At 35.3% G+C, this 144,179-nt stretch overlaps 9 protein-coding genes and 3 long non-coding RNA genes across 24 annotated transcripts; 3 read left to right on the forward strand and 9 right to left on the reverse strand.

Moving 5' to 3' along the window:
* Nucleotides 1–15,740: 15,740 nt before the first annotated feature.
* On the reverse strand, nt 15,741–16,552 carry LOC148772700 (uncharacterized). Its single transcript, XR_016032552.1, has 2 exons — nt 16,345–16,552; nt 15,741–16,055 (listed from the first exon to the last, which is right to left on the reverse strand). It is a non-coding gene; the product is annotated as an uncharacterized LOC148772700 (long non-coding RNA).
* A 1,106-nt stretch (nt 16,553–17,658) lies between these two features.
* Nucleotides 17,659–23,573, reverse strand: LOC105963240 (G-type lectin S-receptor-like serine/threonine-protein kinase At4g27290). 8 transcript variants are annotated; one of them, XM_088818884.1, is made up of 9 exons: nt 22,097–23,520; nt 21,875–22,009; nt 21,631–21,761; nt 21,301–21,511; nt 20,447–20,684; nt 20,221–20,368; nt 19,841–20,138; nt 18,100–18,217; nt 17,659–17,846 (listed from the first exon to the last, which is right to left on the reverse strand). In XM_088818884.1, exons 1-8 carry the CDS (start codon nt 23,376–23,378, stop codon nt 18,102–18,104), a joined length of 2,559 nt encoding a protein of 852 aa, XP_088675010.1. In that variant the 5' UTR covers nt 23,379–23,520; the 3' UTR covers nt 17,659–17,846; nt 18,100–18,101. The 8 variants fall into 8 exon arrangements, with proteins under 8 accessions (XP_088675010.1, XP_088675009.1, XP_088675026.1 ...); XM_088818900.1 differs by lacking the exons at nt 17,659–17,846; nt 18,100–18,217 and adding an exon at nt 19,290–19,677 and having other exon boundaries at nt 21,631–21,767; nt 22,097–23,272; nt 23,416–23,573; XM_088818883.1 differs by lacking the exon at nt 17,659–17,846 and having other exon boundaries at nt 18,087–18,217; nt 21,631–21,767.
* An 11,231-nt stretch (nt 23,574–34,804) lies between these two features.
* On the reverse strand, nt 34,805–38,962 carry LOC105951149 (G-type lectin S-receptor-like serine/threonine-protein kinase At4g27290). Of its 3 annotated transcripts, none has more exons than XM_088818908.1 (7): nt 37,614–38,962; nt 37,388–37,519; nt 37,159–37,295; nt 36,781–36,991; nt 36,138–36,375; nt 35,890–36,037; nt 34,805–35,249 (listed from the first exon to the last, which is right to left on the reverse strand). In XM_088818908.1, the coding sequence occupies exons 1-7, from the start codon at nt 38,890–38,892 to the stop codon at nt 34,944–34,946; spliced, it is 2,451 nt and encodes an 816-aa protein (XP_088675034.1). In that variant the 5' UTR covers nt 38,893–38,962; the 3' UTR covers nt 34,805–34,943. The 3 variants fall into 3 exon arrangements, with proteins under 3 accessions (XP_088675034.1, XP_088675031.1, XP_088675037.1); XM_088818905.1 differs by having other exon boundaries at nt 37,159–37,289; nt 37,614–38,953; XM_088818911.1 differs by lacking the exons at nt 34,805–35,249; nt 35,890–36,037 and having other exon boundaries at nt 36,137–36,375; nt 37,614–38,953.
* An 11,128-nt stretch (nt 38,963–50,090) lies between these two features.
* LOC105963607 (G-type lectin S-receptor-like serine/threonine-protein kinase At4g27290) lies at nt 50,091–54,134 on the reverse strand. The gene is made up of 7 exons (XM_088818912.1): nt 52,802–54,134; nt 52,379–52,510; nt 52,009–52,124; nt 51,709–51,919; nt 51,373–51,610; nt 51,130–51,277; nt 50,091–50,632 (listed from the first exon to the last, which is right to left on the reverse strand). Exons 1-7 carry the CDS (start codon nt 54,075–54,077, stop codon nt 50,324–50,326), a joined length of 2,430 nt encoding a protein of 809 aa, XP_088675038.1. The 5' UTR covers nt 54,078–54,134; the 3' UTR covers nt 50,091–50,323.
* An 11,114-nt stretch (nt 54,135–65,248) lies between these two features.
* Nucleotides 65,249–68,040, reverse strand: LOC105963243 (vesicle-associated protein 1-1). The gene is made up of 8 exons (XM_012987633.2): nt 67,795–68,040; nt 67,597–67,667; nt 67,379–67,460; nt 66,790–66,905; nt 66,182–66,322; nt 65,998–66,039; nt 65,830–65,907; nt 65,249–65,667 (listed from the first exon to the last, which is right to left on the reverse strand). The coding sequence occupies exons 1-8, from the start codon at nt 67,844–67,846 to the stop codon at nt 65,560–65,562; spliced, it is 690 nt and encodes a 229-aa protein (XP_012843087.1). The 5' UTR covers nt 67,847–68,040; the 3' UTR covers nt 65,249–65,559.
* A 13,654-nt stretch (nt 68,041–81,694) lies between these two features.
* On the reverse strand, nt 81,695–85,714 carry LOC105963327 (Sec14p-like phosphatidylinositol transfer family protein). Its single transcript, XM_088818917.1, has 12 exons — nt 85,464–85,714; nt 84,904–85,300; nt 84,264–84,363; nt 83,787–84,053; nt 83,586–83,663; nt 83,126–83,227; nt 82,931–82,980; nt 82,737–82,845; nt 82,466–82,537; nt 82,228–82,377; nt 82,093–82,134; nt 81,695–81,986 (listed from the first exon to the last, which is right to left on the reverse strand). Exons 2-12 carry the CDS (start codon nt 85,293–85,295, stop codon nt 81,942–81,944), a joined length of 1,407 nt encoding a protein of 468 aa, XP_088675043.1. The 5' UTR covers nt 85,296–85,300; nt 85,464–85,714; the 3' UTR covers nt 81,695–81,941.
* Nucleotides 85,715–87,970: 2,256 nt separating this feature from the next.
* On the forward strand, nt 87,971–91,747 carry NPG1 (tetratricopeptide repeat (TPR)-containing protein). 3 transcript variants are annotated; one of them, XM_088818919.1, is made up of 6 exons: nt 87,971–88,239; nt 88,657–88,912; nt 89,289–89,541; nt 89,664–90,877; nt 90,977–91,124; nt 91,203–91,747. In XM_088818919.1, exons 2-6 carry the CDS (start codon nt 88,739–88,741, stop codon nt 91,520–91,522), a joined length of 2,109 nt encoding a protein of 702 aa, XP_088675045.1. In that variant the 5' UTR covers nt 87,971–88,239; nt 88,657–88,738; the 3' UTR covers nt 91,523–91,747. The 3 variants fall into 3 exon arrangements, with proteins under 3 accessions (XP_088675045.1, XP_088675051.1, XP_088675049.1); XM_088818925.1 differs by having other exon boundaries at nt 88,001–88,239; nt 88,725–88,912; XM_088818923.1 differs by having other exon boundaries at nt 88,009–88,239; nt 88,668–88,912.
* A 5,363-nt stretch (nt 91,748–97,110) lies between these two features.
* On the reverse strand, nt 97,111–98,959 carry LOC105963381 (Eukaryotic aspartyl protease family protein). Its single transcript, XM_012987776.2, has one exon. The coding sequence runs from the start codon at nt 98,950–98,952 to the stop codon at nt 97,384–97,386; it is 1,569 nt and encodes a 522-aa protein (XP_012843230.2). The 5' UTR covers nt 98,953–98,959; the 3' UTR covers nt 97,111–97,383.
* Nucleotides 98,960–110,103: 11,144 nt separating this feature from the next.
* PRMT7 (protein arginine methyltransferase 7) lies at nt 110,104–114,743 on the forward strand. 2 transcript variants are annotated; one of them, XM_012987622.2, is made up of 14 exons: nt 110,104–110,469; nt 110,655–110,892; nt 111,023–111,148; nt 111,254–111,421; nt 111,511–111,629; nt 111,780–111,883; nt 112,007–112,278; nt 112,368–112,604; nt 112,795–112,868; nt 112,992–113,085; nt 113,178–113,327; nt 113,407–113,481; nt 113,756–113,852; nt 114,472–114,743. In XM_012987622.2, exons 1-14 carry the CDS (start codon nt 110,156–110,158, stop codon nt 114,606–114,608), a joined length of 2,205 nt encoding a protein of 734 aa, XP_012843076.1. In that variant the 5' UTR covers nt 110,104–110,155; the 3' UTR covers nt 114,609–114,743. The 2 variants fall into 2 exon arrangements, with proteins under 2 accessions (XP_012843076.1, XP_088675061.1); XM_088818935.1 differs by having other exon boundaries at nt 110,194–110,469; nt 110,660–110,892.
* Nucleotides 114,744–118,186: 3,443 nt separating this feature from the next.
* On the forward strand, nt 118,187–121,535 carry LOC148772701 (disease resistance protein RPH8A-like). The gene is made up of 2 exons (XM_088818937.1): nt 118,187–120,875; nt 121,215–121,535. Exon 1 carries the CDS (start codon nt 118,957–118,959, stop codon nt 120,871–120,873), a length of 1,917 nt encoding a protein of 638 aa, XP_088675063.1. The 5' UTR covers nt 118,187–118,956; the 3' UTR covers nt 120,874–120,875; nt 121,215–121,535.
* Nucleotides 121,536–123,979: 2,444 nt separating this feature from the next.
* Nucleotides 123,980–125,855, reverse strand: LOC148772702 (uncharacterized). Its single transcript, XR_016032563.1, has 5 exons — nt 124,927–125,855; nt 124,743–124,789; nt 124,433–124,478; nt 124,276–124,291; nt 123,980–124,149 (listed from the first exon to the last, which is right to left on the reverse strand). It is a non-coding gene; the product is annotated as an uncharacterized LOC148772702 (long non-coding RNA).
* A 2,932-nt stretch (nt 125,856–128,787) lies between these two features.
* Nucleotides 128,788–129,552, reverse strand: LOC148772703 (uncharacterized). Its single transcript, XR_016032574.1, has 3 exons — nt 129,203–129,552; nt 129,007–129,047; nt 128,788–128,821 (listed from the first exon to the last, which is right to left on the reverse strand). It is a non-coding gene; the product is annotated as an uncharacterized LOC148772703 (long non-coding RNA).
* Between the last annotated feature and the right edge of the window lie 14,627 nt (nt 129,553–144,179).

The following is a 144,179-nucleotide window of genomic DNA, read 5'->3' on the forward strand; positions in this document are numbered from 1 at the left end:
GTTTTGTACACAATTATACGTAAATACGTGTATGCATAGGGTTTAGTAGAACCTACATCAGGTCAAATATCATGTGGTTTTAAATCATTGATCTGCATATAATAAAACGCACATCATGTGTATGTGTGTTAGTGAATATCTATATATATAGATTTACGATTTAAAAACATATATTATATTTTATCAGGTGTAGGATCTCATAAGTCGGAAATATGTAAATGAATTCTAAAAGATTAATTAAATGGATATATAGTTGAAACAATTAATGGACCACTTAGAAATCTGCTAGCTAGCTAGGAGATAACGTGAAGGCAATAATGCGAAAAGAAAGAAAAAAACAACAATCAAGATTAACTATCAAAGCATTTTTTCCATGAATTTGAAACTCCTAGAGAAGTTATAGATGTGAAGATATATAACTAATTAAGTTACTAACAATTAGTTTGTGAATATAAAACCATATTTTTCTATTTTAATTATCCAGATGAGAAAGTTAAACTTCTATAAACTAATGCACTTGACGAACAATATTTATTAATGTAATTATATATAAGAATAGATAAGTTAATAATTGTCAATTTTCTGATATTATACGAACATTTTTGAAACACGTTGTTATTTATACAAAAGTGTTTTTAACTCTCTTACTTTCAAACTAAATTTTAGTTATGACTTAGTGGGCTAAGTGTTATGACTTAGTGGGTTTAATTGTGGATTTTATTCTAACTTCCTAACTAACCCACTAACCCATTTTCTTGAGTGCTCTTGTGGTTGGTTTTCTTGCAGATCATGGGCTGAGGAGTGGAAGCTTGGCAAGTCTATAAATACCAAACTCAAGACTCAAGAATGGGACAGATTTCGAAGAAACAAAAAGAGGGCTGAAGTTTTAATCTCGAGTAATTTTAGCGTGTTTCTAGGATCTGTTGTACGTACTCCTTATGAGTACATTCTTTGAAATCTAGAATTTTTAATAATTTTCTTTTAGTATCTAGATTTGATTGTAAGAATGATCATGAGAATGATTCATTCATAAGGAAGAAGTTTTCGCACCTCTTCCGTTTGTATTCTTGGAATACTGATTTTAATATATTTTTCCGTCTTGTAAAGGGCAAGTTCACAAGTCTTTACTTGTGAACATTTTTAATTCTGAGCATTGTCTTTTTATCTTTATATTTCCGCTGCATGTTTTCTCAAGTGTCATAACACTTCAGATAACATCTCTGTATTAAACGAATTCGGGACCATAAATTCTTTCAATTGGTATCAGAGCCAACACTTGACGTATACTAAGTGTTTGTTCCTATTTTCTTTACAGAAACGAATTCGTGATGGATACTCAGATGACTGCTTCTATGCGACCTCCTGTACTTGATGGCACAAACTACACCTACTGGAAAGTCAAGATGAGGGCGTACATCAAAGCCATTGATGAGAGAGCCTGGAGATCTATTCTCACTGGATGGAAGCCACCAACTATCACAGATGTGGATGGGGATGTGTTTCCAACACCAGAATTGCGATGGACACCAGATGATCTAGCAAATGCTAACCAAAATTCAAAAGCGTTAAATGCAATTTTTAATTCAGTAGATTTAACCATGTTTAAATTGATCTCAGTATGCACTTCTGCAAAGGATGCTTGGGAAGTTCTTCAGCTACATTGTGAGGAATCAGATAGTGTCAGAAGAACCAAGCTCAGATTACTCTCTTCCAAATTCGAGAGACTGAGAATGGAGGAAACTGAAACAATTTCTCAGTACAATGAGAAATTGATTGATTTAGCTAATGAATTTCAATCCTTAGGTAGTCCCTTGAGCAACGAGACACTGGTGAATAAGGTATTGAGAACTCTTCCAGAAAGGTTCAGCATGACGGTTACTGCTATTGAGGAGGCTAAAGATACATCATCTCTACGGCTGGACGAATTAATTGGAAGTCTAAAGTCTAGAGAGATGAACTTTGAAGATCAAAGAAAGGAGAAAGGAAAGGCTATCTCAAATGCACTCCAGGCAGAACTAGAGAAGGAAGATGTTGCTCCGGAATATGATGATGATGCAGAAGAATGTCTCAACAATGTGGCATTTCAGATTCAGAAATTCAATAGGGCGTACAGACGAAGTGGAATCAAGCCCAGACAGTTATTTCCAGAAGGCTCTCCACAAAATCGACAAACTCAGCCCCGGAACAGATCTATTCCACAGAGAACATTTTCTCAAACATCTTCTCAAAACACTTTAAAAAATTCTTCATTTATTCCTTCAAATTCTGAACCACCTAACTTGGATCATATTAAATGCAGGGCATGTTCAGGATTTGGACACTATGCTAATGAATGTGCAAATACCTTGAGAAGAAGAGGAATGAGTTTGATTTGTGCTGTCAGTGATGAGGAGGAAGAACAACCTGAACAGACAGAGGAACAGCAATCCTCTAAACAAGCTCTTTCTGTCAGATATCTCACTGGAAAGGCCTCTGAAACAGAATCACAAGGAGTTTTTCTGGATGCTGCAACGATTTCTGAAACACTTTCAGTAACTGAAATTTCTGAGTTAAATACTGATCATTATACATGTTTAAACTCTATTTCTTTGAATGCAGCAGAATCCAGTAATGAAGCAGTTAGTGATGAGGAAGAAATGTGTAAGAAGCTGATCAGCAACTTGGAGAAGAAGACTCAAGCTCTAGATGCAGCCAACAAGGAAAATTCTTCCCTTAAAGAAACAATCACACATTTAGAGGTTGGTATCACCAAGAAGGATCTTGAACTGGCAAAGGTTAAAGATGAACTCAAGGAAGCAACTCTAGCAATTAAGAGGATGAATACCGGCACAACTAAACTCGAAGAGATTGTGTCACTGGAAAAGTACAACAAAAAGGAAGGTCTAGGGTTCAAGAAACAAGTGAAGAAACAAAAGCCAGTAAAGAAGAAAGAAATTGTCTTTGTCAAAGAGAAGGGTTCAAATGGCAAGGAATCCAGGAATTTCACAGTCACCACTTCAGAGTCCAGAATACGGGGATACATTTGTCATTACTGTTTCTCACCAGGACATATTCGTCCATTTTGTGAAAAACTCAGTAGTGACAAAATGTTGTACAAAATGAGCCACATCACTCCAGGGAACACCTCAAAGAAAAATGTAGAATTTACCAAAAAGGAGTGTAAAATATGGACTCCCAAAGGTAAACTTTTGTGCAAGGCAGTTGATACAAACCTCGCCAACAATGTGACGAGATCCGATATCAATACTTCGGATATCAAAATTCCGGACCGTCCTAAAGAAGGAATCAAAGGGGTGTATGCGAAGACGCCACAATCGATTGCGAAAGTTCGATTGATAAGTCGGGGTGAACAGACGGAATCCACCGATATGTTCGAACAGTTCTTAAAGAACCAAAGAGAATAACCTCAATTAAATAATCAAAAATCGTCCCCTCAAATAAGCCAAATTGGCAGCCTATTTATAAGGTCTAAAAAGACTCCTTTTTCATAAGGAAAAGGACTCCTACCTAAACTATAATAAGGAAACATGTAAATAAGCAAATCCTAATCATAAAAGACTCTAAAATAATCAAAATGTAATAAATACTAAATTAAAAACGTGCATAAATAAATAAGATAACTTGATCTTCAAGTCGACTTCTCGATCACCCTTCTTAACTCGCGACATTGGGCTGTGCACGTGCATGCAATTAAAGCTCAATTTCGACACTGTCCCACTTCGAATATCTCTTCGCTCAAAACATGAAAGTTGTAGATCTTTCAGTTAGCTTTCCGAATCATTTTGAATCAGCTCAAATGGACTTCAGATGCGAGAGTTATAACTCGAATGGTAAACTGTGCCAGAATAGGCGAGAATCTCGGATGCATGGAATTCGACTTGTCCAACGAGTTCTTCTCTTTCTTTTCTTCCAATTCCAAACCATCAACTCTTCAATGGTTTTATTCAACCCTTTACTCTCCAAGGAGATCTCGAATAATGTCTTTAAACTCGTACGTTTTCGCGTCTTCCAATTCTTCATCTTTGAGCTTGCTAGGATCGTATCATACTCTCCCTCTTTAAAAGGATTCGTCCTCGAATCCGGACAAATATGAAAAGGAGTGTAAACAAGATCGATCTCTCTGTTTGGTAGCGAACTTACACACCTCTGCACCACATCGCAGAACACACCATCTTCATCGGCTTTCATTGAAAGAGCTTGCAATCCTGTTAGCTCGGCACTAGCTTCGATGCATGGTTGGATCATATCATACTCCACCTCTTCAAAAGGATTCAAAATCGAATCTGAACCTTCAATTTCTTCTTCAAGTGGTGGGGCGGTTTTGCGTTTTTCATCCTCCTCGGGCTGCAACTCAACATTCTTACTTACTTCTTCCTCAACTAGCGCATCAATGACTTTCAAATCTGTTTGAGTGTTCTCTTTCTCAAAATCTTTGAGAGCATCTTCCTTTTCTAGGGGCCATAAATAATCACCCTTTCTCTTCAATTCCTCGTAGTCTCCTTTGCCTCGTGGAATTTCCTCTGCTTTGGGATTTTGTAAGGGTTCTCTCTTTTGGCTCGTTGAAGATCTCCATTGTGATTCCCAACTTGGCGAACTCCGTTCTTCTATCTTAGTAGTTTGCCTCAACCTTTGAAATTGTAAGTCCCTACAATATTGTGAAGGAACGAACCTCTTTCTCATAACAGTCTTTATGGACTCCCAATCATCAATTGGTGGTTCGCCACAACGGCGCCTAGTTAAGACAAATTGGTCCCACCAACTAATTGCATAGTCAATGAACGCTTCGACGACGAGCTTCACTTTCTTCTTTTCTGAATAGTAATCGCAATCGAATACGCGTTCAACTTTTCTTTCCCATTGAATGTACGCCTCGGGATCACTCTTACCTTAAAAAGATGGTATAGTCAATTTCATTGAGCTAAGGTTTCGATTTGCGCCCTCTCTTTCTCGATCAAAGTATCCTTGACTCGATCTATCCCATCCAGACCCTCGTCCCATACTCTCCCTCGATGTGCAAGGGATCACACCAAAACATCTGTCAACATAAACCTCTTTATCACGGTGAGGTATAACCAGTTGATGAACATCACGTCGTACGTATGGCCCTCGAACATGTTGATCTTTGTGTGGTTCATATATTTGGGCTTCAAGTTCATCCAATCGATCGTGGATTCCCTCAAGTGCTTTAAATATGGATTCCATTGCCGACATCCTACGCTCCTCAACTCTTTCTCCTTTATAACCGGATTTCTCGGACATAATAAAAGTATTTTTTTTTTTTTTTTTTTCTGGACTCTAGAGAAACCTTACTTAGACTCAAAGAAACTTCAAAAAAAAAAAAAAAATTCGAATTTGTTTTCACATTTTTTTTTTTGTTTATGAACTCTAAATAACCAAAAAGAAAAACTAGACGACTAAAAAAAAAATAGACACGAAACGAAAAAAAAAAACAAATCGAAAACACGAAGAAAAAAAACTGACTCAAAAATAAAGATAGATAAAGGATAGGCGAAACCTTCTTAGGAAGATGGCTCTGATACCAAATGATACAAACCTCGCCAACAATGTGACGAGATCCGATATCAATACTTCGAATATCAAAATTCCGGACCGTCCTAAAGAAGGAATCAAAGGGGTGTATGCGAAGACGCCACAATCGATTGCGAAAGTTCGATTGATAAGTCGGGGTGAACAGACGGAATCCACCGATATGTTCGAACAGTTCTTAAAGAACCAAAGAGAATAACCTCAATTAAATAATCAAAAATCGTCCCCTCAAATAAGCCAAATTGGCAGCCTATTTATAAGGTCTAAAAAGACTCCTTTTTCATAAGGAAAAGGACTCCTACCTAAACTATAATAAGGAAACATGTAAATAAGCAAATCCTAATCATAAAAGACTCTAAAATAATCAAAATGTAATAAATACTAAATTAAAAACGTGCATAAATAAATAAGATAACTTGATCTTCAAGTCGACTTCTCGATCACCCTTCTTAACTCGCGACATTGGGCTGTGCACGTGCATGCAATTAAAGCTCAATTTCGACACTGTCCCACTTCGAATATCTCTTCGCTCAAAACATGAAAGTTGTAGATCTTTCAGTTAGCTTTCCGAATCATTTTGAATCAGCTCAAATGGACTTCAGATGCGAGAGTTATAACTCGAATGGTAAACTGTGCCAGAATAGGCGAGAATCTCGGATGCATGGAATTCGACTTGTCCAACGAGTTCTTCTCTTTCTTTTCTTCCAATTCCAAACCATCAACTCTTCAATGGTTTTATTCAACCCTTTACTCTCCAAGGAGAGCTCGAATAATGTCTTTAAACTCGTACGTTTTCGCGTCTTCCAATTCTTCATCTTTGAGCTTGCTAGGATCGTATCAGCAGTATACACCTCTTTAAATGCTAACATTTCAGGTTCATGGTACTTTGATAGTGGATGCTCTAGGCACATGACTGGAACAAAGGAATTTCTATCAAACTATCACACACTTAATGGAGGACGTGTAACCTATGGAGGAGGAGCTAAAGGCAAAGTGGTTGGACGAGGAACACTCAGTATTGAGGGACTTCCAAAACTTTCAAATGTCTTACATGTTGAAGGATTGGGGTCAAATCTCATCAGTATTAGTCAATTGTGTGATGATGATCTACGTGTAGAATTTGATAAATACTGTTGTTTTGTGTTTCATAATCAAAATCATTGTGTACTGACAGGTTCCAGATAAATGGATAATTGCTATCAAACAGGTGACACCATCTCTTGCAAGAGCTCAAGAGTAAGTGAAGTAGAGCTGTGGCGCCAGAAACTAGGACACACAAACTTCAAAAATCTGAAACTGCTCAACAAGTACAATGCCATAAGAGGAGTACCAGATCTCAAGATCAAACATATTCCTATATGTGGAATGTGTGAGAAGAGAAAGCAAACCAGAGTACCACACAAAGTGTTGCAACACGTTGGTACCACTATTTGTTTTGAACTTGTACATATGGATCTTATGGGTCCTATAGAGGTAGAAAGTCTAAGTGGTAAAAAATATGTCTTTGCATGTGTTCATGATTTTTCAAGATATACTTGGGTGTATTTTTTAAGAGAAAAATCAGACACTTTTGAAGTTTTCAAAAATTTGTACAGGTTTGTTAGAACTCAATTTCAAGTTTCTGTTCGTAGAATAAGATCTGATCATGGAAAGGAATTTGAGAATGCTCTATTTCTTGCTTTTTGTAATAAAAAGGGTATAAAGCATGAATTTTCTGCTCCAAAAACTCCTCAGCAAAATGGCATTGCTGAAAGAAAAAACATAACCATCTAGGAAATGGCTAGGGTGATGATGAGTGCAAAAAATCTGTCTAAAAGGTTTTGGGCTGAGGCTGTCAACACAGCCTGTCACATCTCAAATCGTGTGTATCTAAGATTAGGATCTATGATGACTTCATATGAAATTCTTTATGGTAAGAAACCTAATCTAGAATACATGCATGTGTTTGGATGTGTCTGCTATGTTCTAAACGATAGAGATCATCTAGCTAAATTTGATTCAAAAAGTGATCTGAGTTTGTTCATGGGATACTCTAATAACAGTCATGCTTATAGAGTATATAATCTCAGAACTCGAACCATTATTGAATCTGTAAATGTGGTATTTGATGACTTTGCTGATCTCCGCAGTAAAACAGCTGAAGATGAAGTTGATGACTTAATTGCTGAAGGAGAAACAACCGAAGAAGACACTGCTACCACAGATGATCCAGATACAAACAGTCATGTTTCAAGAGAATAAGGTGTTGAGCCAAGTGTTACCACATCTGACTCAATACATCCTACAGAGGACACAGAAGCTGAATTGCAGCCAACCTATGATGTCTGCAGAAAGGAACCATCAAGTAGAATCCAGAAAAATCACCCATCTACTCAAGTAGTGGGAGATATCTTTGATGGAATAAGAACTAGAAGAAAAGAGAGAGTGAATTACAGAGATATGGTAAAATTTGCAAATTTATCTTCTGAATGTGCACTAACTGGAACCACTTGTTTTGTGTCTTCAGTGGAACCAAGGAATATTGCAGAAGCTCTGAAGGATGAATTCTGGGTCAATGCAATGCATGAAGAGTTGAATCAGTTCATCAGAAATGATGTTTGGTACTCAGTTCCCAGACCAAGCCATATAAATGTGATAGGAACTAAGTGGATCTTCAAAAACAAAACTGATGAAAAAAGGTACAGTGGTTAGAAATAAGGCTAGGTTAGTAGCACAAGGTTATACTCAAATTGAGGGTATAGACTTTGATGAGACTTTTGCTCCAGTAGCTAGAATTGAATCTATTAGGTTACTTCTTGCTATAGCCTGCTTTCTTAAAATCAAACTGTATCAGATGGATATCAAAAGTGCATTTCTGAATGGGGTTTTAAATGATGAAGCATATGTAGAACAACCCAAGGGTTTTGAAGATTCTGCCGAGCCTAATCATGTTTTCAAGCTTAAGAAGGCACTGTATGGTCTTAAACAAGCCCCTAGAGCTTGGTATCAAAGACTCACTGACTTCTTACTTGAAATACAGTTCAACAAAGGAGAGGCAGACAGAACCTTATTTGTTAGAAGAACTAATAATCATATCATTATTGTTCAGATATATGTTGATGATATTGTTTTTGGCTCTACTTGTGCTAACCTGTTACAGTCTTTTGTAGATTCTATGTCTCACACTTTTGAAATGAGCATGGTAGGGGAGTTGAATTACTTCTTAGGACTTCAAATCAAACAGACAGGTGAAGGAATCTTTGTAAATCAAAAGAAGTATGCTCTCAATCTGGTCAAAAGGTTTGAGTTGGAGTCAGCCAAGCACATGAAAACTCCAATGGGTTCAAGTCAAAAACTGTCCAAGGATGATGTTGCAGAAGATGTTGACAGCACTCTTTACAGAAGCATGATTGGAAGCCTTCTGTATCTAACAGCAAGCAGGCCTGACATTATGTTTAGTGTTTGTGTGTGTGTCAGGTATCAAGCTAATCCCAAAGTCACTCATCTTAAAGTTGTGAAGAGGATTATTAGGTATGTTGCAGGTACAGTAGATTTAGGGATTCAATTTTTCAAAGACACAAATACAAACTTGATAGGTTTTAGTGATTCTGATTGGGCTGGGGATATTAGTGACAGAAAAAACACCTCAGGTGCATGTTTCTTTTTGGGGAATAATCTTGTTTCTTGGTTTAGTAGAAAGCAAAATTGTGTATCTCTCTCAACAGCTGAATCAGAATATGTAGCTGCTGGAGGATGTTGTGGTCAACTAATTTGGATGAAACAAATGTTGGGAGATTATGGGTTGACCAGTGATACCCTGACCATATATTGTGATAATTCAAGTGCTATTGACATTTCCAAAAATCCTGTTCAACACTCACGAACTAAACACATAGATTCGTGATATAGTTGAGAAAAATATAGTGTGCTTAAAGTACATTCCAACAGAAGATCAGCTGGCTGACATCTTTACATAGGCATTAGATTATGAGAGGATTTCTAAACTCAGAAAATCTCTCGGGATGTGTACTCAATAAACATGTCCTGAATTATGTTGCAGCACCTCATCAAATATCTTAAGCTGCAACATAATTTACTGAAGCTTAGCTTCTTTAAATAATGCTTCACTGTGATGAATTATTTTTTCTAAATAAGTAACTGGAAGTCTTTCACCTTGAAACGTGATCATGCTTCATGTAAACATTTGGGGAATAATAACACTCACATAAGTCAAACTCCTCTATTTTGATAGTCATATCTTAGTAACTGAGGAACCTTCAAACTGAACACTTGATCATGTTCCATGTGAATTGTTTGACTTGAAAATAAGAGTTTAAAAAATATATATATATATATATATATATATATATATATATATATATATATATATATATATATATATATATATATATATATATATAATAAAATCAATGCGTGTCAGCCAACTTTTTTCTCACTATTAATCATTAATAAATATGTTTTTTTATTTTTGTGAATATTTCATGAGTATTACGGTTTTATTTTTAATTTTTTGTTTTGAATTATCCCTATTTATATGGGTCATGGGTACATGGGTTAGTCTTTTATTTTCCACTAAGTCCACTCCTTATTATGCCATGTGTCACGATTTGCTTTAAACTGCCAAAGAAATTTTTATTCTCCTTAATCACACTTTCTCCAAGAAAAACGCACACCACTTCTTCATCTTCTCCACTTCAATTTTTCTCAGCAAAAATTAGGGCTTATAAATTTCGTGCTCAATCCTTCAAAAAATTCACACTCTCAAATCAAAAGCACAAGAAGAAATTTTTATCTACTGTATCATGGCATCTCCACCTAGAAATCCCCTTCCAGCCGAAGATGATGTCCACAACGATGCTGCAGCACCTGAACCAGCAGACCCGAATCTGGCCATCATCATTCATCCTGTCAATCTTGAAGCAATGTCGATCAGTTACATTGAGCCCGGAGACGAGCTGAATCCGATTGACCCAGACAACTTCGAGTTCGTGGGTCCCTCTTCCACTGCCGGAAGATTTCCAACTCGCCGATCCAAGCGCATGAACCCCTTCCCAGATCTGAATACTGCTGGGCCTCAACGCCGGAGGGGAGAAAACTCTCCCAGAAGAGGAGGCAGAGGTGGAAGAAGAGGAGGCAGAGGTGGCCGTACTCCAGTTAGGCCAAATCCACCAAGAGGCCTTCATTTGGTGGATGAAGAAACTGATGATGAAGAAGGAGATCCTACCTTTGCAGCACCAGAGGCTCAAGCTCCATCCTCTAGCTCATCTGAGTCATCATCCAAGGACTCACTTCCCCCAGCATCAACTCAGGGGGAGACATCTCAGCCTAGCATGGCAGCAGCAGCCTCTCAACATCCTGTTTCTGAGGGTGTTGCTGCACATGCTCCAGAAGATGCTGCTGCACCCACTGTCTCAGCAAATGTTCCTCAGAATGCTGCTGAGGATGCTGCTCCTTATCAGGATGAAGAAATGCCTGATTTTTCTGGGATGTCATCTGCAGAGCATGTTGACATTCCCACTGTTGATGCTCAGGATTTCACCACTACGGAAGAAACACCATCAGCACCTCATGCAGACCCAAACTCTGGCTGAAGCAGCAGTTCAAGCAGATGCATCTCCTCCTCAGGCTGAAGAACCAGAGAAAAGTGATGACAGCTGGGAGGTTCCTCTAGCTGCTTTTCGCAAAAATTTGCCCTCATCAGATTCAGACAGTGAATCTTCTGAAGACTCTTCTCAGCAGGAAGAAGATGTTGCCCCACCTGTTGCATCACCTGAACCAGCATACATTCCTGATGAGCTTGAAGATTCAGAAGATGAGGACTCCTCAGAAGAAGAAGAACCAGACTTGGATGGGAAGAATTTGTCAACCCTTTTTGAGGTAAACAATGCCTTCAGTCCTCATTTTTATTTTGAATCTGATTCAATTTTGAGTCCTCAGGTCATGAATTGTCAATTCATTGAGGAAAAGAAAATTTCTAATGAAGAGTTTGATAGGCATAGGATCACTGCTTTTCTTCATCAAAGAAAAATTCTTAACCTAGTTGAGATTGCCTGCTCCTATGATCCCACTGTTGTGAAGGAATTTTATGCCAATTTGCAAACCTCATTTTTAAAGAAAAACTCTCCAAACTTTGGCAAAGTTTTTGTGCGAAATTCCATCTTCTCTTTTTCTCCCAAAATTATCAACTCTCATTTACAAACTCCTACTGTGATTGATGAGGATAATTATGGTGATTTTACTGAGGTTTGTAAAGTTATTTCTGGAAACCGTTTAAGAAGTTGGCCTGCACACCCCAGAAAATTCAAGGTTTCTCAACTCACTGCCTTCTATTCTGTCTTGTTTAGACTCACAGTGATGAATTGGATTCCATCCAAAAATGTCTCTGTGGTAACTAAACCTCATGCAGTACTCATGTACAAATTGGGGATGGGATTGCCTGTTGATTTTGGCAAACTTTTCTTTAACACTATAGGTCATCTTGCCCAGAAAATTTCACCCTCTACTCATCTTCCTTATCCTTCTCTCATCTATTCCATTTTACTCTCTCAAAACTTGGGCCAAGATGACTCAGAATATCTTCACACTCCACAAGGCATGATCACTGTATCTCATAATTTTCTAAAAGCTCCTCATGTCCAAGATCTTCCCTGGAATGGAGATAATTTTCTCTCAACAGAATCAGGTCAAAATAATCTGGGTACTGAAGGTGTTGCTCCTAATGTTGACAACACTCCTAACATTCTTGTGTATGTTCCTAGAGATCTTCTGTTACAGCAGTTTACTCACTCTCTAGCTCAGATTACCTATCACCGGTCCATGGTGGACATGCTCCAAAAGGCTCTTTCTGATAAAAAAAAGGGGAGAAACAGATCATGAAGCTGAAGCAGGAACTTCTCACCCTTTGGATACCAGAGGCAGAGGGCAAGGAGCAAAGAATGAGGGTGAAGAGGAGAGCAGTGGATCCAGTGCTAGTGATGGAGGAGCAGCAGCTGACACTGAGGAGACTTTGGATATTCTACTTTAATTGTTTTCATGAACAATATTTTGATTTTGTTCTGTTTTTTAATTTCCCCTGAACTTTTGGTTAGGACTGCACTTTGGTTATTTCTTGTTTAAGTTTTGTTAGACTATCTTGCTGAATTTTGAATTGTCCTTTCTATATTATTTTTGGTATTATCAAATTCAGGGGGAGTTCAAGCAATATCTCAGGGGGAGTTTTAACTAAAATTTAGTTTTGATCAGAAAGTTAAAAAGGGGGGGTTTGAAACACGTTGTTATTTATACAAAAGTGTTTTTAACTCTCTTACTTTCAAACTAAATTTTAGTTATGACTTAGTGGGCTAATTGTTATGACTTAGTGGGTTTAATTGTGGATTTTATTCTAACTTCCTAACTAACCCACTAACCCATTTTCTTGAGTGCTCTTGTGGTTGGTTTTCTTGCAGATCATGGACTGAGGAGTGGAAGCTTGGCAAGTTTATAAATACCAAACTCAAGACTCAAGAATGGGACAGATTTCGAAGAAACAAAAAGAGGGCTGGAGTTTTAATCTCGAGTAATTTTAGAGTGTTTCTAGGATCTGTTGTACGTACTCCTTATGAGTACATTCTTTGAAATCTAGAATTTTTAATAATTTTCTTTTAGTATCTAGATTTGATTGTAAGAATGATCATGAGAATGATTCATTCATAAGGAAGAAGTTTTCGCACCTCTTCCGTTTGTATTCTTGGAATACTGATTTTAATATATTTTTCCGTCCTGTAAAGGGCAAGTTCACAAGTCTTTACTTGTGAACATATTTTATTCTGAGCATTGTCTTTTTATCTTTATATTTCCGCTGCATGTTTTCTCAAGTGTCATAACACTTCAGATAACATCTCTGTATTAAACGAATTCGGGACCATAAATTCTTTCAATTTTGATGGGAAAAAAACTCAAGAATTGACGAGTCGAGTTACATACTTAAATTAACGAGGTTTTATAGTGTATTTAACCAACTTGCCAATAGCCATTAGATCTCTAACTAAGCTACATATGAATCTTAGCAATCTTCAAACTTGTGATATTCAAATATCACAAGTTTCAAACTTGTTAAAGAATCCATTCACATATTAATTTTCAGTCGAATATGTATATTTCTGACCTTTTTTATGTCAATCCATTCACATATAAATACATACTTTTGCATACACACAACATATATAAACATACGTATAAATAATTACTTCCTCCATTATAAATTAATTGTCACTTTAGAAAGTTTTTCTTGCTGCATATTCTCTGTCATTTTACAATTTCGATGACACATTAAATATTATTTTATCAATTTTGCTCTTATCACTTTTAATTATTAGGTACAAAAGTAATAAAAATAGAATTCATGACATGGGTATTTTAGTCCCGATGACACATTAAATACTATTTTATCAATTTTGCTCTTATCACTTTTAATTATTAGATACAAAAGTAATAAAAATAGAATTCATAACATGGGTATTTTAGTCACATTATATATTTTTTTCTAAAATCCATACATATTTATTAGTTTTTCTAATATGTGTGCAACAACCTAAAACGTCAATTATTTTGGAACGGAGGGAGTATTAAAATGTCTTTATTTTTGTTTTTTTAATAACCATCACTTTAGATTTTCAATAATGTATTAAATACATTTTTTCATGTTTTAACCTTATTAATTCAACTATAAGAGCATCTCCAACCTTGTAGGTTTTGGAGAGGCAAAAGCTAAATTATAAATATTTTACCATCTCAAACCTACAAAACTTGCTCCAAAGGAAAGAGCTATAATTTAGCCAGCTGCTAAATTCAATGACCCAACAAGTATATATACCAGTTAACTATTCACACATGGTATCCAATATAATATTAAAATAATGCAGCCCCATCCCCACATTTTCACTATTCACCTGTAGTCAGCCTTTTTTTCCAAAGTCAGTTTCTACGCAGTTACATTTTTAAAGTTAATTTAATTCAGTGTTTGTTTTTTGTTTATCTAATAATAATAATAATAATAATAATAATAATAATAATAATAATAATAATAATAATAATAATAATAATAATAATAATAATAATAATAATAATAATAATAATAATAATAATAATAATAATAATAATAATAATAATAATAATAATAATAATAATAATAATAATAATAATAATAATTTTATTATTATTATTATTATTATTATTATTATTATTATTATTATTATTATTATTATTATTATTATTATTATTATTATTTTATGTAAATTATATTATAAAGATTTATCGGAAGAATACCTATTATTTTGCATATTATATATAAGATATCAAATATATTAATTATAACTATCTATTTAAATCAAATAGTAAAAAGTAATAAAATATAATAAAATGCTAAAATATAGATGATATGGTTGGAGCAGGATAGTAAAAACTGAGATGCTATAGCACTGTTCATCAGCTATTATAGATATATCTTTCCGATATTTAGCATCTAACCTTGGAGATGCCCTAAGTATTAACTCTTGTTTATAACATCATTAAATGATCGATGTTATTTTAATCATTCTTATGTATTTTTTCCAAAACCAAAACACATTTATTGACATTTTTAATAGGGACAATTAGCGAAACCCCCCTATAGCATTTTTTTAATAAGGATGGATACAGCCCATTTTTCCTTATTAGTGATAGGTCCAGTTTTTCTCTTATTCCAAATTTACCCTCCTACTATTCACTATCATTATTTTAATGACTTCTTAATTTTTTTAATTATAATTTTCGTTTATTTTTTTATTTATTTTTAAAAAAAATATTTTTATTTAAAAAATATTATTTACTTCAAAAAAAATTAATCTTTTTTTTTTTCCTGCTGTTGGGTTTGCAAATCAATTATAATATTTTCGAAAACAACTATAAAATTTCCGAAAACAACTATAAAATTTTCGAAAACAACTACAATATTTCTTAAACAACTAAAATTTTGTTTTTATTTTTGACTATTTTGTTCATAATCAACTATAAATTTACCGAAAACAACTATTTTTTTTTTCTCGTTTTTTTTTCCGAATCAACTTTAAGAAAACTCTAAAACAACCACAAAAAATAGTTGTTTTCAATGGCAAGTTTACCAAATAAGATCAACTAAAAATTAAAGAAATCAACTATAAAAAAATTGAAATCACCTATAAAATATCGAAAACAACAATAAAATCTAGTTGTTTAATGAAATCAACTAAAAATTATCAAAAACAACTACAAATTGTCAAAAACAACTACAAAAATCGAAAACAACTACAAATTTACAAAATCGACTACAAAATAAACAACTCCAATTTTAGAGAAAACTTCTATAAATTCATTTCTTCTACTTTGCCATGGCTGAGATAGGAGTTTTCTTCCAGAGATAGGACCAAGATACAACTCCGATCATATGAGTTTTCTTCCACAGATCTTCGTAGATATCGAATGTGCTATGCATAAAATAATCCCAATGTCCGCAACTATTTCATACATAAAGACAAACAAAAAAAAAAAGCAATAAAAATTCAAATCAGAATACACAATAATATCCAAAATATGTATAACATCAACAAATTGCTGATATTCTATTTAAACAAACGCAAGACTCAAATCACAAAATTATTCAACAAATAAGACATGATAGGAATCGAATCATACTGTAATTTTTGACAATTGAATCAAGACAACAACATCATAACAATTAATCTAAAAAATCAATCAGTTGCAAAATAAAAATGATTAAATAATGAAGGAATTTGACAGACAAACCTAAACAATCTCGTTTGCTTCGATCCGGATCTCGTCGTCACCGGTGTTACACCGTCATGAAGGCTAAGAGGTCGTCGATGTCGGATCGGAGTCATGTGACGCTGGAAGTTGTTCCCAAAAAACGGCGGAGAAATGAATTGGAGAAGAAGCTTCGTCATCTGCTTCATAATTGCTCTTGACCATGGGATTCGCACATAAAAATGCTATTGGGAGAGAAGAAGAGGGATGGAAAAAAATATAGAAGATCGTGAGGCGGGGGTGGGGGAGAGACTGCGTGGGAGGTGCAGATCTGTGGCGAGGGAGAGAGAAAGAGAGAGATGCGGCTGGTGAAGAAAAGTGAGGGGAAAATAGAGTTTTAATGATAATTAAGGGTAATATAGAGATATTCCTAAATTTCGAATTTATGGTAAATTAAAATATATAATGAGGGGGTTTTCACTAATATGCAAAATGATCTTATATCCATCCTAATATAACTAAATGTGTTGGGGGGTTTTCACTAATAATCCCTTTTTAATACTACCGCAAAGCTGAACATTGACAATTAATTAGGAACCGAATGAGTATATTTAATGAGATTAATGTACCCTACCTACTAGTCATGGCCACCAAAATTGCCTGAAACAAGAACAAGTTCTTGTCCGGGATAGTTATACTTTTGTCCCTCATATTTGGCCAAATTTTACTCTTGATTCATGTTCCAAAGTGAACAAAGTTCATAATATTTAAAATTTCAAATTGAAAGCGACAAAACCGAAAATTTGTTCGGAATTTCGCCCGTACTATTACTATTTTATTTTCCATATGGCAACTGAATAATCTTATTCAACTTAGTTTATAAGTAAAACAATCCGAGTTTTAAATGAATAAATTTTGCATATACATCCCCTTTTGTTAAATCGTTTTAGCATGAAATTAAAATTCCATCCATAGTTAAAACTTAAAACATTAAATATTGGAAAAAATACAGTTTACGTCCCTCAAGTTTGTATCGATTTCATATTTGGTTCCTCATGTTCACCAAAAAACACATTTGGTCCCTCATGTTTAAGAAATTCATCATCTTTACGTTTTTAGTCATTTCCATCAATTTTCCGTTACTACTAACGGACTCAAGCGTGTGTCAATCACTGTCACGGACTAACGGTAAATTAACAAAAATGACCGAAAATGTTAAATTATTGAAACATGATGGACCAAATGTGTTTTTAGTGAACATAGGGACCAACTCTGGAATCAATGCGAACTTGAAGGATTGAAAACTATAACTTTCCCATTGAATATTTATGTTATAGGTGTACCTTTACCCTTACGAAGATCAATTCGAATATGTACATATATCTTAACTTATTTTTAAGTAGTCTCGACTTATCGGGCCGGGCCCTGTTCTTAAAGTTGACAGGACAGGTGATTTATTTATCCAGCGGCCGGCCGGTGGTACAACCAACGACCCGGTCCTCGACTTTTGTTCTGTCCTAAATCCTAATTACAGATAGCTTTTACTGTAAGTTCAACTGGTTCCGGAGGTGGTAAGTTGGAGCAAGGTCCTAGGATCGAATCCTGGCAGCCGCAGTGTGGGAATTTCAACTCCAATGAGATTGGTTCCTTGTGGGCACCAGGTCCGGGTCCGCTATCTTAACGGGCCGTTGAGTAACCATGATTTACATTCCTCCATCAATCCTTGTCGGGCCGAGGGATGGGGGCCCTTGGGGCGAGGGATTTCGCCTTTTGGAGCTTGGAGCAGATAGCTTTTACTGTCATATGTTGAATTGAATTAAAATAAATTTAAATTTTCTGTTCCACATTAATTCCATTTTCAAATATTGTTTCCAGTTACAAGCCACTGTCCCCAACCTATTCAACCAATGAACACCTAACACCAAAATCAACCACTCAATAATAATGAATAAAGATTAACGAGTTAAGAGGAAAATGAATAACGACTCGAACTCGAGTTTAAGCTAAAATAAAGCTCGATGAGGTCGAGCTCGTTACATCATTATGATAGCTGTTCAATTTCATTTTTAAATTTATTTTTAAGGTATGAAGAAACAAATTACTTCTAGATTTTATAAACAATTAAAAATATTAAGCATAAATATTCTTTATTTACTCATCTAATTAATTACACAATCAATTTCCCAAGAATTTTTTTTTTATGCCAATCACACACATTACACTTTTCGTCCCTATACTTTACCACTTATTCGTTTTTCGTCCTTAAACAAGTTGGGGTGACATTATTCATCCCTAAACATGCCATTTTTCTGCTATTTTCGTCCCTCCGTCAATTTGACTGGTTAGTTTGGACGGAAAATAACATGTGCTTCGCACATGATACGTAAGAGTCAGCCCATCTCTTCAATTTCAGATTGCATCTTCTTTAGAACATAAGTTTTCTTTTCCAAATGGCTAATTTCTTCAATATCACACCTCTTTGGACTCGTAAATAGCCTCAATAATCCCCAAAAGACAATTTTTTCCATCATACAAAAATCTGAAGCAAGGCAATTTATATTTTGAATGATGTTTTTCTTCGAAGAGAAGATGTTAATTAATATATTTGGATTTTTTGAATGAAATTTATAATATGTTAAGCTACTCAACAAGAATTGTTTGTTTTGTTACATATTGAGAATTTGCACGATTTGCAATTTTGTAAACTTTAATTTAGATTGCCTAACCTTATTAGTCATTATCTCCATATTGGACGAAAACTCAATTGACGTTAACTACTCATTTAAACAAAAAAAATTGTCATGGCCGGTGTAGGGGATATTAATCCTATATTATTTTAACTTGTTTTTTATTGATGCAATCTTCAATCGTGTCTATAATAATATTGAATAGAAACAAAATATTAGATGTAGTTGCGTGTCTTTTATATTCATTAATTCTAAAGTGTGTGTATGCATACAAATTGCAAAAGGTTATTTCACTGTATGTTTTGAGTTCAAATATGGAAATTTCATGCAAAGTCAAAATAAATATTATTCATACAATAATTGTATCGTTCACATTCAATTCTGCGAATTTCCTCTTAATTAGGTGGGAATGGGTCTCTTGCATGGTGGTGGCTCGTTTGCAAAGTTGAAATGGAATGTGCATGGTGGCTCGTTCTCTCTAGCAAAGTTTAAAGAGGAGTCTTGTTTGGTACCAATGCATGGGTAATTTGAGTTAATATGAGTTGGTTTCACGAAGCATATCAACAGCAACATACATGTGAGTGGCCACGTGGATTAATCGTCCATGTCAGCACCATATATTATAATTTTCAGGTTCACGTCAGATTTCCATCCAATGTAACAGCAAGAATTAACGGCAGGACGGAAACTGCTAAAAAATGGCATGTTTAGGGACGAATAATGTCACTCCAACTTGTTTAGGGACGAAAAACGAATAAGTGGTAAAGTATAAGGACGAAAAATGTAATTATCCCTATAAATATTATATATAAACTTTTTTCATGGCTTTCTATCTATACCTACCTACCTACCTTTAGGCATTGTAATGGTGATTTCATTCGCCGAACTTGCGTATGCGCTGCTCGAAGAAGTATCGGAAGGCAAAACATCTCTATGAACGAAAAAACCCGGTTGCTTAGGCCGAGTCAACTCAGTTTCATTCTCCAGCATGAACACAACTGAAGACATATTCGGCCGATCTTCTGGATTATATTGCACACACAAAAGTCCCACATGGAATATTCTCAGCATCTCAGACACGTAACTCGGTTCGAATATGTTATCATCAACTAGTTCCAGTGACTTCCCTTCTTTGTACAATACCCATGCCTGCAAGAAATAATAAACATCAGCAATATTCGTATTAATTAATTTTATTTATTTTTGCCAATATTCACATTATAAAACTCACATGTCCAAGAAGGTTTTGATGATCCATGAAGGAATATCCTTTGATTCTTTTCCCACTCAGAATTTCCATCACTATCACACCAAAGCTATACACATCCGATTTTACCGAGAATAAACCATCGAATGCGTATTCTGGTGACATATAGCCGCTGAAAAAACATTTTTTGCATTATTTAATATAATAATGGAAAATAAATCGGTTGCATTTATGGAATCTAGAATCTTACTATGTCCCGACAACTCTGCTTGTGTTAGCTTCAATCTCATTCCCTCCAAAACTTCGAGCCAAACCGAAGTCCGATATTTTTGGGTTCATATCCGTATCTAGTAATATATTGCTAGCTTTGAGGTCTCGGTGGATAATTCTAAGTCGAGAATCTTGATGAAGATAAACGAGTCCCCTTGCAATACCGCAAATGATTTGAAACCGTTTGGGCCAATCGAGTAGCTTACTCTTTAAATGATCTGTCAAAATTTTACCCTGTTATTATCTATTTATTAAGAGTATTAGTAGTAAAATAGATTCCAAAACCAAGAAATAGAAGCACAAACCAAATGCATTTTTGCCAGAAGACATGTTGTTAGTATTCCAAATTTAAATTTAAATAAATGATCGAAGAACGATTTGGTAGAATAACAAAGAAAAGCACATCCCGTTAAAAAAATAACTGTAATTTAGAGAATTTTCACATCCGGTATAATCTTTAGAATACCAATGTTGCACTAATTATTTTTTTCCATATTTGCCCTTATTACTCCTCAAATTTTATCAAGAAATTTATAAAACGAGAATTGGTTGGAAAGATAATTTAGTTCTTATACACATATATATATAAATGTTTAATCAATACATATTAATTACATTTTTTTGATACATATGCTCGAATATGAAACAATCGTTATTTTGAACAAGTTTGATTTCTCCAACAGTCTCTTTATATGATTTGTCAAATTGATTCCAAAACCAAGAAATACTAGATTGTGACAATGGATACTTTGATGAGTGCCGAATATATAAAGCACAATAGTAAGAAAATCTCACCGAATAATTTACGAAGCACAGTAGTAAGAAATTGCTCACCGAATAAGATAAAGTCGAGGCTTTTATTGGGCATGTACTCGTAAACTAACATGGTTTCCTCTCCTTCAACGCAGCATCCTAAAATCTTCACAAGATTTCGGTGCTGAAGTTTAGCGATAAAGATAACTTCATTCTTGAACTCTTGTATTCCTTGCAATGATGCTTTCGATAATCTTTTCACTGCAATTTCTTGTCCACCTCCCAATGTACCCTAAAATCAACCAGATCATGTGCACATGCAAAAAAACAAAAAATAAATTGTAAAAATTATATGTTTTTGGTGTGTGTACATTTCTCGTTAGATATATATCGGCATGAGTGTAATTGTACCTTGTAGACAGGTCCAAAACCACCCTCTCCGAGCTTGTTGTCTATTGAAAAATTACGAGTAGCTTTTGATATAGTCGATAAGTCGAACAACGGAAGTTCCAGATCTTTACCATCACTCTCTTCACTCCTTCCTGCAACTTAATTCATACAAGTACCGATATCATTATTCTACGTTTTTTTTTCTTTTTCTCATTTTGCATTTTGCAATATTAGTAATCGCACAAAACGGCACATTTTAATCTACCTGATCTGCTCTTCAACTTCAAATATTTTTTATTTCTCATGCAAATCCACAGTTCGAAGCTCATGGATAGAAGAATCACTCCAAGTGATGAGGTCAAAATCACTATTAATATTTTATGGTCCTCTCTTCTCGAATCTGCAACATCATATTTCAAACACGAAAAAACGTATACAAATTCATCGTATTGAATCAAGACGACAACAACATGTGCAAAGTACTTACCCAGTTCCGAAGCAGCCATTCTGATGTAAATATCTTGTCCTTCTCCATACAACTCTTTGATGTCAACGAGGTCACGAAACCAAGCCAGACATCCACTCCCACCATTTCTAATATCCGAATTTGTGTAAGCCACGCAAGAACAATTTTTCCGGCACAATAATTCGCATTCTTGCAGATTCATACTCGCATTAAACCACGAGAACTCCGTATCCGGCAATTTAATTCCAGAATACTTCACAAATCCATCGGTTCCACAATCTAAGGCAACCTTTCTCACACAACCATTCGACCAATCCGTAGACATCCACTCCTCTGAATTTCTTGGAACAAAGTTTCTCAAACACCCACAAATCGGATTGTTTTGAACATTGCAACTTCCATACATACCGCACTGCTTATAAGAATCACAATTATCCGTCGGCAGATTCATGTAAAGAGCCCAAACCTGATTTCTTGCCATCCATGTCCACCGTTGAAGAAAGCCAGTCTCGTTCAGTACTAACCTAGGAATCACCGAATTATCGGGGATCCTATAACTGTAATAAACCTCGTTTTTATCCAGAACAAAATCGAACGCAAATCCAGGAGCTGTTTTCATTCCAGGCAGGCCACTATACCTTAATCCATTCCAAGGTCCTGTGCTGAACACTTTAACCGAACCCCTTCGAAGAACTGCTTGAGGATATCCAGTTGGATCCAAGCGGCACGTGTAATCCCCAATTGCCGGATCTTCACTCGTTTTCCATGCCGACATGTAATTTTCGTGTCCTGTTAGAAAGTTTTTACCAAACCTCATGCCCGGTAAAATTGTGTTGGTGGGATAATCAAAGCTCTGCCAAAGGTAGTTATCATCATTATCATTATCATCATTTCCTTCTTTAACTACGAGATTTCCTGAGTCGAGCAATTTAGCGAACAGGTTGCGGGCAACTCGTGATGTGTTGGAAGACCATATTATTGAATTGCTGCCATTGACAAGAGCTAAAATTCCTGGCTCGGTGATCTTTAATGCGGCGCCTGATGAGTTTGTGAGGGGATTATTTCGATTGGCAACCCAGACTACAGTGAATGCTGTAATGTTCTTGAACCATATGCCGACGTATCGATTCTTGGAACTACCTGGGCTGAAAAATCCCAACTCGAAGGTCCCGCCGGATGAAATCAACGTCTGGCCATCTGTAATAAAGTGAGTTGAATTTATTACATCAACTGCGTCGGAAAATGGGTTGATTGTCAGCAAAGATGATAAAACGAGAAGAAAGGTGAGCATAGTTTTTTCCATGGTGTACTGAGAGTCCAGCTTTCTGCACTCTTCTTACATTTAAATTCGCAGCTACCATGGTGGTTACAGCGATGGTGACTTTGAATTGGCCCTTCCCGACAGGGACGATAATTATGGCTGGTCCAAACTCACGGACTGTCGTTCTCGTAATAACTTCGAAAATATTCAGTAGGGCTAAATACAGTTTGCACCCTTAAACTATAGGGGTGGTAACACTTACCCCCTTAAAGTTACAAATGTAACACTTACCCCCCTCATTAATGAATTTAATGATAAAACTTTGACTTTGAATGATGTGGCATTTTTTCTTCCCAAATTGTCCTTCTAGCTATTATATTGATGCATATATAATAAAATATTTTCAATAATATTTCAAAAACTAAATTTTATAAAATATAATAATTATTAAAAAAATATTTTGATTTATGTTTAACTCCACATTTTAGTTACTATAGACCCTAATATAAATAAAAATCTCAATATTTTAAAAATATATTAAATACGTTAAACATTTGCAAGAAAAAAAAATATTTTCAAGGCTTAAATGGCCAATTTTTTTTATGATAATTATTGATTTGAAAATTTATTTTAGTTAATTAAATATAAATTTTAATAAAATAATATTTAAATATTTAGACGTTTAAATTATAATTTCTTATTAACTTTTGAATACATTTTGTGATTCGCAAGGTAAAAAGTGGGATGATTATATTAGAGTCATATACGCATTAAAAAAACTATATAAACTATAAAATCATAATTAAAATTCGAATAATCCTTAACTTTTTATTAGCTACAAATGAACACAAGATAAAACAAAAATACACTAAAATTCAATTTTTTTCATTCATAAATTTACAATATTGAAATAATAAAATTAAGTTTTGGCAAAGTTGTCGAAATTTTTATTATTACATATTCATTATTTTTATTTATTTAATGGCTAGAAGGACAATTTGGGAAGAAAGAATGCCACATCATTCAAAGTCAAAGTTATACCTTTAAATTCATTAATGAGGGGGGTAAGTGTTACATTTGTAACTTTAAGGGGGTAAGTGTTACCACCCCTATAGTTTAAGGGTGCAAACTGTATTTAGCCCTATTCAGTATAAGAACCTCGTTTTTTTATGAGTTATGTGATAGAAATAATTTAGAGTAAATTAAACTTTTCCCCCCTGTAATTTGGCTCGATATCACTTTACCCCTTCTACTCTCGATTGCATCGATTTGCCCCATATACTTGAAAAATTGTCTCAATGTGGCCCTCACCGTTAGTTCTCAAACATTTGACATTAACACCATTTGATCTAAGTCTGAAAATTACAAAAAAAACACATATTTCAGTTTAAATAATTAGTAAAAAGAACATTAATTGTGGTTGACATTGTGGACTATCTTTTCTCGTTGTCTTGAACTTTTTATTGTCTTTTTTTTGTATATTTTTCTGTTTTTTTTGATAATTATTTAAACTGGGAGATGTGGCGTTTTTGCGGTGTTAAGGTTAAATGTCTGACAACTTACAATGAGGGTCACATTGAGACAAATTTTCAAGTGCAGGGGAGCAAATCAATCGAGAGTAGAATGGGGTAAAGTGATATCGAGCCAAAATAAAGGAGGGAAAGTGGAATTTACCCAATAATTTATGTTTAATTCTCCAAATTATTTCAATTCACCACCAAATTTATATAAAATATCTTAAATACATCAAAATTGTAATCCATCAATTTCCCTTATATTCGCTTAATCTTCATATGTTCTAAGTTTTTTTTCTTTTTAATGCCTAAAAGGGTAAAATAAGATTCTAATAATTGTCCAATGTCAATCAGTTTCCGGACAGATTGTATTGAATAAAATGTAACCGGTTTTTAAAATTTTATTTTACCGAAAACAACAATGTAAAAAATCTCTAAAAAAATTTAAAATTTATTTCTGCATAAGCACTCTTAGTTTATTTCTCCAAGAACATGAACTCCTGCTCCTTTTGACATTCGGGTATCTTTCTCCGACGAAGGTATTGTTCACTTAAGGTGGGATGGTGGGATTTTGTGGTAAAAATTCTAATAAAAAATAGTGAAGTTTTTTTGTGAATATTCTAATTAGGGGAAAGTACAATTTGCACCCCTGAACTATAGGGTATGTAACAAAGACCCCCTGAACTACAAAAGGTACCAAATTGGCCCTTACCATTTTCAGTCAACCGTTAACAAAGCAACACCGTTAGTATATGAATGAATTTACCCTTTTGTCCTTAAAATTGTATCTGTATTCAATTTTTGATTTACTTTAATGGAAGCTAACGATGGTCACAAAGCAAATGTTCCTGACTTTTCATGGAACAACAATGAGTCATGGCTTATTTCTTATGTAGCAGACGACATTTTATTTCAGGTGGGGCAAATGGCTGAGAAAATCTATTGTGATGAGGATGGCACTCAATTCGTCCGTTCATATTTTAATTGTTTATTTATTAACTATAATATGTTTATGTATATTATGTTATTAACTCAATGTAAACGTATATATATTTATTCATGTATAATATAAATATAGCAAACTAAGGGGAAAAATGTCAAAATACTTTTATTGGAGAAAGTCAATTTGCCACATCAGCACACCACAAACGGATTATAAACGGAAGGCCCAATTTGGTACGTTTTGTAGTTCAGGGGGTCTTTGTTACAGATTCATGTAAAGAGCCCAAACCTGATTTCATGCCATCCATGTCCACCGTTGAAAAAACCCAGTCTCGTTCAATACAAACCTAGGTGATATGATCCAGCCATGCATTGAGGCTAGTGCCAAGTTAATCGGATCGCAAACTCTTTCAATGCAAGCCGAAGAACATGGTGACATAATGCAAAGAAAGAGTATTATGCATTATTGGTGCTATAAGAATGAAGGCGGTTCTACTAATGAGGGATGTGATGACATCTTCTTCGGAGGGCTAACAATGAATTTTCCACCAATCACAATGGCTGGTCATGAACAATGATTTATATATACTCATTTTGATATTTGTCCGGATTCGATGACGAATACTTTTAAAGAGGATTATGATACGATCCTGACAAACTCCAAGATGAAGAATTGGAAGAAGTGAAAGCTTACGAGTTCAAAGAAGTTATTCAATTTGGCCTTGAAGAATAAAGTCTTGAATCAGACCTTTCAAAAGTCCATGATGTGGAATTGAAAAAGAAAGCGAAGAATTCGTTGGACAAGTCGAATTCATGCATTCGAGATTTTTGCCTATCTATGGCAATTCTACGATTCCAGTTAAAACTCTCTCACATGACGTCATATTAAGGTGATTTAAATTGCTGAGGAAAGACAACTGAAAGTTCTACAAATTTCATGTTTTGAGCGGAAAGAGATTTAAATAAAAATAGTGTCTTAATCGATCTTGAAGTGCCTGCACATGCACAACCCAATGTCTACGGGAGTTTAGAAGCGTGATCTGGAAGTCGACTTGAAGATCAAGTTATTTAATTCCGTTATGCACGTTTTTATTTTAGGATTTATTATGTTTTATATTTTAGAGTTTTTTATGGTTATTGTTATTCTATGACTCATAACCACGTGTACATGCCAAGTGGACACTTTGTCTGGTGCATCAGTTAAAGTGAAGCTGGAGGATGAGCTAGAAAGTAGTGTAAGAAACTGTTACACTAAAAGACAAAACAAGTGAGGACCACTGACTGTGGTAGACACCTGTCGAGCTCACAGTGGTTTGCTTGGGACCAAGTTGTTTTATGCTAGGGTTAACTGCATATATAAAGCACTTTGAGGAGAGGATTGGCGGCTAAGGCTAATCAAGGGGATGAGGATTGAAAGGCTGGAAAGTAAGGCTCATCAAGAGGATAAGGCTTGAAAGGCTGGAAAGAGAGGAAACTCAAAAACAAAGGAAAGAAGTTAGAGAGAAAGCAAAAAGGAAATCTTCACATGTTTTGTGAGATTTGGGGTTGGGAAACAAGAGAAAAAAAATGATGCTAAAGTTAGATCACCTTAGAGTGTTGAAGTAGGATGAGCTGGAAGAGCAGAGTGGATCACTGGCTCACGAGCTTGATGACCTTGAGATACCTGCGATCATAGAACACATGAACTAAGTCGGGGGTTGATCCGGCGGAAACCCCTCCGACGCTCAAGTCAGACGTGCTGATCATAGAAAATAGTCCAGAGAATACAGTTGTAGTATTGCTCAGTTAATAGGACGTACCTTAAGGAATGAGTTCAAACCTTTATTTATAGCTTAGTTGAGATTGTCGGGCCCAAACCTTGCTTGAAGGTGATTGGGCCTCGGTGATAGTGGTCTTCGATATTGGGCTCGTGGCCCAGTAGGTAAATAATTTGTAGGCCCATTGGGTTGGGCCAATTTGGCATATCATTAAGCCCCCCACTCTCGAGTCGATGTGGGGGCCATGTTGAAATGGGTGACATATCGTGTTGAGAGTAAAAATTGTAGTAGTCGATGGTGTGCAACGCGTTGGAGCGTGTGTCGGAGGGGCGTGAATGCGCGTTGGCGCATAGCGCGACCAAGTTGTCGCGATGTAAGTTAATTGAGTCGTCGGTTTTGTCCCGCGACGATGTAGTAGCGAATTATCTCCTTGTGGGAGTTGTCTCGTCGCAGGGTACTAGTGTTGATCGAGTTATCTCCTCGTGGGAGTTGTCTCGCGATAATGTAGTAGCACGGATCAAGTAATCTCCTCGTGGGAGTTGTCTCTGGGGTAATAGAGTTGATCGAGTTATGTCCTCGTGGAAGTTGTCTCACGATAATGTAGTAGCACGGAGCTAGTATTCTCCTCGTGGGAGTTGTTATTTTTTGACATTGTCAATGTTTTGACGCGTTGCTTATATGTGTTTACATATAGCCTTGTGCGTGATGTACTTGAGGAGGGGATCAGACTCTCAAAATTTTTTTATGGGGGTCGTGCCCCTTGTTAGACCTCGTGGGTCTGAAGTATGTTTGGACCGTGGCCACGTTTTAATGAATGACCCATCGAAAACAAGTTGATAAATTTGAGTAATCAAGCTGGCCAGGCTATATAGATTCTCATAATATCTCTAAGTGCTTCTAGGGTTGTAATCGTGCTAACTTGAGCTTGCGATTATATAGTGAATTTCGGGCGAGTAGTCTGCTCATGGGAGTTGTCTCGCGGTGAGTAATATTATCGAGCGAGGTGGTTGCACGTGGGAGTTGCCTTGCAACAGATTTGTAGTGCCGAGCGAGTTGGCTCCTCGTGAGAGTTGTCTCGCTGCGGGTTGTAGTATCGAGCGAGTTGGCTCCTCGTGGGAATTGTCTCGCTGCGGGTTCGTAGTACCGAGCGAGTTGGCTCCTCGTGGGAGTTATCTCGCTGGGGGTTCGTAGTACCGAGCGAGTTGGCTCATCGTGGGAGTTGTCTCGCTCCGGGTTCGTAGTACCGAGCGAGTTGGCTCCTCGTGGGAGTTGTCTCGCTGTGGTTTCGTAGACCCGAGGGAGTTGGCTCCTCGTGGGAGTTGCCTCGCAACGGGTTATAGGACGGAGCGAGTGGTCTCCTCGTGGGAGTTGTCTCGCTGTGGTGTTGAGACCCGAGGGAGTTGGCTCCTCGTGGGAGTTGCCTCACAACGGGTTGTGGTACCGAGCGAGTTGGCTCCTCATGGGAGTTGTCTCGTGCGTGTTGTAGTACCGAGCGAGTTGGCTCCTCATGGGAGTTGTCTCGCAGCGGGTTGTTTCGCAAGCCCCCCACTCTCGGTTCGATATGGGAGCATAGTCGAAAAGGGTACCGGATCGTGTCGAGAGTAGATCGGTGTTGTGGTGTACCGTTAATTGCTGGCGTGGTGTGGAGAAATAATAATTTTTATTTATCCGTTTGAGAGCGTGCGCGATATGGTGAGGCGCGCTGGAGAACTCGCGCAATTTAAAGGAGCGCGTTGAAATTCTCGCGCGATTTGGTGAAGCGAGGTGAAATCTACGCGCAATTTGGTGGAGAGTAGTAAAAGTTGTGCCCAATTAGATGGGAGCGCGCGCTCCAAGGTGGCCTTGAGAGGCGCGCGCGTGCATGGGAAGCCGCGCGCAGGTGCTGCCCCCCAGGCGCGTGAGCACGCGCTTCTCTAATTTATTTATTTTTTGCTGACCCGCGCGTGCAGTGCACGCGCGCGCGTCAGGCGCGTGTACGCCACGCGCGCCTCTTCACTTTTTTTTTTTTTTTTTTTTTTTCTGCTGGCGCGCGCCTCTTCCTGTTTTTTTTTTTTTTTTTTTTGCTGACGCGCGCGCGCCTCGAGGAGAAGGTTGTGTGGCTTGCGCGCGCGCGGCTTGGATGATGGCTTGGCTTGGCTTCTTTGTTTTTTTTTTTTTCTTTTTCTTGTTTCTTTTTTCTTTTTCTTCTTCTTTTTTCTTTTTTTTTTTTTCTTCTTCTTCTTTTTCTTGTTTCTTTTTTCTTCATTTTTTCTATTTTCTTCTTCTTCTTTTTTTATTCTCATCTTCTTCTATTTTCTTCTTCTTTTTCTTGTTTCTTTTTTCTTCATCTTCTTTTTTCTTCTTCTTTTTTCTTCTAGGTGGTTGATGTTCACCCCTTTGGGGATGTTCTATTTTTTGAGTAGGAAAATTATACTCGTCTCTTGAGATGGGATGTGCACCCACTTGGGGTTGAAAGGTAAGGGTGATGCCCACCTTGAGATGGGGATTTTCTATTTTTTGAGTAGGGAGATTATACTCGTCTCTTGAGATGTGATGTGCACCCACTTGGGGTTGAAATGTAAGGGTGATGCCCACCTTGGGATGGGAATTTTCTATTTTTTGAGTAGGGAGATTATACTCGTCTCTTGAGATGGGATGTGCACCCACTTGGGGTTAAAAGGTAAGGGTGATGCCCACCTTGGGATGGGATAACCCCCTACTTTAGAATGAGGCGCTCGAGATCTATGGTCTGAGGTGGATGCGCACGGTTGTGCCATTGCTTAAGTGGCAACACGAGTTGAAACTTTCGCGGTCGTACGCTGAAGGTCCTTATCGGTTATCTGAACCGTTAGAGGAGCAAGTAGAAGTTGATCTTGTTGAAGGTTCGGCGATTATACGCTGAAGGTCCTCTTCGGTTATGTGAACCGTTCGAGGGGGGGCGGAAGTAGGCCCCCAGAGAGTCGATGACCCATGGCGAACGAAATGTTTTGGGGGCACTGTAAACCCCCAGGGAGTCGATAACCCTTGGCGAACGAAATATTTTGGGGGCAGATGTAAGCCCCCAGGGAGTCGATAACCCTTGGCGAACGAAATATTTTGGGGGCGCTATAAACCCCCAGGGAGTCGATAACCCTTGGCGAACGAAATATTTTGGGGGCACTATAAACCCCTAGGGAGTCGATAACCCTTGGCGAACGAAATATTTTGGGGGCAGATGTAAGCCCCCAGGGAGTCGATAACCCTTGGCGAGCGAAATGTTTTGGGGGCACTATAAACCCCCAGGGAGTCGATAACCCTTGGCGAACGAAATATTTTGGGGGCAGATGTAAGCCCCCAGGGAGTCGATAACCCTTGGCGAGCGAAATGTTTTGGGGGCACTGTATATCCCCAGGGAGTCGATAACCCTTACTAGCGTTGAAGGGCCTCCTCGGTTGTCTGAACCGATCGAGGGGCGGGAAGAAGTGAATCATGTTGAGGATCTAGTGGGACATCCGATGAAGGCCTCGTAGTGGATCCCGAGCATTGGGAGGAGGATGTGACAAGCCAGAGCCTCCACGAGGTGGGAGGTTGTTAGCAGTGTCACACTCCCCTGAGCAGATGTCCCAAGGCCATCATGTGTGCTACGTGATTGTGTTTGCCTTTGATAAGTGTTCATTTTGCACGATTTTTACTTATCGAATCTTCAAGTTTTGGTCTTCGTTCGTCCGAGTTTCGGCGTTATTTGTACATATTATTGCGTTTCTTGTTTTATTTCTATTATAGGTAAAGAGAAGCTATTTTTGCCGATTCGAAACGATTTTGGGAAGCCGAGAATCAAACCAAACAAGTGCAAAGTTGCATTTTAGCGGACAATGGCAGCGTTCGGTATTTCATGCATAACTCTCTCATATGACATCCGATTGAGCTGATTCAAGTGGAGTTAGAAAGCCAAATGCAAGGGCTACAACTTTTGTGAAATGCATTTTTGTCGAATTCGGCCTGAAAAAGGGTCAACACGGAGTTTCAAGTTCAGACAGTCACCATATCGCGATATGGGGAGAAATGAAACAGAGAGCTTGCATTTTTGCCATATCGCGCGATATGTCATCCTGTATCGCGATATGGGGAGAAACGAAACAGAGAGCTTGCAATTTTACCATATCGCCCGATACTGATGCTCATATCGCGATATGGCCTCGGGATGTGTAAAAAATATCTAAAAAGGCAAAACTTCCTCAAGAAGCTTTGTCTTACTATAAATAGAAGCAAGCCCCTCACTCTTTTTGGAGTGGTTCGACTTTCTTCGGTTTTCGTCCTCGGGTTGTCTTCGGTTTTCGCCAGTTCTTCGCGGGAAGCTTCGACAAGGGTTTCGACTCGGGTTTTTCATAAGCTTTTTCTTTACGTTTAGTTTATGATTTCTCGTGTTCTTCATTTGGATGCTATGTTTGTAATAAACTAAGCATTTTCTTTTAGGGAAATGAAACCTTGTATATATTGATTTTGATTTCCAGATCTGTGATCTATTTGTCGTTCTTTGATTTTGTTTATGATTTCCTGTATTAAATGCTTTTGATTGTTTGGCCAGCAGTTGAATTGATTCTAAATGGGAATGAACTCGAGAGAGGATTTCTCGTTTGATTTTAGGAAAACATAGCTCGGGTTGTGGAAACGGAGACGTGATGCACCTCGGGTAGCCCTTAAGAACTTGACCTAAATGCTCTCTTAATATCAGGTTCTGAACGGAGACGTCGAACCTGTGGGTAGACTCTAACTACACTGGAGACGGGGGTTAGGGTATTTTAGTGTCTGGCTTAGCGAACATAGAATTGACAATAATTCGGATTTGTAGATCTTTATCGATAGTACACTGGTGGATTTTACCCTAGAAGCCATCACACGTCGGAATTCTTCGCTTATACTGGCATACCGTTGTTTTTATTATTGTTTGTTTGTTTTTAGCTTCATTTCACCCATCCCATCCTTTCGATCGTCTAGATAAAGTTTAGGATAGTATAATTACGGTATTTGGTAGATTTAGGAACTTAATTGCCTGTGGATCGATATCTGGAATTCACTATTCTACAAAACGCGATACTGTACACTTGCGGTTTTTCATACGTAGGTTTTACGCGTATCAGCCTTCCCACAGACGGCGCCAAAATGATGATGCTAAAGTTAGATCACCGTAGAGTGTTGAAGTAGGATGAGCTGGAAGAGCAGAGTGGATCACTGGCTCACGAGCTTGATGACCTTGAGATACCTGCGATCATAGAACACATGAACTAAGCCGGGGGTTGATCCGGCGGAAACCCCTCCGACGCTCAAGTCAGACGTGCTGATCATAGAAAATAGTCCAGAGAATACAGTTGTAGTATTGCTCAGTTAATAGGACGTACCTTAAGGAATGAGTTCAAACCTTTATTTATAGCTTAGTTGAGATTGTCGGGCCCAAACCTTGCTTGAAGGTGATTGGGCCTCGGTGATAGTGGTCTTCGATATTGGGCTCGTGGCCCAGTAGGTAAATAATTTGTAGGCCCATTGGGTTGGGCCAATTAGGCATATCAGTGAGGTATACACAGGGAAGTGTCAAAACAGCTTAGGTTAAATAGTTCTTGAGAGCTTGAGTGTCATCACTATATTGGAATCTATAACCTTCTTGATCTAGTGGATTTCGTTCTCTATGCACAGTGGATGTAGGCCTGTGGTGATACAGGTCTAACCACTTTAAATATTTTGTTATTTATCTGTTCTATAGCTTTCAGTTTTAGGTATGCGGTATGTGTTATCTGCAACAGTGTCAACAGTCGGTTGAGTCAACACACTGCTATCTGTGTGTTTTTTGTTTGATTTATTTTTTTGTGACTTGTTATTGTCTGTGGACCAGAATTCACAACAATTGGCGCCGTCTGTGGGAAGATTTGAGCCACACAGTATGGGATCTACCAAGTTTGAGGTGGGGAAGTTCTCTGGATTTAGTGACTTTGGTCTTTGGAGGGTGTAGATGAGAGCCATGTTGATGCAACAGGGGTTGATAGATGCTTTGAAGGGTGTCAAAGAGCTTTCGAATTCCTTGTCAGAAAAGGAGAAGAATAACTTAATGGATAGAGCTCACAGCTCGATCATCTTGAGCCTTGGTGATTAGGCTATGAGGGAAGTAGCTAGAGAGACCACTGCACAAGGTGTTTGGTAGAAGTTGGAACAACTGTATATGACCAAATCTCTCACAAACAAACTATACTTAAAACAGAGATTGTATTCCTTCAAGATGAGTTATGACAAGCCTCCGTGGGAACAGATAAATGAGTTCAACAAGATTCTGGATGATCTTGAGAATATTGAGGTGAAGCTTGAGGATGAGGATAAAGCTCTAATGCTACTCAATGCTATCCCAAAGTCTTGTGAGCATTTCAAGGATGCACTGATGTATGGGAGGGAATTTGTGGTTCTTGTTTTGAGTTGCGTAGAGTCTTAAGTTGTTAGGTTTTGTTAGTGTCATTTAAAAAAAATGAAAAAAAAAATTTTGAATTTTGTTTTTGTTTAAAATTCCTTCCATACCAAGTTAGGGTTTGTCAGTGTGAAAAAAAATTGCTTTGATCATGTCCGAGAAGGCCGGTTATAAAGGAGAAAGAATTGAACAATATAGGATGTCGGCAATGGAAAAACGCTTTCAGCCTCTATTCATAGGACTTGAGGAACTCCAAGATCGAATAGAAGGACTTGTTACCCAACTAAAAGAACTAAGGAAAGATCAACATGTTCGAGAGCCATACGTACGACGTGATGTTCACCAACCTGTTATACCTTACCGTGCTAAAGAGGTATATGATGACAGAAGATATGGTGTGACGTCTGCCACATCAAGAAGAGTTAATACGGGACGAGGGGCTCAGTTGACCAAGACAAGGTCATTATGAGTATTACGAGCGAGAGTTGGTTGATCATCCTAGATCACCTAAGTCCTCAATTCGCCACAGCAATATTGGAAAAAAAAAATCATCTAAGATTTATATTTTCAGTCCAAATTCTACAACTAATTTGTCTATTTCCAGTCTATTTTTCATCTAAACGTTCCATCTAAATTATCTAAGTTGTATACTTTCAATCTAAGTTGTCCAACTAATCTACCCCGGTGCACTTTAGCAAATTCAAAATATCTGAATAGTCTTTTAGCTATACAAAATATTTTTGAAGATTTTTTAGTCAATTGTCCCATCATTTCTATCACCATTAGGCATATTATAACAACATTGGTCTGTTAAAACAAATTTGTCTTTTGCACTTAATTTACAGCTACCAATTTTAAAAACAAAAACAAAATGACGATCCATCATATACATACCGATCGCTTGTGATCTTTACATGATTTTCATCTAATTTAATTATTTCATCAAAATTACATACATACATACAAACATGTATAGACTTTCAGGCTTCATTTACCTACCTTGTGGCATTGTATTGGTGATCTCATTTGCCGAACTTGCGTATGCGCTACTCGAAGAAGTATCGGAAGGCAAAACATCTCTATGAACGAAAAAACCTGGTTGTTTAGGCTGAGCCAACTCAGTTTCATTCTCCAGCATGAACACAACCGAAGACATATTCGGCCTATCTTCTGGATTATATTGCACACACAAAAGTCCCACGTGGAATATTCTCAGCATCTCAAACACGTAACTCGACTCGACTATGTTATCATCAACTAGTTCCAGTGACTTCCCTTCTTTGTACAATACCCATGCCTGCCAGAAATAATTAGCAGCAACAATATTAGTATTATTTTTCCCAATATATTTTCTACCACATAATTTGACATCATATACTCCATCCGTTTCTTTTTAAGTGTTGTCTAAGGTTAATGCTGATCAATTAAGAAAGAATTAACACTAGTAGAAAATGGCGTTTTACTACGAATGTTTTGCTATGGTAAAAAGCCGTAACAAAAGGTACATTTTACTACGGGACAATCTTTGAGTCGTAGTAAATGCTTGGATTTACCATAACAAAAAAATATTTGCTACGGCCATTTACTGTAGGAAAGTTTTGTCACATCCGTATATGCAACCGGGCAAATTCGTAGCAAAAGCCTTTTTACTACGAATATGATACATTTTGTTACGGTTAATGGTCGTAATAAAATACCATTTCTACTGGTATAAACAGCCTTGATTTTAGAAAAGAAAAAACACTTATTTGACAAAACTACCCTTTACTGTTTTTCAACATCTCTTTATTACTTTATTAATCTGTCATTAATGCTGGGTAAAATTGGACAAAATAAATTTGTCCTCCACTGAAACTCTAAAGTGACGCTTAATATTGAAAAAATAAAATTGGCTAAAGAGACGCTTAAAAAGAAATTGAGGGAATAAAAAGACTCACATGTCCGAGAAGGTTTTGATGATCCATGGAGGAATATCCTTTGATTCTTTTCCCACTTAGAATTTCGAGCACTATCACACCAAAGCTATACACATCCGATTTTACCGAGAACAAACCATGGAATGCGTATTCGGGTGACATATAGCCGCTAAACAAAGTTTTTCGCATTAATCAGAAAAGATTAATAATAATATTGCACTGGAAATTAAAGTGAATCTTGTTTTATTTTATGGAATCGAGAATCTTACTATGTCCCGACAACTCTGCTTGTGTTAGCTACAATCTCATTCACTCCGAAGCTTCGAGCCAAACCAAAGTCTGATATTTTTGGGTTCATTTCCATATCAAGCAATATATTGCCAGCTTTGAGGTCTCGATGTATAATTCTAAGTCGAGAATCTTGATGCAGATAAACGAGCCCCCTTGCAATACCACATATGATCTGAAACCGCTTGGGCCAATCGAGTAGCTTACTCTTTAAATGATCTGTCAAAAGTTTATCTTGTTATTATCTATTTATTAAGAGTATTAGTAGTAAAATAGATTCCAAAACGAAGAAATAGTAGATTGTTCGGCATAAATAAAGCACAAACCAAAGAAATGTACACTCTGTTTAAGATTAACGGTCGATTTGGAGAATTTTCTTATTCCATACTATCTTTAGAATACAGTATTTCAAATTTAAATTTAAAGAATTCATCAACAAATGAAAAATTGGGTATATTATAAACGAGAATTGGTTGGAAGGATAATTTAGTTCTTATACACATATATACATATGCTGGAATATTAAACCATCATTAATTTGAAACAGAGTAATTGATTTGGTGATGCACAAAAAAAAAATGACAACCTCATTTGTTATCAAACAAACAGAAAGAAATTGCTCACCGAATAAGATAAAGTCGAGGCTTTTATTGGGCATGTACTCGTAAACTAACATGGTTTCCTCTCCTTCAATGCAGCATCCTAAAATCTTCACAAGATTTCGGTGCTGAAGTTTAGCGATAAAGATAACTTCATTCTTGAACTCTTGTATTCCTTGTAATGATGCTTTCGATAATCTTTTTACTGCAATTTCTTGTCCACCTCCCAGCGTGCCCTAAAATCAACCCGATTATGTGCACATGCAAAAGAAAAAAAAAAAAAAAGAAATTGTGAAAACTGAATTTAGAGAAACTAAGAATTTTGGGTAAATTCTAGCATGTATATGATTTTGGTGCATGTACATTTCTCGTTAGATATATATCGGCATGAGTGTAATTGTACCTTGTAGACAGGTCCAAAACCACCCTCTCCGAGCTTGTTGTCTAGTGAAAAATTATGAGTAGCTTTTGATATAGTCGATAAGTCGAACAACGGAAGCTCCAGATCTTTACCATCACCTTCATCATTCCTTCCTGCAACTTAATTCGTACAAGTACGGATATCATTTTTTTTTCTTTTTTGGCATTTTGCAATATCGATATTCGACAATATGGAATATATTAGAACCTACCTCTCGTCTTCACCTTCACATAGTATTTTTTTCTCATGTAAATCCACAGCCCGAAGCTCATGCATAGGAGAATCGCTCCCAGTGACGAGGCCAAGATCACTATAAATATTTTATGGCCCTTTCTTCCCGAATCTGCAACATCATATTACAAAAACAACAATCGTATTAACGAACTTCATCGTATTATATGAATAGTAAAACAGAATGTTATGGAACGAATACTTACCTAATTCAGAATACGCCATTCTAATGTAAATGTCTTGTCCTTCACCGTACAATTCTTTAATGTCAACGAGGTCACCAAACCAAGCCAAACATCCGCTTCCGCCGTTTCTTATATCGGAATTCGTGTAAGCCACGCAAGAACAGTTTTTCAGGCAAAATTCTTTGCATTCTTCGAGATTCATGCTCGCATTAAACCACGAGAACTCCGTATCCGGCAATTTAATTCCAGAATACTTCACGAATCCGTCGGTTGCGCAATCCAACTCAGTCCTTCTAAGACAGCCGTTCGACCAATCCATATCCACCCACTCGACCGGATTTCTAGGAACGAATCTCTCCAAACATCCGCATATCGGAATGTTTTGAGCGTTGCAGATTCCGTAAACACCACACTGTTTATAAGAATCGCACTCCATCGGCAAATTCTTGTAAAGCGCCCAAATCCGGCTTCGTTCGATCCACGTCCACCGCTGCACAAAGCCGCTCTGGTTCACTATTAACCTCGAAATCAGCGATTTGTCGGGGATCGTATATCGGTAGTAAACCTCGGTCGTGTCGTAAACGAAATTGAACGCGAAAGAAGGACTCGATTTCAATCCAGGCATCCCACTGTACCGCAATCCATTCCACGGTCCTGTGTTGAACACTTTAACCGAACCCCGTCGAAGAACTCCTTGAGGATATCCGGTTGGATCCAGACGGTACGTGCAATCCCCCGTCGCCGGATCGTCGCTCGATTTCCACGACGACACGTAAGTTTCATGCCCCGTTACGAAGTTCACACCGAACTTCATACCCTCTAATATTGTGTCAGTTGGATAATCAAAGCTCTGCCAAAGGTAGTCTTCATCATTATCATCATTTCCTTCTTTAACAACGAGATTTCCTGAGTCAAGCAATTTCACAAACGGGTTGCGTGCAACTCGCGATGAGTTGGAAGACCATATGACTGAGTTACTGCCATTGACAAGAGCTAAAATTCCTGGCTGGGTGACGATTAACGAAGCCCCCGATGAGTTCGTGAGTGGATTATTTCGATTGGCAACCCAAACAACAGTGAATGCTGAAATGTTCTTGAACCATATGCCGACGTATCGATTCTTGGAATCTCCCGGGCTGAAAAATCCTAATTCGAAACTCCCGCCAGATGAAATCAGTGTGTCGCCGCCGTCTGTAATAACGTGGGTTGAGTTTATTACATCAACGGCGTCGGAAAATGGGTTGATGATTGCTAGCAAAGATGATATAACAAGAAGAAAGGTGAGCATAGTTTTTTTCATGGTGTATTATTAATTTATTATACTACACAGTCTGAGAGTCAAGCTTTCTTTCTGCAATCTTCTTACATTTAAATTCCCAGCTACCAGGGTGGTTAAAAAGATGGTGACTTTGAATTGCCGGGGTCCAAACTCTAATTATTTTATTTTATTTTTTATTATTATTATTATTTTTTTTTTGTGACTCGTAATCAGTGCCGGCTCTGAGTTTATGCTCCACAAACAATGGCTTTGGGCCCCACTTTCTAAAGGGGCCCCAAATTAAATAAAAAAAATGTATATTTTCATCTATATATATATATATATATATATATATATATATATATATATAAATTTCAATGATATTAAGTGTAGGTTTATGCATTTTTATCCTCATTCACTAATGTCATAAATTTATTTTTGTTTGTTTTATCAATTTAAATAAGTTTTAATCATAAAATGGTCATTTTTTAAAAGTCCGCTTAGGGCCCCAAAAATGTCCCTGCTCGTAATTAGGTGTTAAATTAGGGTTGAACAAGTCCGACCATTGAACTCGTCAAACTCATTCTAAAAGGAGTTCAATTTTTTTTAATATATGTGACGTCGTTTTGTTTATATTATGTTGTATAATAAATTAATTATATATAATAAATGAATAAAATATATTTTACATGTAAAAACTTATATCTATAACAATCACATCGTCTCGTTTTATCTATAGTTATTTATTTTATTTTAAATCTTATCTTATAAAGCTTTTAATTTAGTTATCTTTTATGGATTTATATGATTAAAACTCATTAATTATGATTTACTTTTGACATTTATCATTGATATTATTCACGTTGTTTTCAATTCAAAATTTTACGCTTGGTCGTTCATTTTAACTTTTAAATAGTTTCACGTCAAACTTATAAATTATTTAAAAAAATGGCATGTATAAATTATGACGGGTTTCGATCGGTGAAGGTTGGATCTATACACCTGCCATGGACCCGTTTATTAAAATTAAGAACCGTTAGTTGACAGAACAAGGATGAGTTTTGCTAGAACCCGTGGGTTTCTAGCTGCGCAACACACCTTTAGTGTAAATTATAACAACTTTTGGAAACTTTTATTTTCAATTTTTTTGATTTTATTTGGAAACAAATTAGAGTTAGTTTTACGCTTCTGAAAAAATTGCAATTTTTTTTTTTCAGAAGTGCTAATTGTGATTCGTTCCGACCTATTTTTGTGCTTATTTATGACTGTAAAATCAAATTCAAATTTCATGGCCTTTGTTCGCGTGGATATTTCCTCGGGTTAAAATTTATATCGGATTTAAATTGACTTATAAGTTATAATTCTAATAATTAATTATATGGAAAGACAAGTCAGAATAATTCTACTTAATACATAATTATTATATAAACTTTGCAGTCCATAATATAGTACAAATATATCAGACAAAAATGCAGGGGAAAAAAAAATAGTTTATGAATACCTAACGAAAGTTGGGGAAATTGACTGGATGTCCTATTTCTCGAAGTTATATAAGTAGAAATATTATTTATTTGATGAATATATGCTTGGGTCCTATTACTCAAAAAAATAATATAAAATAAATAAAGAGTTTTTGTGCATAAGTCCCTGACCAACCATCTTTATTATTCGCGGTTCAGAGGCTATATCTCTTTCGTCGATAATCACATCCCTTTAATATGTATTATAAATAAAGTGTAAATTACAGCCACCCCCTGATGTATGGTCAAATTACGAAAACCCCCTACTGTTTGGATAATTATAACCACACCCTCAACTATAAATCTTCTTACACGTTCACCCTTACGGTTTCAAATTTAGTGGAATCTTCGAGATTATATGGAATATTATCACTTTTGTACCCGTTATATCCCATTCGAACTCTACATTTTGAAGCAAGATGATCATAATATGTGTTTTTTGGCTTGTATACAATAGATTGTGGTGCATCAGAAACTGTATTTTTACGGAAAACGAGTATAAACTAGACCACATTCTACGAAATCTAAATGATTATGTTGAATTTGACACTATAAGGGTGGAGGTATAAGAAAAAATCATAGTTGAAAGGGTAAATGTAACTATCCAAACTAGAGGGGTTTTTTCGTAAATTAACCATACCTCACGGGGTGGTTGTAACTCACCCTATAAATAAATGAAAAATTAATGTATATAACAAAATTGCCCCCAACCATTTACACTCAATTCTTGATTGTAAACCCAATTTAATCAATTTGACCACAAAAATCCAATTTTAACTTTTTTTTCTAAAGTTATTTTTTAGCCGCCGGTTTTCGGCGTTGACTTTTTCAACAACAGTACAATTACGTTAATGTACTGTCAACAACAGTATAATTACGTTAATGTACAGTATAATTACTATTAAGACAGTACAATTACGGTCAACGTTTAGCGGCGGGGGTAAAAAACGAATAAAAATTTTAGGAAAAAAAATCACTTAAAAAAATTCAACGCCGGAGATCAGCGGTCAACGCCGGAAACAAAAAATAAAGAAAAAAAATCGAAAAAGTCAACGCCGGAAACGGAAGGCGGAAAAAACAATCTTGAAAAAAAAAATCAACGCCGGAATCCGACGGTGGAAAATTCTTTTTTGAAAAGTCAATCCGGGAGACCGGCGGCAAAAAAATTAATTTTTGAAAAAAAATCAAAAAAAAAGTCAAAATTGAATTTTTTGGTCAAAATTAATTAAATTTGGGTTATAATTAAGAATTTGGTGTAAATGGTTGGGGTAAATTTTGTCATATATATTATTTTTTGCTTTATTTATAAATTATAATAAATATTAAAGGAGAATGAACTAATTGGCGAAAGAGATATATAGCCCATAAACCTAGAATAATAAAAATCGTTTGTCATAAACTTATGCACAAAAACCCTATAAACAAAACTAATTACACATAGACAACCTCCAGTGTCTACTTACTTTAGTAAAGAGAAAAAAAATCCCACAAATCACTCTCTATATTTCCTCTCGATTTCACACGTTTATTTTCTCTCTTTCTCTCTCCTTTCTCTTCCACACTCTCTCTCTCTCTCTCCTCTCTCTCTCTCTCTCGTCTTTGTCCTCTCTATCATCTATGTTTTCTCTATCGTCTCTGCTCTCTTATTTCTTGTGTGCAATTTGCAAGAATTTTTTGTTTGCAATTTACTACTAGTACAGTTTGTCGGTTGCATTTTTTTTATTATTATTTGCAGTTGTTCATTTTCACTTTAAAGTTTCTTGTTTGCAATTTCTTGTTCATACGTGTTTGAACCAATTTTGCGATTATTGATGTTTTCGGGACGTGGTGCTTTGTTCGGGCTAGGGTGGTAAACAAGCTGAGCCGACTTGTGAGCTCGATGAGCCGGCTCGAATAAAGATCGGACTCGAGTTTTTCGAGCTAGATCTTTCAGACGAGCCGAGGTCGAGCCTGTTTTTTAGTTGTTCGTGAGCTCACGAGCCGGCTCGCGAGCTTATTTATTATTTTATTTGTTATATATTATTTTGTATTTTAATAATGAACAATATAAAATATTATAGAAATAAATATGAATAAAATATAAATATTAAAAAATATATATAATTACAATTTATTGTTTAGTTTGTAATTGTTTTAAATAATTTTTAATGATAATAATTAAAAACTATTAAAAAAAAAAAAACAAAATGAGCTTGGGATCGAGTTCGAGCTCGAGCTCGACAAAATGGACATGAGCTTGAGCTCGAGACAAAAAAAAAAAAAAAACTCGAAGAGCTCGAACTCAAGCTCGATAAAATAGACTCGAGCTCGAGCCTGCCAAAAGAGGCAAGTTCGGCTCGTTCACACCCCTAGTTCAGGCAGTGGGAGAAGTGGAATTCGCAAACACCCAACGAAGAATTTGAAAATTACAAACACCATACAACAAACAACAAATGAAAATTTGAAGAGATCCAAATAGCTAACAACATACGGAAATATGAAATTATAAACGATTCGAGTGTAACTATGGCAGACGCGATGATGTTTTGCAGACGATTCGAGGATTGGTGACTATGCAGTCGCAATGAAATTTTTTGTATAAGGTTTGGTATTGCAAATTTGATTTTACGGCATATTTGGGAATGTGGCACTAATTTTGGTTACTTTAGGGGAGAGAATTGTGGGATTAATATTATTCTGGATATTTTTATTTTCATTAGTTATTAGGAGTTATTTTTGACAAATCAAAATTAATTTATTGACTGAAAATTTGACCTTATTAGTTGGATGTACACACATAGAAGCTATTATCTTAAGAACTATAGCAAATTGCCCCGTAATTCCTTTGCAAATTAGAGTACACCGTTTAAAATGATTCAAATAGTATAATTTAAATGATTTTAATTAAATTTTGAATACAGTGGCGGATCGTTTGGACAAGTGGGCTTAGAACAACTCCAATGGAATTATCAATTGGAGTATCCCAACTTTTAACCACCATTTACATACTAAAATTTAGAATTTTTTTTACTTCAATGGAGTTATCAAATGAGAGTTATATTTTGATAATTCACATCTTGGGATGTAAACTTATTGGAAATTGAGTTATACAAAATATAACCTCCTAAATATCCAATTACAAGTTGACATGTGGCTATTACAAATAAAATCACTCATAAACTTCCAATTGATAATTAATTTGATATCCATAGTTGGAGTAGATGACTTTTAGTGAATACTAAAATATTGTCTCAAATATCAAATGCGTATTTAATAACTCAAATTTTATCTACCATGGGAGTTACTCTTATACCCACAAATCCGGCTTAATCCCACTTTGCACCCTTGGTATGGTATTTTGGCACTTCGCACCCTTGAAACAAATGCATTTTGCACCCTTGAAACACAATAAATCATTCACAATGCACCCTGAACTGAATATTTAAAACTTAATGAGGGCAATTTAACTTTTTATTGGTTTTTATTTATTTATTTTCGGATGCAAATAACAAATTAAATTATTATTTTCTTCCACCCCAACCCCCAACATAATTTCGAGCGTACGAAATGCGAAAAAACAAGAATGACAAAAGAATTACTAAAAAAAACTATATTTTATTTAAAAAAATCACTAAATTATTCGATTGGTGAATTTTTATATTGTAATTAGTGAAAATATTTAGTAGAAATATTTGGAAGAAAATATAATTTTCAAACAATTTGATAAATAAATAGCTGAAGGATATTTTGGTTCTTTTTTTTTTTGTTTTTTTTTTGTTTTTGTAAATATTTCTTTGTGGAGAAATAATAATTTAATATGTTGATTAAATGTGATTTTATTTTTTCGCTTTGTAATTTAGAAATGATTGATGAATAAAAAAAAATTATTTGACATTTGACATCCTAAAAAATACCACTAAAAATATTAAATTACATTTATTAGCTTTAAAAATCCATTCGAGGTGCATTATACATGATTTATTGTGTTTCGAGGGTTCAAAGTGCTATAAATTTTATTTAAGTGTGCGCCAAAAGACTATATTTCAAGGGTGCATAGTGGAATTAAGCCCATAAATCCAGTCAATATTTTTTTTCCGGAGTCAACTTGCCTTTTGAGGTTCGGGCCGTTTACGTCAGCGACAAGTTGGGCATTACAACTTATCGTCCATGATGGTTTTTTTTTTTTTTTTTTTTTTTTGAGTAATATCAAATGAGTATTTTTATTACAGTTTGACACCCACCTGGGGTCCCTGCCGCAATTTCTGATTCTTCCACAGACTTAGGCTTTGTTTGACAGAATTAAGCACTGAACACTGAATGCTGAATATATGACTGAATAATTAAGATCAGTGTTTGAATCTGAATACTGAATAATTAAGTTTGTTTGACAAGTGAAAATTTATAGTCACTGAATAACATATTATTTTACTATATTGTCCCTCGTAATTAGTGAACATATATTTATTCACTAATAGAATTATCACTAATATCTAAAATACAAATAATTATTATCACCCTTGTAATATTATATATATTTATTTGGAAAAAATAAAAATAATAATTTTAAATCTAAATCGTATAATTGAAAAATAGAAAAGTAAAATATAATTTACAATTTTCATTAAAACCCCATAATCCATAAAAGATGAAGAAAGATAAATAAATTAAATTTCACAATAAAAATTTGAAACATCAGGCACCTAAAAAGTAAAAATTCTCCACTGCTACTTTATCTCTCTTCATCGCATGCTCATTTGTGTATTTAAATGTAACTGACCGAATCCAAAACCTCATCAATTTCAATTGCTTCCTCGAACCAAGAGGCATGGATTTTATGGGGATAATTTTGTCTAATTTTCATTCAGTTGATATCTGAACCATTAAGTCCTAATGTTTTGACTGAATCGATAAGCAGGAGATGAATCCGGTCAGAGTTGTATACCAAACAATCTTAATTACTGATCTCTGACCGAATCAGATATTAGGAGCATTAAGAGCTCATTAAGAGCTAATCAAACATAGCCTTACTCTTTCGAGGACAGAACCAAGATTGATTATTTGCATTTTGACCCCTACTTCGGGTCAAAACAGAAATTTTCGTTTTCAGCATTTACCTAGTTTAGCTTGTTCTAGTTTTTTGCTTTCTTACCCCTCTTTGGGGCATTTGTGTAATAGCCTACATAGATCTGGTTCTTATTTTTTATTACCATTGTAAGGGCACTATTTTTCCTTACGTTGACTCACAAGGTTTTAACAAGACCACAAAACTCTTATCAATAATAGAATATTAAAATCTTTTGGCCTAAAAAAAATTCAAGAAATGAATGTTAGTATGAATTCCAAATAACAAATTTTATTGAAACGTTAAATTATTTACATAATTGAGCGTACTGTCACGGACTTGTTCCCTTAACAAAGAACCGTGCGGCCTTAGCTCCTTCTCGCCCCTCGCGATAGCTAAGTCAGCCTCTCCCGAATTGTGTTGCGAATGCTAAGTGATGGGAAACGAAGAAAGAAAGTAAGAAGACAAGAGAGTTGGTAGGAAAAGTACTTTATTGGATTTGTTGGTTGAATGATTACAAATGAGGTCCCTACCTCTATTTATACAAGACCACCTCCTCAATGGACGGTGGAGATCGATATGATCTAACGGATGGGAGTGGAGCAATCCCTTGATTGTCTCTACCTACCACCACCTACCCTACCTACCAAAAATAGCTCTACCTACCACTATACAATTGGGCCAACTTGGGCCTTACCCTACTTGGGCTACAACTTGGACTCTTTGTAACCTCCCCAACCCAAGGGAAATCGGCAAGGGGTTGGGTCAAAACTAGCGGGCCGTGACATCCTCCCCCGCCTAATCCGGCGACGTCCTCGTTGCCTCGAACAAGTGGAGACGATCTCGAAATTTTCACAAGTCTTCATTCGTCTTCCACGTTGCCTCGTACTTGGGTAATTCATTTGATAAGGCTCCAGCCCTGCCGGTTGTTTATTCTCCACCTTGTCTTGTTGGCAAACAAGACAAGTCTTCACACATGCATCGACACCGTCCCGCATGTGAGGCCAAAAGTAGGCCGTCTCGAGCAACGCCATTGTCCTCCTTTGGCCCGGATGCCCCGCCCACTTGGTGTCGTGGCATTCCTTTATGAGGTCCTTCCTCAAGCTGCCCCACTTCGGAACGAAGAGTCGCTGCCCCTTCGTGTAGAGTAAGCCGTCCTCTACCCAAAATTTTCTCGTCTTGCCCTCCTTGACGAGTCGAATTAGCTCCTTGGTCATTGGATCATGTTCGAGCCCTTCTCGGATCATGTCGGCCAAGTTCCCCCTTGTCGAGCTAATCGCTGTGGGTTCGGCTTTTCTGCTCAATGCGTCGGCCACAACGCTTGCCTTCGATGGTCGGATCTCCCCCGTCTCGACCAACTCGGTGGCGTGGTCCACCTCCCTCCTAGGTGGAAGCTTGTTGGGCAAATTCGGTGGCATCACGTCTTGGCTGGCCTCCAAGACAGTTTGGATGATCGGTGGCACGTCCTCCTCTTTGTTGACGGGCGGGCTTTCCTCCTTTAAAGTCGCTAATAATGTTGGCTCGCCCCGTCGAACTCCCTTGGCAACTTGCATGGCCGACAGTTGTCTTGGTTGTGTGATTTCTTCCTTAGTGGTGCCGTTGATGGCCGGCACCATGCAAGGTGTCCCCTTCTCTAAGATACAAACCGAATTGAAACAAGGCATTGGGATAGCCATTACCTTGCGGAAGAAATCCATGCCTAGCACCACATTGAAGTCATCCATTGGTGCTACCGAGAAATCCACTTGGCCCTTCCAAGTGGCTAAGTGCAGCTCCGCGTCTCGTGCTACACCGTTGAGCGGTTGTGCCTTAGCGTTAGCGGCCTTGAGCCAACCGTCTCGTCTAGTCCACCGTAGGCCAACCCTCTTGGCCTCGTCTTCGGTGATGAAGTTGTGGGTCGCTCCCGTGTCCACCATCACCTTTGCTGGGGTACCGTTGATGCGGGCCTCCACGTACATCAGCTCCTTGCTTGATGTTGCCGGCATCGGATTAGCCTTTAAGGCGTTCAGAAGTTGGAGCGATCTCATGTGGCCTAGCTCCTCGTTTGTGTCTTGCTCGGCCTCTTGTTGTAAGAGTGCCGACAATGACCCCATCTTGGGACATTGACTCATCGCGTGCGGCCCCTTGCACACGAAGCATCCTCCCTTAGGCACAAACGATCTCTTCTTCTCTTCAAGTTGTTGGTGTGAGGATGGCTTGTCTCCTCCCCTCGAGGTTGACGCTCGCCTTGGGTCTCGGTTGTCTCGATAGTCCCGACTGTGATTGTCCCGTCTCTCTTCTCCGCCTTTAGTCGGGCTCCACTTCTCTTTTCTCAACGGCTCTCTCGGTTGATACTCGGTTAAGGACTCGGCGGCGGCGATAGCTTCATCGACGGATTTGATGTCTCGTCGGTGGAGTTCTTGCTTGGCCCAGCCTTGTAACCCATCGGTGAAGTGGAAAAGGAGATCCTCCTCGGAAAGGTTGGGAATTTGAAGGGTGAGGGTGGTGAACTCCGTCACGTACTCGCGGATTGAACTTCGTTGCTTGAGTTCCCTCAACCTCCTTCGAGCCTCATAAACGACGTTCTCCGGGTAGAAATGTCGCTTGAGTTCCCTCTTGAACTCTTCCCAAGTATCGATTCGGCAAATGCCTTTCTCGATATCGGCGTGCTTTCTACGCCACCATAACATTGCCGTATCGGAAAGGTAAAGGGAAGAAGTTCTTACCTTGATCGTCTCGTCGACTAGACCGATACCCTCGAAGTATTGCTCCATCCTCCATAGGAAGTTCTCGACTTCCTTGGCGTCCCTTACGCCGTTGAATCCCGTTGGCTTCGGGCAGTCCACCCTTGGACTCGATGTAGCGCCAACGCTACCGTTAGCGGCGGCCTTTTTGCACAAGGCCAAGTCGTCGCGCATCCCCTCGATGCTCTCTTGGAGGGATTGGATGATGGCCTCCAATCGATCCAACCGTTCCTCCCGCAACGCCTCATTGTCCCTAGACAAATCGAGTTGCTCGGCGACGTGATTCTCCAACACTCCCGTATCGTGCTCGAGCTTCTCGAATCTTTCGCTAAGCTCCGCTATGGCGATATTATTCTCGAGCCTCTCGAGTCTTTCGCCATGATCCGTTAGCACGGCCTCGGTACTGGTACTCTCCCCACGAGCCTTGCTGTGGTCCCTCTTCTTCTTGTTGTTTACGTGGGCCTCCCTGCCACGTCCCTCGGTCACGTACGAAATGTCTTCGACGTTCGTCATCGCTTGAGAATTCGATCAACACAAAGCCCTTAGCCGGGCTCTGATACCACTTGTCACGGACTTGTTCCCTTAACAAAGAACCGTGCGGCCTTAGCTCCTTCTCGCCCCTCGCGATAGCTAAGTCAGCCTCTCCCGAATTGTGTTGCGAATGCTAAGTGATGGGAAACGAAGAAAGAAAGTAAGAAGACAAGAGAGTTGGTAGGAAAAGTACTTTATTGGATTTGTTGGTTGAATGATTACAAATGAGGTCCCTACCTCTATTTATACAAGACCACCTCCTCAATGGACGGTGGAGATCGATATGATCTAACGGATGGGAGTGGAGCAATCCCTTGATTGTCTCTACCTACCACCACCTACCCTACCTACCAAAAATAGCTCTACCTACCACTATACAATTGGGCCAACTTGGGCCTTACCCTACTTGGGCTACAACTTGGACTCTTTGTAACCTCCCCAACCCAAGGGAAATCGGCAAGGGGTTGGGTCAAAACTAGCGGGCCGTGACAGTACGCCTATCGAACATAATGAACTCAAACTCGACACATAAACTCGTCAGATTTAATATAAGTACTCAAACTCGAGCTAACTTATAATTAATTAAGCTCAACTCATATATAACTGTATGGAGTCATCGAACTTTTCGAGCAGTCCGACTCAGTTGACCGTCCTCCTAGCCCATCCGTTCGTCCTTTTTATGAACTTCAATTGAATTGTTTTTTGTTTTATTTATGCCGATGACTATTTTACTGTCTCAGACGTTTTTCGAACAAAATTAAAACTTTCAAAAAAAATTCAAATCCTCTCAAAATTAAATAAAAATAAATAAAAAAAAGGAGGCAAAAAAGTGTATGTGTTCAATTCAATAATTATATTTCAAGTTAAGAGTTTAATTTATTGTATTCCTATTGAAGATATATATATATATATATATATATATATATATATATATATATATATATATATATATATATATATATATATATATATATATATATATATATATATATATATATATATATATATATATGGGTAAATTACATACACACCCCTGAAGTATGCTTAAATAACTTTAAAGCCCCTGATAAACTCTAATGGGATTGATAATGCATTAAATACGTTATTACGATAGAGTTCTAACGGACTATTTGTTTCAGGAAGTGGTGGAGACAACAAATAGTTATGGGTGATTTAAGAAAAATTAGAGGAGCAATGTCACCCCATAACTCCCCATAACTCTATGTTATCTCCACGACTAGCTAAAAGTAATAGTCCATTAGAACCCTATCGGAATAATGTATCCAATGCATTATTCCGTTAGAGTTTCTAACTACGTTTCAGGGGGTTGAGTGTAATTATCCATACCATATGGACTTTAAAATTATTTAAGCATACATCAGGGGTGTGGGTGTAATTTACCATATATATATATATAGATCTTACTTTTTATAAAGAAAATTATTTTATTAAAAACCAAAACTGCAGAACTTCTCAAATCGCCAACATATGTCTGTTACAACAGATTAATCATATGTACTTAACTTTACAATTATCGAAAATCAAAATGCTAATCCGCAATATATCGATCGCTTGTGATCTTTACATGTATTTCAACTAACTAAATTAAATTTATGATCAAGAATTAAATACATGTATAGATTTTCATCAGGCTTCATTCACCTACCCTGTGGCAGTGTAGTGGTGATTTCATTTGCCGAACTTGCGTACGCGCTAGTCGAAGAAGTATCGGAGGGCAAAACATCTCTTTCAACGAAGAAACCGGGCTGCTTCGGCTGCTGAGTCAACTCAGCTTCGTTTTCCAGCATGTACACAATCGAAGACATGTTTGGCCTATCTTCCGGATTATTTTGCACACACAAAAGTCCGATGTGGAGTGATCTCAGCATCTCGGACACGTAACTCGACTCGATTATGTTGTTATCGAGTAGTTCCAATGATTTTCCTTCTTTGTACAGTACCCATGCCTGCCATAAATAAACATAAAAATATTAATATATACAGCTAAACCTCTATAAATTACTTCATCCGTTCCTAAATATGTGTCGTTTTTCACCTTGGCACGAGCCTTAAGAATCTCAATAAATATGTCTTGATTTTAGGAAAATATATATAGATAGACCAAAATACCCTTGTTTACTAATTAATGCAGAAAGAATGTTGGAGAGTTAATAAGGGTATAATTGAAAAATATGTAATTAATGCAGCATTGGAATTGTAAAGTGACAGATAATATGTTACAAAAAAAATAGATATTGTGGAACAGAGGGAGTAATTAATATTTAATACAGTCGGGACTAGCAAAATTTTACTAATTTAGCGAAAATACTAAATTATCGAACTAATAATTTAGTAGGTTTTTAATGAGTCCGGACCGAAGAAACTATTACTTAAGCGAGGTTATTAATTTATTGAGGTTCTACTGTACATATATATATTTTTAATTTGACATCATAAAACTCACATGTCCAAGAAGGTTTCGTTGATCCATGTAGGAATATCCTCGATTTCTTTTGCCGCTCATAATTTCCAGCACTATCACACCGAAGCTATATACATCTGATTTTACCGAGAACAAACCATCGAATGCGTATTCCGGTGACATATAGCCGCTAAACAAAGTTTTCGCATTAATCAGAAAATTATTTATATATACATATGCACGGAAAATTGAATCTTGTTGTGTTTATGGAATAGAGAATCTTACTAAGTCCCGACAACTCTGCTAGTGTTAGCTTCAATCTCATTCACTCCGAAGCTTCGAGCCAAACCAAAGTCTGATATTTTTGGGTTCATATCCGTATCTAGTAATATATTGCTAGCTTTGAGGTCTCTGTGGATAATTCGAAGTCGAGAATCTTGATGAAGATAAACGAGCCCCCTTGCAATACCACATATGACTTGAAACCGTTTGGGCCAATCGAGTAGCTTACTCATGAAAGGATCTGTCGAAAAAGCTTATCTTCGTTATTATGTATTTGTTACACCGATACTTTGTGTGTGTGTGTGTGTGTGTATGTTACAATGTAAGAGAAATCCTCACCGAATAAGATCAAGTCGAGGCTTTTATTCGGCATGTACTCGTAAACCAACATGGTTTCCTCTCCTTCAACACAGCATCCTAAAAGCTTCACGAGATTTCGGTGCTGAAGTTTAGCGATAAAGATAACTTCATTCTTGAACTCTTTGATTCCTTGCAACGATGTTTTCGATAACCTTTTCACTGCAATTTCTTGCCCACTTCCCAATGTACCCTAAAATATCGGTCGAATCATGTGCACGTAAAATAAAATGTAAGAACTGAATTTTGAGAAATTAAGCTCTTATTACTACACAATTGTACCTTGTAGACAGGTCCGAAACCACCCTCTCCGAGCTTATTGTTTGGTGAAAAACTTTCGGTAGCTTTTGATATAGTCGATAAGTCGAACAACGGAAGCTCCAGGTCTTCGTTCCGTCCTGCAACATACAGTAGAACCTCAATAAATTAATACTCGATAAATTAATAACCTCGCTTGAATAATAGTTTCTCTCGGTCCCGACTCGGTGAAAATATGTTAAATTATTAACTCGATAATTTAATAATTCGCTAAATTAATAGAATTTCTCTAGTCTCGACTGTATTAATTTATAGAGGTTCAAGTGTAATTCTTCTTCATTTTTTATTTTTTTCATTTCGCTACATTAGCCCAATATAGCAAATTTTAACTAACCGGTTTTCCTCAGCTTCGCATATATTTTCTTTCTCGTGTATATGCACACTGCGAAGCTCGTGCAGAGGAGAATCATTCCCAGCGACAAAGTCAAACTCACTATTAATATTTTATGGTCCTTCCTTTTCGAATCTGCAAAATCATATTCCAAGCATTAGGATGAAACTCTTAAAACACGAAAAATTATACAATTAAAGAACTTCATCGTATCGAATCAAGACAACAACAACAACATGTGCATAATACAATTAAAACCTCTATAAATTAATACAGTCGGGACTAGGAAAATTCCATTAATTTAGCGAAATATTAAATTATCGAACTAATAATTTAGTAGGTATTAACTTTACCAAGTCGGGACCAAAAGAAACTATTATTTAAGCGAGGTTATTAATTTATCGAGGATCTACGTACTGTACTTACCTAGTTCAGAAGAAGCCATTCTAATGTAAATATTTTGTCCTTCATCATACAACTCTTTGATATCAACGAGGTCGCCGAACCAAGCCAAACATCCGCTTCCGCCGTTTCTTATATCCGAATTCGTGTAAGCCACACAAGAACAGTTTTTCCGGCAAAATTCTTTGCATTCGTCAAGATTCATACTCGAATTAAACCACGAGAACTCAGTATCCGGCAATTTAATTCCGGAATACTTCACGAATCCATCGGTCCCGCAATCCAACGCCACCCTTCTCTCACAACCGCTCGACCAATCCGTAGCCACCCACTCCACTGGATTTCTCGGAACGAATTTTTCCAAACATCCACATATGGGACTGTTTTGAGCATCGCAGATTCCGTACACGCCACACTGCTTATACGAATCGCAGTTATCCATCGGCAGATTCTTGTAAAGCGCCCAATCCTGATTTCGTGGAATCCATGTCCACCGCTGCACAAAGCCGCTCTGGTTCAACATCAACCTAGGAATCAACGAGTTATCAGGGATCGTGTATCGATAGTAAACCTCGGCTGCATCGAAAACGAAATCGAACGCGAAAACAGGGCTCGTTTTCAATCCAGGCATCCCACTGTACCGCAATCCATTCCACGGTCCTGTGTTGAACACTTTAACCGAACCCCTTCGAAGAACTCCTTGAGGATATCCAGCTGGATCCAGGCGGTACGTGTAATCCCCCGTCGCAGGATCGTCGCTCGATTTCCACGACGACACGTAATTTTCATGCCCTGTTACGAAGTTCACACCAAACTTCATGCCCGGTAATATTGTGTCAGTTGGATAATCGAAGCTCTGCCAAAGGTAGTCGTCGTCGTCGCCATTGTCGATTCCTTCTTTCACTACGAGGTTTCCTGAGTCGAGCAATTTAGCGAACGGGTTGCGTGCAACTCGCGACGTGTTGGAAGACCATATGATCGAATTGCTGCCATTGACAAGAGCTAGAATTCCTGGCCGGGTGACGATTAATGAAGCGCCCGATGAGTTGGTGAGGGGATTGTTTCGATTGGCAACCCAAACAACAGTGAATGCTGAAATGTTCTTGAACCATACGCCGACGTATCGATTCTTGGAATTGCCCGGGCGGAAAAATCCCAACTCGAAGGTCCCGCCGGAGGAAATCAGTGTCTCGCCATCTGTAATAACGTGGGTTGAGTTTATTACATCCAATGCGTCTGCAGAAAATGTGTTGGTTGTTGTCAGGAGGAAGGAGAGAAGAAGAAGAAGAATGGTGAGCATAGTTTGTATGATTGTGTTGAACAATGGTTTCTGCTATCTGCTTAACAATGGTGGTTAAATCTAAGCAGCCTATTGCTTTGCACACTCAGACTTAATTCCACTTTGCACCCTTGGAAAATAATAATAGCACTTTGCACCCTCAAAACACTATAAATCATTCACAATGCACCTTAGTTGAATAGTAAATGATAATTCATTTTTTATTGGTTTATTATTTTTTTTTGGGTGCAAAATAACAAATTAAATTATTATTGTCTTCGACCTCCAACATAATTTCGAGAGCACAAAGTAAGAAAAATTTAAAATCATACCGATAATTGATTTTTTTTTTAATTTTTTTTTCGTAGTAAATAAAATTAATTAAACTTTTACTATCACTAGATTATTCGATCGATTGATCTTTTATTGTAACTGGTGGAAAATTTTGGAAGAAAAAATATGATTTTAAGATAACTTGATAACGAAATAGCTGATTTTTTTTTTAAATCATAAAAGATATTTTGTGATAAAAAAAATATAATTTTTAAACACCACTAGAGACGAAGTGTATCCCTAGAAGACCGACTGTGGAAGATGGCGAAGTGCATGCGGCTATGTTGGAGGCAGAGACAGGGTCAAACCATGTTTGGACATCGGTGATTTCAAAAGTCGGATGCAAGAATGTGATTGGAGCATTTCGAGAAGGAAACTTCTACACACATTCCTATATGGTCCTTACTTGGAAGAGTTGCTATTCCTTATTTTGAAATTTAATTCGTCAAGCGTTGATGTAACCGATTAACGCATGAGTTAGCTTCTTTGCATTACATTGCTTGTAGTGAAGGAGAGACGTTACCTTCGAACTTGGCCGATTTGGCACATTGATTAATATATCACTTTTCATTCACTAAACATATTAAATTATCTTTATTAGCTTTAAGAACTCACGTGGAGTGCATTATGCATGATAATTTGTATATCAATGGTGCAAAATGCTATTAATTAGTTTCTAGGGTGCAAACTGTCAAAATGATATATTTCAAGGGTACAAACTGGAATTAAACCGAACACTAGTGGTGGGTATGAAGTTGTATATGTAGTTTGGAAGATTAGTCTACGTAGTGACTTTGACTTTGCCCACTCACAGCCCCACCCCACCTAAGGGTGAGAGACCCAAATTTTGGGTCGTCCAAATTCTATCGAACTTTATTATTCATTGGGTTTATTGTTTTTTTTAAATATGTGTTAATTGTATTTAACGGTCTTTTTATTTATTCTAATTAGGGTTGTGATGATGCTAGAAGTAGATCACTTTAGAGAGTTGAACTAGGATGAGCTGGAAGAGCAGAGTGGATCACTGGCTCAAGAGCTTGATGACCTTGAGATGTCTGCGATCATAGAACACGTGAACTAGGCCGGGTTGATCCGGCGGAAACCCCCCCAACGCTCAAGTTAGACGTGCGGATAGTAGAAATAGTCCAGAGAATACAGTTGGTAGTATTGCTCAGTTAATAAGACGTACCTTAAGGAATGAGTTCAAACATTTATTTATACTTTAGTTGAGATTGTCGGGCCCAAACCTTACTCGAAGATGATTGGGCCTCGGTGGTAGTGGTTTTCAATATTGGGTTTGTGGCCCATAAGCTAAAGGAATTGTAGGCCCATTGGGTTGGCCCAATTATGTATAACATTAAGCCCCCCACTCTCGAGTCGATGTGGGGGCCATGTTGAAATGGGTGTCAGATCGTGTCGAGAGTAAAAATTGTAGAAGTCGATCGTTGGCGTATGGCCTAATGGTGTGCAAAAACGCGTTGGAGCGTGTGTCGGAGGGGCGTGAAGGCGCGTTGGCGCGTAGCGCGACTTACTTGAGTCGTCGGTGTTGTCCCGCGACGATGTAGTAGCGCGGATCGAGTTATCTCCTCGTGGGAGTTGTTATTTATTGACATTGTCAATGTTTTGACGCGTTGCTTGTATGTGTTTACATATAGCCTTGTGCGCGATGTATTTGAGGAGGGGATCAGGCTCTCAAGATTTTTTTATGGTGATCGTGCCCCTTGTTGGACCTCGTGGGTCGTAAGTATGTTTGGACCGTGGCCACGTTTTAATGAAGAACCCATCGAAAACAAGTAGATAAATTTGAGTAATCAAGCTGGCGAGGCTATATAGATTCCCATAATATCTCTAAGTGTTTCTAGGGTAGTAATCGTGCTAACTTGAGCTTGCGATTATGTAGTGAATTGCGGGTGAGTTTGTCTCCTCGTGAGAGTTGTCTCGCAGCGAAGTTGTTGGATGACGCGCGACTGAGGAGTGTGCGGATTGAGGTCGCTCTGAGCGAGTTGTAGTAGCAAGCGAGTTGGCTCCTCGTGGGAGTTGTCTCGTTGCGGGTTGTAGTACCGAGTGAGTTGGCTCCTCGTGGGAGTTGCCTCGCAACGGGTTGTAGGATAGAGCGAGTTGTCTCCTCGCGTGATTATGTCTGCCTTCCCACAGACGGCGCCAAAATGATGATACTAGAGATAGATCACCTTAGAGAGTTGACGTAGGATGAGCTAGAAGAGCAGAGTGGATCACTGGCTCACGAGCTTGATGACCTCGAGATACCTGCGATCATAGAACACGTGAACTAGGCCGGGGGTTGATCCGGCGGAAACCCCTCCGACGCTCAAGTCAGACGTGTGGATAGTAGAAATGGTGCAGAGAATACAATTGGTAGTATTGCTCAGTTAATAAGACATACCTTAAGGAATGAGTTCAAACATTTATTTATACCTTAGTTGAGATTGTCGGGCCCAAACCTTACTTGAAGATGATTGGGCCTCGGTGGTAGTGGTCTTCAATATTGGATTTGTGGCCCATTAGGTAAAGGAATTGTAGACCCATTGGGTTGGCCCAATTATGTATATCATGTTGTAAATCAGACGGATCAGATCGAAATTAGTAATTTTAGAAGGAAAAAAATCAATTTTTTCAGAAGTAAAAAATAGTTCCAATTCTTTTCTAGAAAACAGAAAACAGAAAACAAAAATCAGAATTCGCAAATTAGAATGAAAAGACTTGTTCCAAAATCGAAAATTTTTGGATCGGGATCGGCGAAATTTGGAAATTTCCAAATTTTGGTTAACTTAAAATAAAATGCATAATAATTTATGTTTTTATTTTAAATGTAACATTTGGGGAAAAATCAAAATTTTTGGAACTTAAATCGGATCTGAATTCGGAATCTCATATGTATTCCAATTCTGATCAAAATAATTTCATCGGAAGTCGAAATTTCGAAATTCAAGTTGAAAAATATTTTTTCAAAATACGAAAATTTTGGATCGGAATCGACAGAATTCGGAAATTTCATTCCAAGTTCCACCACCCCTTATTGTCATTGTTAAAAAAAATGTGTTGAAAATAGTAGCAAAATTTCTCTAGGATTAAATTTTATCAACTAATTATTTTTGTTAGTATTTATAACATGATGAGTTTTTTAGCAACTCGATATAATATTGGGGTGTTGATATTGAAGTTTATACTTAAAAAGAAAGAAGAGAAGTTTATGATTATAGGTTTGGATCATGCTTCATTTTTCGGGTTTCGAGTTTATATAAAACATAAATCAAGTTACGATACTAATGAGAAAAGAAAAAAAATGGGTAAATTATGGCTACCCATGAGGTATGGTCAAATTCCAAAAAAAAAAAAAAAAAAAAAAAAAAAAAAACACCCTCATGTTTACGTAATTACAACCACCTGTTAATTATGAATTTTCTTACACGTTTATCTTTATAGTGCCAAATTCAACATAATCTTCTAAATTCAGTGAAATGTTTTCTAGTTTGTACTCGTTTTGTACAAAAATGCAGTTTATGATTCACCACAATCAAATATTTATAAGCCAATAGACACATCTTATGATCATCTTATTTCAAAATGTGGATCTTGAATGGGGTAAAACGTATACAAAATGGAGAATATTCCACATGATCAATAAGATTCCACTAAATTTGACTCCGCAAGAGTGGACGTGTAAGAAAATTTATATATAAAGGGGTGGTTCTAATTAGACACGGCCACGGGTCGGGTTTGACCCGGACCCGGCCCGGACCCGACCCGTTGACTGCCCCGACCCGCCCCGGCCCCGCCCCGTTGACCATGGACCCGGGCCCGGACCCGACCGAGTACGGGCCGGTTTCGGGTCCCGATTACTTGGACCCGGGACCCGACGGGTCTACCCGGCGGGGGGACCCGAGGGCCCGGACCCGAGGACCCGGCCCGAAGACCCGACGGGTCAACCCGAGAATATCCGATATTTTGTCCAAAAATGCGCAAACTGGGGATCGAACACGGAGCGCCGGGTAAAATTAGGAGCATTTTACCACCAGGCCAACCAATATGTTTAATTAAATATAGACAATAAATGTATATAATGTAAACCTATGGCGTAAATGATAAATAAATATTAATTTTCATATTAATTATTATTAAATAATTTTAATTAAATAATTAACAAATGCAATATAAGAAAAAAATATATATAATCACAATTCAATACTTCAAAACATCTATTATTAATTAATATATCAATATAAGCTCCACTGTTGAAAAATATAAAGTATTGAATCAATTCAATATATAAACAAATGCGTTGACTTATTAAAAATTGACTTATATTATTAAAATCGATAGTGTGAAAAAATCGAATGAAAAATAAAATAATATGTTTATTTAAAAAAACAAATTATAACCCATTTCAATTAATTTAAGTCGATTAACCTCAATTGTTGACAATAACTTATTAATATTATTGAGTATTTTATTATAAGATAATTATTTGTATAAATGGTGTTTATTTTAACAAAAATAGATTATATCTCATTTCAATTAATATTCTTACTTTAAAAATAACATTATATATGACTAGTATAATCAAAATATTATGACGTAATTTCTCTTTTAATAATTGGTTTAATTTGTAAAAATCGTAGGAATTAAATTGTAGACCATATGATTTAATCATTGTTTTACATATACATTTTATTCAAATATTAGAATCGAATCGTAAGATTTAAATGGATTAATCTAAAGTCCTTTTAATTTTGATATTATATTTGTTAATAATGTAATTAAAATGGTTTAATAATTATGAATATGATAATTAACAATCCATTTAACATTATTTATTATAATCATTTCATACTGTTTGTTTATGTTTTATGTATATTTCTTGCAAGTAATTTCACAAATATTTCTCTTGTCTCAGTGGTTTGGATTTCATTTCAGGTTTGTTGTGACCCGGGTTCGAATCTCATCCATAACAATTTTGGACAAAATTTAAAAATCCGGTCCGGACCCGGACCCGGCCCGGAACTGACCCGGAACCGGGTGGACCCGAGTGGAACCGGCCCGGACCCGGACCCGCCTCCCTGCGGGTCGGTTTCGGGTCCTCCAAAACTCGGACCCGGACCCGGCGGGTCCGACCCGGAACCGGACCCGACCCGACCCGGGGCCATGTCTAGTTCTAATTATCCAAACATAAGGAGTTTTTTTTTCATAATTTGACCTTACTTAGCTTAGGGTAACCGTAATTTACAAAAAAAAGAAACAACCTTTTACTTAATGCACAAATGTTGTAACCGAATATAAAAATATTAAATGAAAATAAAAAGTCAAATAATATAATACACATAACTATGGGAGAACACACAACGATGGGAGAAGTCAAATAATATAACACATAACTATGGGAGAACTTATTAAAATTTAAAATTTCACTTTCATGAAAAATTACTTTATAATTATCTAAAGACACTTTAATACATTTAAGTAGATTAGAGCACATATTTGAGATGATTCAAATGAATAATTATAATCCTGGAGTGTTTTTAATATAAGGTCCACACCAGAATTTATTTAACAAAAAGCCCACTACTATTAGCTTTTGTTAAAAATACCCCCTAAATTCTAACTCGGGTCGTTACACGGCGTATTCCCCAACTCCACCAATTAGACAACTCTTACGAGCATAAAATCATGATGTTGAGAAATATCGCTATGGATGAAATCGGAACAAATTTTTTAATTTTTTTTAGAAATATTTTAAAACTAAAAATTTCACACACACACACACTGACACACATATATTATGTGTGTAACTCTTAGATTTTTGTTTTATTTTGAATTCAATTTTAATTTAAAAAATAATTTCAAATTTTCATTTCTTCCATTACATTTATAGATAATGAAGTTATATTATATATTTACTTAGCGATCATTGTGGAACATAAGCCAAACGATCAGAATGCTAAGGTCTCGTTTGGTTGAAAAAATTAGTCATGATTAACTAACTAATTGAATTTTGTTTGATGCTTGGTATCACCAATAACTTATCGGGTCAATTCGCAAATATCATGTTATTTTGCCTTCTAGTCATATTTAGTTTAGTAGGATCATCGAACGCCCAATAATACAACTGAATTTTATGAGATTATTAAATTTTATCTTGACAACCAAACGAGGTCTAAAAACAGTCTTTTCCATTATAATTAATTTGGAACCGAAATTAATTTTTAAAATGGAAAGTTTTGTAAACATATTCGAGAACAATTATTGTACTTCCAAAAAAAAAAAAAAAAATTGAAATTTTCTCAAAGATGTTGATGGCTTATTTGTTTCATCTTAAGAAAATCTTTGTGTAGATTAGATTTTCAAAAGTCAAAAGTCCACTTGTGGTAATGTTTTGGTCAAACAATTCGGCTCCTACGAAAAACAAAATAGAAAGACTTGGTCAATACAGCGTGTTTCCAATTTTATTACACCACATACATAAATATCTAGGGAACAATTGTTGTTGGTGCCAAATTTAATTTCCAACTCTCATAATTAAGCATGGATCTAAAAAGTTTTAGGCTCCATTTGATTCCCTCTTAATGACATTTGAATGTGTATTTTCATTGTTTTAAAAATCCGATCCGACATTGACCTGATAAGCTACTGAGTCACGGTTGGATCCGATTCAACCGAGGTCCGACCAGAATTTTCATTTTTTCTTTATACCTAATTTTTATAGGAAGTAAAACATATTTTTTTTCGTACACATTTTTTATTGAAATGTAAATCAAACTTATTATTCGTTTACACACACACATATCACGCCGAATCATTTCAAATATTATAGAAATTATGATAAAAAAAAAAACATGTCTTCCAATTTCTAATTCTTTTATTTTGATTTTTGTTTCCAACTGCGTAGTCAAAAGACGTTGTTTTGACCATATTATTTGTTTATTTAAAAAAATACAATTTTGGGCAAAAAATCCGATTTTGATTTGGGTTCCGAAATTATGGTTCAACCGGCCAAATCAGACCGAACAAGGCAATGATTTGCGGTTTAATCGGTTCAACCGGCCGGTCTAATCCGATATCAAAACACTGGTATTTATCACTTATTCGGTCAGTATTGTTCCATTAATCTTGTTTGGTGTGAATATCTGAACAAAGCCATCTACTTATTATTATTGATTCAACAACCTAAAATGTATTACTAGAGATACTTTAGAAATACATTTTAGACAAATGTTTCATATTATTCAGATACAATAATTTTTATGTTATAAACGAGTTTAAACATTCAACATTCAATATTTAAATACTACTCTTAACGATCAGGATTCAGTGCTTAATTATATCAAACATAATTTTAGACTTCGATTTAGCTTTTGGACTCGTATATATATTTTTTTAATTTTATATGATTTATATATTCATTAATTAACAATTTTAATCTTAAATTCAATAAATTTTTACAGTCAAGGAAACTAGTTTGATCCACGCATGGGTGGAAATTCCTTCAACTCCTTTTTTTTTTAGGAAACTAGTTTTTGTCCACACGAGATGTACAAGATTATTTTATATTTAAATTATAACAAACTGATTCGGGCCCGATTACCCTCTAGAGCCCACTAAGAGAAAAGCTCACGCAAGACCCAATGAACTGATCCAAGGCCCTCAAAACAACAGGGCCCACTCGCCCCATCATCTCTCTTCACGTGGGATGGACGACTGACAGATGGGACTATCTTTGCGGTTAAAGCAAAAGCAAAAAGCCTGCAGTGATAAGAACACAGACCACCCACGTGGGTTCAGGGAGCGGAGCGACCTCGATAACAAGTTCACCCGTGCAAACGAGCCCTCGTCTTACAGGACCTAAAAGGCTCATTGCACGATATAATGGCTAACCAGCAGACAAATTGATACGAACCCCGTAGAACTTGTTACGAGACCCAATACCTTACGCGGAAGCAAGATCGAAGACACCAAAAAACAAAGATTCAAGTTTGGCGGAAACAATGAATAATGACCCCATAGCTATAGAGAACTAGAAACCATTATTGTCAACGCCGCGAAGAAAATTACAAGAATCCACTTGCAAAATCCCGAAATTTGCTGTAGAACAGCGAAGGAGAATTAACTCTCAAAATACTCAAATATTCATAAAAAAATCGTCCATTAAAATAAGCCAAATTGGCAACCTATTTATAAGTGCTAAAAAGACTCATTTTTCACAAGAAAAATGACTCCTACCTAATCTATAATAAGGAAACTTATAAATAAGCAAATCCTAACCATAAAAGACTCTAACATAATAAAAATATAATAAATCATAAATTAAAAACGTGCATAATTAAATTAAGTGACTTGATCATCAAGTCGGCTTCTTGATCACCCTTCTAATCTCGCGTAGACAATTGGTTGTGCACGTGCATGAACTTCATTCTCAATTACAACATTGTTACGCTTCGAATCTCTCCTCTCAAAACATCAAAGTTGTAGAACTTCACGTTGGCTTTCCAAATCAATTTGAATTACCTAAATTGGACGTCATATGAGAGAGTTATAACCCGAATGGTAAACTCTGCCAGAATCATATGGGACTTTCGGGATGCTTGAAATTCGACTTGTCCAACGAATTTCCGTTTTCTTTTCTTCCAATTCCAAACCAATGACTCTTCAAAGGCCTTATTCAAGCATTTATTCTTCAATTCCAACCCGAATAAACTCTATAAAATTGTACGCTTTCGCTTCTTCCAATTCTTCAACTTGGAGCTTGTGAGGATCGTATCACAAATGGCTCAGGGAGATCATGTCAACCCCACGTGAGGGTATGGTCAAACGTGGAAGAGGACTCTACCTCCTCACCGTAAAAGCAGGTATAAATAGCAGTTTTAAGGTACAAGATAGGATATTATACAACACCTTACTCTCATAATTATACATTTTCCTTCTCCATCAATATCCCGAGTAACTTGATTGTCGGAATACTAACGCCGAAAGGCTCCTCCCAGTACTCATTTTTTTTCAGGTCCTTCAGGCTTGACCTGGGCTTTCTTGTTGGGCTTCCTTTCAAAGGCCTCATCCATTATTTTTCCTTATTTCTTATATTGGTCATTCCGGTCACATCACAAACATATTGCAATAAAAAGTACCAATTATAAATAAGTGAACACTATGCACTAGTAGAAGGGATATAAGTGAAAGTATTCCAATTTTTATTTAATTATATAAGCGAAAATACATGATGCTTTTGGTTGGTCCATATTCTTGTCACCTAAAATGATTTTAGTCCTCAAATTTTCGTCGCCACAACTTCAATCCTCAAACTTACCATTTTTGGACACTTTTGGTTCAGCCGTCAACTTTCCCAGTTAACTTGGACGGAATTATCACGTGCATTGCATGTAACATCGATGTGGCAGCCACAGTTGAGCTGGAACACACCCCATTACACATCATTATCTTCCCTTGTTTCTCTCACTCAAATCTCCAATTTTTCTTTTCTTTTTCTTTCCCCTACACCCTAGCAAACCCAAACTCTTCTCCATATCCTCAAATTGCCCACCAGGTTTCTCAAACCCTAGATTGTAATCCCATAAATACATAAAACTATAAGGAATCCAAAGTATTTAGTTGCCAAGTTTGTTCGATCGGAGGTGAATCCGAATTCTTGCATTGCGTGATTTTAGGACAAAAATGTTGAGAATGAGTAATACACATTTGGAGTTTACTTAATCAATTTTGTAAAAATGTGATTTTTTTGTTGATCATTTAATTTTCCTCCTCATTTTCTTTTGGTTCTTGTTTTTTCTTTCATGCAATCACAACTTTGGAGAAACTAATCAAAATCGAAGATTATTGTAGCGCGATTGTGACATTTCAACTCCACAAATGTTCCAACATTTGTGATCAAGTCAAATCCTTGATCAACTCTGGGATTAATATGTGTTTAGTTAAAATCTGCAAAATAAGAAAAAAAAGGGTTCGAAGTTAAGCTGGAGTTAGCACTACGACGTTCAAGTTAATGTTTTCCTTTCGTAGTTCATATTTGCAGTTTATAAGTGATAATGTGTGTGTTCTTATCATGCATGGCTTTGCGTACACTCTGTATTTATAGGGTAGAGTTGAACTTCAATTCTCCTTTCAATTCAATTAAATTCGTCTAATCTCTCCAGTAAAAATATCTCCGGAACCAAAATCCCATTCCAATGCCATTAACTATATCTTGTCAATTTGTTAACTGTGTGACAAACTTTTCCTGAAGTGAATGTGATGAGACGTGCATCAAATGTTGTTGGGCCACTAGCCGGCTGAAGCTTCGTTGCTCGCAAGTTACTCGTCAGTCTTCTCGTGGTCTCCGCGAGTAGCTTCTTCGACCGTCTACTCACTGCTCGCATGTTTATTCCCCCTTGGGTACTTTATTTTCCTGGGCATTGCCTTTCTTTGGGATGACTTTTATGGTGGGTCGAAATGTTGAAATATGCCCGAATCAATCTGGAATTAGGTCTGGCGATTGTGGCTTGCCTTAATTCACCTCAATTGGAGAATTCGAAAAGAAAATTTGAAGGTAGAATATATGTTCATAAGGAATTATGGAGAATTAGGGATTTGAGATACAAATAGGGAGTAGACAATGAGGAGTCACTCCACCTCATGTTCAGATTGCCAAATGGACTAGGAGTGTGCTCTACCTCAATTCTAACAGGCACATGGACGTCACGTGCGGCGCACGTGACAATTCCATCAAAGTCAACTAAGAAAGTTGACAGTCGAACATAAACTGTCGAAAAATGGTAAATTGAGGACTAAATTCACGATGATAAAAGTTTGAGTACTAAAATTGTTTTACGTGACAAGAGTAAGGACGAAAAGTGTAATTATCCGTAAAAATACCATAAATATATTCCATTGAAACGGAAATGTTTTATCCAAGTTACAAAAGAATTGTCAATAAATCAATGTGACATGAGGCTAAACACAAAACAATATCTAAAAAGAAAAATCAAAAGCTACTTTCAAAACACAAAGCAATAGCTACCACAAATCTAACATAGAGCAAAGCATGCCCCTCAAGAATTTCTCTTTTGTTCCTATATTCTTCATAGGTACATATAAAGAGAGACATAAAATAAGTAGGAAATAAAAATAAAAATAAAATGAAAGAAAGAAGATTCTAGTAGAAAGACGGTTATGTCCTTTTCATGAAGTACCCGAAAATTATACCAAGAAGGCCAATAACGAGAACGGAAGTGATCGATACTCCTCCACTTTTGTTCTTTTCGCGCTTCAATTGTTCCTATTACAACACAATTCAACGACCAAAGAATGAGTAATAATGTCCAATATTAAAAAACGAAAAGACAAACGCTCCCTTTTTTCCAACAACCAAACAAATTGCAAGACTAAGTTGCCAGTGAAATGCATCATTTAATATTAATATCTCCAGTAAATCTCTCACCAGTTCTTGACGAAGTTTGGTACCCCGTTGAATTGCAGCAGCTTTTTCCTCAGTCAACTTCGAAACGAGAGATTTGACCTGATAATTAAAACAATAAAAAATGCCGTATGTTTATATTTATATGACTTATACGATCCTATAAATGTGAGTGAAAGAGAGGACGTTTACCTCTGGTAATTTGTCGTGGCTATCAACGAACATTCTAGTAACCTGAGCCAATAATAAAAATAAAAAATAAAAAATAAAAAACATGTTTCGGATAAAATAAAAAGCGCTTATAATAAGCTGTTTTAGAAATAGGAAAAGCTATTATAAAAAAAAAATTAAAGTATAGAGTAATATAGAAACAAACCTCTGAGCCATTTTCCAGTCCACTGGCCCTTGGGGAAAAACCTTCTTCGGATCCTTCGGCAACTGGAGAAGGAGGCTGACGTGGCGCAACGTATAGCACTTTCAACTTGCATTCTTCAACCTGCCCTTGCTCCTTGTTAAACTACAATAATTCATAATCACCGATTTTATCCCATTGAATAATTTGCATTATCCAGCTTTAATTGAAAGAAATGATTCGACTGATTTTTCGAAACAGAGGTCCATTAATGTAGACAAAATCCTTTAATTCCCAACCATTAATTTTGCATAGGGTTTGTTTATTCATACACGTAAACCTCTATAAATTAATACAGTCGGGACCAGTTAATTTAACGATATAATTTTTAACACGTCCTCAAATTGGGACCGGGAAAAAATATTAATTAAATAAGGTTATTAATTTATCGAGGTTCTACTGTAGTTCTTTTCTTCGATACGAATTAGCTTTGTTAGCAAGTTCTATATGTGTATCGTCTCAAATGTTATTGTTAATGAATACTAAACCGAAGAGTTAGAGAACTGTTTATTAATTTTAATGCTAAATTAAAAGAATAAATGCATTGGATTGGTAAAAAAGAATAAAATAACCATTTCTGCAGTGATGTCTTTGGCAGTTAATCCGGGGGTCGTAATTACACTCTGCAGCAAGAACTTGTCTTTGCATTGCATATCTGCAGGAGCCTCCTTCTGTGCTTGCATTGTCACTACAAAAACCGACGCTTATATCAAAAACCGTAAGCAGATAATTTACACTTAACTTAATTACTAAATAAAATAAAAACCCGAAGAAAAAAAATAGTTTAAAATGATGTTCGATTTCATTAAATTGTTTCGAAAACACTTTGGATAGTTTAATTTCTTCTCATGTGTTCACTTCGCTCAATGACTCAACAAACCACAACCAAACTCGTACTTACCTCCATAAGCAAAAGATTTAGAATTAAATAAATAAATAATCCGAGCTACTAGAACTTGACCAATGATCGACTTTAGTTACATATTTTATTTTTTTATCTTTTTTTAAATATGAAACGAATAACTTATTTCAAACACAAATGCAAGTTGAATTGAAAGAAATTAGACTATACATAGCTTTCAACATTTATTGCATCATTTGCCCCTATGAACAAAAATCAAAATTTCTCGTAAAAATAAAGAGACGGGCCGATAAAATTACCGATAATATCGCAGGTTGAATGCGGCAACACAATGCCAGTGTTCGGCCTAACACAATATTTCTTCGGATTCGTCGTTTTAACCTAATTACGAAATTGGAAAGCAAAAATATAATAAAAATAGATCAATTCCTTATATCAGCAAATGCACCTGAAATTCACCTTAAAATATGAATTCAACAAATGCACCCGAAATTCGGACAACATATAATTTATTTACCTTAAAAGCGACATAATTTTGGGTCTTATTCGAAACTTGCAGAGAACAAGAGATCAGCTTCTTCAACTCAACTAATCAAATCCCAGAAATTAAAAATAAAAAAAAATTAAATTAAACAAATCACGAAAGATAAATAAAAATCGAAAAGGGTGTAAAATTAAATGAAAATTTTCAGATCAACGGAGGAAAAATACTTACATGGGAATTTCATTTCCAGTGGCTCAACATCGAGAAGCTCTCCGGCACTCATTTTTTTTATTTTTATTTTTTAATAATTGACAAAAAAGAAAATGTGAAAATTGAATGAGATTGAAATGGAAGAGAAGGTAAGAAACAGCACTGATTCTTGTCCTAAAAGTTTAAATATTTGGGGGAAAATTGGAAAAAATAAAAACAAAAAAAAGAAATGTTTTGAGGTGATCCGGAAATTGCTGGATGTGAGCTGGAGGGAAAGGAGAGCGGTGGTTTTAGCCTTTGAATCAAGAACATATTATATTAATTTTTTTTTTGTTAAATTACGAAAACATCCCTAAACTTAGGCTAAAATTATGAAAAAGGCCTCCACCTATTTGTAATTATCAAAATTCCTCTGACGTTGATTCCCTTCTTACACCAGCCTTCTTACGGTGTGGTTTTTCACGGGATCTTCTTGATTCTGGTGAATATTTCGCGAAAATTACTGATTCTACCTCGGCAGACGTGACATTTCTTTATGCCACTTTTTGAAGATAAAAATTAACCTCAGAGGGGTAATGGTGATATTAAAAAGTTGTGAAGGGGTGTTATTTAATAAGAGTAAATATTCCGTGTAAAGGACCCCTAAGATTATTTTGTCTTTAAAAAATAGCTTACAAATGACACGTCTGCAAGGGCAAAATACACATATGACATTTTTCGGACATAATTTCTCGACTCAAATAGATTCCGTGAAAAATCACACTATAAGGGGGTCCATGTAAGACGACGACAAATGTCGGGGTATTTTGGTAATTACGGATAGGTGAGGGTGATTTTGTAATTTAACCTAAGTTTAGGGGAGTTTTCATAATTTATCCTATTTTTTTAATGTTGTTTTTGTGTTTTATTTTATGGGGGTAATGGCAAATAGGCCCATGACAAGGGCACTTAATTAAAAGAGGGACATCCAATTTTTTTGTCTTTCAAATAAATCCAGCTCATTCAAACTTATTTGCAAATAAGGAAAATTCTTTTATATATACCAAAATTACCCCAAATTCATTGATACCCAATTTAACTCCAATTTCATGATTTACACCCCAATTTAGCCCAATTTCATCAATTAACCAATTTTAACCCTAATTTCAATTTTGACCCCAATTTTGACCCGCTACCACCGGAGACTGCCGGTCGCCGGCGTTGACCGCCGGTCATTTTTTTTTCATGAATTTTTTTTTCCGGCCGGCCAACTGCCGTTGACCGCCGGGTCTCCGGCGTTGACTTTTTATTTTATTTTATTTTATTTTATTTATAATTTCGTTTTTTCTTAAAAAAAATATTTTAATTAATATTACTGTCTTGGCTGCTAAATTACTGTCTCCGGCAGTTATTTAACTGTCGGAGACAGTAATTTAACTGTTAATTGGCTCTTTTGTTTTTTTTTTTTCTTCAAAAATATTTTAATTAATATTACTGTATTCGTTGCTAAATTACTGTCTCCAGCAGTTATTTAACTGTCGGAGACAATAATTTATCTATTAATTGACTTTTTTATTCTTAAAAAAAATATTTTTAATTAATATTACTGTATTCGTTGCTAAATTACTGTCTCCAGCAGTTATTTAACTGTCGGAGACAGTTAATTGACTTTTTTTTTTTTCCTTAAAAAAAATTATTTTAATTAATATTACTGCCTTGGATGTTAAATTACTGTCTCCAACAGTAATTTAACTGTCTTAGACAATAATATTAATAATATTACTGTTCGGAAAAATAATATTCATAATATTACTGTCCCAAACAGTAATATTACTGTATGAGACAGTAATTTAGTAGCCACGACAGTAATATTAATTAAAATATTTTTTTTCTAAGAAAAAAAATTCCAAAGATAAAAAAAAAAAAAAAAAAAATTCAACGCCAGAATCTGGCCGGAAAAAAAAACATTTCAGAAAAAAAATTATTTTCTGAAAAAAAAACTTTTGGGGGTTAATGTGATATATTTGTTTAAATCCGGGGTCAATGTGTAATATTAAGGAAGTTAGAGCATAATTGGTGGAATTGATAAGAATTATATTATTGAGGGTATTTTAGACTAAAGACATGGGGATGGGCTTAATTGAGAGACTGTTTTTTTTGTGGACCAAAATGCATTTAAGTCACATGTGATGGGCCTTTTTGCCATTTGCCCTAATTTTATTTCATTTATTATTTTCCTTTTTGTGTTGTCTTTCAATTTTCATTGTTATGATATCCGTGTTCATATTAGGGTTGTTCATGGGTCGGTTTTACCCGACAACCGACCCATTATCTGCCCGACTATTCTGGCCGATAATTGCCCACCAACCGACCCGTTTTGGTCGGGCCGATAATTTTAACCGACCCATGCATGGTTGGGTCGGGTATAGTTTCTAATTTGTTGAAAAGTCGGTTGGCCGATATTACCCGACCAACCGACTTTTTTTTTTTTTTTTTTTTTTTTTTTTAATTTTCTCTTTATGTTTTTACCGACTATTAGTTTCAATATTTAATTTTTGACCTTTCGGTGAAATGAATAAAAATACACAACTAAAAAAACTATACTCTTCATTTTCTCAAATTAAAATTATAAGTTTCAGAATTTTGTGTTGTGAAAGTGTGAATGGCTAAAGTGATTCGTTTTAGTTTTTATATTGTTTTTGAAAATTTAATTTGTAACATGTGATATCGTTGAAATTGATTTTGGGCATGAAATATTGGAATGTTTGTTGTTGAATTTTGATAGAGGAATAGCATAATTTTTTTTCATATTTTATTTTTTATTTTAATTAATGTGGCCGATATTGGCCGATAATTTCAACCGACCCGTTTTGGCAACCGACAAAGTCGGTTGCCAACCATTACCCGACTCACAATAGTCGGGCCGATAATGGTTTTACATATTTGTAAGAGTCGGTTGGTCGGGTCGGGCCGATAATCGGCCGATAATCAACCGACCCGACCCATGAACAACCCTAGTTCATATGGCCCACCGATGCGACTACTGAAATAAATTGGGATAAAATATCAAAAATAATCTAATTAAAAAAATAATCCATTAAAAAAACTCTATTAAAAATTCTTATATCCAGAAATATAGTGAATTAAAAAATAATGTCACACTAAATTGTCTACCAAAAAATAATGCTCGTATGTTTGTAAGATTAAAATTATATATTTTATTAGTTTCAATTACTTTAATTAGTTTTAATTGTCTTTAGTTGGTTTTAATTAAAATTTAATGTGTGAAGAAATTGAGTATTAAATTAGTGTTTAGTTTTCAAGAACTCGAATCACAATATGTTTAGGCCCCGTTTGGTTGCCAAGATAAGCCATGATTAACTAAATAGTTGGACTTAATTTAATGTTTGGTATCCTCAATAACTTGCCGGGTCGACCCGCCAAAATTATATAATCATGGCTTATCTTGCCTTATCTTGGCTTATCTTGCCTTTTAATGAGTTTTTTTTGTTGCACCTTTCAAGCTCCAATAAAATAATTGGGTCTCATTAGATTATTTAATCTTATCTTGGCTAATCTTATATTGCCAACCAAACGAGGCCTTAAATGACTATTTAAGGAATTTATATTTAAAAAAAAAACCATAAATATTAAACGTTGTTCCAAATTTACTAATATTGTTCTGACTTTAAACGTAATTTTGATCATTTTTCAGTCTGATTTTGGTAAAATTTAAAACACACAAACTGTAGTCATCTACGATAGCTTTTTAATTCAACTGTAATCAGCTAGATTGTATGTATGTTGGGTGACAAAGTTATGCATAACCACTGCCAAATATTTTAGTGTTCATTGGTTCATGCATATCTTTGTCATCCGACAAATTTTAGTGGTTCAATTTGATTAAAAAGCTAACGCAAAGCCTTAATTAAAAGTTATATGTTTGAATTTTGCAAGACTAAAAAATTGTCAAAATCACTTTTGATATCAAAACGATATTTTTATAACTGAAACGATATTTATCAAGTCCTTTTTTTTTTTAAATAATAGGCTATATGAAAGAATTTATGGTCCCGAATTCGTTTAATACAGAGGTGTTGTTGAAGGTGTTATGACACTTGAACAAACATGCAGCGGAAATATAAAGACAAAAGAACAATACTCAGAATTAAAAATGTTCACAAGTAAAGACTTGTGAACTTGCCCTTTACAGAACGGAAAATATATTAAAATCAGTATTCCAAGAATACAAACAGAAGAGTGCGAAAACTTCTTCCTTATGAGTGAATCTTTTTCAAGATCACTCTTACAACCAAATCTAGATACTAAAAGAAAGATATCAAAAATTCTAGATTTCAAAGAATGTACTTATAAATAGTACGTACAACAAATCCTAGAAAACACACTAAAATTCTCGAGATTAAAACTTCAGCTCTCTATTTTGTTTTCACGAAATCTGTGATAATCTTGAGTCTTGAGTTTGGTATTTATAGACTTGCCAAGCTTCCACTCTTCAGCCCATGATCTGCAAGAAAACCAACCACAAGAGCACTCAAGATAATGGGTTAGTGGGTTAGTTGGAAGTTAGAAAAAAAACCACTAAGTCACAACACTTAGCCCACTAAGTGATAACACTTGGCCCACTAAGTAATAACTAAAATTTAGTTTGAAATTAAGAGAGTTAAAAACATTTTTGTAAAATACAAAAACGTGTTTCAAACTCCCCCTTTTTAACTTTCTGATTAAAACTAAATTTTAGCTAGAACTCCCCCTGAGATATTGCTTAAACTCCCCCTGAATTTGAACATACCAAAAATAATATAGAAAAATCAATTCAAAACAAATTCAGCAAGACAGTCCATCAATACAAAAACTTAAACAAGAAATAATCAAAGTGCAGTCCTAATTAAAAGTTCAGGGGAAAATAAAAAAAAAAAAAAAAAAAAAACAGAACAAAATCAAAATATTGTTCATGAAAACTTTTTAGATTAGAATCTCCAAAGTCTCCTCAGTGTCAGCTTCTGCTCCTCCATCACTTGCACTGGATCCACTGCTCTCCTCTTCATCCTCATTCTTTGCCTCTTCTTCATTAACTCCTTGCCTTCTGCCTCTGGTATCTAAAGGGTGAGATGTTCCTGCTTCAGCCTCATGAACTTTTTCTCCCCCTTTTTGATCAGAAAGAGCATTCTGAATCAGCTCCACCATGGACTGATGATAGGTAATCTGAGCTAGAGAATGAGTAAGTTGCTGCAAGAGAAGATCTCTAGGAACAGACACAAGAAGGTTAGAAGTGTTGTCAACATGAGGTGCAACACCCTCATTACCAAGGTTATTTTGACATGATTCACTTGAGAGAAAATTATCTCCATTCCAAGGAAGATCTTGAACATGAGGAGCCCTCAGAAAATTTCTAGACACAGTGATCATGCCTTGTGGGGTGTGAAGATATTCTGAGTCATCTTGGCCCAAGTTTTGAGAGAGTAAGATGGAATAGATGAGAGAAGGATAGGGGAGGTGAGTGGAGGGTGAAATTTTCTGAGCAAGATGACCAATAGTATCAAAGAACAGTTTGCCAAAATCCACTGGTAAACCCATCCCCAATTTGTACATGAGTACAGCATGAGGCTTAGTTACCACAGAGACATTTTTGGATGGAATCCAATTAGCCACTGTGAGTCTAAACAGGACAGAGTAGAAGGCAGTGAGTTGAGAGACTTGAAATTTTCTTGGGTGTGCAGGCCAATTTCTTAAACGGTTTCCAGAAATAACTTTGCAAATCTCAGTAAAATCACCATAATTATCCTCATCAATCACAGTAGGAGTCTGTAAATGAGAGTTGATAACTTTGGGAGAAAAAGAATAAATGGCATTGCGCACAAAAACTTTGCCAAAGTTTGGAGAGTTTTTCTTTAAAAAGGAGGTTTGCAAATTGGCATAAAACTCTTTCACAACCAAGGGATCATAAGAGCAGGCAATCTCAACTAGGTTAAGGATTTTTCTTTGGTGAAGAAAAGCTGTTATCCTATGCCTATCAAATTCTTCCTTAGAAATTTTCTTTTCCTCAATGAAATGACAATTCATGACTTGAGGACTCAACAGTGAATCAGACTCAAAATAGAAATTAGGACTGAAGGCATTTGTTACCTCAAAAGGGATTGACAAGTTCTTCCCATCCAGGTCTGGTTCTTCTTCTTCTGAGGAATCATCATCTTCTGAATCTTCAAGCTCATCAGGAACATATGCTGGTTCAGGTGATGCAGCACGTGGGGCAACACCTTCTTCCTGCTGAGAAGAGTCTTCAGAGGATTCACTGTCGGAATCAGAAGATGACAAGTTTTTGCGAAAAGTAGCTAGTGGAACCTCCCAACTGTCTTCACTTTTCTCTGATTCTTCAGCCTGAGGAGGAATTGTATCTGCTTGAGCTGTTGCTTCTGCCAGGGTTTCCAGAGGATCTCCCTGAGGTGCTGATGGAGTTTCTTCTGTAGTGGTGAACTCCTGAGCATCGACAAATGGAATGTCTACATGCTCTGCTGATGACATTCCAGAGAAATCAGGCATTTCTTCATCCTGATAAGGGGCAGCATCCTCAGCAGCATTCTGAGGAACATTTGCTGAAACAGTAGGTGCAGCAGCATCTTCTGGAGCATGTGCAGCAACACCTTCAGAGGCAGATGCAGCAACACCTTCTGAACCAGGTGCAACAACACCTTCTGACACAGGTGCAGCAACACCTTCTGAAACAGGTGCAGCAACACCTTCAGGAACAGAATGTTGAGAGGCTGCTGTTGCCATGCTGGGCTGCGACGTCTCCCCCTGAGTTGATGCTGGGGAAGGTGAGTTGTTGGATGAAGACTCAGAGGAGCTGGAGGACAAGGCTTGAGCCTGTGGTGCAGCAAAGGTAGGATCCCCTGCTTCGTCATCAGTTTCTTCATCTACCAGATGAAGACCTCTTCGTGGGTTTGACTGGACTGGAGTGCGGCCACCTCTGCTTCCTCTTCTTCCACCTCTGCTTCCTCTCCGGGGAGAGTTTTCTCCTCTTCGGCGTTGAGGCACCGCAGTGTTCAGATCTGGAAAAGGGTTCGTGCGCTTTGACCGGCGCGTTGGAAATCTTTCGGCGGTGGAAGAGGGACCCACAAAATCGAAGTTGTCTGGGTCAATCGGGTTCAGCTCGTCGCCGAGCTCAATGTAGCTGATAGGAACAGCTTCAAAGTTGATTGGATGAACGATGATGGCCAGATGTGGGTCTGCTGGTACAGGTGCTGCAGCATCGTTGTGGACATCACCATCGACGGCTGGAGGAGGATTTCTAGGTGGGGATGCCATGATACAGTAGATAAAGTAAAATTGCTTCTTTGTGCTTTTGATTTTTGAGTGTGAATTTTGTGAGAAGAAGCACGAAATTTATAAGCCCTAATTTTTGCTGAAGAAGAAAGAAAAAATTGAAGTGGAGAAGGTGAAGAAGTGGTGTCCGTTTTTCTTGGGGAGAGTGTGATTAAGGAGAATAAAATTTCCTTGGCAGTTTAAAATAAAAACGTGACACATGGCACAATAAGGAGTGGACTTAGTGGCAAATAAGGAATTAACCCATGTACCCATGACCCATATAAATAGGGATAATTAAAATGAAAAGAGAAAAATCAATAAAACCGTAGCACTCAAGAAATATTCACAAATAATAGAAAAATACATTTATTGATGATTAATAGTGAGAAAAATTTGCTGACAGGCATAGATACTATTATATCTGTATATTTATATATTTATTATTATATATATATATATATATATATATATATATATATATATATATATATATATATATATATATATATATATATTTTTTTTTTTTTTATAATAATATATATATATATAAACTCTTATTTTCAAGTCAAACAATTCACATGGAACATGATCAAGTGTTCAGTTTGAAGGTTCCTCAGTTACTAAGATATGACTATCAAAATAGAGGAGTTTGACTTATGTGAGTGTAATTATTTGTCTAAATGTTTACATGAAGCATGATCACGTTTCAAGGTGAAAGACTTCCAGTTACTGATTTAGAAAATAATACATCATAGTGAAGTCATTATTTAATGAAGCTAATGCTTCAGTAAATTGTGTTGCAGCTTAAGATATTTGATGAGGTGTTGCAACACGTTTCAGGACATGTTTATTGAGTACACATCCCGAGAGATTTTCTGAGTTTTGAAAACCTCTCATAATCTAATGCCTTTGTAAAGATGTCAGCCAGCTGATCTTCTGTAGGAATGTACTTTAAGCACACTATATTTTTCTCAACTATATCACGAATAAAATGATGTTTAATATCTATGTGTTTAGTTCGTGAGTGTTGAACGGGATTTTTTGAAATGTCAATAGCACTTGAATTATCACAATATATGGTCAGGGTATCACTGGTTAACCCATAATCTCCCAACATTTGTTTCATCCAAATTAGTTGACCACAACACCCTCCAGCAGCTACATATTCTGATTCAGCTGTTGAAAGAGATACACAGTTTTGCTTTCTACTAAACCAAGAAACTAGATTATTCCCCAAAAAGAAACATGCACCTGATGTGCTTTTTCTGTCACTAATATCCCCAGCCCAATCAGAATCACTAAAGCCTATCAAGTTTGTATTTGTGTCTTTGAAAAACTGAATCCCTGAGTCTACTGTACCTGCAACATACCTAATAATCCTCTTCACAGCTTTAAGATGGGTGACCTTGGGATTTGCTTGATATCTGGCACACACACAAACACTAAACATAATGTCAGGCCTGCTTGCTGTTAGATACAGAAGACTTCCAATCATGCTTCTGTAGAGAGTGCTGTCAACATCTTCTGCAACATCATCCTTGGACAGTTTTTGGCTGGATCCCATTGGAGTTTTCATGTGCTTGGCTGATTCCAACTCAAACCTTTTAACCAGATTGAGAGCATACTTCTTCTGATTAACAACATTCCTTCACCTGTCTGTTTGATTTGGAGTCCTAAGAAGTAATTCAACTCCCCTACCATACTCATTTCAAAAGTGTGAGACATTGAATCTACAAAAGACTGTAAAAGGTTAGCACAAGTAGAGCCAAAAACAATGTCATCAACATATATCTGAACAATAATGATATGATTATTAGTTCTTCTAACAAATAGGGTTCTGTCTGCCTCCCCTCTATTGAACTGTATTTCAAGTAAGAAGTCAGTGAGTCTTTGATACCATGCTCTAGGAGCTTGTTTAAGACCATACAGTGCCTTCTTAAGCTTGAAAACATGATTAGGCTTGGCAGAATCTTCAAAACCCTTTGGCTGTTCAACATATGCTTCCTCATTTAAAATCCCATTCAGAAATGCATTTTTGATATCCATCTGATACAGTTTGATTTTAAGAAAGCAGGCTATAGCAAGAAGTAATCTAATTGATTCAATTCTAGCTACTGGAGCAAAAGTCTCATCAAAGTCTATACCCTCAATTTGAGTGTATCCTTGTGCTACTAACCTAGCCTTATTTCTAACAACTGTACCTTTTTCATCAGTTTTGTTTTTGAAGATCCACTTAGTCCCTATCACATTTACATGGCTTGGTCTGGGAACTAAGTACCACACATCATTTATGATGAATTGATTCAACTCTTCATGCATTGCATTTACCCAGAATTCATCCTTCAGAGCTTCTGCAATATTCCTGGGTTCCACTGAAGACACAAAACAAGTGGTTCCAGTTAGTGCACATTCAGAAGATAAATTAGAAAATCTTACCATATCTCTGTAGTTCACTCTCTCTTTTCTTCTGGTTCTTATTCCACCAAAGATATCACCCACTACTTGAGTTGATGGGTGATTTTTCTGGATTCTGCTTGATGGTTCCTTTCTGCAGACATCTAGGGTTGGTTGCAACTCAGTCTCTGTAGGATGTGTTGAGTCAGATGTGGTGACACTTGGCTCAGCACCTTCTTCTCTTGAGACTGGACTGTTTGTGTCTGGGCTTTCTGTGGCAGAAGTGTCTTCTTCTGTTGTTTCCCTTTCACCAATCAAGTCATCAACTTCATCTTCAGCTGTTTTACTGCGGAGATCAGCAAAGTCATCAAATACCACATTTACAGATTCAATAATGGTTCGAGTTCTTAGATTGTATACTCTATAAGCATGACTGTTATTAGAGTATCCCATAAACAAGCTCAAATCACTTTTTGAATCAAATTTAGCTAGATGATCTCTATCATTTAGAACATAGCAGACACACCCAAACACATGCATGTATTCTAGATTAGGTTTCTTACCATAAAGAATTTCATATGAAGTCATCATAGATCCTAATCTTAGATACACACGGTTTGAGATGTGACAGGCTGTGTTGACAGCCTCAGCCCAAAACCTTTTAGACAAATTTTTTGCACTCATCATCACCCTAGCCATTTCCTGAATAGTTCTGTTTTTCCTTTCAGCAATGCCATTTTGCTGAGGAGTTTTTGGAGCAGAAAATTCATGCTTTATTCCCTTTTTATTACAAAAAGCAAAAAATAAAGCATTCTCAAATTCTTTTCCATGATCAGATCTTATCCTACGAACAGAAACTTGAAATTGAGTTCTAACAAACCTGTACAAATTTTTGAATACTTCAAAGGTGTCTGATTTTTCTCTCAAAAAATACACCCAAGTATATCTTGAAAAATCATCTACACATACAAAGACATATTTTTTACCACCTAGACTTTCTACCTCTATAGGACCCATAAGATCCATATGTACAAGTTCAAAACAAATAGTGGTACCAACGTGTTACAACACTTTGTGTGGTACTCTGGTTTGCTTTCCCTTCTGGCACATTCCACATATAGGAATATCTTTGATCTTGAGATCTGGTACTCCTCTTATGGCATTGTACTTGTTGAGAAGCTTCAGATTCTTGAAGTTTGTATGTCCTAGTTTCTGGTGCCACAGCTCTACTTCACTTACTCTTGAACTCTTGCATGAGATGGTGTCACCTGTTTGATAGCAATTATCCATTGATCTGGAACCTGTAAGTACACAATGATTTTGATTATCAAACACAGAACAACAGTATTTATCAAATTCTACACGTAGATCATCATCACACAATTGACTGATACTAATGAGATTTGACCCCAATCCTTCAACATGTAAAACATTTGAGAGTTTTGGAAGCCCCTCAATACTGAGTGTTCCACGTCCAACCACTTTGCCTTTAGCTCCTCCTCCATAGGTTACACGTCCTCCATTAAGTGTGTGGTAGTTTGATAGAAATTCCTTTGTTCCAGTCATGTGCCTGGAGCATCCACTATCAAAGTACCATGAACCTGAAATGTTAGCATTTAAAGAGGTGTATACTGCTTTGCACAAAAATTTACCTTTGGGAGTCCATATTTTACACTCCTTTTTGGTAGATTCTACATTTTTCTTTGAAGTGTTCCTTGAAGTGTTGTGGCTTATTTATACAACATTTTGTCACTGCTGAGTTTTTCACAAAATGGACGAATGTGTCCTGGTGAGAAACAGTAATGACAAACATAACCTCTTATTCTGGAATCTGGAGTGGTGACTGTGGACTTCCTGCAATCCTTTCTGTTTGCACCCTTCTCTTTTACAAAGACAATTTCTTTCTTCTTAACTGGCTTCATTTGTTTTTTGAACCCTAGCCCTTCATGTTTGTAGTGCTTTTCCATTGACACAATCTCTTCGAGCTTAGTTGTGCCAGTGTTCATCCTCTTAATTGCTAGAGTTGCCTTTTTGAGTTCTTCTTTCACTTTTGCCAGTTCAAGATCCTTCTTGGTGATTCCAACCTCCAAATGTGTGATTGTTTCTTTGAGGGAGGAATTTTCTTTGTTGGCTGCATCTAGAGCTTGAGTCTTATTCTCCAAGTTTCTGATCAGCTTTTTACACATTTCTTCATCATCACTGACTGCTTCATTACTGGATTCTGCTGTATTCACAGAAATAGAGTTTAAACATGTATATTGATCAGTATTTAACTCACAAATTGAAAGTGTTTCAGAAAGTGTTGCAGCATCCAGGGAGACTCCTTGGGATTCTGTTTCAGTGGAACTTCCAGTAAGATATCTGACAGAAAGAGCTTGTTTAGAGGATTGCTGTTCCTCTGTCTGTTCAGGTTGTTCTTCCTCCTCATCACTGACAGCACAAATCAAACTCATTCCTCTCCTTCTCAAGGTATTTGCACATTCATTAGCATAATGTCCAAATCCTGAACAGGCCCTGCATTTAATATGATCCAAGTTAGGTGGTTCAGAATTTGAACGAATAAAAGAAGAATTTTTTAAATTGTTTTGAGAAGGTGTTTGAGGAAATGTTCTCTGTGGAATAGATCTGTTCCGGGGCTGAGTTTGTCGATTTTGTGGAGACCCTTCTGAGAATAACTGCCTGGGCTTGATTCCACTTCGCCTGAACGCCCTGTTGAATTTCTGAATCTGAAATGCCACATTATTGAGGCATTCTTCTGCATCATCATCATATTCCGGAGCAACATCTTCCTTCTCTAATTCTGCCTGGAGTGCATTTGAGATAGCATTTCCTTTCTCCTTTCTTTGATCTTCGAAGTTCATCTCTCTGGACTTGAGACTTCCTATTAATTCGTCCAGCCGTAGAGATGATGTATCTTTAGCCTCCTCAATAGCAGTAACCGTCATGCTGAACCTTTCTGGAAGAGTTCTCAATACCTTATTCACTAGTGTCTCGTTGCTCAAAGGACCACCTAAGGATTGAAATTCATTAGCCAAGTCAATCAGCTTCTCATTGTACTGAGAAATTGTTTCAGTTTCCTCCATTCTCAGTCTCTCAAATTTGGAAGAGAGTAATCTGAGCTTGGTTCTTTTGACACTATCTGATCCCTCGCAATGTAGCTGAAGAATTTCCCAAGCATCCTTTGCAGAAGTGCATACAGAGATTAATTTAAACATTGTTAAATCTACTGAATTGAAAATTGCATTTAACGCCTTTGAGTTTTGATTAGCATTTGATAGATCGTCTGGTGTCCACCGTAATTCTGGAGTTGGAAAAACATCTCCGTCCACATCTGTGATAGTTGGTGGCTTCCATCCAGTGAGAATAGATCTCCATGCTCTCTCATCAATGGCTTTGATGTACGCCCTCATCTTGACTTTCCAGTAGGTGTAGTTCGTGCCATCAAGTACAGGAGGTCGCATAGAAGCAGTCATCTGAGTATCCATCACGAATTCGTTTCTGTAAAGAAAATAGGAACAAACACTTAGTATACGTCAAGTGTTGGCTCTTGATGCCAATTGAAAGAATTTATGGTCCCGAATTCGTTTAATACAGAGGTGTTGTTGAAGGTGTTATGACACTTGAACAAACATGCAGCGGAAATATAAAGACAAAAGAACAATACTCAGAATTAAAAATGTTCACAAGTAAAGACTTGTGAACTTGCCCTTTACAGGACGGAAAATATATTAAAATCAGTATTCCAAGAATACAAACAGAAGAGTGCGAAAACTTCTTCCTTATGAGTGAATCTTTTTCAAGATCACTCTTACAACCAAATCTAGATACTAAAAGAAAGATATCAAAAATTCTAGATTTCAAAGAATGTACTTATAAATAGTACGTACAACAGATCCTAGAAAACACACTAAAATTCTCGAGATTAAAACTTCAGCTCTCTATTTTGTTTTCACGAAATCTGTGATAATCTTGAGTCTTGAGTTTGGTATTTATAGACTTGCCAAGCTTCCACTCTTCAGCCCATGATCTGCAAGAAAACCAACCACAAGAGCACTCAAGATAATGGGTTAGTGGGTTAGTTGGAAGTTAGAAAAAAAACCACTAAGTCACAACACTTAGCCCACTAAGTGATAACACTTGGCCCACTAAGTAATAACTAAAATTTAGTTTGAAATTAAGAGAGTTAAAAACATTTTTGTAAAATACAAAAACGTGTTTCACTATATTTATTGATATCAATAATATAACTTTGAATAAATAATATAACAGTTATGTCAGTAATGACAACCTATGAAATTACAACAATTTATAATCCCTGATTTAACTATTCTACGACCAAAGATAAATACTAATATTAATACATTAATTATCACATGTATATTTTATATTTTTTCATTTATCACATATTATTAATTAATACTAATAGTTATTATGAAAATAAAATTCAAATGCCTTTTCTGGTAATCCATTTTTCATCTTTTTAATTCTTCTATATGTTGTGCAAGTCCTTGTAAAACCTGCAAAGGTCAAAAACATGCAATAAAGGAACCAACAAATTAAATAATAATAATAAAAAAAAAATGAGAATAATTATATAATAATTAAATAATTTTGATTACTTACCAATTTTGTTTCTTTGAGAGATGTTTCAAGCATCCTTATTTTCTGCAAAACAATTCATGGGTTTTTTGTTTAATTAATAATTAATTGTCAGATAAAAAAAATCAAGATAAATAAATAGTTGGAAAAAGAAGTCACTTCTTTTGCATCTTCAAGAACAGGCTCAAATGCATGGATCTTCTCTAACAAACGAGTATCGACGTATTTTGTTCCGCGTCCATCTCTTACAGCCTCGTCTGCCGACGAAGTTACAACATCGTACACATCTTTATATCCAACATTATTCTCCTGTATTTAAAATTAAATAATTATGGATTAAGTAATTAAAAACACATGGATACTAATATGTATGTCTTTTTTGAATAAAAACGCGTACATTTTCACTAGAGAAGGCGGCACTCGTTTTGTTGTGCCCGTTTCCCGACTCTTCCTCGTCATAAAGCATTCCCTAAAGTAAATAAATATTTGTAGACTTTAATTAATTAAAATAGCAAGGATTAAAACATTTAATCTATCCAAAATACGATCAATATTGAAATTCCGTAAATTAGAGATTAGGCGCACGTATTGAGGGTATGCTCGATATGCTCGAAACTCTATCGTGTATTGCAAAAAAAAAAAAAAAACAATTATAAAGAATTAAAAACCTGAAGCATTTGTGTAATTTCAGGATCATTCCAAGGTCCTTTATCGCTAAAAAGGCAACCACCCGATTCACTACACGTGCAATCGCCACCCAAGAAACTCGGAAGATTACTGCAAATTGATTAATATTTTTTTTTTTGTTATTCGAAAATTTTATTATATATTTAATATAATATAAATAGTGTTGTGGTGTTACCTTGGTTCAATAGCTTCAATTAGGCTGCTTTTGTAGTCACTTCCCAATACCTACTGCCAAAATTCATATCAAAACGCCTTTCGTTCGTCTACGTTAATAAAGAAACTTAAATACGAAAAAAGAAGAAGCAGTAATATACGAGTAAGATTAAACGAAAAAGAGAACATTAAAATATATATGCTTATATTAAATTACTCGGATCTTCGCCAAAGTTCGTGCGTCGAGAAAAGCCCTTATTGCTTTCCAGAGAACCTTAAATCCTGCTCCAGCATTTATAATGAAAAGCTGATGCAGTGTCTGAAAAAACATTGTCCATGAAATTAAAAATAAAAATAATAATAATAATAATAATAATAATAATAATAATAATAATAATAATAATAATAATAATAATAATAATAATAATAATAATAATAATAATAATAATAATAATAATAATAATAATAATAATAATAATAATAATAATAATAATAATAATAATAATAATAATAATAATAATAATAATAATAATAATAATAATAATAATAATAATAATAATAATAATAATAATAATAATAATAATAATAATAATAATAATAATAATAATAATAATAATAATAATAATAATAATAATAATAATAATAATAATAATAATAATAATAATAATAATAATTACCTCAGGATAATAGCAGCTATCAATTTTTTGAATTTCGACGAAAAGATACCTAGCAGGCTTCGAGAACTGATTCATTCCCTGTCGATAGTTCGAAATCGGAGAGAATCAAAATTTAAACTTTATTTTAAAATTTAAACTACATTAACAATGTACACACACACACACACACACACACACACACACACACACACACACACTTACCACATCTTTGACATCCAAAATACTTAAGGTTGAAGCAATGTGTTTCTTTGCAGAAAGTGAACAAGCAGGGTATCTCCATTTGATACTCTTTTCTTGTTCACAAACATGGTACTTCACAAATCGCTCGATGCTACTTACTCGAAGAAATTTATCGAGGTCTACCATTCCGATTCTTTCGATATAAACTGGCCTCCCGTATCTATCGACCCCATGAAATCCATGCGGATAACATTTTTTCACTTCTTCGTATTCGTCAAACTTAAATTCCTGCCGAAAAAATCAACCAAATAAGAGATATATGTTAGTTTTCTTTGTTAATGGAAGAAACCGAGAAGTATTCCAAAGACGAACACAGATGATAAATATCCGTATTAACTAAATATAGATACAAACTACTAATTAATAAATAACTAAATATTATTTAAATATCGATTATATACCACATCGATCGATCTCACATGTTAGCATTTTTTTTACCTTTGAAATTGCGTCGACGCCAAATTCGTCACGCCATTTTATGTACTGCACAAACATGTCTTTCGCTTTCGCTACATCAAAGTCTCTCATTCGAAGAAATCTGCAATATTATGTAATAACCAACAAATTACAACAAAGGACTTAATCAATATATAATGGACAAAATGCACTTCAGCCCCTATAAATTTAAATTTTCCATTTTTGGACTGCCCCCCCCCCCACAAAAAAAAAATCAAAAAAGAGATAACCCCCTGAAGTTTGCTTCGGTAGGCATCGTGCAGCAAATACAACATTTTAAAGGGGCAATGTGTAGCAAAATAATGTCTTAAGGGCAATGTGCAACAAAAAAAAACATTTAAAGGGGCATCGTGCAACAAAATCACTCAATTCCGGTAAATAATCCATCGCAATTTTGCTATCGGGGCAATGTGCAACAAGTATAGCATTTTGAAGGTGGGCATTCATTTTTTTTAATTTCGAGGGGATAAAGTGTGAAAATTAGAAATTTATGGGGGTGACTTGCAATTTGCCCTATATATACATATATAACTTACAAAGTTGGAGCAAAGTTATGTCACTATTCTATATTTCATTTAAATCAACTGAAAATATACATATATATACATATATATATATATACCTCAATAGAGTATGATAATCGGAGTGCTTCCTCGGTAAATGACCTTCAACGCGAAGCAATTCACGCAAGGAGTCGACCAATTTTTCATCGTTTGAATTATGAGTTCCTTCGAAAACCGTTTTCATACTCTGGCTCCTCTTCGTATTTTTAAACGATTCCATATACTTGAATGGCCGTGACAGCATCGATACGAAACTGAGGTGGGATATACGCGGCTCTTTTATAGGCTGCAATTGCCAGTGATTTTCGATTGGAGGAGGATGAAAAGATTTTATTTTATTTTTCTTCGTCTTCTTGTTAGTATTTGCCGATTTGTCGTTAGTATTATTAATATTCCGTCCACCACCCGACGAAATGAATATTTCGTTCAGCGATTCCTTCGGTTTCTGCATGGTACCTATATGCGTGTTGTCGAAATCAGAACTGCATAATTAATCGCTTGATTTATATCAAGATATTCGACAAAGTAACCGAATTCGGGAATTTAATAACATGGCCCGTTGTGTAAATATAATTTGAAAGAGAAGAAAAGCTTAAACAAAGTGTGAAGAAGTGCATACCATTATAATCTGCAGGCTCAGAATTGGTTCAACGAGAGAGAGAGAGAGAGAGAGAGAGAGAGAGAGAGAGAGAGAGAGAGAGAGAGAGAGAGAGAGAGAGAGAGAGAGAGAGAGAGAGAGAGAGAGAGAGAGAATTGGGGCAAAAAATGAAGCAATTGAAGTATCTAATGCCAATTTTGAATTGTAGGGTTTGCTTGAATGGGGAGGAATGGAATAATTGGGAATGTTTGAATGATAAGAAACCCCGCCAATCAACAGGCGTTTTAACTGCTTAAGTAAACATTAATTAACTGCACTTTAATTAACCGTTCTTAAAATATGAAATTTTAAAATTTATCTGCTTAATTAGTACTCCATTAATTGGTAAAATAAATTTAAAATTAATTAATAGTTAAATGTTATTTTTCTATTTGTGTGGTCTCTCTAAACGGTTCAGTTTTCAAATAATTTCAATTTCTCATTTTTTTCGTTATTCATATACACTTGTCTAAATTTATATTTCGTTCTTTCATATTTATTATTGCCATTTGAAAAAAGTATATGCTCTAATTAAACATACGACGCTATATGTGACTTGAACCAATGTATCAAGTTAATAATACTCGGAGCCCCTTCCAACGGACCCTCTAATTAAAGCGGACCCTTGAGTTATGGGAATTCATCGTCACTAGCTTCGTCACCCCAATCAGTCTCCGCCTCAGCATGCTCCATCGTTTCATCATTGTCATCTAGTTGAGTATCCTCCATCTTCTCATCATTCTCTCTATCGTCTTCCTTATACGATTGGATGCAAGAATAGTTCGATCTCTAAATTGATATGGAACATCCAATTCCTTTGAATTTTGTTGAGCGTAGATTTTACACTTGATTTATATTCTGTTACAAGGACTTTTGTGGGATTTTATTGGTTAAATATAATGGTGCTTAAAGACTTGTTTATTGTGTTTTTAGGTGCATATTGGAGAATCGGATGATTTGAGGGCAACACGGTAAAAAATGGAGCTTAAACGGGCAAGACTGGAAAAAACTAGTCGAAGATCAAAAAAAGGCCTCAGACGGCCGTCTGAGGATTACACTAGAATCTTAGACGACAGTTCCGAGGAGAAAAATATAGCAAAATGATTGAAAAAACTCAGACGGCCGTCCCAGTTATACCTTGAAAACTAAGACGGTCGTCCGAGCTGTTGAATAGAAGAAAAAGTCTAAGATGGCCGTATGAATCTCTGTCCGAGCGTAGTAAGAGAAATTCATTTGTACAAGGAATCTCTTGCCCTTTTACCAAGTCTTGGCACTATATAAGAAAATACCCTGAACGAAAAAAAAACCTAATTCCATAATATCTATAGCAAGGGGCAAGAAGCGAAGACGAAAAACTCGAAGATTTCAAGCACATTTTTACTTTCTTTTTTTATGAATTATACTTTTGTGTTTATTATAATTATGAGTAGCTAATCTCCTAGTTTTTACTTTTTAGGACTTTATTCTAACCTAGCTATATATGTGAGATTTGTGAACACAACTCTATGATTTTATGCAAGTATTAATCCCAAATTACTTCTTCTACTTGTTTTATTAAGTGCACGGACTTTATCAATTCATATGCTTTATTATATTGTTATTGTTGAATGCAAAAATCGAAAGATCAGTTTAACAATTAGAATTACAATTGTGGTAGAAGAGCATTTGTTGTGTTTGGGAAAAAAAGTAAAAGAAAAAGAGAAAAAGGCGAAAAGAGAAAAAACAAAAGAAATTGTCGGGGAGTCCCGTTCACAATGGCGACATTGTTTGAACTTGAAGAACATTTGAAATGTGAGATGATTTGTGTTAACAATTTTGAGAGAAATTGTGAAAAAACAATATTGAAAAGACAATTAGAGTACTGAATTATTCGAAACAAATGAATACATGTTTTCTGAATGTATGGATGAAATTATTTATAGAATACTATCATCATACCGATTACAATTGTCTCTGCACATAGATGTTCTCAAAGTTGAAGTTGTTTAAATCTCATATTTAGTCAACTATGTCCCAAAAAAGACATGATCGATTGAAAAACATGAAGCTTAATTTTACGAGTTTGATTTATAACTTTGCAGCTTAAAAGACTAAGGTGGTGTTTGCAAGAGCTTATTTAAAAGTAGAAATTAGTGATTGTGAGTTAAGTTGGAATTAAGTGATTCTTTCTAAAAGTTGGGGGTGTTTGCAAATTTTATGGAAAATCAACTAAAATAGAAAAAACAGGTACATGAGTGTTTTTAAAATTATAAATTAACTCAGTTTATTTTAAAAGAAGCAAAAGCAAAAACTTATTTTGCAAACAGCTAAAAACAGATTATGTGGAAAAAAAAGTTCATAATCTATATTTAAAAGTATTTGCAACACCAGTAAGAAGTATAATATTTTAATCTATTTGAGGTATTTTTATAAAATTATCTGATAGTGGATTTAGATATGTCACATTTTTTTAACATCATTATTTGCTTAGTTAATTGAATATATTCTTAAATACATTTATTTATATCATTATTTGAAAGAAAAAAAAAATAATTGCAAGAATGCCATCCGATTCGTCAACAAAGTGTGGGAACTTCGAAAAGATGGCTTCCGTTTCACCATTTTTCTTCTGATCCATTATTTCTACGATCTATTTGATTTACCAAATTAACCTCTCTCTCTCTCTCTCTCTCTCTCTCTCTCCTCTCTCTCTCTCTTTCTCTCTCTTAAGTGCTTAATTTCTTCAGAATCATACATTGCGAATACTGCATTGTGGAAGGTAATTGTTTTCGTCAATGCGAATTTTTATGCAATTTTCTGTATTTTGGGTATTTTTTTCGTGATGTATTTTGCTTTATAAAATCTAGATTAAGGTCAATCATGGATTTTTAATTCCCTGTAGCCCTTTTCTTTTCCCCAAATATTGATTTTTTATACTGAATTGATTTTATCTGAGATCAGTCAAAACGAATTCGCAATTAATTTTGAAATTCGCCTCTCCTTGATGAACTGATTTGTTGATTTTTTTTTTTGTTTTTTTGGGAGGATTTTAATTTGTATTTGATGTATAAATCATGTGGATTTATTCCCAATAACAATTCATTCTTCACGAACTTGAATGCTGATCTGATCATGTTGTTTAATTTAGCATTTTAGGGTTTCGATTATGTTAATTGTTGTCATTATAATTGTACAGCTGAGCTGCAGGTGCTGAAAGATATTACGGAACAAATTTAATTTCGTTCGTCATAATTAAAAGTGTAGATTGGGATTAGAAGATGTCGGAAGGTGAATCGGCAGAGGCGGACCAATTCGAGAATGATCCGTCTGTTCGGCAATTTGTTGCGAATGGGATTTGCATGAAAACAAATGAATTCGAAGAAAAACTCGATGCGGGAAACATTCAAGAGGCTGAATCTGCATTGCGAGACGGTTTATCGCTCAATTTCGAGGTTTGACCGATACAACACTTGCCCTGTTTTTGTTTCTTTTGTTGCATATGAAGATTTATTTCGAACGTTGACTTTTTTATTATTCCTTGGGAACTACTGTTTGAAGTAATCGAAAGTGAAGCTAGGTTAGATCCTATTACTATTGGTAATTTCATATTTACGACAAAAGGCTTTTGACTCGGAATCTTGAAATAAAAGCTGAATTGTTGCATTACAGGTTATAGGTAGAGGATAAACGGTCTTTTTATTTTATCTTTATTCATCGTTCGATATATCTCGTTTTCCGTGAATCTTCTCGGCCGCAACTTTACTATTTTGTTTCGTGACTGGATTGAAGGTAAGTGTCGAATATGACACTTTATCGAATTATTTTCAGGAAGCAAGAGCTCTTCTTGGGAAGTTGGAATATCAGCGAGGAAATCTCGAAAGTGCTTTACGTGTCTTTGATGGAATCGATCTTCAAGCGGCCGTACAACGCATGCAACATTCATTAGGCGATAAACAGCCTTCCAAAAAGGGTCGTTCTCGAAGCGAATCGTTATCCGCTGTCTCACAACATGCTACTAACCTCGTACTTGAGGCCATATACTTGAAAGCCAAGTCTCTTCAGAAGCTGGGAAAGTTACCTGGTAGTGTACTATTTAAACATTTCTTTAAAGAATTATTAACAATATTACGAATAAACCACCGTATTAACTGCTTATATTAATCCGATTTGATACAAAAAATTCTGTTTGATTACTATTTGTAGAGGCTGCTCAAGAGTGCCGAAGTGTACTTGATGCAGTAGAAAAGATATTCACCGATGGTATACCTGACGTGTTGGTAGAAAATAAGCTTCAAGAAACCGTTAGTCATGCCGTTGAGCTTCTCCCGGAGTTATGGAAGCAAGCTGGCAACTACACGGAAGCCATGTCAGCATATCGCCGGGCCCTACTAAGTCAATGGAACCTCGACAACGAATGTTGCGCGAGGGTTCAAAAAGCGTTCGCGGTTTTTTTATTGTACAGTGGAGTGGAGGTGGGCCCGCCGAGTTTAGCTGTACAAATAGACGGTTCTTACGTACCTAAAAACAATCTCGAAGAAGCCATTTTGCTCTTGATGATTCTCATGCGAAAGTTCTACCTCGGAAAAACCAAGTGGGACCCATCTGTGCTCGAGCACCTCACTTTCTCTCTCTCTCTGTGCAGCCAAACTTCGGTTTTGGTGAAGCAGATTGAAGAGGCGATTCCAGGAGAGATACAACGTATCGAACGATGGAAAGCAATGGCACTTTCCTTAAGTGGGGCCGGACAAAATAGTTCCGCTCTGGATTTGCTTAGAATGTCTCTACACAAACACGAGGAGCCGAACGATGTCATGTCATTGCTTTTGGCTGCCAAGATATGCAGCGAGAATGTGTTGCTTGCTTCCGAGGGAGTGAAGTACGCGCAAAACGCAATCGCGAATTCAAACGGACCGAATTCATCACATTTAAAAGGTGTGGGCTTACGTATGTTGGGCCTTTGCTTAGGGAAGCAAGCGAAACTCTCTTCTTCAGATTTTGAAAGATCTCGTCTTCAATCGGAGGCACTGAAATCGTTAGACAGCGCATTATCGTTAGAGCCCGAAAACTCGGATTTGATATTCGAATTAGGTGTTCATTATGCCGAGCATCGGAATATGGATGCGGCTTTGAGGTACGCTAAGCAGTATTTAGATGCAACCGGTGGATCAATGATTCGGGGTTGGAGATTGCTTGCTTTGGTTTTGTCTTCTCAGCAGAGGTTCTTGGAAGCTGAAGTTGTTACCGATGCCGCGTTAGACGAGACTTCGAAGTGGGACCAAGGCTCGCTTCTTCGAATGAAAGCTAAGCTGAAAATATCGCAGTCGCTTCATAAAGATGCTATCGAGACTTATCGGTATCTTCTTGCATTGGTTCAAGCGCAGAGAAAATCTTACGGACCCCTCGGAGTTGCGCCTCAGGTTTTCTTTTATTGGGAGTAGTGATTATCGAAACGAAGTTTGTTAGCCTATCTTTTTTGGTTTACGTTTTTCGTGATTTGGCGGTTTGAATTTATATAGGTGGAGGATGATAACATAGACGAATACGAAGTATGGCATGGACTAGCAAAATTGTACTCTATTCTTTCACATTGGAAGGATGCGGAGGTGTGTTTGGAGAAAGCTCGGACGTTGAAAGAGTATTCGGCAGAATCACTGCACACAGAAGGTGAGTCATCGAATCGTTTTCCGTAAAAAAAAATAAACGAAAAATATTAATCTGAGTCGTTGTCAAATCTTGGGCCAGGTGTTATGCATGAAAAACAAGGGCGCGTAAGTGAGGCTTTAGCTGCGTATATAAACGCGCTTCTGTTGGAACCAAAGTATGTACCTTGCAAGATATTAATCGGAAATGTGATGTGTAAGATGGGGCCGAAGATGTTGCCTGTGGCACGAACTCTACTTTCCGATGCATTGAGAATCGAGCCGACCAATTATATGGCTTGGTACCATTTAGGCATTGTTCATAAAGACGATGGAAGAATCGCTGATGCTGTTGACTGTTTCCAAGCAGCTTCTGTGCTCGAAGAATCCGAACCAATCGAAAGTTTCAGTACTATTCGATGATGATCTTTTCTTTTTCCTAACTTAATTATCCAAGTGTTCATTCTTTGATTCTTTGTCGAATTCACTTTCGTTTTCTGTTTCAATAGTCACATTTCTTTTTTTTTTTTTTCTTTTTTTTTTTCGGTTTGTGCCAAGAACTTGTGTACACTTTTCGATCTTGTTTTTTTGTTTAATGAGAAGGCCTGTAAAAAAAGCTTTGTTAATAATAAGAGAAATTTTTGTTAATGTGTATCTCTTTTTCTGTATTAATTTAATTTTTATTTTACATTTGAACTTTAGAAATATGATGTTTCTAATAAATTAGTTTTGCTAAACCATCCTTCAACTATCTATTTATTACATGTAAAAATTGTGAAATGGGGAGATGATGGGTGTTAATGAATTTCTTATCAAGATTTCAAAGTTGTTTCAAACTTGGCTTCATAGGCAATTGAGTCGAACTAAAACGAGTTTTAATCGAGTCGAACATAAATCAAACCGGAGTATCTTGATGTTCTATACATGTTTCATTATTCTTTTCTAATCGAGTTTGAGTTCGAGACGAGCAATACAGCCCCCTACTGCCGCCGCCGCCTCCACCGCTCTCGCTCATGCTCCCTCCACTGCCGCCACCGGTCTTTGTGCTACTAGTGGAGAGAGAGAGAGAGAGAGAGAGAGAGAGAGAGAGAGAGAGAGAGAGAGAGAGAGAGCATAGGTTATAGAATGTAGAGTATAAATACAAGATACGGAAAAAAATTATGAATGTAGCTTATATATTATTTCAAACTAAGAATTTAATTAAAAAAATGAATTTTGAATTCTCATTTAGTTCAAATTAAATTTTGTTTTGAGGGGCTCATGTAATATCATTTTATTATCTTAGACAGTAATATGTTGTCACAATAATATTATAGTGTTGATTGTTCTAATAAAACAATTAAAAACATTTAATATATCAACACATTAATATTACTACGAAAGGTAGTATTACCAAAAAAAAAAAAAATTTAAACAAAAAAAAAAGGAGAAAAGATTAAAAAAATTGAAAGAAAAAAAATCAGCATTGAATTCGAGCCAGTGATGGCAGAAGTTGCAATAAAGTATGTAGAAGCACACGCTTGGAAGTTGGCAGACAGCTGGCTTTGATCAGACATCTTTAATTGTACTCATCTGATGTCAGCTTCAGACAGCTACCGGCGGCGCCTTTTTGTCCTTTTCTGCCACCCATCCCAATTATTACTAATTATTATTTTTTATGATTCCCAATAATTTTCCAATTTATGTTCATTTTTTTTTACTCGAATAGGCAATAGCCATAAATGGTATCCGAATGCATATGATATTTCCAGTTTCTCTTAATTTAAAATTGCAAATAAAACCTTTTTTTTGGGTTTATATTAAAAATTCAACAAAAAGATTAATAAATTACAATTTTTACCATTCAAAATTATATATTGAACTCTTATAAGAAAGTAAAAAACTATTAATCCATGATCGATGTTAAATTATGCATCTATTCAAAACTCGTATCTACCCCATATCCGTTAAGAGTGGTTTTTTCAAAAAATCCATGCCGACTCCATTAGCTAACTGGACGGGAATTAAGCGGTAATTCTGGAGCGCGGCGGGTTAAACTGTCATCCCTACTTTAAGAAATCAAATTTATATGGTTTACTTTTGAAAGATTGCATCGGCCATACTTATACATGTTTGCAATTTACACATTCTATTCTAAGGGCCTGTGCGTTCACCTATATCAAATTAATTTGGATTATATAAGATGAAACTAATTATCTACTGGCTAATTAATTATTTAGAGACGTTCAATTCATTGCATTAGATCTGGTATTAAATCGATTTGCTAGATTCTAGTATTATATGTAATTTGTCTATAAAATCGTTTATTTAATAAAATTAACATGTAGTTTGAAGGATAAAATATATATTTTTTTCCCTTAAGAAATTAATCTCAGGGGAGATGGTGTTACTAATTTAATGAAATAGTAGCACTTAATAGCAAACTTTAATTTTAGTAGCTGATTTGATAATATGTGAATTTTGCCAACCGAACATATTACTAACCCCTACTATGTAGTTATTGTGACCTTATAAGGGTAACCAAACGAGCCCTTATTATTTCTCACATCTTTAATTAATTGAATTAAACACATAAATTTCATGATAAAATTTTGAAGACAAATTTCAAATGACCACATATATTAATAAGGGGTTATTTTACATACCCCCCTAGCCACCAAATAAACTAGGGATAAACCCAAGACCAAATCATCCTTTGACATACCCCCTGGGGAAGCGAAAGTACTATACTACCCTTATGTGCAATTTTCGGCCAAACTGCATTCAGCATTTATGGTCCTGCATTTATCATTTTCGCTGATTTATTTATTATTTTTTTTTTTTTTTTTTTTATTAATCTGTTTTTTATATATATATATATATATATATATATATATATATATATATATATATATATATATATATATATATATATATATATATATTTTTATTATTTTTTTATTTTTTAATTTTTGTTATAAATAAAAAAAATTATTTTTTTTTTATTTTTTTTATTTTTATTTTTAATTTTCAAAACAATATGTTTACAGTACTGAAAATAACTACATGTAACTATAGTAATTCATAGTTATGTTCGTTTTTTCCCCATATTTTTAGTCGATCAATTGTACGTATACACACACGAATACTGACTTATACAAAATAAATTCATAAAACCCCAACAAAAATTTACAAAATTTAAATATTTTTATTATAAATCACATCAGAACCAAAAAATACAAATCGAAAATACATAAATATACGCATATGTAACTACATGTAACTACATGTTACTATAGTAATGTATAGTTATGTTCACAGTCTGTTGAACAGATATGATGTAACTTAAAAAAACAAAAAATTGACACCTTCAAGGAAATGATCAATGGCCTTCATTAAGCTGCAATTGCAAAATCAAAACAAAAAGAAATTACTTTAGTGCAAATCAACAAATTTGAATAAAAACATCAAAACACTCAAAAATCACCAAACATTAAGAGATCGAGAGATAGAGAGAGAGGTTATTGCTGGGAAATGCAAAAAAATATAGAAATAAATCTGAAAAAAAATAAAAATAAACGAAATTACCATCAAAATATAGATCCCGACGAAAGGAATCCAACGGTGGATGACCCGTCAAATTTCGACGGGTGGAACACAAAATAAAGCTCCGGCAAGACCACCGTTCTCGAATGAAAAAAAATTGCAGAAACAGATCCGCGCTCGAAACTGAATGAAATCACCACCAAAAGAAAGAGCTCGACGAGAGGAATCCAACGGTAGTTAAACCATCGAATTCCGACCACCGGAGAGAGAGTTATGGCTCCGGGAAGCAATTTCGCCGGTGAGAGGTTTGTAGAGGCGGGATTTTGAATTTGGGAGAAGAAGAGAGAGACCGTGAGTGGCTAGGGTTAAAATTGATTTTAGAAGGGTATTATAGGAACTTCAGGGTAGCCCAGGGGGGTATGTCAAAATATTTTCGAAATGAGGGGAGTTTCACCTAGAGTGTAATCCACTTGGTAGTTAGTTCTATATAATTTGGAAATGAGGGGGTCTACAAAATAATCCCTATTAATAAACAACTCACAAATGTAACCGGAAGTCATTTTTAATTCCCACTAATAAAAATTCCCCAATGCCAAATCCTTAGACCAAATGGTATTTCAAATAAAATTTCAGTATTATTGACATCTAAAATAACAATCTTTATTAATTACTGTCACTTATAAAATAATTCATTAAACAAATTCTTTAAAGAAATTAAATTCGACTATATATGAAGAAAATAAAAGGTTTTGGAGGGACAATCATGGTAGCAATTGCAGACTTGTGGAACTCCAAGAAAAGAGGACTCGCAAATCCCGCACGCGCGGTGGAGTATTTGGGGTATGTTTGGAACCGTTTTTATTTTGTTTTCATTGTTTCCCCAAAACAAAATGGGATTTATTACACTTTTCAAATCATTTTCTCAAAACAATTTCAAAAGTTTCTCTCTCCTTCAGACATGATGTGACTGCTACAGTAAAATGATTGGACTGCTACAGTAAAAAATGTCTTCACTAAAAAACAAATAAACATCACTTCACCTTTAAATTTTTTTACTCAAACATACCTTTTTCTAACACCTTTAAACATGATTTGACTTGCTACAGTGTATTTTGTCTCCTTTCAAAATACAAACAAACATTACTTTCATTCTCAAATTATTCCCCCAAAACATATTTCCTCAAAATGAAATCAAAATAAGATCCAAAACGCTTCCAAACATTGCCTTTGAAGTTGCCCAATCTTCGGAACAATCGTAATTACAATCGACTTCATCAAATGTTTTAGTGCATGCACCGAGTCTACTCACACATATATCGCGCTTCATTGGAAACGAGCTAGGGTTTTTAAAATTAGGTTAGGTTGAGATTTATATATATATATGTGTGTGTTTTTATTATTTTTTTCTCATGTTTATCCTTACTTTTAGTAATTATCATAATCAATTCCACATACTTAATTTCACATGCATATTGAACTATATTATTCTTTTAACTAGTAATTATACCAGTGCAATGCGCATGCTAAATCTTTTTTATTCTTCCAGTAATTATACCAGTGCGATGCGCGGGGTAAATTTCTTTATTCTTTTAACCAGTAATTATATCTTTACAATTACATGAAATTAAATTAATAATGAAACATTTTTGATGTTTTATTTTAGTCCCAATAGTTAGATAAAGATATCTTGTAGGATAGTACAGCGAATCAAGGTGATCAAGTCCTATGAGTACAGTTGTTCAAATTGATCCAAGAACTTTTTATTTCCCTCTTTTGACATTCCCCAATGCAATAAATAAATATTAAATACCATTTATTGTACTTGCTCAGTTCACAGGTACTAGTAGAAGTCAACACCGGGAAAATAGCATAATTACACTTTTGGGCCCTAATATTTGATCGAATTTCATTTTTGGTCTGTGTTGTTCCGAAGTGAATATAAGATACAATTGTAAACACTTTTGGTCCCGCCCGATATATGTGCAAATAACGGAAACACTATTTTGGGGCCTAAAATGAAATTAATTTTTTTTGGGGGGACGGGGGGTAATTAGAAAATTAATGTATACTACTTATAGTTAAAATTTTAATAATATTAAATATAAATGAAATTTGTTTATTTAATTTCTTTTTTATTATTAAAAAACTAATTATAAGTAGTATAATAAAAAATAGTATTAGGTGTAATCAAAAATAAATTTTTAGTTAATTTTTTTATTATTAAAAATTTAATTATAAGTACTATATTTTAAATTTATAATTATTTTCTAGCCCAAAAAAAAAATTCAATTTCAATTTTGGTTTCAAAATAGTGTTTTCCATTACTTGCTAACGGACATATAACAGAGAGGACCGGAAGTGTTTAAAATTGAACACTAGAGGTGATTTTTTTTTACTTTAGAACAACCGGAACCAAAAGTCGAATTGAACCAAATATAAGGGATCAAAAGTATAATTCTACCCCGAAAAAATCAGACGACCAGATATTTATTGTAAAAAAAAATTATATAAATACAAGTATATTTAAAGAGTTATTTTTAAAATGTACACATTTACATTATTTCCCTTATTTTTATTACCTTCCAATTTTTGCTTCTCATCTCTTGACCCATACAATTTCGTCGTAACCCAAAAACCAGAAGCAAAAATTGCAAAGCAAAGAAGGATCCGATTGCCACCCAACCCGACCCGTTTTGACCAAACCCCAAAAGTCAAAACACTAGGGTCAAAGCCCGCACGTGTGATCCCCATAGTTCAAATTATCCCCACATAGAAGCGCACTTCCTCCTGGCAAACCCGACCCGTTTTTCCTCCAAATCGTAGACCACCTCAAACCCCTGCTGCTGGTAGTTCCCCAGCAGCCCCGCAGGCCCTCCGCCTCCCTCCGCCTCATCTCCGCCGTCCAACAACATCACGCACCCCACCACCCGCTTCGCCGCCGCATCGGAGAATTCGTAAAAGTAATTCCTCCTCGGCATCACAACACTCGAATTCCCTCCAAAATGCAACACCAACTGCGCCACGCCGGCGAAGACTTTCTCCCCCTCCTTCGCATAGTAGCACGGGCTCAGCCCGGTCCGCTCCTCCACCGCATTCGCCCGCCGGAAAACCGCGCCGACGCGGCGGTCGAACTCGCCGACGACCGATTTGTAGAATTTTCTCGGCAGCATAGAGAACGTGGTCCCGGAGTCCACCACCATACCGCCGTTGCCCCTACGGTCGACCCTCCGTAAACTCGCCGGCGCCGGAATCCTCCTCCCACCCACCGACGCCGCCTCCAACCCCACACAGTAAAAGTACGAGTGCTTCGGATTATTCAGCATCGGCGTGTAGCTGTAATAAACAACCTTATCTTTGCTCGTAGTAGTAGTAGTAGTACTAGTAGTTGTAATATCTTTCTTTATTTTTTCCTCGTACCTACCCAGAATGAGTGGACTCGGTTGCCTAACTCGGTCCGCGTCAAACGAGTGGGAAATCAAACAGTAAGAGAAGTAGTTTCCGATCTCCGGCGAGCTTCTGGCGAGCTGGGCCGGCAAAGAGAGCAGTCCACGTCCGAAGCCGGCGACGCCGATCGGCTCTCCGAGGGCGCTGTTGGCGCAGCCGAAGGTGAACTTCGGAAGCTCCAGCGGCGGCGCCGCCGCACGGAACGACAGCGTGTCCTGGTAAAGCCTGGCGACGAAGCTTCCGTCGCCGTAGGCGTAGTAGAACGGCGGGCAGTGGAAGGGGTTGCACTCGTCGATTTCAATGGACTCGAGGGGGCATTCGGCCATGGCGCAGAGGTCGGAGGAAGGGAGGGAGGAGTGGACGGCGGAGCAGGCGGCGGAGTTGCAGGAGGTGGGGGAGGCGGAGGTGAGGTTGAGAGGGCCGGGGTGGGAGACGGCGGAGGGGGAGTATTTGCCTTCGCAGAGGATGCATTCGAAGGGGTGGCAGGGCAGCCAAACGACGTCGCTTCCGGTGTCCATGTAGAGAGAGATTGTCTCGGCGCCGATGGAGAAGGAGAGGGTGTAGTCGGCGCCGGGGGAGAGTGGGAGGGAGACGCGGCTGCGGTGGCGGCGGAAGCGGGAGGCGGAGCGGGTGGCGGTGGACTTGAGGAGGTGGTGGGTGGAGTTGAAACTGGCGGTGGAGAGAGAGTGGGATAAGGGGAGGAGTATGGCTGAGTTAGAGAGAGAAGATTGTAGAGAGAGAAAGGTGAAGAAGATGGAGAGTAGGAAGAGAACAGAGGAAGCCATTTGGAGGAAGAAGAAAAAACAGAGTATTTGTTTTGTGAAGGCAGAGTATTGTGGTGTTTTATGTACTCTCAACTGTGTGTCTGTGTGACCAACCCTCATTAGGAGAGTTGGCACCTAGCCCTTACCAATAGGGTAACGGTCTAGGGTTCGAGTCCCCCCCACCCCTATTTCCCCTTGTAATGGACTTGAATTTACTCAAAAAAAAAAAAAAAAAAAAAAAAAACTGTGTGTCTGTGTGAATAAAATGTATTGGTAGATTCAACTTTTCCCAATTATACTTTGGCTCGATATGTCTTTGCCTCTTTTACTTTGGATTGCATCGATTTGTTCCTTACACTTGAAAAATTATCTCAGTATGGCTCGCAATTTTAGTTTTCAGACGTTTGACTTTAACACCATCTGATCAGCCTGAAAATTACATAAAAATTCCCTCCTCCCAATTTAAATAATTATAAGAAAATGTTAAAAAAAAAAAAAAAAATTGTGGTTGTCGTCGTGGACATGCTTTCTCGTTGTCATGAATTTTTTAATTTAATTTTTTTAGTAATGATTTACCTTAAGAGGGATGACATTTTTGTAATTTCAGAGTTTATACAAAACATCGTTAAAATTAAATGTTTGACAACAAATAACGAATGCTAAACTATGATAATTTGCAAGTGGAGAAGAGTAAATAGATGCAATCAAAAGTAGAATAGAGTAAACTGATACTAGAGTCAAAGCACCAGAAAAGAGTGAAATTTGCCCTTAATATATACATATATGTTACTAATAAAATAAAGAATTTGAGTGGAGTGTGGGGGAGGTTTTGCAAGGGGAGAATAAAGAGGAAGAGGACGAAGTTTCTGGTGGGATGCTTCAGGAAAGTTCCACTCTTTATTTTTTTCAATCTGTGCTGTGAAAATATGAATTAGACTATTAGAGAGTTGGTTAAAAGTATTAATAGTAGAAGAAGAATATTCAAATGAAATTTTACTTATAATAACTATGAATTCATAATCAATGCTATCCTACATTCTTAATTATAATATTAACATCTAAATTATTAATGAAATGTCAATTTTATCCTCTCTATATTTATTGTTGAATTAAAATTTATAAAGTCAATTATATCATTATTCGTAAAAATCATTAAACCACCCATCCAAAATTGCATCAACATAAACTTGAACTTGTGACCATCTGAAAATGTACAAGAATACTTACCATTACAACAAAACACATAATTGACAATAAACTAACAATACGGATATATATCACAACACTACAATTTATAATGGTTATAAAACTTATATAAATAATGTTAAATAAATTATTAATTCTCATATAATTATTATTATAAATTAAAAATATCCCATACTAACAAATCTTTATATAATATAATTTAAAAATCTAAGGAAATGCTGATCAACTCGTGTAATTTAAAAATGAATTTCGAAAGAATTTGAAGTTTGAATTGGATCGTAAATTGTAAGATTTAATTAAATCGTAATATTTGAATCAATTAAACTCATGTGTTTTCAATTCAAAAACAATATTCAAAGATTTGATCGATTAAGCTCAACTCATTTCAATTCGTAGACAATATTCAAATATTTGAATCGGTTAAACTCAATAATTTACAATAGCGTATTAATCAAACTATGTATAGTTAAATTTTAGTATATTTTTTTTTATTGAATTCTATCATAAAAAATAATAAAATTTAATTCGTAAAAATCGTAAGATTTAATCGGTTCATGGTTAGATCAAATCTTACGATTTACGATTTGATTCTTACGATTTTACGAATTAAATTATTATTATTTTATTAAAATTGAATTAAAAGGATAGTAGACTTTAATTATAAATAGTTAACTCGATTAATACGTTCTTGTCAGTGGTTGAACTTAATCGATTCAAATTTTTGAATAATATTTACAAATTAAAAGGGCGCTTAATTGATTCAAATCATACGCTTTAATTAACATTATGATTTGATTCTTACGTAATTCAGGAATTATTTTTTTATGATAAAATTGAATTAAAAATGTATTACACTTTAATTAATAATAGTTAACTTGATTAAGACGTTCTTGTCAATAGTTGAGCGCGCTAATTAATCGATTTAAATATTTGAATAATGTTTACGAATTGAAAGGACTTGAGCTTAATTGGTTCAAATATTACGCTTTGATAAAATATTACGATTTACGATTAGGTTCTTACATGTGTTAGGAATTAAATTTATTATTTTTTTATGACAAAATTGAATTAAAAAGATATCAGACATTACTTATAAATAGTTAAATCAATTATGTAACACGTTATGTCAATAGTTAAGAAACCGATTCAAATATTTGAATAATGTTTACTAATTGAAAGGATTTGAACTTAATCGATTCAAATCTTACTATTTGATTAAATTAAATATTAAAAGAAAATTCATAATATAGTATTTGTAGTATATAATTTTATTTTAAAGTAAGAAAACTACTAATTGGAATGAGTTATAATTTTTTCTTCTTCTAAATAAACATATTATTTTATTTTTTTATTTGGATTTGTCACACTACCGATTTAATAACATAAGTGAGTTTGAATTAAGTTATGCATTTTTTATATTTAATTGAGCATTCTTTACATTTTTAAATGGTGGAGTTTATTAATAATTCTAATATTATATAATTAATGATAGATGTTTGGCGTATTGAACTGCAACTCTTTATAATTTTCAAACTTTATTATATTAAATTTGTTAATAATTTATTTAATATCATTTAATAATAATGAATGTTGCAATTAATATTTTAATTAACAATATTTATACAATTATGGTTAAATATATCATAAAAAGTTAATGTGTTTGGATGGTTAGAAGTGCTGAATGTATTAAGATGTCATAAGTTTTATCCCTAATGAATGTGTTTTTTTCGATCATTTATCAAATAAAACTCGGTCACAATGAATTTAAATTAATTATTTAATTAAAATATAGTAGGGGGTAAATTAGACAATTCAATGTTAATCAATTTTATATTAATTTAATTAAAAAAATAATCGAAGGATAATTTGGTAAAGTACTTCATTTTTTTGAACATATGCCATGTTATTTTCCTAGGGTCCAGATTTAATCTTAGAAAATTAATGGTGATTAATACACATCTCATATAAATTTAGAGCACAGGTGGTCTCACCCTAGAAAGACCCTCAATATTGTAATAACTAGTAAGTCTGAGGTACCTACTTTATGATAACTTTAATTTTCTCTCTATTTGTTCATTAAGTAATTAAGCCTAGTATTTCAACAATTGCAATGACTTCAAATTGTATACAAATAAAAACTTTATAGATTAATACAATTAAAACTAGCAAAATTCTATTAATTACGCTAAATATTAAATTATCAGACTAATAATTTAGTATGTATACACCAAGTCAGAACCAAAAAAAATTATTATCTAAGCAAAGTTATTAATTTATCGGGTATTGTTTTATCGAGGTTCACATTGTTTGAGAATTTGAATATTATGGTAATAGAGATTATTACCTTAATGAATTTGGAAATTATGTAAGTTTGAGAAGATTGTTCTATTTGAGAATAGATGCGATCATTATATTTACATGTTATTATTTTTTTGGAATAATTCACGAATTGCTAATTAGAAATTAAAACTAATTCTAACAAAGTTTGACAAATGATCTACCTCATGATTTTTATAAACAAAAAAATAAATTTTGAAAAAAAAACATTAAAAAATAGAAAAAATAAATTCCACTACTGGTACTAGGTAGGGAAATGTGTGTTTGGGATGATGTGGATAGGATTAGTGAAATGACGCGTGTGAAAAGCTGCTACGCGATGTGGCAAGTGGCTGCTCCACGTACACTCTTTTAATACTCTAATATTTTGAACTTGCCACCACATTAATTTGTCTTTCTCCTATTACAATTGTATGCTCAATAGGAGTCTGTACGATGCTACCCATGGTGAATCACACATAGTGGCGAGACCTCAATTTTTTGTGAGGGGGTTTAAACATGTCGGCGGTCCGGGCCTCGTCACTGGATGTGATTAAATATACCCGAGGCTCGGAAATTTTGTTTTATTACTAAAGAAATTTAAGATGAAAATTTGATATGAATTTTTTTTTTTTTTTTTTTTTTTCAGAAGATAATACTAAAGCGAATCGCTAAAGTTAAATTGCGATGAAAACCTAAGAAATATGAATATTAAGTTGATTATCAAATTTACACAATGGACTTCTTATTGATATTTGTTGGCGTCAGATTTCTGTTAGTGAAGATTGAGGAACCATATGTGAAAATTAAAGATTGGCAAAAATTTGTTTTCCATGTTTATTTTGGAATTAGTTAGAGTCCTATTCTTGTAATATTGATATTAGGACTTAGATTTATTTCCATGTATTATATTCTAGTTAGGTATCTTTTTTACTTATCTAGAATAGAAGTACAAATCGACTAGGAGTCTATTACCTAGTTAAATCGATTTCTTAAAGCTCAAGTTAGGTTTAGGGTGGTGAATTTTGTGCATATATAAGGCCTTCAACCTCATATGAGTCCAATGGAGCTTTAATCGAAAAATTCTACCATAAAGGCTTTTAATGGTGCAGCCGGTGCTGCAGCCCTGCACCTCAGGTGTGGCAACATGACGGGTTTCTTCTACCAGGCCATAAAGAAGATCGGCGTTTTGGGAGAAGTGCTTAAAAGATCTCGGGAGAGATCGATCCGCCATTTGAAGGGAGTTCAACATTGGAGGGAGTCCAAGAGTGCGGATGGAGGAATTGCTTTGATTATCAACAAGTTCGAGTCGTGTGCAAGAACGGCGTATAACATAAAGATGGAGTCTTTAGTGTTTTTATTAAGTCCAATATTGTACACTTAAATTTGAACTAGTTTGCAAGTCCTCGTGGATGTAGGGTATATTTGTATCTGAACCACATTAAATTCTTGTGTTCTTTTATTCTGCTTTTAGTAGATTAATTATGTATACACATATGAATTTTGTTACCACATCTAATGTCGTAACAAGTAATCTGTCTCAACAGAACGAGCAGATTTTCATAGGCATATAAATTAACAATATTCAGTTAGAAAATTAAGATGAGAGAGAAAATGACAAACGTTAATCAATCGCCGGTGTGCATTCGATCGGCGAAGGCGAGAAAAAAGGTTTTTTTTTTTCTTTTTGAAGTCACGAAAAAGGAGTTGGGAAAATAAGTGGACAGAAAATAAGTAAACTCAAATAATATAATTGGTTAAGCTAAAAAAATAAATATGATATATATAAGAGGGAAAATTTTGGAAGTGAGGGGGGCTCTCGTCCGTGATCACATCGCGTAGATCATTATCGTCCATATATATACAAAATCAATGACAAAAAATCACCCACTGTAACTCACTAGGGTTGACATAAAATTAACAATACAATCCATAACAACAACCTCATATTTTCTTCTTCTACTACTACTACTAATGTATTAGTTATTTATTTTTATATATATTCACTTGTTTTAGTGCTACTTAATACAAAATATCATTATAAAAATCGAGGGCGTTGCCCTCGAATGCCCTTAACTTTAACCCACTATATCACAAATTTTTAGCATTGTCACTGGTTATATAACTTACATGAACGAGTTAACATAGAGTTTATCATATTTTAGAAGAAAAAAAAATGAGTTTTATTATAAATTGTAGAAGGACAACATTTGTTTAACTGTACTCAAATCTCACCTACGCCCCCTAAAATCTCAGAAACTGCCCTACTTCCATGTATTTATACAACTCTAATACCTAATGGAGTTGCTCACATAATTGTAATAGTAAAAAATATTTTTGCAGTAAAACGACAATATATAGGACTCACATAAAACGGCATAGCCGACAAGACAAAACAAAATCTTGTCAGAAAATGAAAAGGAGAAAGAAATTAAGAATATGGTGTGGTTTGGAAGTGTTTGATTATTTGGCAAATCAAATAAAATAAAGATTGGAGGAGTCCACATACTATTAGACCAACCTATAATAATAAGAATATATGGTGTGGCTTATTTTAATTTCTAGCTACTTAAGTTTGGTGTCACACCAAATAAACCTAAATAATATTCTTTGTATATATATTTTATTGGGTGGATGTCGATCGATCGACTTTGTATACATATCTAAATATAAATAATATAAGCATCCATAATTATTTATTTCATAAAGTATGATTTATGAAAGTATTTTATTTACTTAGAGTCATTATGTTAGCAACAAAAAAATTCAACGTTTAAATATATATCACTTTACATGATGATGGCGGAAAGTATACATTTTTCTAATATTGACTGCAAGAATAATAATTTCTTTCGTTTCCAATTTAATGTTGTATTTTTTAGTTTGATAATTTATTACTTCGCTCAATTAATACAATTTGTTAGTTTTCACTGTATTAATTTATAAAAGTTTTCAATTGATGAAGAGTTAGGTATCAATATATAAAAAAGTCTTATTATCACCAAATGCTCATGAATATAAATTCATGGAAGTTTGCTAGTTTCTCAATTATAGACTTTTTTTTTCTTTTTTTTTCCTTTTATAATTTATTTATTTTTATTTATGTATTATGTCAAGTACCATCAAATTAATGAATTCATGCACCTCAACCAGCCAACCCTAGATAATTAATTAGTCAAGTATATCAATTATTTGAATTCTATTCAACTGATAGCTATCTAGAGAAGGGTCTGTGACAATGATGTTCAACTAATCATCATTTTCATATATTATCCCAACTAAATTTTAGTAATTAAAAATACTATAAAGTGTAATAACAAATCATGCCTGTGACTTTAGTACCAAACCCTCTTTTATAATATAATAATTTATGATTATGTATATTAAATTGCTAGGCAATTAATAAACAAGAAAAAATAGAATCATGATTGACCCTCCTATTAATTATTTGACAAAGTAGATGACCAAACACTTGTGTTTAATTGTTCTTATCATATTGTTAATGATTTTGTATTGCCTAGATAAATGAGATAATTTAAATGCAAGCTTGATCTCATTTACTTCTTGATGTAGCTAGATGAAGTATCGAGTGTGAATGATCGAGTAAGTCGTATTAAATGGTTTTGCGGGAAAGACGAACAAATATCGCATACTTAGGTCAATTCAAAGCTTGTGGCATTTGGATTTGCGTTCTTAAACAACTCTGCAATTCGACCTTTTGAACTACTCAAGTGATCCCCAATCAGGTTGGCTATGAATTTATTTTTCGAAACCTTATATGTAGATTGAGTTAACGCTAAAGCAAACCTAGGGTTACTCTAATGGTATTTTTGTAATTTTTTTTCCACTAATTTTTTAACTAACTTTTCTTTTTCTCTCTTATCCCAATGGAACTGTTCCACTTTCTTTGAGTTCTTTCCACCCTACACCCGGTTGATAAATACCCGGTGGGTCTTCTACTGATACGTGTTATATTTAATTATTTATTATATATTCCTCATCTTGAGTTAAGTTCTAGGGGTTTTAGAAAAATATAAAGACGTACACGTGTCATCAGAAGATTCACCCAGCGTAGGATCGAATGAGCCCTTTCTTTGTTATTCTCATTTTTTGTTAATGGTATTTTTGTAATATATTTTTAATCTCTACGAAAACGCTCAACAATACTAATGGTATGCTTGTATTTTTTGGAATGACTCTCATTTCATCATACATGGAGAAAATACTAGTTAATATAAACATGAGTTCCCAATAGACGCATGGGAGTGACCTAATATGTTAAATCATCAATAAAATAAATTCAGTTGATTAATTAAAAGTAATAATCAAATAATGATGTGACACAAATTAACAATGTATGTTTCAAAAGACTAAAGAATTTAACTAATTAGGATTACAAAAGAATTTAAACAATAAAGTGAAGTGTGCACTCAGCGAAATCAAATTAAGACTCCGTTTGATACATAAGATTAAGTGCTGAATGTTGAATGATGAATAAATATCTGAATGGGCAAGAGTGTCTGATTGTTGAATGCTGAATAATTAAGTGCATTTGATAGTTGAATATTAGTAATGTCTAAATATTGTAATTTTCCTAATATAACCTTATATAATTCTGAAACATTATTGTTAATTAAATTTGATTAGAATATAGTAATAAATAAACTATTTTAGCATGATCTACTTAATCAATAAAATATAAAAAATTGGCGGGTATTAAATATCTTGATATAAACTTAAAATATTTAACATAGACAATATAAATTTCAAATTTCAAATCCAAATAATTAATAAAAATGACAGTCATAGAGAAAATATAAAAATATATTAAATTCATTAAAATTGGCTAAAAATATTAAATCTCTAAACTTAAAAAAATTAATAAATTCTAATTGGTCATGGTGCCTCCGGGCATCAACTGTGTTGCTATATCGTCGCAAACATTTGCCATGTATTGCATGTCTTCGTCCCCCACCATGTTCCAGTAGTTGTACCATCGTTCACAAGGTTTTGCTCTTCCTCATTGGTACCATCAAATGGCATATTAGGTTGATCAAACTCCTCAAAAAGTGTATCACTTATACACTCTTTTCTTGTAAAATTATGCACCAATAACAATCGTTATCATACCAAACCAAAAGAGTATAAGGGCTTACTGAGAGGGAGATTATGAACAAAGAAAGATGAAACCTACCGAATAATTTCCGTGTATGATTTTTGACAGGAGCTTCAAAGCCGCCAAGAGCAGATTGTTGATGGAGATGGAGAAGACGACTATCGTTTTATGAAGAAGGGGTGAAAATTAAAATTTTATTTAAAGATAAAAGAAGGATAAAATAGTCCGAAGTTTATTAAGATGTACCTCTGACCCAATAAGCATCCATTTTTATGCGGAATCGTTAAGAGGTTTGTGGACTTATTAAGAGATTGCAAGCAAACGCCCTTAATGACTATTTTACTTAGCGATCAACAATTGAATCATTAAGAGGTCTATTAAGCACAATCAAACACAGTCTAAGCAAAGCTTCATAAGAAATAATAAGGAGAAGTGAATACAGTTGAAACAAAGTTGAGGGAATAGACTTCTCTTGCTTATAATCATAATTGTTAGAGTATATTATATTATTATATATTATAGGAATTAGGATTTTCTTATGATTCGATTACCTAGATCAGTTAGAATTTAGTTACCTAGTTAAACTCTATTACTTTGCATTATTTGTCCATATATATTCATGTAAATCAACCCGTAACATAATGAAGTTTTCTATTATATATTATTATTTCTCTCATTCTCCAATTATATTCGTCCTATAATAATTATCAAAACCTACTAGAGCATGAGCAATACCGTTGTCATGCCGTTTAACAAAACTAAAACAACATGTAACCAAAAAACTTTGTCATGAACCATCCACATTTATAAAAACAAGAAAATAAATTTTAGATATAATAAAAATCATATATACTACTAGGTAGCATGGACACGAAAACGATGATATGGGAAACTGAGAAAATGGATACGGGGAAATGCCATTTTTCGAAAATGGGCTACGAGAACTTAGGGGAAACATGTAAATATTAACAGTATAGGGGTGTTTTTATAATTAATTCTCTTTATATATTTTTATACAAACATATTGAAAATAAATTTTACTATCAACTATTCATTTGCAACTTATCATTAAATCATGTAAATAATTAGAGAAACAAAAAAAATATTTGAAAATTTGCTATTCAAATATGTTTCTAACTTTTTAAAAATTGCAAAATGGCCTATTAGGTGTCCGGCAGCTGTCTTTGAGTTTCCGACACGAAACGTTTCCGAAACGCATAAACGTTGAGAAGTTGAAGTTTCCCTGCTACACAAAATATATATATATATATATAAACAAATGGCCCCCAAGAGATAAAATATAAATTCTATGTAAAAAATATACAAACTATAGTACATAACAAAATATGAAAATTTAATAAATACATCTACACCAGGGGTGAAAATCATAATGAACTTTTCGTATTTCGCCAATTGCGATACGAAAGTAACTGAATTGAAACTGTATTTTTCATTCCGATTTTTCCAAATTCATTTGGAATGGAATCGGAATTGTATATAAAATTATCGGAGATTCTGATATCCGATCCGATTTAATTCTGAATATTTCGATTGTATTTCCAACCATATGATATAATTTATGATATATGTTGTAATTCCATAATACAATTCAAGTTATATTTTATATGAAAAATATAAATACTGAAGGGTCAGGTAAACTAAAACCTTAAAAAAAATTAATTAGTGTAATAAACTCTTTATTGCATTTTTTTCTTATCAGAAAATCTATGTGGTTTTATTTATTGTATTTTCTTGAATTCTCAGTTTGGTTTTCTTGCATTTTTCTTGTAAAAAATTAAAAAAAGGATAGAAAAATATTGTGAAAAATCTCATTGTATCCGAATCGGGAATAAAAGATTATAACTAATGTAATTTTCGAAATTTACGAAATTCCGCTGATTCCGAGTATTTCTGAAATTCGGAATGAATATTTGCATTTCAATTTTTTTTGAAACAGAAATTATAATCCATTTTTTACTGTCGAAAAAATTGAAATTTTTCCTTAAAAGACATTCCCAATCCATTTCGTCCGATTTTCACCCATAGCTTTCCTCAATAATTAAGTACATATATATGTATAGATGAATAAATGGATTTTTCACTTGCATATTATAATTTTAAAGTGTTAAATATAAATGGGTAAATTCCACTTCCCCTTGTACTTTGACTCGATATCACTTTTTCTCATTCTACTCTCGATTACATCGTTTTACCCCATACTTGAAACATTGTCTCTAAGGTCTGAAAATTACAAAAAAACCAATCCTCCCATTTTAAATAATTGCAAAAAAAAAAAAAAAATAAAAAAAAAAAATTTGTGGTTGCCGTCGTGTAATATGCTTTCTTGTTGTTTTGATTTTTTTTTTTTACTTTGTTTATTTATTTATTTTTTGTTTTTCTAATAATTATTTAAACTGGGATGTGTGGCGTTTTGATACTTTCAGAGTTTAGACCAAACGGTGTTAATGTTAAAGGTCTGAAAACTAACGGCGAGGGCCACATTGAGACAAATTTTCAAGTACAGAGTTGCAAATCAATGCAATCGGAAGTAGAAGGGGGTAAAGTAATATCGAAGCAAAATACAAGGGTGAAAAGTATAATTTACCCAAATATAAATTAATAGAATTCCAAACATTTCAATGCGGGAAACAATTGAAAATTACTACTAAATCCCCAAACTGTGTAATGCTGTCCGGCATCCTCAAACCTCTAATTTTCACATTTCCCCGTCGCCCCGCCGCCGCCGCTGCCACCACCGTCAGAACCATGAGCTCCTCCGGGGAATCGACCCAGCGAATGTTTCAGCTAAAAACCGACCCGCTCACTGGAAAATCGGAATGGGTCGTCATCGAAGAAGATGAAGAAGAGAAAACAACACCAAAAGCCCTTCTCGCAACGACGTCGTATCTCGACATGCTTAACGACACCCGCCGCAACAGAGCCTACCGTCACGCCATTGACAACGCCGTCACTAAACCCTGCCACGTCCTTGATATTGGGTACTGTAATACACCAATTTAAACTCCAACCAAAAAAAAAAAAAGCAATACAATTATTTTGATGAATGAATTTCATTTGCTTTATGCTTATATGTTTGCAATTTTAATTTTTGAATGGGATTACTGTGAGTTATTGATTGGTTAAAAGACTTAGGGTTTAGGGTTTAGGGTTTTATTTTGCACAGTGCAGGAACAGGATTGCTGTCAATGATGGCAGCTCGTGCAATGGGGCTAACTGATCGAAAAGGTGATAGCTCGTGTTCGAATGGGAAGGTGACCGCTTGCGAGTCGTACCTTCCCATGGTAAAATTAATGAGGAAAGTTCTTCGATCCAATGGCATGGATGGTAAAATACGTCTCGTAAACAAGAGGTCCGATGAATTGGAAGTGGGGTCCGATATCCATTCGCGAGCTGATATTCTCGTGAGTTACCGATTCTATGATATACATTTTTGAAACTTTTATCGCGTTAATCCTTGCACTGCTTATAATTTATAAAGAAACTATACGTATTATTATTTTATTATCGACAGTTAGTATTTTCCCGATGCAGATAAGCGAGATCCTAGACTCGGAGTTATTGGGCGAAGGTCTTATTCCGACTCTACAACATGCACATGATAACCTATTAGTCGAAAATCCGCTCACTGTTCCTTACAGAGCAACAACTTACGGTCAGGTAATAAATACATCATCGTTACCGTGTTCTCCAACATTATTATATATGTAAATATTTATTCGTCGAAGTTATTAAATTCCCGTAATTTTCTTAATTACCTTTCAGCTGGTTGAGTGCACATATTTACGGGACATGCATGATTTAGTTAATAGAGAAGCAGAATTATCGGACGGCATTCGTCTTGTTCCGAGTGGGATGGCTGGTGTTTTAGGCGTCAAAAAGCAGCAGCAATTTGCAATGCATTGTGATGCACTTAAAGAAGAAATCAAACTGGTAACGATTACGCAATTTACCGAGAGAATATTCCTTTGATATAAACAAATGTTAGTTATTCAATCGAATTAATATATTATCTTGTGCAGCTTTCGGAGCCTTTTAAAGTTTTCGATTTTGATTTCTGGAAAAGGCCGGACAGTTCTCGTGAAACCGAGCTGCATATAAAGACTACGAACGATGGTACAGTTCATGCTATCATCTCATGGTACACGATTCAGCTCATAGGTCATTGTTTTTCATTTATTATTCAGTTTTATTTTTGTCCTTTCGTCTCTGTGTGTTTTGTGTGTGTATTTTTTACGACGAGAATGTACTTCTCTAGTTTGGGTTACGAACGATTTTTGTCCTCTTTCAGGTGGTTGCTTCAGCTAGACAGTGAAGGAACAATCTTCTATTCCACGGAGCCGAATTGGATACGACGTCCTGATGATGTAAGAGAGTTGCAATCATCTTCCGATAGTAAGTTTCGGCTCTATGATTCATTATTATAATTATTGAAAGAAAAAAAAATCTTTTTCACTATCGTGTTTCTCGCGATGAATTAGTGATGTAATAATAATATTGTACGTTGTGCTTAATTAGGTTCTGATAATTGGTGTGACCATTGGAAACAAAGTGTTTGGTTCCCACAAAGCTTAGATCTGCATGTCTTAAAAGACGAAGAGGTTCACTTACACGCATTTCATACCGAAACGAGCATCTCATATGACTTCAAAACTTTAAATGAAAAGCGACAGGTGGCGCATGTTGATGCCTGTACCGACGATTTTCAGATAGCTCTTTCACCAGAAAGGAATGCATTATACGGAGATAGTAGTTGGAGACGTTTAATGCTTAACGCCATTGAAAAAGCTGTAAGATTCTTCCATACTCGATAAAGTATAATCGGCTTGATCCAAGTATTATAACTGTTTAATAATTTATTTTATTTTTCCATTTTCAGTTGCGCCAAAGAATAGATCCTCTGTGTTTAGTTGCGGACGACAGTATTTTCTTGGCAATTGCTATTGCCCGTCTTTCGAAGAGTTCAAATGTGATTCCTTTGTTTCCGGGACTTGGAAAGAAAGGTTTGCAATACCTGCACAAGGTTTGTGCAGCAAATAGCTTCACTATGGATCGCATAGAAACCATATCGAAGAAGGATTTGCTATCTACAATGCAAGATTCACACCAAAGAAAGGTAAATTAAACTAACGGTTAGATATTCCACATACTTCGAATAAATAATTGTCGAGCTGATTTATGGTATTTTGAAATATCTTCTTGACTATTTATCATGGGTTCTCTCTCATTTTTTTTTTTTTTTTTTAAATTTATTTATGTATAGCTATTGGCTTTAAACATTTAAAACGCGCATTTCAAATTTTCAGATTAACTTATTGGTTGCAGAACCGTTCTACTACGGAAATGATAATGCACTTCCATGGCAAAATCTGCGATTTTGGTAGGTGTTACCTAATTCACGATCCAATTTTATGTAACATTTGACTTATTTCTTCGTGGCCTTTTCCAATGCATAATTAACAGGAAATTGCATAGTCACGTTCTCGTTTTTATAATTTCGTAGGAAGGAAAGAAGTTTGATGGATTCGATTCTATCAAAAGATGTGCTAATAATACCTTGTAAAGGACTGTTGAAAGTTTGCGCAATGTACCTCCCCGTAAGTTGCCAAGGAATATTCTCTCACTCGAATAATTCCTATACTATACCAAAACCTAAAGACATCATTTTTTTTTCTTCGATTTTCTGCAGAACCTATGGAGAAGCCGATGTTGTCTGAAAGAAGTTGAAGGGTTCGACCATTCAATCGTAAATACCACATTGGGAGCATGTGGAGATTTGCCCCTTACTGAAGAAAGTCCGTTTCTGCCCTTTTATGTTTGGCAGTGCGGGGAAACTAAGGTATTCTTGTTTTATTATTACGATATTCGATCCGGGTTTTTTTTCTCTCTTAATAATGTTATTGTAATTTGTGTTTCAGATACTCAGTGAAACGGCCACCGTCTTGGAGTTTGATTTTTCAAAACCAATGAGCTCGTGTTCTGGGAAAACTCCGGTATTTTATTAAACAATAACTGTCTTGAATTTGTATTTATGTTCAATAAGATATGAGCTTGAGCTCGACTCGATTAGAGCAAAAATTATAAATTAAGTATGAAATTTTTTGTATGTATGTATTTTTAAAATGATTATAAATATGTCTTGAATTACGTTATTATATATGTATGGTATGTATTTCTATATTTTTTGTTTTTCTAAAGCTTGATAAAATTTCAAATAAGCTCAAACAATCTCGGTTCGATTCGTTTATTCCACTAATTGTTTTACAGATTCGATTTAGAGAATCCGGAATGTGCCATGGATTTGTGCTTTGGATTGATTGGGTTATCGAAGCGGAGGATAATCCCGTTTTGTCTACAGGGCCAGGTGTGTTTTTTTTCCTTTTTCCTTTTTTGGGAGGATAATAACCTCGTTGTTAATATGTTCTTTAAGGGTAAATTACAACCACCCCTGAGGTATGGTCAAATTACGAAAATCCCCTCTTGTTTTGATAATTACATCTACCCCTCAACTATGAATCTTCTTGCATCTCCATCCTTTTAGTGTCAAATTCAACATAATCATCTAGATTCCGTGGAATGTGCTCTAGTTTGTACTCGTTTTGTGTAAAAATACAGTTTCTGATGCACCACTTATATACAAGCCAAAAAACACATCTTATGATCATCTAGCTTCAAAATGTGGAGCTCGAATGTAATAAAACGGGTACAAAAGTGATAATATTCCATATAATCAAGAAGATTTCTCTAAATTTGAAACCGCAAGGGTGGACGTGTAAGAAAATTTATAGTTGAGGGGTGTTGTTGTAATTACCCAAACATGAGGGGGGTTTTCGTAATTTTACCATACCTCAGGGGTGGTTGTAATTTACCCTTTCTTTAAACATTATATTTCTAAGTAACTCGAAATTTGGTGTTGTTTCCTTGGGTAACTATACGTAATTTTCTTGAAGTTTGATTAATATTATTTTTTCTGAGTATTTCAGATAATAGAAATTGGAAACAAGCTGTGAAGCTTTTGAAGAAGCCTGTTGAAGTTAAAGAAGGCGAATTTTCGTCAACAGAAATCGAAGCATTGTTTGATCCGTCTAACGGTGAAGTCATTCTACAACATGCCTTCTAATTATGTATGTAATATTAATCAAAGAGTTGTGTATGTATTATAATTATGAAAATTGAAACTAACCTTTTTAAAAATTAAAACCTTTGCTATAGAACATTTCCAGTGGTCAATTGAAATTTTATTTATTTAAAACTTGAGAAATTTAATTGCTCTAAAAAGTCGAACAGAAAATAAAATATGACGAAAACTATGGCAACAATTAGCAAGTGTCAGGCATCAAATGAATATTAAGAGAGAGAGAGAGAGAGAGAGAGAGAGAGAGAGAGAGAGAGAGAGAGTACGAAATGGGTTCTTATGCTGCTGTAGCTTCCCTTGAGCAGACACTGAATCTCATCTCCGAATCCGATGATTTCCTTTCCCTTTATGGTTCTGATTTGAAATATATTAAGTGGTAATGGTTCTGGTATTTCACGTTTTCGAGGGTATCCGCTTCGCTTCCATCCCAATTTTTGTGGGGATACTAAGAGGGTGTTTAGCTAAGCTTATAACCTATTAAAAAAAGCTTATGAGATATTTAAAGGCTTATAAGCTCTTTCAAAGTGTGGTCAAAAAATTAAAAAATATTTTAAAAATTCAAATTTGAGAGCTTTTAAGCTCCTTTTTAAAAGGGGTGATGCCAAATAGGCCCATGACAAGGGCACTTAATTAAAAGAGAGACATCCAACTTTTTTGTCTTTCAAAAAAATCCAGCCCATTCAAACTTATTTGCAAATAAGGAAAATCATTTTATATATACCAAAATTACCCCCAATTCATTGTAACTCAATTAAACTCCAATTTCATGATTTACACCCCAATTTAGCCCAATTTCATCAATTAACCAATTTTAACCCTAATTTTAATTTTGACCCGCCACCACCGGAGATCGCCGGTCGCCGCCGTTGACCGCCGGTCTCTGGCGTTGACTTTTTTTTTTTTTTTTTTTTTTGAAAAACTTTTTTTTTTCCTGAATTTTTTTTCCGGCCGGTCAACTACCGTTGACCGCCGGGTCTCCGGCGTTGACTTTTTTTTTTTTTATTTATTTATATAATTTTGTTTTTTCGTAAAAAATATTTTAATTAATATTACTGTCTTGGCTGCTAAATTACTGTCTCCGACAGTTATTTAACTGTCGGAGACAGTAATTTAACTGTTAATTGACTTTTTTTTTTCTTCAAAAATATTTTAATTAATATTACTGTATTCGTTGCTAAATTGCTGTCTCCAGCAGTTATTTAACTGTTGGAGATAGTAATTTAACTGTTAATTTACTTTTTTATTCTTAAAAAAAATATTTTTAATTAATATTATTGTATTCGTTGCTAAATTACTGTCTCCAGCAGTTATTTAACTATCGGAGACAATAATTTAACTGTTAATTGAATTTTTTTTTTCTTAAAAAAATATTTTAATTAATATTACTGCATTGGATGCTAAATTACAGTGTCTTAGACAATAATATTAATAATATTACTGTTCGGGAAAATAATATTCATAATAAACAGTAATTTACTCTCTGAGACAGTAATTTAGTAGCCAAAACAGTAATATTAATTAAAATATTTTTTTTTCTAAGAAAAAAAATTCAAGAAAAAAAAGTCAACGCCGGAGACTGGCGCTCAACGGTGATTGACCGGCCGGAAAAAAATTTCAGGAAAAAAAAAAGTTTTCAAAAAAACAAAAAAAAAAGTCAACGGCGGAATCTGGCCGGAAATAAAACATTTCAGAAAAAAAATTATTTTCTGAAAAAAAAAAATTGGGGGTTAATGTGATATATTTGTTTAAATCTGGGGCCAATGTGTAATATTAAGGAAGTTAGAACATAATGGGTGAAATTGATAAGAATTATATTATTGAGGGTATTTTAGACTAAAGACATGGGGATTGATTTAATTGAGAGACTGTGTTTTTTGTGAACCAAAATGCATTTAAGTCTTATGTGATGGGCCTTTTTGCCATTCGCCCTTTTTAAAAAGTACTATACTCCACCTTTTTGTTTAAGATCTTATTATGAGTCAAAATAGCTTGTAAGATCAGTATCCAAACACTTTGCTGAAAATCCCTTTGTGTTAAAAAAATAGCAAACCCCCTATGTTATATTTTACAAAGCATACTGCCTATTTTTTCCTTTTTTCCTCTTCAATTAGATGAAATATAGCATAGGGGGTTTTTGCTATTTTTTTCTTTTTTCCTTTTTTAACAAAATAAAACTATTCAACCCGAAAAATAAAATATTGAATCCCTAAAAAAACAAAAAAAAAAAAAAAATTGAAAACAAAATCCCAAAAGAAAAAAAAAGAGAAAAGAAAAACGAGGATACACTTGCTTCATCTTTCCGAGTCAAACCAACACACTACCCACTCCCTTCCCTCACCCCTACCCCTACCCCCACTCCCAAACCCAAACCCTAATAACTTTCTATCAAATTCCTCTAATGGTGCATCCATCGCCGCACACGTCGGAGAGCTACCGTCTACCAGCAATTTAAAAGATTCGCGGTGGCACGATGGTGGATATGGACGTCGTGAGGGAGATGGTTATGGGTACGATGGTGACACGTGGCTCTCTTCTAGTGACGTTTTCGTGATGAGGAAGACACCGGAGATGGTGTGAAGATGGTTTCCGAATGGAGTGACGTACGTTTGTGGTTTGATTCGGAAAGATGACCTTTTTGGAAATGGGAATGATTGAATTGCAAATTTTGAAAACTTCATTTTGGGTATATAAAATTTTGGGTAACTTTGTAATTTTTGAAATTTAAAGGGTATTTTAGTCTTTTTGGGTCAAAATACACGCTCAGTCGCACAATCCGCGCGTGTAGCACACGATAAGCTGTTAGGGACCCTATTGCCTTTGAGTAGTTTTCATAGAGAATTTATTGCCAATTTTTTTAACACGAGTATTTTTTTAGTAATTCGAGATCACACGGGGTGGTTTTTACCCAAATAATAATAATTGAACGGAAATAAAACTGACACCACCAATTTGTAAGTGTCAGGCAACAAATGAATATTAAATCGGAAGATTCTTCTTGGTGATCAGTTACTGTCGTGACACAGCTGTAATCCTAATTGTTAAACCCCAAAAAAAGTCAAACCCCAAAGACCATCTCAACCCCATAAATTTAGTAGTATATTTCTTGCAAATGTCTTGGTACTTTAGGGGAAAATATATATTACATATAAGTACATTAGAAAATAAAGAGAAATCAACAAATATTTAAATTTTAACAAAAATATGAAAAAATATAAATAAATCAAAAAAGAAAAGAAGAAGGAAAATGAATTTTTTTACCAAGCCGGCATCTTCATTTTGATTTTTTTTCTGTGTTGATTTATTTATATTTGCATTTTTTTGTTAACATTTAAATATTATTTTTTATATCTAATAAAATTAAAATATTATTCAATTTTTTTTCTGATGTATTTATATTTTTAATATATTTTTTTTTGCATTTTTGTTTGTGAAAATTAAATATTATTCAATTTTTTTTATGTATACTTAATATTCTAAAAAAAAATAATTATAATTAGTACTGAAATTTTGTAATCATTTTTGAACCCCAAAACTATATTTAATTCAATATTAGCCCCAAAATAGTGTTTTGTACGGTATAATTTTTATTTTTCTTTTTCAAGAGAAGAGCCAAAATGTCAAACTCCAAAAGTGATCCCAAGAAAACACAACCCACATGAACTCCAGTATTTTTTCTGCAAATCTTATCAAATTGAGCCTTATTACTACTTTCTCTCTCACACACACACAGGTGTTAGTGCGAAATGGGTTCTTATGCTGCTGTAGCTTCCCTTCGTCAGACACTGGAACGCATTTCCGAATCCGATGATTTTCTTTCCCAATCAGACCTTCATGAAATGGATTTAGTTGTTGAAAGAATGGAGGAGATTCCCAGCAGCAAGAAAGTTGATGCGGCAGCTTATGAAAGACGATTCATAGATGCTGTCCAAATATTCCATGATCTTATCCTCTCCCACTTGTCTGATCCAGATTATGATGACATCGGTTTTGCTTTGTCTCTCTCCCAACAACTCGGAATAGTCCAAGAAGAAATTACTTCGTTTCACACAGCAATCGACCAAATCTGCAGCATCAGGTATTCTAATTTTGCTTCTTCATATTATAATACCGACAATCAACAGCAGAATCTTCTTGTGGGATTCGATGACCAAATTACAGCACTAAAAAAATGGATTTTCGATCCCAATTACTTAGTTAAATCAGTTGCGGGCATGACCGGAATCGGTAAGACCACTCTTGTTAAACAATTTTACAACGATCCACTTGTTGTAAAAGAGTTCGACACTCTTTATTTCTGCACATCGGCCCAGACTACACTCGGTGGGAAGATATTATGCTGCGTGTTCTCGATGAACTTGGCGTCGTCATCCCTTCGGATAAACTAGACACGGATTGTTTGCAGAAGCAATTGTCGGAGGCTTTATCTACTCAAAAGTATCTAGTTGTCTTAGACGATGTATGGGATGCCGACGTTGATCTAATCCCTAGTCGTTTACCAGAGAACAGAAAAGGAAGTCGCATCATCGTCATATCTCAGATCCAAAGTTTAATTGCCTACATTTATACAGAGATGTTTACTATATTACCATTTCTCAACGATGACGACAGTTGGAAACTACTTCATCAGACCGCATTTAGTAATAGAGAGGAGAAGTGCAGTCGAGAACTTGAGAAAATTGGGAAGAAGATTGCCAAGAACTGTGAAGGACTCCCTGCAGCAATTATACAGGTTGGACAGAATCTGCGAGGAAAATCTTTTCAAGAATGGAAGACATTATCAGAAAAAGACGATCCACTCGTCATCACAAGATATGACGATGCACCCCTCTCAAAGGCACTGTTTTTTAGTTACATGATGTTGCCTCGGGATCTAAAGCCATTCTTTCTATATATGGGTGTGTTCCCAAAACATTATGGGATTTCTCGATCAAAGCTCATCAAATTATGGTTCTCTGAGGGCTTTCTGGATACAGACCTGATGATTGAAGAAACTGCCGGAAACTACTTAGATCAACTTATTCAGCAAAGTGTTGTTTTGAGAGAAAAGCACGCTTCTTTCAATTCGTTTAGATCTAAGAACTGTAGACTGCATTTCACCTTTCGAAGTCTATGTGTTAGTGAAGCTAAGAGTGAAAAGTTTTTCCATATCCTGAAAAAATACACCGATTGTACTCCGGAGAACATCAGAAGGCAGCAGCGTTTGTGCGTTCACAATAATGTTGTTCTTGCATTAACACAAATTCATGAATGGATGGAATTGGTTCCGAATGCACAATCTCTTCTTTGTTTCGGTCCAAAACAACAATATCCAGTATTGCTGCCCTCGTGTTTTAGATTGCTCAAGGTACTGGATGCACTTGCACTCCGCTTCTACGAGTTCCCACATCAACTACTTGCGTTAGTTCACTTGACGTATCTTTCCATCACGTGTGATAGAGAGCTCCCCAACTCCATATCCACACTTTGGAACCTCAAGGTATTGATTTTCACTCGGCATCATAACATCAAATTGTCGAATAATGGTCCAGTTTATCTGCCTGTAGAGATCTGGAACATGCATAAACTGAAGCAACTTTATTGCAAGGGCTTCGACCTCCCACCTCCTCCGGATGATTCTCATCTTGAGAATCTTATAACAGTTTCAGGTGTGAGTGTTCACAGTTGTACCATGGAAGTCCTTTCAAGAATCCCCAAGTTAACGAGAATAGCCGTTCAAATTGAGTCAGCACACGACTCAACCGAAACCTTCAGTTTTTTCGGTCATTTAGCCTCTGTCCATAAGAAATTTGTGTCATTCAAATGCGTCGTTGTAAATCCTAATTTGAGCTCTCAAATTGTTCGTTCAGTTCCGAACTTTCCTAGGTACATTTGGAAGATAAGCCTGAGTGGATGTGGATTGCCTTGGGAGAATATGGAAGTGATTGCATCATTACCGAATCTTAAAGTACTCAAACTGCGATGGTATGCCTTTTGCGGCCCTCTGTGGAAAACCAGCACAGCACAGTTCCCCAGTCTAAATTTCTTGCTGTTGGAAGACTTGGATATAGAGAACTTGGAATTTGACATTCCGTACTTAAGGTGGGTGATTGTTAGGCATTGCTATAAATTGAAAAACATCTCGGATCAATTGAAGCGCACCGAAATACTAGAGGTAGATGATTGCAGCCCATCATTTATGAAGAAAGTGCGCGAGTGGCGATCCTTTTTTGGTGCAGAAGCTAAAATACGTTCTTCAAGTACGGATCTATAAAGGTAATTAATGGTCGTCAAATCTATGTGAAATATTTAGGGATTGTTTTTCTACCAAACCAATTCTATCTATGCTCTTGAAACTCGAAAGAACGAAGATGTATACTCTAAAGAGTGATACCAAAAAATCAGTGGCGTTTTAGTTATATTGTATCTTTCATCCTATAAACATTTTTCAGTTCATTAACCATTATATATCTACCAGAGCAATTCTATGTTGATCGATTTTCAACTTAGCTGCACGGTGAATTTTGCTATTTCCTCGGTGAATTTTTGGTAAGCTTGATCCTTGAAAACGTTGAAGAGAGGTTTTGACTGATTATTCTTTATCTGTGTGTACAGGAATATAATAAATTCCAAATGGCTAATCGTGTGTTGCTCGGCGATTGAAAAGCCTCAACTATTCAAATGAAGATGAAGATTCCTATTCGGCAAGTGTGGCAAAATTTCAAAGCTTCCATAAAACTGTTTATGATTTGATATTTTCCTGTTTTTGTAAAAAAAAAAATTTCTTTTATCTTTTTGGGTGATCATTGAAACTTATGTTTTGGATATTTTCTTGATTTATTTTCTTGTAACGTAAAAGGTAATTAATTTTACATAATTTTTACTTTTGCAATGGCTGGAAAAAAAAAAAAGTGTGATGGATTGGATTCTATCAAATGATTGTTGAATGTGAAATGTACCTCCCTCGTATAATAATCTGATTCATCTGTTTACCATGTTCCCCATTTTCTATCCTTAACCCTTTCATTTACTGTCTGATAATCTAATTTATGTTCGATTCTCCTCTCCCATTTTACAGAGCTCTGTTTCAATTCTTGCAAAAATTATATCACGAATAGAAGAAAAAAATCCACATAGCTTCAACTATATAATTAACTTGCCACTCATGATTATATTTTGAGTTGGAAAATAAAGAATGAACAGGGAAGTGTATATATATATATATATATATATATATATATATATATACCTTTGACACTGGAGGAAAATTTTTTTACATGTTTTTTACAATTTTTTTTTAATATTTTGTGTTATTTATTTATTAATTTATATACTTTAGCCCCCAAAGTTAAAATTTTATACCATTTAAGTCCAAAAAATTATTCCAGCCCCCACCCAAAATCCCCTGGGTCCGCTCCTGCCTTTAACCACCACTTCAAGAGCTTTGATTGATTCTCTCAAAGAAGATCTTCTTGTCGGTCGGTCTCTGCAACATTTGATCTTCAACCCCTTTCTTTGAAAGTTGTGTACAACAAAAAAATAAAAAGATAACTGAAAATGACAAAGGGCAAACAAAGGGAGCTTTTTGGCTCCTATGAATATAAAGAAGGAGAAGAAAGAAAATTGCATATTAGGACTGAGTTCTTGATCCGGAAACGTTGTCCATGTTAAAGAAAAGATGGGGATATATGGGTTAAAAATGAAAAAAAATATAATATGGGTAAAATGATGAATCAGATTATTAGATAATGAAAGGTTTTAAAATTTCTGATGAAATAAAAGAAACAAAAATTTACCCCTTATTAAACTCACAAAACAGCTAACGGGTCATTTTTTAGCCAAATGGTGAACCAGGCTGCAAAATGCCAAAGAAATAGCAATTGGAGGGTGCATTCTGCTATTTTTTCAATTTAAGGATGCAAAATGCCAATAACATGTAATTCGAGGGTGCAAAGTGCCAATTACCCCTCATTTGATAGTTATAATTGTCATTTATTTAATTAATTATTTTTATTATTTTATTTCATTTAATATAGACTGCATTTCACCTTTCGGAGTCTATGTGTTAACGAAGCTAAGGGGAAAAAGTTTTTCCATATCATCAAAAAGTACACCAATTGTACTCAAGAGAAATTGAGGAGCCAACGGCGTTTGTGCGTCCACAATAATGTTGTTCTTGCTTTCAGTCAAGTACATGAATGGATGGAATCAGTTCCAAATGCCCGGTCTCTTCTTTGTTATAGTCCAAACCAACCATATTTGGTATTGTTGTCCTTGCATTTTAGATTGCTCAAGATACTAGATGCACTTGCAATCCGCTTGTACGAGTTCCCCCATCAATTGCTTGCATTAGTTCACTTAAGGTACCTTGCCATCATCACGTGTGATGGAATAATGGTCCGGTTTATCTACCTATCGGGAACATGCATAAACTGAAGCAACTGTTCTGCATGGACTTCGACGATTCCGGAATCGTCGCCAAAAAAAACGTCGCAAGTGAGCTGTTTTGGCCTAGTGCCTCCTCCTTCAAATGATTCTCATCTTGTGCTTGAGAAGCTTCTAACAGTCTCAGGTGTGAGTGTTCACAGCTATACAGTTAACGTTCTCTCAAGAATCCCCAACTTGCCGAGAATAGCTGTTCAGATTGAGTCGCTGGATCGCGATCTGGCCTCTGCATCAACTTCAAACACCATTTTGACCCCTTTTCAGCCCGAATTTGACAATTATGCATTTCACTAAAGTTGTAGCCTTTGAAGTTGGCTTTCTAAATCCACGTGAATCAGCTCAATCGGAGGTCGTATGCGAGAGTTAGGCTTTAAATACCAAACACTGCCATAGACTGCTAGTATGCACGTTTGCACGTGTTTGGTTTGGTTATCGGCTTCGTTTCCAAAATCGTCTCGAATCGGCAAAAATAGTTTATCTTTATCTAAAATAGACACTACTAGAAAATCATGATTTGGCAACGGACGAATTCGTTGCCAAGAAGTAAAAATCCGTCACTAATCAAGATTTAGCAACAGATAATGATCGTCTCTAACGCTGTCGCTAAAAGGCGCGTCGCTAAATTTGGCGACGACGTGCGCAAATCCGTCGCTACATTTTAGCAACAGAATAAGCCGTTGCCGGATACCGTCACTACTATAGCAATAGAATGACTCGTCGCCAGATCCGTTGATAATGTAGAAACTGAATGACCCATCACCAAATCCGTCGCTACTTTAGATAGGGATTGAATCGTATCTAAATCCGTCGCAAAAAATATTTTAACAATTAAAAAAATATATATATTTATTTTTATTTTGATACCTATTTAATATATATTGTATACCAAAAATAACAATTATATATAAAAATTCAGCATACAATGTTACAAATTTGTATTACAAACTGTACCAATACTGTTTTGAAAGCAAGATTGAAACACTGTCAAAATTTAGAATACATCAATCCTGTTCTATAAGTGCAACACACACCGTCTCTCTAGTCTCTCCAATCGACATATGCTTGTGATGTACTTGTACCACGTAGATGACATCCTGAATACTAGCTGCATAGTACACAAAAGTAGTCCAAGACAAGATAAATGTGATTAGCTAAATATTGACGCCAAGCTAAAAAAGACAACTTAAAGTCCTAATAAAACAAATTGTGTAAGAAAGTGAATATTTCATACCTGATACAACTTTTCCCTGCAAATGTAGCAACATAAACAATTGTCAAGGAGATAACAAAACAAATTTTCGAATTGAATAGTAAATCAAATCAAAATATTGACTTTAAAATAAAAAAGACAACTTTGATCCTAATAAATAGTAAGGTAAAACATTTACCTTTAAATGTAGCACTTGAGCTTCACAACATCATCAAGAAAAACAACTGTTAAAGAGACAAGAAAACAAATTGAGAAAATGAGCAGTGAATGAAATCTAATTTGAATCTCTATACTGACATCTAGCTAAAACATGTATGTAAAATAAATAGAAGCAAATATACTCAATTTACTATGCTATCCTCACACCATTCTCTTTAAAAGTCAAAAGATAAGAAATTATCAATTCAATTTTTTCTCTAACTTGGGAAAGCCTCACCAAACATGTTTACCATTACACATGTACAGAATTTGGAGTTCTAGTACTACACCTCTTATGATCTTCCCCTCTCCTCTATTGACAACTCAATTTGGTTTCCTGAAAAATCATTATTGTGGATAAGTATTTTTAATAGTAAAAATAGCAGACTGCCTTGATATCATTTTTGCAAGCATAAAAGATAACATAAACAGAGGATAAGAGATGATGAGAAATCAATTGAGCACAGAACATACTCTCTGAACATTGTTTCCATCAAGCATCCTAATGCTTTCCTCGTTAATGGAGAAAAAATTGGGTTGGTTTACCCATCCATTAGATTATGTTTGTGAATTTATTTCAATTTCCCGCATCATGCTACAAGTCATCAAAAAGTTAACGGATGAAAGCCATGAGTCATCACAAACAAATTATTTTATACATATCTAATCAGATTTCAAGAGGATTAATCAAAGTCAAGTTCATAAATAAATTTTGCACCTCTGAACAACACTTGAGATAATTGACACGCAAACAAAATAGCTACAACACCTAACCATCTCAAATAAGTAAGAGAACAAATACCGGAACTTTTATTTCTACTCAAATAATTGGAAGGAAACATATCGAAAGACAATAACAAAACCTATAAACATCCAAATTTTCTAGCAAAAAAACACATAAACAAACAAATCCATTATCATGTTCAAAAGACAATCGAATGAAAATTCAAATAACATTCGCCAATTCATTAATTTACCAAAAGCAAAACAATTTAAAGAATATATTATATGCACCCACGAGCGAAAGAAATAATTCAAAACATATCGGATAAGCACAGTAAAAAATCATAAATTAACCAGATCCCTGCAAAAATTGTTCTTTTGAAATATTAGAAGTTCAAGATCAATGAAGATTCGAAAGGGCAACCGGACAAGTGCTAGCGTTTTCATAAGATAACTCAAAAATCGTACTTGACAGAGAACTATGGAGAAATATCCGAAAAAAAATTAAGAACTGAAATTTACATTCACATTAGGGATTTGGAGAAAAACTCGTTCATTTCCACTGAAGAGAAAACCTTTTAAAAAGAAAGAGAAATATTGAGGAAAACTTAAGAATGAAATTTACCTTGAAATTACATATTTGCTGCAGAAATCATTTTTCGACTGGACCACTCTCGACATATCGAGAGAATCCTCCGTAAAAATTAGGGCTTCGGCTGTGGATTTTGCTTCCGCTGTTGTTTGGGGTTTGGACATTTTTTCTTTAAATTATACATCTTTCCGAATATTTATTAATATTTTATTATAAATCTAGTGCAGTTATTGTTATACATAAATATTTAAATATTTAATACTATAACTTTAATTAAATAATGGATAAAAGAGTAAACACGTTGTGTTTGTTTTCTGCCTAATCATTTAGGTAACAAATGATATAAGTTTTTATACATATAATTTATTTCATCACTTTTAATAGTTAATTACAATACAATTATTAAAATAAATATATATAAATAATATTAATTAAAATAATTAAATAAAAAAAGTAAAAAAAACACATAATAATAATTAAATGATAACAGTACAAAATACCCATTTTAAATTTAAAAACAGCAATCCTAAATACCCATTTTAGCAACAGGTCCTTCAATCTGTCTCTACATATGATGCTAACATTTATCTTTAGTAACAGTTTATTATCCATCACTGAATTATGTCACTAAATATTTATTTTAGCAACGGATTTATTATCCGTCTCTAATATCTGTTGCTAGCACTGAAACTCCATAAGCAATGGGACGATTTTGTCTTACGTCGCTAATCCCGTCGCTAATTACTTATTTAGCAACGGATTGTTTTGTTCGTTGCTAGCTGGCGTTGCTAAATCATGATTTTCTAGTAGTGAGAAATAAAACAAGAAACAACATAATATATACAAATAAAGCCGAAAACTCGGACGAACGAAGACCAAAACTCGAAGAATTGATAAGTGAAAATCATGCAAAATGAGCACTTATCAGTCGACACACAACTCAATTGAAACCTTCAGTTTTTTCAGTCATGTTGCCCCTCTCTATGAGGAATTTGAGTCATTCAAATATGTCGTCGTAAATCCTAATTTGAGCTCTCAAATTGTTATTTCAGTTCCGAATTTTCCTATGAACATTATCAAGATAAGCCTGAGTGGATGTGGATTGCCTTGGGAGAATATGGAAGTGAATGCATCATACCATTTGTGAAGAAAATGCGCGAGTGGCAATCCATTCATGGGGATGAATATGAAAGGCAAATAGGAAGGAGGCGTGATTTTTTTACTTTTTTTTTTCTTTTGATTTTTTTTTGTTCATGGTTATCATTATTTTAATATAAAATGTAAAATACAATTTTTTTTGAGTAATGTAAAAGACAAAATTACAACACATGTAAAAAAATTTAATATTACAATATATTTTAATTCTTGTTTATATATTTTTTACTTTTTGTAATTACAAAATAATTTTATTTTATATAAAATTTGGTGTAATTAAAATCAATTATCATGTACTAATTGCTGAAAAAACCCTAGGACATCTCAGTCCTTTTACCTTCAGTCAAAACTTAAAATTAAAAAAGGTGCAGTTTGCTTCGAAAATGTTAACAAAGGGGGGCATAAGCGAGTTGTTTTTTTACGGGGGTATTTGGCAATTATAGATTACATAGGGGTGATATTTGCAATTAACTCCTTTGACTATGTTCTTTTTGAAATTTGCTTTCATATAGTTGAATATTATTACGTATTCCCCTCACCTTAATTGTAAACTATTTTTTTGTCGGTGTACTACACTAACCATTCAATGGTAAAAACACTTGTCAGTAAAGTAAAAAAAAAAAGGAAAAAACAAATATTTCTGAAGAGGTAGTTTTAACCTGTAGATGTCATTTCATTTATGTTGAAATTGGTTAGAGTTTTGTTGAGTGTATATTTTACACTCGATTATACTCTTTTATGAGGACTTTTGTGAGATTTTATTCAATATTGAGACGCTTATTCCTTTAAGGTTGAGAAGAGGCAGCCACTTATATTGAGACGGTTGTCTCGATTATTCCTTTAAAGTTGAGATAGCCATCCGAGATGTTCAAGAGGAGCAATTGAGTTATGCTGTTTAAGACGGCCATCCGATATCTTACACTACAATTCGGACGGCACGGCCATCCGAACCCACGTTTGGCACAGTTTGGAATTTTCAATCAAGCAAGGAAACTCCCCCTTTTCAACCAAGTCTTGGCACTATATAAAGAGCATTATCAAGCACATAAATTGAACCCTAATTACGCAATCTTGGAGCAAAGAATAAAGAGCGAAGACGAAGACAATCGAAGATTCAAGCATAGTTTTAATTCCTTGTCTTATGATTTATGAATTATATTTTTGTTTTTAGAGCAATTATGAGTAGCTAAACCCTTTTGTTTCAAGATTTTATTCGAACCTTGTGTGGGATTTGTGAACCATTTTAATTCCGGATTACTTTTTCTACTTATTTTATAAGACATGCTCACAGTTAGGGGTGATAAACGAGCTGAGCCGCTCGTGAGCTCAATGAACCGGCTCGAAAAAAGCTCGAGCTCGAACTTTTTTTAGTTGTTCGTGAGCTCACGAGCTTTGTTTTTTTTTTTTTTATTTAAATAATGGAAAATAACATAAAATATTATAAAAATAATATAAAAAGAACATATTAATATTATATATATTATATATATATATATATATATATATATATATATATATATATATATATATATATATATATATATATATATATATATATATATATATATATATATATATATATATATATATATATATATAATTGCAATTTATTGTTTATTTTTGAATTTTTTTTATTATAACTATATATATATCATATAAATAAATTATAAAAGATCAAACAATATTTACATGAATACATAATCATGATATATCATCCGAATGTTATTACTTGATCTAGAGTCTTCGAAGATATTTAACACACTACACACAAAACACATCTAACAAGTAAAAGTAACAGGAACTCCATAAGGAAGTAACTGCAATGCAACGAACCTTCACGGCTTCTGCAAGACTTGTTAGGAAAATATTCTGTTTGCTCTTGTAAAGGTTAAGTAAAACCTGGAATAGAAATAGTATGCACTCCAATTAGCAACTTCCTGCCAAAAAAACCAAAAACAAAAAGAAATACATAAATATGAAAACAACATAGAGAAGATGATAAAGAGTTTATCCGACCAAGATTTGTGCAGAGCATGACATAGGCATCAAAATTAATATCTTATATCCTTAAACTACTAACTTACGTAATGATAATAATGATAGAGCTGATGCAAGATTGCTACTCCTGCAAAAATAAAAAGAAATAAGATTTCAAGAAAACTCTGAAGGTACGAAATCAGAATGCTAGCCCCAACATAGAAATACTGAAAATAATCTACATGTTTTTACAAAATTTGATGAAGATGAAAAATGGCCCATGAATAAGCTCAAAGTTAATACATGTATATGATTGCTAGGAAACAACTTAATGGGAAACCAGTAGACTTCGCTCCCCCTAACTCCATGTATCCTACAAAAACCAAAATTGCACCACTACATACTTATTTACTAACAAATTGACTATCTTATTTCAAAGGATCTAATAATGGGTCACAGAGAAGTTGCTCGAAAGTTGCATACCGTACATATTCTCATTCTAGGTAGAGCCTTGCCAATTGTTCTATCAAAGATCCATTATTTTAATCATAAAATAATTGTCAGAAAATTCATCTAAGCAGTTCATAAATTAAAATTCATTAACCAAGAATGTAATACAAGAACAGTAAAAGATATTTCAAAATCACTATAACTTATTTTTAACTCCTAATATCAAATTTCCGTGATCATTACCCTAGTTGTTTAGGAAATACAAAGACTGGGAAGCAAAAGGGCTTTTGCCAATGCCACCTTCTACTTGCGCAGAAGTCCTGGGCAATTAGAAATTAAATTGTTTATAACTTCCTAACTTATACTAAAATAGGGATTTCTGAATCTGTAAATACAATTATAAATTAGGGGTTAGGGCTTGAATAATGAATACTAATCATTACATGAGAACTTTCATACGGATTAGCCCATGCTTCCAAAAAACTAAAAATAAAAGGAACCGCCACATCACCCTAAAATAAATTTGAGTTAATAAGAATTTTATAAATAAGTAATTTGTTGAGTGTTTTAATATGTTACAATTAGAGGCCGAGAAAAACAAAATGTCTCTATATTTGAGCTATAAGTGTCTCTAAATATTTAATAAATAAGATAAACTTGTGAAGTGTCCCAAGAAATAACATTTGAGACTTTTATAAGAAAGTGTCCCTAACAAAACGTCGCAATATACATATTTTGTTGTAACATGTTGTTGTGACGCGTCTTTATCCACGAAATCGGAAGTTAGCGGCGGCGGCGACGCGTCTTCATCCGCCGTACCCATGGCGTGATGGTGTATTGTTTCGATAGGGGGATCGGTGGTGGGGTGGTAAAACCGATCATCTTCTTCTCGGGTTTCAAGATTTTGGTTGTGGATGGTCGGGTGGTGGCGGTGGGAGAAATAAAAAGTCTGGTATGTAGGTGATGTACACGGACCAAAAATATGATGAGGCCCAAAAATTATAACTATAATATTTGAGCCCAATTATCAATTAAAAGCCCAAGATCACATTCCAGGCCCATAGTAAGATTCCGTATATAAATGCTTTACGTTTATTGAGAAAAGGTAATTTTTATTCGATAGGCATTAGAATATTTTCTTATGATATTTTCTCTGATATTCTTCTCTTGGAATCTGGACTAACTTAAGCATCGGAGGGTTTTCGCCGGAACCAAGCTCCGGCACCCTAACGTATATTTTTCTTACGCAGGAAACGCCTAATCCATCAAATTGAAGAAGATCATCACAAGACCGTATCGATTCTTGAATATTCGTTGCAGGTTTAATTTGAGGTGATTCGAGTTAACTTATTGTTGACCGCATCAGTAGGCAATAGGTTTGGTTTGTGTACGAAGAGAGGGGAAGATGAACAACAATTTGGAGAAGAAAAAATATGGAATAAATTTTATTAACATGTGAGGATATAAAAGTAAATTCATTGTAATTTTTAATGCTGTCAAGTTTCTGAACATGGACTGTTAAAATTAGGGAGTTTTTGTAGTTTTTTATAATAAGGGGGTGAATGCGACCTTTTTTATAGTACAGGGGTGCCAACTGTAATTCACCCTATATTTTATTACAAAATACTAGTTTGGAAAAATGGGCATCCCACTCAAAATGCATACGGAAGACTTTTAATATGACTGAAGCATCCAATATTTGTTATTAGCTTACTCTTATGATCTGCATTAAAATCACAATCTCAAAACTGAAGTTTCGAGATTAATAAATAACAAATTCGTTGGCTATGTTTGGTAACCTTTCGTAATATATAAAACTTTGTATTATTTAAAGAGCATATTATAAATAAGCCCATCAACGGATACTTATTCATAAAGAGATCCAGACAAAAAATCTCTTTTACCAATAAGTCCACACATGGTCCAGATTTTTGTAAAGCACTAAAATAATCCCTCATACTTTAATATGCTCCAATTTCATCCTTAACTTAATTTAACTTCAATTCGACCCAAAAATTTTTTTTTCAAAAACTTTTTTTTTCCCGCCGGATTCCGGCGTTGACTTTTTTGAATTTGTTTTTCTTTTTTTGTTCGTTTAAACAGCAATATTACTGTTAAACACGGTAAAATAAACACATCAATATCATTGACAGTATAATTACGTTATTTTACTATCAATGACAACACAATTACGGTCAACGTTTAGCGGCGAACGTAGAAAAACAAAAACAAACCAAACAAAAAAAAATCAAAAAAATACTAAAAAAATTCAACGCCGGAGACCGCCGGAAACCGGCGAAAATGTTATCAAATTGAGCTTTTTGTATTTTCAGAGAGAGAGAGAGAGAGAGGATTTACAAAGTGGCTTATGCAGCTGTACTTTTCCCTTAAGAAGACAATGGATCGCATTTCGAAATCCAAAAATCTTCTTCTTTCCGACTCGGAGAAAGATTGGTTAATCGATAACGAGCTTCCTAACTTGGATTCATTTCTTGAAACAATCGAGGACCTTCCAACCAACAAGAGAGTTGATGATGCATGCGGATTCTTCCGAAAGACGAGTCAAAGATGTTGTACAAATCGATCTGAAGAAATTATGTGGCTTGTTCTCTATCAACTTGGCATCATCATCCCTTTCGATAAACTACTTCACGTAGACAAGGATTATCCGAAGAAGCTATTGTCGGTGGCTTTATCCACTCAAAGGTATCTAATTGTCTTAGATGACGTAAGGATTGATGCTTGTGTCTGGGATTATCTAGAACATAGATGTTTTCCGAATAACGAAAGTGGAAGTTGCGTCATCGTATTGTTGCGGTCCAAAACAACAATCCAGTATTGTTGCCCTCATATTTTAGATTGCTCAAGATACAAGATGCACTTGCAATATGCTTGTATGACTTCCCACATCAACAACGACTTGCATTACTTCACATAACGTACTTTGCAATCACCTGAGAGCTCCCCAACTCCATATCCAGACTTTTGAATCTCGAAGTCTTGATTTTCGATCCGTATCATAACATCAAATTGTCAAATAATGGTCCGGTTTATCTGCCTACGGAGGGGAAAATTACAGTTTATGTCCCTAAATTTTACCACTAAAATGATTTATGTCCTTAAATATTTCAATCCACGAAATGTGTCCCTCAACTTGCCACTTTTGATCACTTTATGTTATGCCGTTAACTCCGGCGGCTAACTTCGACAGAAATAGCACGCGTGGCTCACATGACGTCTATGTGGCTGTTAAATGTGATGTGGAATAATATATTGAATATTAAATGTTGACATGACACACGAATATACTAATTCCCTCTAACTCACTCTCCCAACAATTAACAGTTTCATTCCCATAAACCCTAATTTTTCCACACTTCACAATTTCAACCCACTCCCAAATTTCCAATCCAATCCACATTCTTGGTCGAACCCATACCAAATTCGGAGTCATAAACCCATAAAAAAAATTCAAACATTCTCACATTTGAAGAGTTTTACCCTTCTGAGACGCCACACTGCTTTGGGTGATTTCTGGAGAAGGAAATATCAAGAAAGAGTGAATGTGGCCTACAGTGGACTCCAAACTACAGTAAGTATCCTTAACTTTGTAGCTATATTATTAAATTACGTGAAAATGTGATTTTTGTTTTTTTGCTTTTCTTTTTTGCTGATTTTTTTTCTTCTTGAAACACCTAAATAATACGCTTTAACTACACGGACATTCAAAAACTTGAGAAGCCGATTATGCTATTTTCTAATTTTACCTCAATTGAATGATTCGAAATGAGATTTTAGAGGTTGGATTTACGGGTTCATTGGGGATATGTCGAATTAGGGATTTTAGAATAGAAATAGGGGAGGAGATTGACGTGTCGCTCCACATCACGTTTCATCGGCCAAGTAGACATTGGGTATTGTCCAGCTCGACATTTAACGGCCACATAGACGTCACGTGAGCCACACGTGCTATTTCCTTCGAAGTTAGCTGCCGGCGTTAACGGCAAAACGTAAAGTGATCAAAAGTGGCAAGTTAAAGGACATATTTCGTGGATTGAAATATTTGAGGACATAAATCATTTTAGTGGTAAAGTTTAGGGACATAAACTCTAATTTTCCCGCCTATGGAGATATGGAACATGCATAAACTAAGACAACTATATTGTATGGGCTTTGACCTGCCTGCTCCTCTACCAAGTGATTCTCATCTTGTCCTTGAGAATCTTCTAACACTTTCATGTGTGAGTGTTCACAGTTCACATTTATACCCAGGAAATGCTTTCAAGAATCCCCAAGCTACAGAGAATAGCCGTTCAGATTGAGTCGGCACACGACTCAATTGAAAACTTCAATTTTTTATGTGGAAATTCTTCGGTTAGAGTTTTTACATGCATAAATCATAAGCTCGCCTTTCTTAGAATTGGACACAACATAGGTTTTTGATTTATTTTAGGTTAAATACAAAAACACCCCTGTACTATGGACTTTGTATCATATAGCCCCCCCTGTACTACACATAAACACAAAACCCCCCCCTACTATTATATGTTTTTCCAAAATCTGACGAAAATACCCCTGTTAAGCCTATAAATATGAGGGTTTGTTTGAGCCATTTTCCACTATATTTTTTAAATATCTTCGGTCCATTTTACTTGGGAAATTTTAATATTTTTATTTATTTTTCTCCAAAACATGTAATTGCTTAGATTTTTTTTTTCTGAATAAAAACTTTATCTTTTTCATTTTGAATTTCTTCATTTTTTTCTTAAATGACTTCCGGTGGTTCCAATTCTCAACAATCATAGGAATATAGGATTATACAGATGTTCGTAATCTTAGGATGTTTAAACTACCAGAAGACATTTAAGAAAAAAATGAAGAAACTGATCAAATGAAAAAAATAAAAAGTTTTATTTAGAAAAATTAACAGAATAAAATATAAATACCAAAATTTATGTCCTCGGACTATGTTTGAGTAGTAGTATTTTCGTCATATATATATATATATATATATATATATATATATATATATATATATATATATATATATATATATATATATATATATATATATATATATATATATATATATATATATATATATATATATATATATATATATATATATATATATATATATATATATATATATATATATATATATATATATATATATAATGTTTGAGTAAGTTTTTTCAAAGTTAATATCTTTCAACTTCAATTTTGGAATTTTGGGAGGTTTGTGGTAGTTTTGATTTCGCCCACAGCAACGCGGCGTCTCATAAGGGAAGAACTCTCGCAATGTGAGACTGTCTGGATTTTTTTATGGGTTTATAACTTCGAGTTTGGCATGGATTCTATCAAGAATGCATATTAGATTGGAAATTTGGGAGTGGGTTGAGGAGATTGAAAGATATTTTAGAATTGGATGACTAAGGTTTCTGAGATGAAGCATGAAGTGTGAGTTGGGAAGAGTGAGGTAGAAATGTGAGGGGAAATTAGTACATTTGGTTGCCATATCAACATTTCAATGCCATATGTTATTCCACACCACGTTTAATGGCAAGATAGATGTCTCGTGAGCCACATGTGCAATTTCCGTCGAAGTTGGCTGACGACGTAACGGCAGAACATAAATTGATCAAATGTGGCAAATTCCAGGACATATTTTGTGGATTGAAATATTTGAGGACATAAGTCGTTTTAGTGTTAAAGTTTAGGGACATAAAATTTAATTTCCTCTGAGGGGGGTTTTGTTATTTATGTATAGTACATGGGGTATATGATACAAAGTTCATAGTACATTGGTGTTTTTGTATTTAAGCCTTTATTTTATTCACAGCAAGTGACGGGAATAAGAATAAATTCCAACCAAAGATGAAGATTTTCTATTCGGCAAACATTGCAGAATCTCAAAGAGAGTTAGTTGTATTCATGATTTGATATTTTCCCTTTTTTGTGTTTTTTGTTTTTCTTTGTTGGGTTGTCATTGAAACTTATGTTTCGGATATTTCCTTGATTTATTCGAAAGGTCATTCTTGTAATAAATGTGGGAAAATTACAGTTTATTTCCCTAAACTTTATCACTAAAATGATTTATATCCACAAATATTTCAATCCACGAAATTTGTCCTTTAACTTGTCACTTTGGATCACTTTATGTTCTGCCGTTAATGCCGGTCGCTAACTTCGACGGAAATAGCACGTGTGGCTCACGTGACGTCTATGTGGCCATTAAATGTGACGTGGAATAATATATTGAATATTAAATATTGATCTGGCACACCAATATACTAATTCCCTTTAACTTACTCTCCCAAATTTACCAATTCACAGTTCAACCTTCATTCCCATAAACCCTAATTTTTCCACACTTCACTATTTTAATCTCCTCAACCCACTCCCAAATTTTCAATCCAATCTGCATTCTTGCTCGAACCCATACCAAACTCGAAGTCATAAACCCATAAAAAAATCCAAACATTCTCAAATTTGAAGAGTTTTTCCCTTCTTAGACGCCGCGCTGTTTTTTGTGATTTCTGGAGAAGAAAATGTCAAGAAAGAGTGAATCCGGCCTTCAGTGGACTCCAAACAATAGTAAATATCTTTAACTTTGTAGCTAAGTTGTTTAAATTATGTGAAAAGGGGATTTTTGTTTTGTCTAATTTTTGTTTTTTGCTATTTTTTTTTCTCGATTTTTTCCTTCCTCAAACACCTAAATAATACGCTTTAACTACACGAACATTCAAAAACTTGAGAAGACGATTCTGCTATTTTTGAATTTCACCTCAATTGAAGGATTCAAAATGGGATGTTAGATGTTGGATTTACTGGTTCATTGCGTATGGTGAATTAGGGATTTTAGAATAGAAATAGGGGAGGAGATTGACGTGTCGCTCCACATCAGTTTCATCGGCCAAGTAGACACTGAGTGTTGTCCAGCTCGACATATAACGGCCACATAGACGTCACGTGAGCCACACGTGCTACTTCCGTCGAAGTTAGCTGCCGACATTAACGGCAGAACATAAAGTGATCAAAAGTGGCAAGTTAAAGGACATATTTCGTGGATTGAAATATTTGAGGACATAAATCATTTTAGTTGTAAAGTTTAGGGACATGAACTGTAATTTTCCCTAATAAATGTAAACGGTTTTTTGTACATAGATCCCTAACCAATCATCTTTATTATTCTAGGTTTATGGGTTATATCTCTTTCACCAATAAGACCATCCCTTTAATATTTATTATAAATAAAGGAAACATTCATGTATATGACAATATTACCCCCAACCCTTTATATTCAATTTTTAATTGTAACCCCAATTTAATCAATTTTGTCCACAAAAATCCAATTTTTCAAAAACTTTTTTTTTCAATTTTCGATTTTTTTTCTTTTTTTTTTTCTTTTTCTTTTTTCCGATTTTTTTCGCCGATTTTCGGCGTTGAATTGTTTTTTTCTTTTTTTTTTTCCGGTCTGTTTTTTTCTGCCGCCGGATTCCAGATTTTGGTCTTTTACAAAAATCTGGACCATGTGTGGACTTATTTGTAAATGAGTTTATTGTTTGAATCTCTTTATGAATAAGTACCCATTGATATGCTTATTTGTAAAGACCCCAAATGTAAAAGGCGCAATTTTACATAATTGATGCTACTAATCAGAAGCAATTCAGGAAATAATATTGTTCTTGTGTGGATACTAACTGTTAAGTGTATTTTTTTACAATTTATCGTACCTTTTTATTTGAGCTTTTGGTGTGATTTAACGATAATTGGTGCTTCAAAAGTTGATTTATTGTATTTTAGGTACAACTGGAAGAATTGGAAAAGTTTGGGGTCAAAACTGCAATTTTGGAGAAAATATGGGCCAAAATTGAAATAATCAAAAATCTGAAGAAATTGGCACGGGACGGCCGTCCCAAATTTACACCTAAACATGGGACGGCCGTGCCAAATGAAGAAATTGGGCAGAAGGTTTCGGCGATTCTCGCGCGGCCGTGTGAGAATTGCACTGATTTTCGCGCGGCCGTGCCAAAACACGCTAAAGAAAATTTTGGACTTTTCATCACACAAGGAAACGTAAAATCATCTACCAAGTTGGGACGTCTATTTAAACCCAAACCAAGCACGAATTAGAGGACTTTTGGACACAACCTTGGAGCGAGAGGAGTGAGAGAACGAAGAATCGAAGACGGAGAATTGACAACTCTTCATCACAATTCTTCTTTTATCTATCTTTTCTTAATCTATTCTTTTTATGTTTTTATTATGTTTTTCGTAGAGAACACGAGTAGCTAAGTTTTTAATCTAGGATTTTATTGAAACCCTATGTGGGGATTGTGAACTCGTTTTCTTGAGATTATGTAATTATGATTTTATGATTATTTCTTATACTTGTTATGATTGTTAGTGCATGAACTTGATCAATTTATGTGCTTTATCTGTGATTATTGGGATTGACTCGACAGAGCTATTTTGATAATTAGACGGTAAGTATAAGAGCCTTCGAGTAGTTTTCACCGGATGAGTGTGTCAATTGCATGTGGTGTCGTAGACATACATATATCACCTTAGGTAGCCATTTACGAGACTTGTTAGTTAATGCTTTATTCTTAATCGGTTTGCATAGACATATAGTGAACTGTTTATGAATAATAGACTCATAATACACGCGACAGCGGTTTATGAGTAATTTAGTGTCTCGGGTTAATAATCATGAATCATATATTTCATAATTGAGGGGTTTTGGGTGAGCAATTCTTGCATAGGGGGAAGATAAAATCCTAGGTCCGTTTTAATTGATATTTTCTCGTGATTACTTGCGTTCTTAATTAGTTTAATTGTTTAATTGATTTAATTTGACAAACTTGCGTAGGCTGGATAAAAATCATAGTTGTTAGAATTTGGTACTTAAGATTAGATAATTTGAGTATTCCCTGTGGGATCGACATCCGACTCTCACGAGTCCACTTTTACTACTTGTTTGCGATACGTGCACTTGCGTGTTAGGTATTTAGCACCCAACAAGTTTTTGGCGCCGTTGCCAGGGAATACGGCTAAATTATCTATTTATTCTAATATTAAATTTGAGCAATTTTTCTTACTTCAGCCATTTTATTTATTTTATTTAATTATTTTATCTGCATATTTTATTTTGATTATTTTGTTCTAGGTACTTTTTATGCGAAGAGGACACGACACGAACCTGCTACCTCTTGATCCCGAAATTGAGCGAACGTTTAGGCAAGCCATGAGAAATCAACGGTTAGCTTAAAACGCTACCACAATGATGGAAGAAGAGATCAATCGTAGGGGAGATGACCAAGGGCGCCTACCGAATGCGGTAGGGGAAGTCGTCAATGAGCAAGAGCAACGCCAGCTAATTAATCCACCACCGCGTCAACGAGCACTGCATGAGTACACCGTTCCAACACTCAATGGGTTCCAATCGAGCATCCAGCAGCCCCCCATTGAAGCCAACAATTTCGAGATTCGAGCGGGACTCCTCACGATGCTCCAAAACAATGGGTTATTCAGCGGATTGGCTCATGAAGACCCACATCTCCACTTGGTCAACTTCCTCGAAACGTGTGATTTGCACAAGATGAACGGAGTATCACCCGAAGCACTGCAACTCCGCCTGTTCAAGCACTCTTTACAAGGAGCAGCCCGGGAATGGCTACAAACTCGAGCGCCGCACTCCATCTCGTCTTGGCCCCAGCTAGCACAACTCTTCATGAACACATACAACTCCCCAACAAAAACTGAGAGAATCCGAAGAGAAATTCAAAACTTCATAGAAGAAGCCGGTGAAGCATTATTCGAGACGTGGGAGCGGTTCAAGCTGTTTGTAAAGAGGTGCCCGAATCACGGACTTCAAGAGTGGCGCCAACTGCAAATATTTTACGATGGATTGCAGTTGGCGGAATGTTCATGAGTTTAACTTACGACGAAGCATACGAACTCTTGGAGCGAATCGCTAGAAATAAATACATGCGGGCATCGGACCGGTCGAATAGAGGAGCAGTCAAGACGGGAGGAATTTTGGAATTGGACGGGGTCACCGCAATCACCGCCCAGTTAGAAAAGCTATCAAAGCAAGTAGCAGCTTTGCAGACTCAGCAAGTCCATGCAATCAACGGTCCCAACCAGTGCTTAGAAGAAACGGAGTCTCTAAATTACGTGAATGACACCAACCGACAACAGAGGAACCCGTACTCCAACACCTATAATCCGGGATGGAAAGATCACCCCAACTTTGGATGGGGAGGAAATCAGCAAGGACAAAGGCAAGCACCACCTCAAGCTCAACCTCAAGGTGGAGATCTCGCAAATATCTTGGCGCAATTTATGACAACCACCCAAGCCTCCATCCGAAATTTGGAAACACAAATGGGTCAACTTGCAACCCAGCTAACCGCGAGGCCATCGAGAGCACTGCCGTCGAATACGGAAGATCCTCGAAAGAGCAACATCGAGCAGTGCAACGCTGTAAGTTTAAGGAATGGGAGACAATTGGAGGAAGCCCCACGAAAAGAGAAGAGAAGCACGGTAATCGAGAAGCCAAGAGTGATGGAGGGAAAAGAAACAACTCAAGAAGAACCACCGTCAACAGTGACGTCAAGAACCCCTCCAATTCCATATCCTCAAACGTTTCTCAAGAAGAAGCTCGATGCCGAATACCAAGTTTTTTTGGACAAGTTGAAGGAGATTCACATAAATATCCCTTTTATCGAAGCCCTTCAAAAGATGCCAAAGTGGGTGAAATTTCTCAAGGATCTCGTGACAAAGAGGAAGAAATTGCAAGGGAACGAGATGATCCAACTCACGGAACAATGCAGTGCAATAGTTACACGGCCCCTTCCACAAAAACTCGGCGATCCAGGTAAGTTCACTATTCCTTGTACTATAGGGGGTAAAAATTTTAGATCACTCATTGATTTAGGCGCTAGAATTAATCTTATGCCTTATTCGACTTATAAAAATCTTGGGTTAGGTGAGATTGAACCGACGTCTATAACTCTTCAACTAGCCGATAGGTCTTTAGTTTACCTAAAAGGTATTTTAGAGAATGTGCTAGTAAAAGTGAGCAAATTTATCTTCCCTGTTGATTTTGTTATACTTGATATAGATGAAGATAGGGAGATACCTCTTATTTTAGGGAGACCGTTTTTAGCCACGTCGAAAACTCTAATAGATTGTGCTAGTGGTGATCTTACAATGACGGTGCATGATCAAACGATCAAATTTAATGTTTTTAGTGCTAATAAAAATCCATGTGATAATAATGATTGTTTTGCTATTGATCTTATGGATTTTACAAATCATGAAAAATTTGACGTTTCGATCTTGGACCATGGGAAAGCATCTTTGAGTGCAGGAGATGATGGCGGAAACGGGAGTCGGAAGGAGCAAGTGTATTTTGTGGACTCAATTTCAACTCTTCCGAGAGATAGTCAAAAGAGTTGGGGCTTTAAAGACGATGTTGGCAAGCCTCATGAAATCAAGAAGAATAAATTCAAGGGCATTCCGAGGCGAACCAGTCGAAAGAAGAATCGGATCAACCCATTTATTCAAGACTTTCTCCAAAAGGAAGTACGGAGATGGGTTCAAAAGCTAAGGAATTGAAGAGCAGGAACAAAGTCTGGCTGAAGACTATAAACTTAGCGCTTCTCGGGAGGCAACCCGAGATTTTCGTTTTTTTTTATTATTTATGTTTCTTGTTTTATTTTATTTATTTATTTTATAAGCATGCAAGCTAATTAAATAAGCAATTTTTTTTTCAGGGGTCAAAGTGCAATTTTGCACTTCACACGGCCGCACCAAAAAATGCTTGAATCCACCACGGCCGTGTGAAAATTCGGAGAGGCTATTGCCCAAAATTGAGAAGGGGCGCGGCCGTGCGGAATTTACACTGAATTCTCGCACGGTCGTCCGAGAAACAATAGGCTACTGCCCAGAATTCAAGTTTCGCACGGCCGTGCGGAAAACAGTTCAAAATCTCATACGGCCGTGCGAACCTCAACAGAAGCATAATAAAGGAGAGGGTGGAAGAGTAGCCCAGACATGGCCAAAACGACTTATTCAGGTGTATTCTATCCTTGAACTTCGTGCTAATTACATTGAGGGCAATGTAAATTTTAAGTTTGGGGGTGAAAAATTGCTTGTTTTTATGTGCTTTAATTTTTTAGTTTGCATGCCTTAGGATTTTTTTTATTTTAGTTGTTTTAGTTTATTTATTGCTTTCAAAGATTAAAAAAAAAAAAAGTTTGAGATAAATGTTTCGATGAATCATGATGATGAAAGATGGTTGATGTTTAATGATGAAATTGCTTGCTTTATCTTGATTTTGATCGAATTTTGGTGAACTTTTGATTCAAAGTGTCGTAGGAAGGAGTCATTGTTAGGAATCTCGAATTATGCGTTGCTTTGGTTGAAAGTTTTGTGTTTTAAAATTTGAGTTAATTTATGTTATATCATATGCTATTCGGTTTTAGAACTTGTCTTATGAATTTACAAAGTGAAATATTAAATTGTTGAGCAATTTGGGAAGTGATTTGGGCCATCTTTGAACCTTTCAAGCCTACCTTTAAATTTTTATCATTCGAACCTTGATTGAGCCTTGGAGAAACGGTGTTCTTTCTTTTAGCCAATGTGTATAAGGTAGAATAAGTGGAGATTTTTGAAAAATTAACCCTTGGAGTTCGGTCGAAATTTTTTTATAAGGTCCTTCTTCTTATGAAAAAAAAATAATAATAATAAAAAAAAAAAAAAGGAAAAAGAAGAAGAAGAGACTACAAGGGGAAGTAAGGACTAGTTGTTGAATTGTTTTGAAAGCTCGATCCATTGTCTTAAGGGAAAAAGTGGAGACTTTTGAACTCTTAAGAATCGAGTTTATTAAAGTCCTTAGAGGTGAATTCATTGTTTCAAATGCCTATCTTTCAAAATTTGGCGTAATCACCTCAATTCAAGAAACATAGCCACCTATACCCATATCTCCTACCTTGAACCAAAAAGCTCAACATTTGAAAGCCAAAAAGTCCCAATGATCCCAATAGCTCAATTATTTGATACTAGCCGAGTAAAGAAATTTGGTGAGTATTTGGAGTTGAATATTAATATGTAAGTATAAATTTTCTCCATTTTTAATGTACAAATATGGGATACTTGAAGCGATAGCATGGGTTGTGGTTTTTAACAATGGTTAGTGAATACGTATCTTTGAATTACGAGCTTGTAATTTTTTGAGAATTGTCATGATAATTGCAAGTTCTGAAAAAATGAAAGTTGACCATTAATCTATTAATCTATGTGATGAGATGCATTTGTTGAGAGTGTTGCTGTGAAAGTTGCTAGTTTTTTGCTTGTGGACAAACAAAAGATCAAGTTTGGGGATGTGTTAAGTGTATTTTTTTACAATTTATCGTACCTTTTTATTTGAGCTTTTGGTGTGATTTAACGATAATTGGTGCTTAAAAAGTTGATTTATTGTATTTTAGGTACAACTGGAAGAATTGGAAAAGTTTGGGGTCAAAACTGCAATTTTGGATAAAATATGGGCCAAAAGTGAAATAATCAAAAATCTGAAGAAATTGGCACGGGACGGCCGTCCCAAATTTACACCTAAAAATGGGACGGCCGTGCCAAATGAAGAAATTGGGCAGAAGGTTTCGGCGATTCTCGCGCGGCCGTGTGAGAATTGCACTGATTTTCGCGCGGCCGTGCCAAAACACGCTGAAGACAATTTTGGACTTTTCATCACAAAAGGAAACCTAAAATCATCTACCAAGTTGGGACATCTATTTAAGCCCAAACCAAGCACGAATTAGAGGACTTTTGGACACAACCTTGGAGCGAGAGGAGTGAGAGAACGAAGAATCGAAGACGGAGAATTGACAACTCTTCATCACAATTCTTCTTTTATCTATCTTTTCTTAATCTATTCTTTTTATAATTCTTCTTTTATCTATCTTTTCTTAATCTATTCTTTTTATGTTTTTATTATGTTTTTCGTAGAGAACACGAGTAGCTAAGTTTTTAATCTAGGATTTTATTGAAACCCTATGTGGGGATTGTGAACTCGTTTTCTTGAGATTATGCAATTATGATTTTATGATTATTTCTTATACTTGTTATGATTGTTAGTGCATGAACTTGATCAATTTATGTGCTTTATCTGTGATTATTGGGATTGACTCGACATAGCTATTTTGATAATTAGACGGTAAGTATAAGAGTCTTCGAGTAGTTTTCACCGGATGAGTGTGTCAATTGCATGTGGTGTCGTAGACATACAGATATTACCTTAGGTAGCCATTTACGAGACTTGTTAGTTAATGCTTTATTCTTAATCGGTTTGCATAGACATATAGTGAACTGTTTATGAATAATAGACTCATAATACACGCGGCAGCGGGTTATGAGTAATTTAGTGTCTCGGGTTAATAATCATGAATCATATATTTCATAATTGATGGGTTTTGGGTGAGCAATTCTTGCATAGGGGGAAGATAAAATCCTAGGTCCGTTTTAATTGATATTTTCTCGTGATTACTTGCGTTCTTAATTAGTTTAATTGTTTAATTGATTTAATTTGACAAACTTGCGTAGGCTGGATAAAAATCATAGTTGTTAGAATTTGGTACTTAAGATTAGATAATTTGAGTATTCCCTGTGGGATCGACATTCGACTCTCACGAGTCCACTTTTACTACTTGTTTGCGATACGTGCACTTGCGTGTTGGTATTTAGCCCCAACACTAACTAACTATTATTTTTACATCTTTTATTTATTTATTTTTTTCTTTTTGCAATGGCTTTTAACTTGTAA

This window comes from Erythranthe guttata, chromosome 1 (genome assembly GCF_056151865.1).
Source record: "Erythranthe guttata isolate IM_541 chromosome 1, IM_541, whole genome shotgun sequence".
Classification (NCBI taxonomy): domain Eukaryota; kingdom Viridiplantae; phylum Streptophyta; class Magnoliopsida; order Lamiales; family Phrymaceae; genus Erythranthe; species Erythranthe guttata.

Bases quoted from the DNA above. Each gene is read 5' to 3' on its own strand.
- LOC105963240 (XM_088818883.1), bottom strand. From the start codon at position 23,378: ATGGAAAAAACTATGCTCACCTTTCTTCTCGTTTTATCATCTTTGCTG. The intron at 20,685-21,300 runs GTGAGCAATTTC...AAATTTTGACAG, and splicing joins CCTCGACTTTATCTTATTCG to ATCATTTAAAGAGTAAGCTA. The intron at 20,139-20,220 runs GTGAGTTTTATA...TATTTCTTGCAG, and splicing joins ATCAAAACCTTCTTGGACAT to GCATGGGTATTGTACAAAGA.
- LOC105951149 (XM_088818908.1), bottom strand. From the start codon at position 38,892: ATGAAAAAAACTATGCTCACCTTTCTTCTTGTTATATCATCTTTGCTA. The intron at 36,376-36,780 runs GTGAGCAATTTC...AACTTTTGACAG, and splicing joins CCTCGACTTTATCTTATTCG to ATCATTTAAAGAGTAAGCTA. The intron at 35,250-35,889 runs GTGAGTCTTTTT...TATTTCTGGCAG, and splicing joins ATCAAAACCTTCTCGGACAT to GCATGGGTATTGTACAAAGA.
- LOC105963607 (XM_088818912.1), bottom strand. From the start codon at position 54,077: ATGCTCACCATTCTTCTTCTTCTTCTCTCCTTCCTCCTGACAACAACC. The intron at 51,920-52,008 runs GTACAATTGTGT...CCGATATTTTAG, and splicing joins GTTTCGGACCTGTCTACAAG to GGTACATTGGGAAGTGGGCA. The intron at 51,278-51,372 runs GTAAGATTCTCT...AACTTTGTTTAG, and splicing joins AGCAGAGTTGTCGGGACTTA to CGGCTATATGTCACCGGAAT.
- LOC105963243 (XM_012987633.2), bottom strand. From the start codon at position 67,846: ATGAGTGCCGGAGAGCTTCTCGATGTTGAGCCACTGGAAATGAAATTC. The intron at 66,040-66,181 runs GTTTGTTTCTAT...TTATTGGCTCAG, and splicing joins GACTGGAAAATGGCTCAGAG to GTTACTAGAATGTTCGTTGA. The intron at 65,668-65,829 runs GTGAGAGATTTA...GTGTTGTAATAG, and splicing joins CCAAACTTCGTCAAGAACTG to GAACAATTGAAGCGCGAAAA.
- LOC105963327 (XM_088818917.1), bottom strand. From the start codon at position 85,295: ATGCAGAAACCGAAGGAATCGCTGAACGAAATATTCATTTCGTCGGGT. The intron at 84,054-84,263 runs GTAAAAAAAATG...TTTTTTCGGCAG, and splicing joins GCGTCGACGCAATTTCAAAG to GAATTTAAGTTTGACGAATA. The intron at 82,846-82,930 runs GTAACACCACAA...ATCAATTTGCAG, and splicing joins ATTGAAGCTATTGAACCAAG to TAATCTTCCGAGTTTCTTGG.
- NPG1 (XM_088818919.1), top strand. From the start codon at position 88,739: ATGTCGGAAGGTGAATCGGCAGAGGCGGACCAATTCGAGAATGATCCG. The intron at 90,878-90,976 runs GTTTTCTTTTAT...GAATTTATATAG, and splicing joins CCCTCGGAGTTGCGCCTCAG to GTGGAGGATGATAACATAGA. The intron at 91,125-91,202 runs GTGAGTCATCGA...ATCTTGGGCCAG, and splicing joins AGAATCACTGCACACAGAAG to GTGTTATGCATGAAAAACAA.
- LOC105963381 (XM_012987776.2), bottom strand. From the start codon at position 98,952: ATGAGGGTTGGTCACACAGACACACAGTTGAGAGTACATAAAACACCA.
- PRMT7 (XM_012987622.2), top strand. From the start codon at position 110,156: ATGCTGTCCGGCATCCTCAAACCTCTAATTTTCACATTTCCCCGTCGC. The intron at 113,482-113,755 runs GTATTTTATTAA...ATTGTTTTACAG, and splicing joins CGTGTTCTGGGAAAACTCCG to ATTCGATTTAGAGAATCCGG. The intron at 113,853-114,471 runs GTGTGTTTTTTT...TGAGTATTTCAG, and splicing joins CGTTTTGTCTACAGGGCCAG to ATAATAGAAATTGGAAACAA.
- LOC148772701 (XM_088818937.1), top strand. From the start codon at position 118,957: ATGCTGCGTGTTCTCGATGAACTTGGCGTCGTCATCCCTTCGGATAAA.